We start from the raw sequence: 144,179 nt of genomic DNA, 5'->3' as shown, positions 1-144,179 counted from the left end.
TGTCAGCACAGAGCCCGACGCGGGGCTCGAACTCACAGACTGAGAGATCATGACCTGAGCCGAAGTCGGCCGCCTAACCGACTGAGCCACCCAGGCGCCCCAACTGACACAATTTTAGAATACTCCACTGATTAACAGAATATACATTCTTTTCGAAGAAACAGAGAACATTTACCAACATTTATCAAATTCTGAGCTATAAAAATGCTTAATACATTTAAAAAGATTCAATTTATACCAACTATATTTTTTGACTACAGTGGACTTAAATTCAAAATCTACAACAGAAAGATTCCAAAGATTTGAAAACTACATAACATACCCTTAAATAACCAGCACATTAAAGAAGAAATGTTTTAAAAATCAGAAAGTTTGTTAAAACAGTATTTTAAAAATAAAATCAGGGTATTTTGAAACTGTCTGCAAACACAATATGCTGATTTGTGGGCTGCAGCTAATGCCACACTTCGAGGGAAATTTATAGCACTGGATACCTATACTAGAAAAGAAGAAAGATCACCATGTATGACTGCAGATCCCACCTACAGAAAAATTTTAAAATGGAGCAGCCTGAACCCAAAGTAAGCAGAAGAAAATAAGTAATACAGATCAGAGTAGAAACCAATGAAATATAAAATGAGAAACCAAAAGAGAAAGTCAATGAAACCAAAAGCTGGCTATTCAAGAAAATCAATAAAATTGATAAACATCTAGCCAGGCTGATAAAGAAAAAAAAAAAGAGCAGACACAAATTATCAATATTGGGATTGAAATAAAGGACACCACAACAGATTTTACAGATATTAAAAAAGACAGGAAATATTATAAACAACATTATGCCGATACAGTTAACAACTTAGATGAAATGGACAAATTTCTTAAAAGGCACAAAAACTACCAAAGCTCACTTAGAAAGAAGTCATATTTATAGTTAAAAATCTGCCAGAGAAATACCATATGATTTAATTTACATGTGGAATCTAAAAAGCAAAACAAGTGAACAAAAAAATATTTCAAAAAGGAGAAATAGACCTCTACATACAACTGGTTGCCAGAGGGGAGGGGATGGTGGATGGGAAAATGAGCGAAGGGGAGAAGGAGATACAGGCTTCCAGTTCTGGAATGAATAAGTCAGGGGGATGAAAGGTACAGCATACGGAACAGAGTCCATGGTATTTTATTTTACTTTATTTTTATTTTTTTTACGGAGAGAGAGCATGGGAGTGAGGGGTAGAGGGAGAGAGAGAATCTCGAGCAGACTCCACACTCAATGCAGAGTCTGACCAGTGCAGAGTCTGACACAGGGCTCAATCCCATGACCCTGGGATCATGACTTGAGCCACAATCAAGAATCAGATGCTGAACTGACTGAGTGACCCAGGGGCCCCAAGTCAGTGGTATTTTAATGGTGTTGTATGGTGACAGATGGTAGCTAGACTTGTGGTGAGCACAGTATAACATATAGAGTGGTGAATCACTGTGTTCTATACCTCAAACTAATATAATATTGCGTGGCAACTATATGTCAATTAAAAAAAATTTTTTAAAGGGGAGCCTGGGTGGCTCAGTCGGTTGGGCGTCTGACTTCGGCTCAGGTCATGATCTCGCGGTCTGTGAGTTCGAGCCCTGCGTCGGGCTCTGTGCTGAGGGCTCAGAGCCTGGACCCTGCTTTGGATTCTGTGTCTCCCTCTCTCTGACCCCCCACCCCCCCCCCGTTCATGCTCTGTCTCTCCCTGTTAAAAATAAATAAACACTAAAAAAAATTTTTTTTAAATTTTTTTTAAATAAAGGAAAAGCCTAGAGAAAACTCTAGGCTTAAATGGCATCACTGATGATCAACCAATCATTTCAGGAAGAATTAATACCAATTTTACAAAACCCTTCGAGAAAATTATATAGGAAGAACTATTTCTTAAATCATTCTATAAAGCTAGGTTTATCATGGTACCAAAACTATACCAAGACATTAAAAGAAAAGAAAACTATATACCAATATCTCTCATGAACATATATGCAAAAAATAAAGTATTATGTATGAGGAGGTGGAATTTTATCCCAGAAATGCAATATTGATTTAACAATGGAAAATCAACCAGTGTAATTCAACACATTATCACACTATAAAAAAAAACACCCTGTGATTATCTCAATATATGCAGAAAAATCAAGTGACAAAATCTAACACCTATTCCTTTTTTTTTTTAAAGAAATTCTCAGTAGTCTAGGAAAAAAAGGAACTTCCCCAATGTGATAAACCATAATTAATAGTGGAAGAAAGAACTCACTATTTTTCTTTTTATTTAACACTTTTCTGGAGGTTCTAGTCAGTGCAGTAGAGAAAGAATAAATTGAAGTGATTCAAATTGGAAACGAAGATGTGAAACGTGCCTTTATTCATGGAAACATGATCATCTGTGTACATAGTGCTATAGATTATACAAAAAGCTACTGTAACTGGGATGCCTGGGTGGCTCAATCAGTTAAGCATCCAACTTAGGCTCAGGTCATGATCTCACTGATCCGGAGTTCGAGACCCACGAGATCCACGAGACCCATGAGACCCACGAGACCCACGAGACCCACGAGACCCACGAGACCCACAAGACCCACGAGACCAACAAAACCCACGAGATCCACGTCGGGCTCTGGGCTGACAGCTCAGAGCCTGGAGTCTGCTTCAGATTCTGTCTCCCTCTCTCTCTGCCCCTGCCCCACTCGCACTTTGTGTGTGTCTCTCTCTCAAAAGTAAATAAACACTAAAAAAAATAAATAACACCATTTATAAAGGCATCAAAACACTGAGGAATAAGTCTGACAAAAGAGTTCAAGACCTTCACCCTGAAAACCATAAAGATGGAAGAGCTACAGAACGGAAGGATACGCCTTGTCACGGGCGGGCGGTAAGCGCTGTTAAACAGTAATTCCCCCAAATGGATCTGTAGCGTCAATACAATCCCAGTCAAAATTCCAGCAGGCATATGTTTTTTTCCTTTTTTTTTTGAAATTGACAAGTTTATCCTAAAATTATAAGGAACTTCAAAGGCCTTAGAATAAACAAAACAATGTTGGTGTATGAATAGTGTTCACATTTGCTTTGTTTTTCCTATGCCCAAACCTGAAATAGCTCAACACGTGAACGGATAGGCAAATGATGGTTTCTCCATACAAGGGAATGCCACTCAGCAATAGAAAGGAATGTCCTGTGGGTACCTACCACAAAACGGTGGACCTCAAAGTCAAATGATGCTGGAAGAAGCCACATACGAAAGAAGAGCGAAAACTGTGGTGCCATGCCCATAAAACTCTAGAAAATGAAAAGGTTTTATCATGGCAGGAAATAGATCAGTGGTTGCCTGAGGATAGGAGAGGGGCATGAAGAAAAAGGGGGCCAGTGAGATCACAAGAAAACACATGGGAACTTTTGGGGGCCATGGACATGCTGTATTTTGATTGTGTTGATGGTTTCATGTTTATGTAGAAATGTCAAGCCACATCAAATTTTATGCTTTATTTTTTAAATACTTTTTTAAGTTTATTAATTTATTTTGTGTGAGAGACAGAGTTTGAGCGGAAGAGGGACAGAGAGACAGGGAGAGAGAGAATCCCAAGCAGGCTCCATGCTGACAGTCCAGACGCAGGGTTCAAGCTCACGAACCGTGAGATCATGACCTGAGCCAAAACCAAGAGTCAGTTGCTTAACCAGCTGAACTAACCAGGCGCCCCTTAAATTACAAACTTCAAATAAGTGGAATTTATTGTATGTAAATTATACTTCACTAAACATACATTTAAAAAAAAAAATACCACCGGCACTTCATGCCCACTAGTCCCTACGTTTCAAAAATTACCTCTTATCTCTTGGTGAGAATCATGTAAAGTGATGTTTTTGCCATGTTTATCCTAGTGCCTATTAATAAATGGGTGGTTAAATAAGGTCTGGCCCATATTCGCCTTGAAATATGCAGCTTTTTAAAAACATTGAGCTGGGTCTTCGGCAGCTGGAAGTTCATCTGCCAGGTGTGCTGTTAAGCGAGAAAACTAAGGTGCAGAGGCGTTGTGTGCAAACTAACCCCACTTTTGTAAAATAATGACCAAACCGATGTCGCGTCACTCTTGAGTGTGCATGTGTGCGTTTGTGGTATTGTTAGTATTGGTTTAAAGTCGGAGAGGGAAAGGAAGGAAGAGGAGAGGCAAGCAAAAATAAAGCCTACATTTTTGTAACGAAAAAAAATTTTTTTAATTTATTTTTTGAGACAGAGAGAGACAGAGCGCGAGTGGGGGAGGCGCAGAGAGAGAGCAAGACACAGAACTCAAAGCAGGCTCCAGGCTCCGAGCTGTCAGCACAGAATCCGATGCGGGGCTTGAACCCATAACCTGCGAGATCAAGACCTGAGCCGAAGCCAGACCCTTAACCGACTGAGCCACCCGGATGCCCCATAAAGTCTACAGTTTTTAAAAAGAGGCTCAGAGGCTCAACTTAGTTTGGAAACTAGTCCAAATAAATTTTGAAATTTGAAGTAATCAGGAAAATTTGCATGACAGTGCTTGGTGATATTAGGGAATTGCTAATGGGTTGTTTAGCTGCAAAACTGGTCTTGCGGATTTTTTTTTCAATGTTCCTCATAATTTAGAGACCTACTGAAATGCCTATTTCTGAAATGATGTAGTTCTAGAATATAATTCAAAGATTTGGAAAGGGTGGGGGCGGGTAGTAGAAAGGAAATCAGCTTGGGAACACATTGATAATATTGAAGTTGAGCGGTGTGGTTAGAGAGGTTCTCTAATATTATATTTGTTCGTTTTTTTCCACAACAAAGTGGTCAAAAACTGTGATTTCTGGTCTGACACGTGAGGAGATTGGAAGCTGCTACAGCTGTCCCACCGCAAGAAGAAAGCTGAACAAAATCTAGTGAGATCCATCGGACAGCTGAGGCCACAGGGCAGAGGGCTGTCCCTAACACCGCAGAGAAGACAGGTGGGACAGGTGGATACCGAGAACCCCAGCTTGCTGGAACAGTCACCCCAAAGCAACCCAGCCGCTGGAGCCAGTGCTGGGGTAAGAAAACCTACGTCGTAATGGCCAAATTACAGGCCATCGAGGCCCTGTGTGCACAGACTTCAAAGCTGAAAACCCCAAGGGGACCCGGTTGTAGGGGAGCCCCCACACTTGCAGGAATGTTACCTCTAGAAGCCCTGCCAGATCCCCAGGGTGTAGATCAGAGGAAAAAAACAAGCTTCAGGCAGGGGTAGGGGAAGAGCAATCATTTTGCAAAGGAAAATTCAGAGCATTCTATTCTCCTTCCAAAAGCCTGCCCTCAAGGAAAACCATTTAGCGGAGCCCAAAGACCTCGGGTTTTACCACAGCTTAACCTGCTTGGGGAAGGGAAACGGCCAACTCTGGGGGCTTGTACCTTTCCTGCCCCAGCTGAGGGGCACTTGCGAAGGTCACACCCTGGGAACACAGGTCCACTAAAGACAGAGACCCAAGCAGGGGACTCGGGACTTTCTCTCTGGAAACCTCACCACTGCATCTCCAGACTCCTCCTACCTGCAGGGGCTTCCAGAGGGAAGAATCACACGTCTAGACCCTCACTGAAGAAGAAAGCCCTGGGGAATCCCAAGGACGAGTGGGGACAAGGACGGACAATCCCAAAGACGAGTGGGGACAGACGGACACCCGCAGCAAAGGCCAGCTGTAAACACAGCCCAACAGCTGACAAGGTCAACTTGATCCTCACACTAGAGGCCACTTGCCTCGTCCCCCTTTTACCCAGGACAGCGTGTCTGCCTTTCCACAGAAAGGCTGCAAGCCGACTAAGCAAAGTATGCAAAAAGCAAAGCAAGCAAAAAGAAGTGCCCTCAAAACCGCACATGCGCAAAGAATCAGAGCCCCACGGGCCTTACCGGTTCTGCAGCTCCCACCCTGGTCCCGGCCAGCATGGTCCTTCTCAGCTTGGCCTTCTTCCAGTCCTGGTGCCAGCTCTCACTCAGCATCTCACGGTGCCTGGGCGGCTCAGTCGGTTAAGAGTTGGACTACGGCTCAGGTCATGATCTCACAGTTTGTGGGTTCAAGCGCAGCGTCGGGCTCTGTGCTAATGCCTCGGAGCCTGGAGCCTGCTTCGGATTCCGTGTCTCCCTCTCTCTGCCCCTCCCCTGCTCTCGCTCTGTTTCTCTCTCTCTCCCCAAAATCAATAAACATTTAAAAAATTAAAAAACAAAAACAACTTAGCATCTCATCTTTCCTCCCCTGCCCCGGTAGGTCAGGAAATCCAAACAGCACTGTGTCTCCAGAATGCCTTCCCCTAAACCTGACTGGACACGCCAGCCGCAAAGGCTTGGCTCACAGGGCTCCACCTTCGCGGGGGTACCCTCCTCGTCTACTTCAGCGGATCCAAACTGCCCTTGAAAATTCAGCTTTAGCCCAGACCTTCACATCCCTCCCTGCCTCCCCCATCATCATTCTACTCTCCGAGTGTGATTCCAAACGAGGACACCTCAGGGAGGGCATCCGGGCACCCCGTTGTGCCACACCCTCACCCCATGTGACCATGACCCTCACCCCATGTGAGCTTGGGCAAGCCACTGGTTTACCTGGAGTCCCACTGACTGGAAATGAAAGGAATCTCAGGATTTCTTACCATTACCTCAGGGTCTCGGAGCAAGACCTTCTTTGGACAACTGGAAGACCCTTGGGGCGCCTGGGTGGCTCAGCTGCGCATCTGACTTCAGCTCAGGTCATGATCCCATGGTTTGCGTGTTCGAGCCCACTTCCGATCCTCTACCCCCGCCCCTCCTCTCGCCGGCGTGCGCTCTCTCTCCCAAAAATAAATAAAACATTTTTTTTAAGTTAAAAAAAAAAAAAAAAAGAGGGGCGCCTGGGTGGCTCAGTGGGTTAAGCGTCTGACTTCGGCTCAGGTCATGATCTCGAGGTTCATGGGTTCGAGCCCCGCGTCGGGCTCTGTGCTGACAGCTCAGAGCCTGGAGCCTGTTTCAGATTCTGTGTCTCCTTCTGTCTCTGCCCCTCCCCCACTTGCACTGTCTCTCTCTGTCTCAAAAATAAATAAACATTAAAAAAAAAAAAGAAAGAACTCATAAACTCGTATCCAGATTTATTCTCATGGAGTATGGTCACTGACAAATCTTGGATCATCATTTCATTCCCCAAGCAGTTGTCTTTTCTCCCGACTGATTTTCAAGCCCTCTTCGGGCAAGGTCTCCGTGGTTGCTTTCTCCGTCGGTGCCGAGCCCTTTGTCCCGTGACGGGGACCTAACCAGCACAATATGAGCGCTTTCTGGAACCAGTCACGGCTTTGGTGGCTCACAGGTGAGATTTCTGCCGTCTGCGGCCAAGGGCGTATCACCCCTTCCCTGTCTGCGCAGCCGGGTTGGTCGCAGCATCTTACGGGTGGAAAGCTCTGCAGGCAAAATCCCTCTCTGCAATCCAGTGAACGTTTCGTTATTTCCTCCAGTGTTTTGTTTTGCTTTACGAGCAAAGCAACGCGAAGTGGCCTTTTAAATTTCTTAAAGCAAACTACGAAGGGAAAATGTTTTCTCGTAGGTCATCGTATCACTTTGTGCCTCAGCTGTCATGTTGTTTCAGGCATGTTGCTGCCACGGTGGTAGTGAGCATGGGGCAGATTCTGGGCGCATGAACGCAGCTGATTTCGGAGAAGCCCCAGGGTGCAACCAGTCAGAATTTCAAAAGGTACAGACATCCACGGGCACCTAATAGAATTCCCTGTACTTGAGGAAGGTCAGCGGGACATTTCCTATTAGTCTGTTACAAAGTTAGAAGACACGGCTGTGAATTTTCTTTTTAATCTTTGCCTTTATAACCCAAGGGTCGTTGGCCTTACCAGCCCAGGTCTCATTTCCAACCCCTCAGCTGGCTGGCATCGAGTGGCCCTTTAAGACAAACTTTAAAAAGGATGTGTTAGCTGTGGTGTGCGTCTATAACCAACTGCTACTCAGCAGTAACAAGGCAGGCGCTTTTGGCTCATGGCGCCGTATGGGTAAATCTCAAAAACACTGTGTTGCAGAAAAGAAGCGGCAGAAAATGATGCCGACGGTTCCGCTTAGGTGAGTTTTTCAACCTGGAAAAACCGATCTAGGGCAGTAAAATTCAGACCCGTGGTTAGTTCAGCGGCGATGCCTACCGACTGGAAAGAGCACGAGAGAACTTTCTGGAGTGATGGGTCGGGAATTCAGTATCTTGAGCCGGGTGGTGGTCACAGTGGGGTGTATACACATTTGAAATGTTAACCAGCCACTCCTTTAAAACGTAAGAATTTTTCTGTATGTAAACTATACCTTAATAAAGTCGTATTAGGCAAGAGTTGAGGCAAGACTCTGCCTCTAGGAAGGTGAAGCAGATGTACTGTGCTTAGTCCTCCCACTAAGGACAGCTAAATGCCCCGGATGCTACATGTATAAGGAAAGCAAATGTAAGGAAACCGTAAAACATGGGAAGAAGAGAGCAGACTGGCCAGGAGCCTTGGGACCCCTGAAAGAACACTGTGGGAAGTTCCCTGGGTCCCCTTTATGCCTCCTGCATCCCAGGCCTGGGGCTGGAGAAAATGGCCCCTTGTTTGTTGCAGGCAGGAATGGAAAGTGGAACAGTGTCTGGAAAACAGCTTGGTGGTTTCTTAAAAAAAAACAAACATTCAAGGGGCTCCTGGGTGGCTCAGTTGGATGAGCGTCCGGCTCTTGGCTTCAGCTCAGGTCATGATCTCTTGGTCATGGGATTGAGCCCCACATCGGGCTACATGCTGACAGTGTGGAGCCTGCTTGGGATTCTCTCTCTCTCTCTCTCTCTCTCTCTCTCTCTCTCTCCTTCTCTCTGCCTCAAAAACAAACAAATATTCAAATACTGCATGACCCAGATATGTGCCCCTGTGCATTAGTCTCAGAGAAATGATCATTCATACAAACACGTGTACACAAATGTTTATAGAAGCTCCATTTACAATAACCGAAGCGGGAAACCACCCAGGTGTTCTTTGGCGGGGGAATGGCTAAGTGCACTGGCCCGGGCCTAGGCCCACAGGTCCATGTGCCCCTGGACCAGCACTCAGCAGTAAGAAGAGACTATCGATGTAGGCAGGCAGCGACCTGGAATGATCTCCAGGGAATCAGGCTGAGGGGGGTGAAAAGCCAATCCTAAATGTTGACAACCTGTATGATTCCACGTATCTAACAGTCTCAAGACGACGCAGTTACAGAAATGGAGAAAAGCTCACTGGTTGCCGGGGGTTAGGAGGCTGTGGCTATAACAGGGCAACCGGCGGGGGTCCTTGCCGAGACGGACGCATTCTGTACCCTGCCGTACTACTGTCACCATCCTGGGTGTGACATCGGACCGTAGCTTTAAAAGATTCTACCACTGGGGAGACTGTGTAAAAAGATACTCAGTCTCTTTTCTGCCTTCTTTCTTACAACTGCATGTGAATCCTTAGTTATCTCAAAATAAAAATGCTAATTAAATTTATACATTGGTCAAGGCACAGCAAATGGTCACTTAGGAGTTGGGCATGTCGGGGCACCGGGGTGGCTCAGTCGGTTGAGTGTCCGACGTAGGCTCAGGTCATGATCTCATGGTTCGTGGGTTCGGGCCCCATGTCGGGCTCCGTGCTGATGGTGTGGAGCCTGCTTCGGATCCTCTGTCTCCCTCTCTCTCTCAAAAATAAACGAATATTAAAAAAAAAAAAAGATTTGTGCATATCACTGTATATCAACTTTACATTAAGAAAGGAATTAAGTAAAAGTGTCTCGACTACCCTCTGTTCTAGGGACAGCAGGACGGCCGCCATCCGTTCCAGTCTTCTCCGGAGGCCTGTGGAAGGGCTGGGGCTCTGCTTCTCCTGGTTGCCTGGCTCTAAAACTATGCAGCCGCTGAATTCGTGTCCTAACTCTGCCTCTCTCGTCTGCTTGTGGGCGGTTCCCTTCCCACACTGCATTGCTTAGCCGGGACCCCTTCCCTTGGCTTGCGTCTGACTCAGCTCTGCGTGCGACTGACTTGCAACCAATCACCTTAAAATTGGATATCGGGTTTCTCTGTCCTTAACGATCTCTCCGCCATGTCTGACCCTGTTGAACTTGCACTGGTGGCTTCTACTCGGGCTCCTGGGAGTCACCGAGGCAGCACTGGGAAGGCCTTGCACCCTTCCTTCTCCCCACTGGCTGAGGCCAGAATGGGGATGTGCGGGTGCTGAGGACCACCTTGATGTCCCCTTTCTAAAAATATTTTTCTGATGGTTATTTATTTTTGAGAAAGAGAGAGAGAGCACAAGTGAGGGAGGGGCAGAGAGAGAGGGAGACACAGAATCCAAAGCAGGCTCCAGGCTCTGAGCTGTCACCACAGAGCCCGACGCGGGGCTTGAACCCATGAACGGTGAGATCATGACCTGAGCTGAAGTTGGATGCTTAGCCGACAGAGCCACCCAGGCTCTTGATGTTCCCTTTCCAGAGCCTCAGGCCTCCCGCCGCCTGCGATAGGAGAAACCTGTGGCTCGCAAGGGTGTAGGTTATCTTTAAAAAAACACAGAATTCACTTTCTTCAAAACTGTGGGCTATGGTAGGTAGAATAATGGCCCCCCAAGATGGCCACGCCTCAGTCCCTGGAACCTGTGACCACGTTAGGTTACTTACGTGACCATGAGGATCTATGGTTGCAGGTGGAATTAAGGTTCCTAATCAGCTGACCTTGGGATGGAGAAATTTCCCTGAATTATACAGGAGGGTCCAATGTAATCAGGAGGGTCCTTACATGTGGAAGAGGGAGGCAGAAAAAGGTAGTAAAGGGGAGACGGGGTGATAAAGAAGCAGGACCAGGAGCGGACAAGGTTGCTGGCTTTGTAGATGGAGGAAGGAGCCCACACCAAGGAATGTGGACGCCTCTAGAAGCCAGAAAAGCAAAGGAACGGATTCTCCCCCAGGGCCTCCGGAAGGAACTTAGCCCTGGGGACCCCTGCCCGTTAGCCCAGTGAGACCCCGTCTAACATCGATCCTACAGAAGGCTAAGTTGAGGGGCGCCTGGGTGGCTCAGTCGGTTAAGCGGCCGACTTCGGCTCAGGTCATGATCTCACGGTCCGTGAGTTCGAGCCCCGCATCAGGCTCTGTGCTGACAGCTCAGAGCCTGGAGCCTGTTTCGGATTCTGTGTCTCCCTCTCTCTGACCCTCCCCCGTTCGTGCTCTGTCTCTCTCTGTTTCAAAAATAAACGTTAAAAAAAAATTAAAAAAAAAAAAAAAAAGAAGGCTAAGTTGAGCTGTGGTGCTGTGGTAGGGTCCCCTCCCTAAGGAAAGGAAAAAAAAAAAAAACCCTCGAGGCAACCAGGCTATAGGAGCACCTGACAACACCCCTCATGCCCTTGTAACAGGAGACCACTTGATCAGACTGCATGTTTGTGTGTTACCATAAATGGGAGGCAAAGAAATAGAAAATGTATTAAAAAACTACTCTACGTGGCGTGCGGGGCTCAGTTCTTCGGGTACGAACCCAACTGAGTGGTGCCGGCACGAATAAAGTTGCTTCCTGGAAAGAAAAGCCTCAGGGTCACGACTCTCCGTGTGGGAATCCTTCTACAGCCCTGCTTAGCCATGGAGGAAGAATCCACGTACGACTACCGGTTGTGTGAGGCGTGAACAGGCCACAGGGAAGAAGAAATGATGTTCAGGCTTTGCAGTGATTGGTTTACTTTCACACTCTTATCATAACTTTTAATGGTCATTCCTGGGCTCTCTCTGTGAAGCAGATCAAACTTGCCAGGGTTTTAATATCTTATTTTTTTAAGTTGATTTATTTATGTTGAGACAGAGAGAGAAAGAGAGAGACAGAGAGAGAGAGCGCAGAACCAGGGGAGGAGCAGAGAGAGAGAGAGAGGGAGAGAGAGAAGCCCAAGCAGGCTCGGTGATGTCAGCCCAGAGCCCCGTGTGAGGCTTGAACCCATGAACCACAAGATCATGACCTGAGCTGAAACCAGCAGTCACTCAACCAACTGAGCCACCGAGGTGCTCCTTAGCGGCTTATCTTTTTAAGGAGAGTTACTACAGTCCAGTGGAGTCAGTTTTACCCTGACCAGGCATTTATTTCTATTTGAAAGGAAAGACAATGGTGGGGGGGAGGGAAGGAGGGTAAGAAAACTTCTGAAACTTTATAGCTCATACGCTCATACATTTTGGCTGTATTGTGTTAAATGAAATATATGATTAAAATTACTCTCATTTCCCCCTTTTTTACTTTTTTAAATACGACCGCCAGAAAATTGAAAATTATAAATGTAACTCACGTGCAGGTTTGCATCGGACACCAGTGCTTTATAGAAATTTTTGCCACGTTGTTTTTGTCTGAAAAGATAGTCACAGCATGCAGCAAAACATACAGGATGATATATGACTTCTCTCGGCTTTTATGACACTTGAAGATTTTTCAGCTTCTTAAAATTTGTAATTTGCTGTGATATTTATCATTTTAAATAAACATTTACTTTCATACCTATTTGTGTGTTTAGGAGTCCACATTCTTCTTCTGGAAGAAATACCCCAGGGAGTACACATTCCCTGTCCCACCAAACCTGGATCTGCCCTGGAAGTCACGCACCTTTCTTTACAGAGGGCTTGGGGAACATTCGCTAGCCCAGGGGTCAGTTCCAGGAAGTTAAGAGACCATTCAGGGCATTGTTTCCAGTCTGTTGTCAGGAGGTTTAAAGTAGCCAGGTGGGTGGGACAGCTGAAAGAGGGACGGCAGGACTGGGGGTGGGGGTGGAGGCTGGGGCTGGGGGACTGGGGGGGGGTGAGGGTGGGGAGGGATAGAGTATGGGGGAAGGAGGGAGGATAGTGGGGGGATGGAGAGGGGAGGATAGAGACTGGGGGGGATGGGCTGGGAGCAGGATGGGGGAGGGGCGTGAGGGGGGTGGAGGAGGTGGGGTTTGAGAGGGCAGGAGGATGGAGGGCAGAGGCAGCCTGGGAAGAGGAGGGGGCTGGGAAGCTGAGTTCCTTAGGCAACCAGAGAGCACTGTGCCCTTCCTTCTGCAGGCCATCCCCGCAGTATAAAGTGCTTCCTTTTTATCAGCAGGGACTTCAAAACCAGGAAAGAACGGGTGAAGAAAATTCAGTTTGTGCAAATGAAGCGAGGACAGAGCACCTCTGGAAAGAAAGGAAAATGTTATTATAAAAGGGGCTGAGCAAATTTGTGGGCAGGAGTTGTAATGAGGGAAGTCAGACACAGCTCATTGGTGAATCTAAGTTTATTCCGCAGGACCCAACCGGAAATTTTCCAGTCGTTGGATTTAAGGACGATGCAGGAGCAGAATAAGAGGGCCAGGTGACAGCGAATCAGAGATTTCCTCAGACTTTAAGTTTGAACACCCTGCACTGGGGCTGTGCTTTGGCCCACGGAGGTACAGGAAGGGAGAAAGGAGCAAAAATAGACGTGAAAAGAGAGGTCAGGCGTTCCTGGCATATTAACGAACCCAGGGACGCGGTGTAGAGTATGATACAGCGAGTGTAGTGTGTGTTTACGGCACGGCGTATACAATGCGTATGTCATGCAGTATATGGCATGCATATTTAGTAAGTTTATGTCGCGCGTTGGGTGATATGTGTATATAATACTGTGTATACAATGTGTACCTAATGCATTGTGTAGTATGCGTTGTTAGTATGTGTATATACCACGGTGTGTAGTATTCCTTCCAAAGACTGAAGGAAAGGAAAGAGAAACGATGGACAACGTTTGGCAGGTAAATCATCTCTCCGGTTTGTGGGGAGAGGGCTCAGAGGGCTCTGATCACCTGCTTCGTGATACTTCTCAAACAAAACACCTTAGTCAGTGGCGCATCACCCATTACCCCAACCGCCATAATCATGCGTGACCCTGATAATGACCTCTCAGTCGCTGAACGTTACCTGGCTCCGAAAGTGGGCACGTTTTAAAAATTGTGAACAATGAGCCATAAACAGAAGCACAAAAGGGGTTGTCTGGCAAGTCTTGTATATGTGGGGCTTTATTGCCTTTGAAGTGAGGAGAGTGTGGTAAATGAATATTGGACCCGTTAGCTACCACTGGGGAGGTCATACGCTCCAAGCCGTGTATTAACTTGGGAGTATTTGCCCCACACAATTGGCGGTGACACACAGTGGTGGTAGGTGGTTACTGAGGCTGTGGTTACTGTTATTTATCCCGTATAATGAAAGGAAAATTCACTACGCAGAGTGGTTTTCACAGGGCATGTGAAGGAAGGTCACTCGACTTGAAGTGAGTAAGGAGACTGATAAGCGATATGCATTTCTTGGTTAGGTTGAATGGTAAGGACTTTATTTTTCCGTAAGTTATGTTTCTAAAGAAATTCTACATGGGGAATGTCCTTGGTTGTAGCCTATGCAAAATCTTCAATAAATAAATGGCGTGTTGGGTTTGGGTAAGCAGGCTGGGTGGGGGTAGGGGTATGTGGCAGAGAGAAGGGGACACCCTTGGGGATGTAAGCGGAACAGGGCTCCAGAAATCCTTCCACGGGGGGGGTCCCCCTGGCTTACTGCTTCCCCACGGATCTGCCCTCATTGATCCCATTCTCAACTATAGGTAGTCTCTTGAAACCCCTTAAGGCTTGTAATCATTTGAGTGTTCTGGTAAGTGTATTATTTTTAAAATGTATTTTATGTGTATGGGCACCTGTGCTGCTCAGTCGGTTGAGCGTCCGACTTCAGCTCAGGTCACGACCTCATGGCTCATGAGTTGGAGCCCCGCGTCGGGCTCTGCGCTGACAGCTCGGAGCCTGGAGCCCGCTTCGGATTCTGTGTCTCCCTCTCTCTCTGCCCCTCCCCTGCTCATGCTCTGTCTCTCTTTCTGTCAAAAATAAAGAAACATTTAAAAAAATGTTTAAATAAAATGTATTTTATGTGTAGAACATTTCACTTTTGATCATATTATTAATGACTTTATCCAAATTAATTTGAATAAAATTGAATGTTATTTATAGCATGTCTGGCTTCTTTCCATTTAGCAGGAGGTGCACACTCTTTCGTTTACTTTCAATTAATTTCATAAGAGAAAGCATGATTTGGAAAAGATAAATTTTAAAATTACATACAGCATCGTGTTTGGGTTGGGGACCAAAAACATACATTGAAACGTGGGCTGGTGGTTAAATATGTGTGATGGCCTCACTCCTTGGAGGTGAACCAGCTGTTCTGACCTTCCCGCTTAGACGTGGGGTGGGGGAATTGGGAGCCCCTTGCCCCCCCCCCCCATCTGCTGTGGTGGAATCTTTGGAATCTTGGCCACCCAGCCCTAGCCTCCAGCCCTGCCAAAAATCTTTATACCAGACTTTGTCAATCCTGCACTTCTCGGTGACTAAGAAGCCTGACATTCTGGCTGGAATGTGTGGGGCCATCCCGTGCATTACGGAATGTTTAAGAGTATCTCTGGTCTCCACACAAAAGATGCCAGTATCACTTCTCACACCTAGGTAGAAACAACCAGAACTGCCTCCAGGCATTGCCAACACTACTCTCCTTGGTTGAGGACCACTTTTTATGCCATCACCTCATATGCTCTCCAACTGTCCCCCAAATTACGACCCACCGACATCCCCGATGTGGGAGAGGAAAAAGTCATTTCCGGAAGTTACATAAGCACAAACATGCTAAAATTTTGTTTTAAAAATCATTTGTGTAAAAGTTTCCCCCCAAAGAATACGTGTTTTCCTTAACACCCACCTTTTGCAAAGCATCGATCTGGTCCACTTTTCTCTTTAGTCGGAGTTTTTCAAGATCTTTCCAGGATCCTGAATCAAACCAACAACTCCTGAGGCCATCGACAGCCTGTGAGAAGAGTGTCTCATTTTCTCTTTAATACTTCAAGTTTTCCTTCGTAAAATCATTCTTTGGTAAGAGGAGGGAAGGAGTTGAAGCTGCAGAGTTATTTTAACTCTAGTTTGTATTCACACTGACATTATAAGCATTTGATTTTGCAAAGTTTGGAGAGACTTTGCTCCACGAATTTCCACTGAGGGTGCAGAGCTATAAATCTCAGAGAAGGGTGCCATATATAGGAATTGCTCACACATACTTCATTTGTGCCCTGTGAGTAGCACCATGGATAGTGAGTAAAGGGCACGTGTCTAACGATGCGGTAAGCATTTTGAAACAGCTCTCAGAATGAATTTGTCACACACAGAGAGAACACTAGATGCATCATCCAACTAATAAGACCAAGAAAGAAATGTCATTTGCTTCAAAATAACCTACGAAGTCAGTCTGCCTTCCTTTATAAAATCACAAGCATTAAAATAAAAGCCTTTGCTAGCATTTTTCTGAAAACAAATTGGAAATTTTGGAAGTCAAAACAAAATCTTTTTGTTTTATCCAGTCATTTAAAAAGAAGAAAGCACACCTTATCATTAAATCGGTAGAATCAAGAAAGAACCAGTTCATAGAAACACTGTTAATGCAAGAACACCTCCAAGCTTGAGCTTTCCCCATAAACAAATCGTTCTGGAAATGTCTTCTTTTAATTGGTTGCTTCGCCGGGTCTTTTTTTTCTGACCTCGTGTTTTCCAAGGTTTAGGAGCTAGGTTTTGCCTTGGCCTATTTAGAACAAACTTTGCTGTCCAGTGAAAACTTAGCTTTGTTTCTTGTTGGTATCTGTCTGTCTATCCTTCCATCCACCCATCATCCACCTACCCATCTTATCCATCCATTCGTTGATCTTTCCAGTTTATTTATCAGAAATTAGTTGAGTGCCTTCGTGTGATTTCTCTATGCCGGGCACATCCTAGGTCTAGAGATTCAGGGATGAAACAGATCTAGACCTATGATCACAGACCTTACTCTGGCTTCTTAAGACTACCAGAGCTATGACTCCCCGAGAAGAATTAGATAAATACATCTAGTGAATGTGATATATGTAATTTAGAATCTCTTCTGATGTTGCATTTGGAAGGGGCTATCTATGCTTAACAATAATTAGAACCCCACCATTCTCTTGGCCTCAATTGACAGAATGGTAACAATAGGAAGTGATTTCTTCTAGGCTTAATTCCTAAACATCATTTGCTTCTGTGCCCACTGGCCAGGTTCTCTTGACCAATTGTGCATGGTTTAATAATCTGTCAATTCAGGGGCGCCTGAGTGGCTCAGTCAGTTAAGCGTCTGACTTCGGCTCAGGTCATGATCTCGGCAGTTCATGGGTTCCAACCCCGGGTCAGGTTCTGTGCTGACAGCTCAAAGCTCAGAACCTGGAGACTGCTTTGGATTCTGTCTCCCTCTCTGTCTACACCTCCCCCACCCACTCTCTCTCAAAAATAAATATAAAAAAAATTTTTTTAAAGAATCTGTCGTTTCAATATTGGAATGAACAATATCAATTCCATAACTTTCCTTGCCACTGAATTTCTCTGACATTCCAATGACTTACTCAGGGGTATCAAATTTGGCAAAGGGAAGAAAGTATTAGTATTTATTTACAAAATTCAATTTAAGCTTCCAGTCTAGAAGTAGCCCAAATCAAATAATGCAACCAATGAAAAGAAAACCTTTACTTTCAAAAAGTTAGTTCATCAGAGTTTAGTAAAACCTGAAAAACTAAGTCAATGTGAAGATAACTTATCCCATGCAATTTAGTAATTTAACTAGTTCCAAAAAAGCATTTTCTGGCTTTCTACCAATTAATATTCCCTTAATAGTCTGTGAAGTTGCCCAGTTGACCATGTCCTCACTAGCACTTGATATTATTAATTATTTTATTAATATTATAATTATTATTTTGTACCTTGGCCAATCAGACTGGAAAAGAAATACATGCTCATTAATATTTTATACAAATTTTTCTGATTGTAAGCGTACATTTTTTATTGGTTTATTATCCGTTTATATTTCTCTATCAACTGCCTGTTAGAATTCATTTCCTATTTTTATTTTAGGTTCTTTGGTTTTCCTTTCAACGTGGAGATTTTTTGTTGTTGTCATACATTTTTAATTCTAAAACTTCCCCCCACCTGTATTCCCATTCTTCCCTCTCTCCCCCCAGACTTCCTTTACACGTACCCACCGTGGGGATGACAGCCCCATCCTTCCAATTGCTTATTGAAAAGCATCCATTTTTCAGTCATCTGTAATATTCTTGGTAGCTTTTCTAAATTTGTCCTAACGAAAGCTTTTACTTATAAATAAAAAACACACACACTGCAAACCGTCCTTCACCCATTCAAGAGGATACTCCAGCCATCGTCCGTTCTCCGTCCTAGTCATCAGCTCTCTGGGCCATTCCAGAAATACACAGACACCAAACCCACTAGACTTTCTCTTATTAAGGAAACAAACAGGGGCGCCTGGGTGGCTCAGTCAGTTAAGCGGCCGACAGCTGCTCAGGTCATGATCTCATGGTTCCTGAGTTGGTTGGAGCCCTGCGTCTGGCTCTGTGCTGACAGCTCAGAGCTTAGAGCCTAGAGCCTGCTTCAGACTCTGTGTCCCCCTCTCTCTCTCTGCCTCTCCTCTGCTTGCACTCTGTCTCTCTCTCTTTCAAAACAAAATAAACATTAAACAAATTTTTAAAAAAGAAAACGAACAAAACAACAAGAACAGTAACAACAACAACAACAACAACCATGTTCTTTTCTAACATCATCTGATGAGTTCCTTGGGCTGTCAAGAACCTTGTTAGACTTCAGGATGCTAAGAACCCTGGAAGATAAAAAAATCAAGACACAGAGGATCTTGAAACTGATGCTACCAAAGACATTAAATCACAAGGAATTTGCCTGGGAGGTGGACCAAGTTTTTGTATTTTATAGTTTTAGCAATCGGAATTGTAAGTTGCCTTCACATAAAAAGATGTCACTAAAAAGGCATAGCTGTTTTTTTAATCTGGATCTGCCCTGAGACACCCAGGCTCCTCTCAGAGGCCCCCAGGAATCAAGGGGACAGGGAGTTGAATCTCGGCTGGTGGGAAACGTACCAGTGAACCCAGGTCGTGTTCTCAATAAACACCTCGGAGCATCCCTGCCTATCGATGTGTGATGAATTCCAAACGTAAAAAGTCAATCAAAGGAGATTCTAAAGGTCTAATGAGTTGTTAAGTTCTTGGTTAATCATCATTCACGTCATGGGATGTTTAGAGTTGCCTCAAAACAGATGGGCAGAACACAACTTCTGTCTTAAGACTCTTAGTTTTCTAAAGTGAGTTGAGTTTTCTGAACTCTTTGCTGATTGGCGTGAACCAGTAACCCTTTGCTGCATATAAATTTGGACTGAGAACTTTTTTGGCGCATTGACAGTAGTTAAAAAGGTACTCGACAGATGGCCCAATTGGTTCACGTTAGAAATAGATGGTGTTTGCAAAGGTTCTCACTGCGTGTCAGTGACTTACCAGTCTCAACTCCAGGAGGGTAGGAGGTGACTTCTAGGTGCTAAATCTGTTCTGCCTCCTCTGCAGGGCGCGTAGAATGAAGAAGGAGCTGCCACAATCAGCTTGTCCCACTTGCTGGGGCTTAGCACACGCCTGACACACAGTAGGTGCTGAATATGTGCTTAAACCTGGGCTTCTCCCCTGCTGGGGATTCAGTTTTGTTAAGGTGGGGAGTCTTAGTGTTATACTTAGGGGATACGTGACACTGCTCACAGGGGAAGTGAGATCAAGCCCACACATAGTCCTCAACTGCTCTTGCCTCCACATCCTTCCACTGCTGACCTGTTGCTGTCCACCAGGAAAATGCACTGCTCCTTGATTCCAGTTCCCTGAATGCATACTCTCTGGTGGCTTGGGTCATCCAGAAGCTCATTAAAGTCTTTGACCCATCAAATATTTCTTAAAACATTTTAAAATAATTAAAAAAATTAATGTTTATTTGTTTTTGACAGAGAGAGAGAGAGAGAGAGCACTAGCAGGGAAGAGGCAGAGAAAGAGGGAGACACAGAATCTGAAGCAGGCTCGAGGTTCCAAGCTGTCAGGACAGAGCCCAACACGGGGCTCAAACTCATGAACTGTGAGATCATGACCTCAGCCGAAGTCAGACGCTCAACCAACTGAGCCACCCAAGTGCCCTGGTGCACCGAATATTTCTTATAAGCAGGTTCCCCGCTTGTACTTCCCATCAGTTCAGTGTATTTCCTACTGTCAGGAAGTAAATGTGTGGCTTGGCCCCCTCCTTGACCTGAACGCTGAGGTTTGGGGAGCCGTGAGCTGGCATTTAACTGGTGTTGAATTCAGAAAATGCCTTCGGCTCCTGTCCATCAGTTCACCTTCTTGTAAATATTGCGCGCGCGCGCGCACACACACACACACACACACAACATGACTTAGCTAAGGGTCAGCCACAGAGAGGTCCCTGATAACATAAATGTACTAAAAACTGGTAGATTTAATGAGCTCCTGTTATTCGTCATTTGACATTTTAAGGTATAATAATGTTTTTTACAAATAGTTTCCCTTTTGTAGTTTTATTGTCTGTGTGTGCGTGTGTGTTTTACTGTTATTGGAGGTTTATTCTGGGGAAGTAAAAGCATGTCCTTGGTGCAAAATCTTGCACTGAAAGCCATTTTTCAAGTGAACGTGTCACTTCCTGAGCCAGTGTTTGATTACAGAAAATAAAATTGGCCCGCACAAGCCAGTTTAACTTCCTGCCATTGTTGTGTTGGCTCAAACGTTTTGTTTATCAAAATGCAACCTTGCCTGGTTCCAGCCGCAATGAATTCTCATGACAAAAAGAACTGCATACTGGGCTCTTGGCTGCACTGGTCCCATTTCTCATTTGTTGGTTAAAGCATCATAATTTAAGAATAATATTTTCAATTGGGAACATGAAACATGTTGCTTTCAAAATGGGATGTTAGAAGCCTATTGAGTGAAAAAATACCAGATAATGAAGACATTCGGAGCCCTCTAAAGTCACCGATGATGGAGACAAACATGTCTTTGTCTCTGAAGATTCCGACCTTGAACTTGACTGAGTGGAAGTCCCTTCTGGCACAGCCAACACACGGGAGGTCAGCAGCACCAGCTGACGTAGCAGGCATCGTGGAATTAGAAAGTTATTTCAGAGATGAACTTTAGATGGTGGCAAACAAATATGCTTAAATGTGGTTGTCTCCTGTTCAAGAAAACTAAACCATAAATTACTTGAAATCCAGATCTTGGCGGGGTATCTGAAAACAAACCTGCAAGATTTTCTTTGAAGGAAATCTAAGATCATTTTGCACCAGAAAGAGTTTGACTGGGAGCAATGAATGAAAAGTACAAGTACATGGAACTTAAAGTAAGAAGTTGCTTGGCTGTTCCATCAAGTGTGATGTCAGAAACCTCTTGAATGGTGACCCTCACGTACCCTAGGAAACTCAGTGAGGTCCTAGGCTATCAGTTTGATTGATTCTAGTTTGGAACCAGTGCAGGTAATCTTGCTGGAAAACATACCCTTTTCAAATGGATAAGATGGATGCATTTTATTCCCATCAAAGTCACCCTTTGCTCAAATCAAGGGTGAAAACACTGAGCTTAACTCAATTCTTCTCCTTCAGTGCACCGGGTCACATGATCTGTCTGTGTTCCCAACGCTTGTGATGACAATACGGATGAACACTAACCATGCCACAAAGCACCTAATGGTTGGATCTGGCACAGAAGGTTTCGACACTGTGTGGGCGTGGTTTCTTTTTAGCAATTGCTGGGTTGGCTTGGGAAAATGTGTACATTCGGGTGCACTGATGGGGCTAAGAGGATGACAGCTGATGAGGTAGTCTGGGATCCTGAAGCACCCCCTGGGATGAAGATGTCTGTGAAAGTAGTGTGTGAAGAAGAGATCCCAGGAAAACTGACCGAGGATGAGGAGGTGGGACCAGGAGGGAAACGAGGCCCTCCCACGGAGAGATTAGATGCCACCCGGGAGGAGTGAGAATAGGTGTTCACGAAAATGATGGAGGGTCAGGGGATGTGAGCATTGCTGGTGCATCTGCTATAGTCCACTGGACACTCTATCAAGCACATGACCCCTCAGACAACCTGTCCCTTCATTTCTAAGTGTTTATATCAGTCTCCTGTTGCCCAGCCAGCGCCTACACCCCCCTTTTCCTTACCGATGTTCAGCACAAGGTGTCCGACTGAAACACACACATTTCTAGACTCTTGCAGCTAGAAGTGGCTGATGTGATACTCCTTTGCTGCGTCCCCTTCCTTTCTTATTCCTGCCGGATGCCAAACTGCAGGGATCATCTTGTGACCAGAGATGGCAAGCATGATGATGAAGATTGCCATAAGTGCAGTGGAAATGTAGAAGATGGAAATATGGAATGGCCTGGGTCCCGGGGCACCTGCAGCAGCCCTAGGTGGCCACCTTCTAACTCCTTGTGTTGCAGCTGACATGTGTCTTAAGCTAAGTATTGCTAGTGAGAGTGTTATTTGCAGTTGAAACTGTTCCTAACGAGTGAAGCATTCAATGTAGGGGTGAAGATACACTGAATAACGTAGACGGTGGTTTATTGTTTATTTGTAGTCAAATTTTAATAAAATGCGCAGTGGCTTTGAATGTTTGTCCTGCTGCTCCACAGAAATAGCTGACTCAGGTGGAAGTGAGCAGTGGTCAGGGTGTCCAAGTCAAGGTCAAATCATTGTTTTTCTTTAAGGAGGAAAAACAATAGACATCACTTGGATAAGGGGAATGAATTCCTTGTTCATCCACACGATAAAGAGTGGTTCACAGATCTGGTTTATGTCAGCAGATGTTTAACATTTTTAATCAACAATTGCAAGGCAAAATGGAATATGTTCATTGCACATGACGAGATTGCAGAAATGAAGATAAGCTCAGGAATTGGATGAAGACAATTGATCATGAAGATGATTAATCATTGGGAACTGTTGGCTCATTTACATGTGAGGAGATTTATTGCATTTGCAGCAAAATAAAGGACATCATGAACCATCTTCCCTGCCTGAGAAAGGGCTGACCAGGGTGCATTCCCAAGTGTTCAGTTCCCAGAGTCTCCCACTGCATGATGGCAGGAGGTAGGATTGCCAGCCTTCCCCACCAAGCCCTGAGCTCCAGGAGCATAGGATGCATCTCTGTTCCTTGTTGCATCCCTTTCTTTCACCACGTGATGGACTTGCAAATATCACGGGTGAATACTCACAGGGAGGGCCAAAGACTCCTTCAGTCTGCCACCTGCACAAACAATGAGCCTCCCAATGGGATGTGTTCATCGAGATGCCCACCAGTGAGAGCCTGGGCACCATACCCGACAAGAGCCTGGATGGCTTTGGCAGGTTGGGAGCATCTCCCATCAGAACTATGCTCGCACTGGTGGTAGGGAAGTGATAAATATTGACACCATTGGTATTTATGCATTACGCTAACCTGGATTCTTGAAATACTGAGCTAACAAGGCCGAAGGAAAAAGGTACTGGATATAGAACCTGATATGCGGAGACAGCTTTTTGCAATTCAGTCCAGTTTTTGGAAATTGGCAGCCTCACTACACCAGCATTTCATCTGCTAAACAACAAAGCAGGAAGGAAATCTTTTGTTCCTTCATGGTATACTTAAACTATTATTTTTCACGTTAAAGCATACATAAACACTGAATCAGAATATAGAATTTACTTGTGATCAAATGGCAACAAGAAACTCCTGCAAGGGGGTGAGGGGGAAACAAGGGGAAAAGAAAAAAAATCAAAAGGAGTTTACATTTTTTCCATCTAATTATCCCTATGATAGAAAGAACAAACTGGCATCCCCAAGGGTGTATGGCTAAAGGCAAAGAGACCCTGCGGATAGAAGATTGTCCTGAAAGTCTAATAGTCCTGAGAAATTTGCACTTTCCATATATTAAGTTTCCTTTAGTCTATAAAAAACCCAGTCTATTAGCGCAAACCCTTTGAAGAATTTAGATAAAGGAGAATAAAAAAGAATTTAGATAAAGGAGTTAGATAAAGCCTTACTAAAATTTGCTATATAGCATTAAACGCTAGTACTGAGGAGTACCAATTAAATGTCCTGTTTATCCAAATCTCTTTAAGCAAATGAACGCCTAGAAGAATGGGCCCTTTGTCTCTTAGTCGTACACCGTAGCTGTCCTCAATTAGAATCGTGAACACTTGGTTGTCTCATGTGTGTATATCGTGTAGGCTGACAGTTCCTCACATAAGCTTTGCTCTTGTGTCTTTTTATTTACAAAGCAGAGTAACCCAGTGGAGAAAGAATACTCTTCAAAAGACAGCGCTGGGTAACTGGACATCTACGTTCAAAACAATAAACGCTGATAAAATACCCTCATACTCTATACAAAAATTACCTCCTTGTGAGTAGTTGCAAATGTAAAACCAGAAATTTAAAAACAGCTGGAAGGAAACACAGGACAGAGAACCTCTGAGACCTTGGCCACATTTTATGTCATCAGCTCATGTCATCACAAGAAGAAGGGTGAGTACAGGATGCTGAGGTATTTTGAGAGACCATATTCACATCGCTTTTGTTACAATATAGTGCTATAGTCATTCTATTAGTTATTTCTGCCTAATTTGTAAATGAAACTTCATCATAGGTATGTATGTATAGGAAAAAACACAGTATATGTAGGATTTGGTACTACCTGCTGTTTCAGGCCTCCACTGGGGGTCCTGGAACATATCCCCTGAGGATAAGAGGGGACTACTGTCTTAAGAAAATGGAGCAGCCAAGGCACAGACTGGGAAGACGTATTTGCAAAACACAAAACTGGTGAAGTACTTGTACCAGACTATATAAAGAACTCTCAAAACTCAGTATGAAGGAAGCAAACAACCGCATGCACAGAAGTTTTGAGCTGACACTCAGGCACGTAACCAAAGAAGATGGCTGGATAGAAAGCAAGAATTTGAAGACATGGCCAACATTGTCAGTCATTAAGAAAATGCCAGTTAAAGTTACAGGCCCCATGGCATACCTGCTAGAACAGCTTTTAAAAAAAGGACAAAATCAAATGTTGACCAGAATACGAGCAACTGGAACTCTCACACCGCTGAGGGGAATGCACGGTGATGTAGACACTTGGCAAAGCAGTTTGGTAGTTTTTCATTAAACGAAACACACACTTAATAGTAGACCCAGCAATCCCACTTCTGTGTATCTACCTAAAGGAAATTAAGTGCACAAAAGCCTGCATGCAAATGTTCACAGCAGGGGCTTTTGGGTGGCTCAGTCGGTTAAGTTTCTGACTCTTGATTTTGACTCAGATCCTCATCTCTGGATCATGGGATTGAGCCCTGTATCGGGCCTCTGCAGCTGGGCATGGAGCCTACTTAGGATTCTCTCACTCTGTCTCTCTCCTTCTTCCACTCTCCCCACTCCCTCTCTCTTTCTCTAAAAAAAATTTTTTTTAATGTTTATGGCAGCTTTATTCATTATCGCCCCAAAGTGGAAACAACTCAAATGTCCATCAGCTGGTAAGTGGACAAAGAAATTGTGGTCATCCACGTGACGGAATCCTGCTGGATGACCAGCAGGATCATGCCACTGGGCTGAGCAAGGACAAGGGTAACTCCCAGGAGCAAAATTCTAATTGAATAACATCAAACTCAACAGGTGATGTACTGTATGAGTCCGTTCAGAAGACATTATGGAAAAAGCAAAGCCTTAGGAGCAGAAATTAGATCAGTGGTTTCCAGAGAGAAGGGGACTGAGGTCATGACGGAAAGCCTCTATATCTTAAAACTATCACCAAGTAGTTTCATTACTATATAAATTTTCCACAATATATAGAACTATACACCCAGAAAAAGTGACTTTTCCTCAAAGTAAATTTTACCACACTAATTCTGTAGGATTAGAGAGGAATGAGACATGGTAACCACATGTGATGTGTGACCTGAATTGGATCCTGAAACAAAATATAAGTAAGTAAGTAAGTAAATGCACAACAGGGATGTATGGGTGACTCAGTCAGTTGAGCATCCATCTAACCCTTAGCATCTAACTCTAGATTTCCACTCAGGTCATGATGCCAGGGTGGTGGGATTAAGCCCTGCATCAGGCTCCCACTGAGCATAGAACCTGCTTAAGGTTCCCTCTTTCTCTCCCCCTGCCCCTCTCCCCCAACTCACACTCACTCTCTCTTTCTCCTAAATACATTCATACGTACGTACATACATACATACATAAATATTATAAATGTACAACAGAACAATATGAAGACATTATTGGAACGGTTGGGAAAAAATCCGTGAACTGCGTATTTGTTAATATTATTGTATAAGTGGTAGTTTTTTTGGACATGGCAAAGGTAGCATGATTGTGTATGATTGTGTAAGAGAATGTCCTCTCTTTGGAGATGCAGGCTGTGGTGTTTATGAGTGAGCAAAATATCATGACCTCTGCAAGTCACTTTCCAAAGTTTCAGATTGTTCAGAGGAAAGAAACTGGGGGTAAGGGTAGGGTGGTAAGAGAGAGAGAATGAACAAAATGTTCACAACTGGTGAATCTAAGTGAAATGGTTATTACATCATTCTATTTTTCTGTAGGTTTATTATTTTTCAAACGAAAAGTTGGCCAAAAAAAGTGTTAATCCATTTTTATCCAATAGTGACCCTTAAAGTTTATCTTAATAAAGTAATTGAAGCTGTACACAAAATTGTAAGGAAAATATAGTCCACACTCTAAAGTTCATAAAGCTAAAGCATTACAAAGTATGAAGACATCCTACACCACATGGCCCCCAACTCAGTGTGGCACTCAATACATTTTTATTTTTAAAAATGAGCATTTGCATCAAAGGATAATGGGTAAATCAATTACAGGATAATAACATAATGCAATATTATGCAAATATTAAATGTGTATTGCTAAATATTTAATGAAATGGAAAATGCTTATGCTATGTTAAATAAGAAATCAAGATATAAAACCTATATATATGAAGCTATTTTCTAAAACCATATTAAAAAAAAAAACTTGAAGAGAAAAACCTAGAAGGAAATAAACTAAAACATTAAAGGAGGTTGTCTTTGGTGATGGGATTTATTTTTGTTTATACTTTGTCCTATTTTCCAATTTTCTACACCAAGTATATTCCTTTTTTTTCCCTGCAACATCTGAAAATGTGTTTGAGTTTAGCAATGCAGTGCATTGAAGACGAAACAAAGTGTATCTAAGAGAATCTCTTAAAACAAGTATCTGTAGGTTATTTGTCAACAAGGATGAGACACTAGCAGCCCTGAACGGGTTAGTAAAGGCTTGACAGATTGATTGATTCACAGTCATTTACCTAATAATGGCAAAGCCTCTGGACTTAAAGTGAGTTGTTCTCTTCACTGAGAAATCATTTTCAAATATGCTTTAAAAACATGATAGTACTTTCTAACTGTGCATTAATAACTCTTACAATGTAAAAACAGAATGAAATAAAACCATACATCAAATAAAGTAGGAAAAATCTAGTTGTTTTGTCTTCCTGAGTTTTCATGTCTCCTCCCTTGACCCCCAGTCAGGTTCTGCTATAAACTGGGGTGTGGGGTATACAAGAAGAGCCCCTTTCCAACTTGCTTTTACTTCTAGATTGTTCTGTGCCAGTTGAGAGATGTCCAAATCGTGGGGAGAAGTTTCTTCTTGAAATCATATGGCTTGAGGGAGTGAGCATAAAACAGGAGAAAAACCGTGAAAAAATTTGGAAGGTGGAAAAATGTGTGAAAATACAGAGCTGTTTGTCAAAATCTTCCAGCCAGAGGCGGTCCTGGTGCCAGGATCCTGACTCCCCAGATCAAGTCTGGGTCATCGAGTGGAAGCCTGTGGGCCTTGGATTTCCAGGAAAAGGCCCATTTGTGCAATGGGGGTTACCACACCTCCTGGAGCAGAGGCTGGGCAGAAGGACCCGCATGGGGTAAGCAAGGCCAGTAAGATGCCGCTTCTGATTTCCTCCAGTTCTGAGGTCCCGGGGTGACTAAGTGGACGCCAAGAGCATCCATTTGGGGGAAATTGCTCTTTGGGAAAGTGTTGGTATGTTTGCTTTGCAGGGTTCCTCAGAATGAAGGATTTGATTCCTGGACTGGAGGAAGAGCCCTGCTAGAGCCCAGACTCGGCCCCAGAGTCAGGAAAGTCAAGTGCATCCTTCTGCATGTGGGAAAACATGGCAGAGAGCACCAGGGGTGTGTGTGGAAGGGCTGGCACTATTTAACAACTGATTGCCATTTCTTGCTAAAATCAGTGACGTGAATTCTTTTAGGTCTTGATATTGTTGAAGTGTCAGGTTGACTGGGTGTTAAGAGAAAAGGTTGGCAGTAGCCCAGCAAGAATCTTTCAAACAAACAAAAAAATTTCAATTTTCTTTTAAAATTCCAAAACCTCAATTTCTGAATAAAAATTTTCGCATAGACATTTTTGAATAAAATATATTTTTCTCTGGCTTTATTTCTAGGGACCAGCATGAAAGCCTGAGGGAAACTAAAAGGACTTGCCCTGCACCTTATTTTCATGTTAACTTTACCATGGAATGCTCATGCCATCAGTCATTTATAATATCCTGAAATGGACACTTTCGCCTAAATTACATAATAGTGTTGCATAAATACTCTCTTGCCTGTGAACTCAATTGAGTTAAGTATTAAGTATAAAGAGTTCTACAAAACCATGCAGTTAATAAATGATGTTACAGCTTAATGTTGGTGCTTAGGAACATTTGAGAGTTTTTATCTCCATATTTTAAATTCTTAATGATCCCTCCCCCTTCCTTATTAAAGCCTGTTGGAGAAATGAATCTTTTTGTCCTGGAAATCCTTAACATTTACCTCATTAGTTGGAAGGAAAGGGACCCCAGTGAATGCCACCTCTCTCTCTCTCTCTCTCTCTCTCTCTCTCTCTCCCTGGCTTCTATCTGACTGTCCAATTGAAGCAATTGGCATTAAATTTCAGTGTGAAAATTCAGTTGATATGATCGTGGTGTAAAGGTGAGACATTTACATGCCCTCCCCGCCCTCCCCTACTTAGCTTTTATGGTAGTGAGTGTACCCTGTGCGCACACACACACACACGCACACACACACACACACACACACACACACACAAACACACACACACACTCATGGTTGTGGGAAATCTCAGAACGTAAGAAAGTCTAAAGTCCTCAAGAGATCATTCTATGCAACTCCTTCATTCTACATGTCATAAAACTGAAGTCCAGAGAGGACCAGGAAAACACTCAAGTCACTAGTGGGTTCTAGGTAGCCCTGAGATCACTGCCCTGTCCTCTTGTCCTTCTGTCCCTCCATGTGTACAAGAAGTAGGAACTCGTGAGTTTGAGCATCAGCCTGTTGCTGGCCCACCATGTGAGCTTCAGAAGATAGATCACTTATCTTCTTCAAGCTTGTTTCCTTTCCCCAAAGCAGGGCTGGCATCCCCCGCCACCTTACCAGCCAGGAGATGAGAAGGGGCGATGTGTCTTCCAAGCTTCTTATGGTGCCTCATTGGAAGAAGATCCCAGGGAACATTAGAATCTTTCCCCAGCCCTCGTCTTTCAGGTCCCATCTCATTGAGGCTGCCCGGAGTGTGGACGCCAGGTAGTCAACACTGCCAGGGGCCCAGTGTGTCTTCCTCAGGCACATTTCCTGCCCCATGCTTGATTAAAAGGGACTTTGCATGCCACAAGTTTGGGTAACACTACACGTTGTGCAACTTTGGTTAATTCCTCAGTGCCTGAAATTATTGGACCCTGTCCACCACCATTGTGCTGATTGAGGACAGTCAGGACCATCCCAGGCATTGTTATAATAGGTAAAACCAAACCAAACCTCAAGGAAACAAAGCAAAAGCCACTTCTGTGGCTGAGATTCCCCAACGTGGCAACCTTAGGTCACCCCATTCTATGGTAAGTATGGCCAAGGGACTCCTGCCTCCTGTTTACACACTACCTCTGCTCCTGGCCCCCATGGGTGAGCTCTACCCTCCTTTCAGTAAACCTGCTAAAGTGGGGCACTATATCAGAGGGGGCTCCCAGTGTGATGTTGATCTCTCCCTTTCTGGGAGCCCGGGACTTCCTGACCTTGAAAATCTAACTCTGCCCCTATGAAGAAGAGCCTGAAATGTGCCTGGCATATGGAACATCCCCATTATGTGCTCTACCAACTGTGAGCTTCTCTCAAAGCCTCCCAGCCCTCCTAGGTAAAGGGTGTTTCCAAACAAAGTGATAGGCACAGTCCCTGCTCCCGATCCTACATTTGACCTTGACAGATGCATGTAAGTATTAAGATGATGGCTCCTATTTTATAAAATTCAATCAGGTCTTGAGTTCTATTTCACGCTTGCCAGATGTAACTGTTCTGCTCTCTTCCCTTCTCTTCCCGTTGCTTTGTGTCCTAGCACTTGAAGAAATCTTAGGTCACTAAAAGATGTTCTAAAGCCCAAATAAGTTCTTCAGAGCATGTCATGTGCAGATGCAGAGATGGAGCTGGACCCCAGTTCATGGAGAAGGAAGGACCACCCACCAAGTCTTGAGGTGTTTTGAGGCTGCTGGAGGACAATTGCTGTGCTGGTCGGGTCCCTAACCCGGGTTTTATGGAAGTGAGGACAACTGTCCCGTGAGCTGGGTGAAGGGCACTGGGTGGTTCAGCATCCAGAAATCATGACATTCAGCAGTCCTCTCTGCAAACCATCAATGCCCCGTAAAATGCTTCCCATTGTTTTTGGGGGAATGCAAGCACAGGCCCTTTTCAGAGCATTTTATCCTGGAGATGATTGAAGAATGACAGACATTATGAGATGATATTAGTTTTTATGAAAAGAAGAAAAATTACCTTTACTAGAAATTGTGATCCTGTTTGAAATGAAAAGAACATGACTTGCTTATTTCACTCAATAAAAAGAGTAGTCAAAACCATTTATTAACCAGATGGTGGCAGTGTTTTCATTAAGAAAAGATAAAGTAATATTATGCACTCTTCTGGTCCATTTTATCAAATGTTTAAGAGGATGGATTTTTAGGTCCTTCTCACTAAAATGCTTAAAATTCCAACTAAACAATGGGAAGCAGAGTTTTTGATGGTTCCTGAGAGTTTGGGATAGTTTCTACCACTAGGAAATTACATGAATTATATGAGCCAAAATTAAAATGTTTGACACCTTTTCTATTGCTAGTCCCTTTGTTAAGCTTTGTAGGAATGAACTAAAGTACTGATTGGCTGGGCTTATGGTTCCACTGACTGGCTTAACCAGTTGACTTTACTTGTATGGCTAAGATGCATTTTTGACAATTTAAATGCTCCTCTCTCTTGGGTTCTATCAAAGAGGAGAAGAGAGTTGTGTTCTGCTTTCTTCTCTAAAATTATCCAATGAATCCTTTACTCTTCCACTCCCTGCAGACAGCACTACTGAGTCATACGTCACAGACAAGCAGAGCACCCGAGTTTTATTTCTGTAACACAATCAGGTGACAAACAAGCCAGCATCCTTGCCAACATTTAAATTCCATTATGACAAAAAGGATTGCCAATCAGGTCTGGGAATAACGTTGTCCTCCTACTGAAAGGCACCAAAAATATCCACAGCTTTGACCTCTCCATCTGGGAATATGATGTTACTCCTTCTCCAAGGGACTGAATCCTCCCACCCGTATGTGCTGCCGGCACCATCTGCACTGTCTCCATCTGGGAATCAGATCCTAAACCCACACAGATGTACTCAAAGCCAGTGCCTATACTCAGCAGACTCCCTGACCCCTGGGCCCGGTAGGAAATACTGAGCACCACAGAGCAATTTGTCAGTCTGTTTTGTCCCTCCTAATCTAGGATCTGTGCTTTCTTACTCTCCCGGGGACCAGAATTGAATTATTTTGTGTTCGGAGTTGTCTTTCCAAGGGTATATTGTTCTAATTGGCGTTGCATTTAGGATGATATTTGCTAATTGGTATTGCAAAGCTCGCTTGCTCTCCCCTGCTGCCATGAGATGCAAAGACCTCCATATGGATGCAGGATCAGGGTCACCTGCCCAGGGTTGCACAGCAGATTACAGGAAGATGAACCTGGAAGCCTTGGATTTACAGTTTTCAGTCCGTAAAGAAGATTATTGTGAGTGAAATACACTTTGCTGATTTAAATCAGGAGTGCAAAGCCTCCTCCAAGAACAAGGATGACATGGCCAAGAGCAAATGGGCCTTGAACAGCTTCTTATCGGTGGTTACGCCAATCTTCACACTGTTCAATCTCACATAAGCTTGCAAAGATGACTAAGTAAGTCTAATGCTTATAACAAAAGCTCTCAAAAAGAATTTGTGGGAAGACCATCTGAGAACCTGAGAACCCCAGTATCTTGCAGGATTCAAAAAATGGTCATCAGAGAGAAAAAAGTTTCCAAATGCCCTTGAAAGTGACCTTGGCCAAAGATCCAAGATGCTCATGTCTTCATGGGTGCTGGTGCCTAGTGGACAGTTAGCATTTGACTTGGAAATGGTGGTAATCAAGCCTTAGCTTCCAACCATTGACTGAGAGGTCAGGAACCCATGAGGGGCAGAATGGCTGTTTTCAAATGCTCTAAGGGCCATCAGATCAAAGAAAGGAGTTGATTTCAGTAGGTGATTGATTCCAGCTCAGTGTAAGGAAGAGCCCTCTAATTATTTACACTGATTCCCAGAAATCACACTACTGAGAACGCTCTTACATGTGGCACTCAAACGACTCAGGGGTCCTGGATTCAACTCTGCTTACCTACTTACCAACTGAATGACCATTTGGGGGTTATTTAACTCCTCTGATCCTTCATTTTATCTGCTCAATCTACTTCTTACGGTTGTTATGCTCACCAAATACGAATGTGAGTGATGGGTCCCTTACAGGATCATCAGTGGTACTGCTTGAAGTGGTCACCTTTCTTTAAGACATAGAGCCAGCAGCTACCAAGTTTAAAGACGAGGCAATCCACAGGGTAATAAAAGTGTCACTTACTGAACACTTAGTACACCAGCACTGCACTGCTTGTTGGCATGACCTCAGATAATCCTCTCAAGAACCTTCAAAAGAAGGTTGTAATCCATATCTCATAGGTAAGGAAATTGGGGGTTAGACGTAGGATGTAAATTGCCCAAGTGAATAGCAGTGCTGCAATTTGAACCCAAGTCCAAGGGGCCTCTTAGCTCCCCTCCCACTCAGCTGTCCTCAGTCTCTCATCTGCCCCTTTGAGTCACGCAAGAGAGTTGATATACGGTGATTCTGACAGCATCACTTGCAATGCAGAATAGGAGGATGGTACAAAAGTGTTCACACCTCGCTACAAATCTCCTCCCACTGAAGTCAAATAATATCCAGGAGATTAGCGTCAGTTTCAAGGTTGTTTGCCTTTTGTTATTCCACAGAGCTGCCCTGCTCCTTTGTCCCACACAACCACCAAACCTCCAAGTGCATAAAACTGGAGAAGATCAAAGGGTTATCTGCACAAATCTGTTCTAAATGGCTGTAAAATTCTCCTTCAGTCTGAATTGTAAATTCTACAAACATAGCTGTGATCTCCCAAGTGTACCATGAATGTGTGAACAGCTGGGCAAAGGCAACATTGGTGTTAATTGACTCACCTCGGACATGTCCGTCTTAGCCCAGCCTAAATTGGGAGAATTTTCCTGTGATATTCATTTGGTTTGTTAATGAATGATTATAGTCAGTTCAAGAGTGAGCTAAAATCTACAATTAGCGTTGTGAAGAAAGGAGGGGAAATGTGCCGACACACACATGATAGACCAAATTTTGCATTCTGAGAATTCTGCTACCTGAGGGCGCACAATCAAGACCATATATTAATCAACCAACGTGTTGTCTGCCCCATAGGAAAGAATCTACATAGCCTTTTTTCCTTTTATTCCTCACCTTTTTATTTTTCAGTCTTTTCCTCCCTCTCTCCTTCCCTCCCTCCCTCCTCCTTTCTCTTCCTTCCTTCTCTCCTCTCCTTTCCTTCCTTCTTTCCTTCCTTCCCTCCTTCCCTTTTTCCTTCCTTCCTTCCTTCCTTCCTTCCTTCCTTCCCTCCTCTCTCTCTCTCTTCCTTTCTTTTCTTCTTTCTGTTATTTTTTAGTTTTACTAAATCATACATGTGTATAGATTAAAGAGTCAATAAATTGTGATACAAATTTCCTTATAAAAACAGTAATCCCCCCCCACACACATTTCACCATGAATTTCCCCTTTTCCAGAGGCAACCTCTTTTAACACCTTCATCTGATTATTTTGGTGTTCATCTCCATATATCCAAAAATAAAGCTTGTATTCTTCATTTCTCAGTTTTAGGCATTATACAGCTAAATCACATTTTTAGTGAGATCAGTCTTGGTTGTTTATGTATTGTGTCTTTGTAACACTGCTCATGGGTAAGTTATGCAGTAAGCTAAGGTTGCATTTATTTTCTTGCACAGTTTTTCTTTTCCCTTGAGTTCATATTTTCTCTCTCTAATTTGTCTAATTTTCTATGAACATCTCATTAATCCCACCCAGAAAGCATCATTAGTGGTGTAATCTCTCAGGACATCTAGACACATCGGGATTGTTATCAGTTGAAACTTCCTGATGAAGCCTCTCCCAGAGCCCTCTGACTTGCTTTAATCTGGAACAGCTGCTCTTAAGGCTTGGGCACATCTGTCCCCTGGATCTCTCTTCCCTGTCCCTCTCAGGACTCCCTCCCTTTACCTTTTGTCTCTATCACTGCTCTTTTGCCCTGTGCTCCACTTCCTTGATCCATCCTCTTTTCTAGTGTGAAGCACATCCTGCTTTAGCGTCCTGAGAAAGAACTTACAGGAAGCACATTTCTGAGACTGACTTCTCTCAAAATATCTGTATTTCACCCTCACATATTATTGACATATCAGTTAGGTATAGAATTCTCTGTAGGAAACCATTTTCTTTAGAATTATAAAAATTGCATTCCTTTGACTTTCAGCTATTTGGTAGTGGCATTGAGAAGTCTGAAGGCTTTCTGATTCTGGATCCTTTACATGGGACCTTTTTTTATTTCTCTCTTTCATTAGATTGTAGGATATTTTTTTGTCCTGAACGTTCTGAAATTTCATAATGTGTGCCTCGGTGAGGTCTAGTTACACCTATTATGTTGCATGTTTGCTGTAAGTTTTCAAACTAGGAACTTGTGTCCTTCAGTTATGGGAAATTTTCTGGAATTATTTCGTTGATCATTTCTTTCTCTTTGTTCTTCCTTTTGGGGACTGCCATTATGTAAATATTGAACCTACTGGAGTGGTCATCTAATTCTGCTCTCCTATGTTAAAGTTCCTCATCATTTGGTTCTGCTTTCTCAAATTCTTTCTTGACTTGTATTCAGAACTTTCCATTGACTTGTGATCTCTACTGCTATGGTTTTCATTCCTGGTAATTTGTTGTGCTGCTGTTGTGCCCTGAATGTTCCTTTCCATGACATTCTGCTCTTGGTTTATGGTTTCATTATAGTCTCTTGCAGTTTGGTTGTTATTTTGGCTTGCTTTGATTTTTGGTATTGTTTTCTCTTCCTGTAGAGTTCTACTTCCTCCAAGTTGTTCTTTCTTATTTGTAAGTGTTGGTATCTCCCATGCTCAAATTTTCCCTCAGATGTATCTTAGCCTTTGGTTGTCTGCTCCTACTAAGTAGAGGGCACTGCAGAGCTAACTGGAAGCTCTAATCACATAGGCAAAAGTTGTCTTCTGTGAGCTCCACCACTGGGTGAACTGGCCGCTTGGGTGGGAAATGTCCAATGCTAATATCTTTATGCCTTTCCTTCTGGATGGCCAAATAACCAAAGGAAGGATCTCCTAGTCTCCTGAGTGGAGGTGAGGCTCTTCCTTGTAGTTTCTGATGAGAACAGAGGGTTGAGCGAGGCTCTCAGCATCCAGGACGTCCACATGTACCTGACCGCTAAGCTCTCAGTAGGTACCCCTGTATTCAATGATGTTTGGTTTCTCCAATTCAGAGATCCTCTTTTTTATCCTTGTCAAAGAATAAATTTCTAGTCTTGGACCATGGAGGAGGCAGGTGAGAGGTGGTCACCTAAAATGGGAGAGGGGATCTTGATCTGGACGTCTTATAGCTTCTTGAAGAAATTTCTAAATACCCTCCTTATTTTAGTCACTTCACTTTAACTTACTTCCAGAGATATCCAGTGCCAGAAATTATTAGGCCTTTTGAGGATTATGTAGTGTAAGTCAACTGAATTCTAAAATTTTCCCACTGCCAGATTAAAATTAAGTTTTCTAAGGTCTGCTAGGTCATTTTTCCTTTTCTGTGTTCTTTCCAACTTTCCACATTTGGTTGCTATTGTTTCCTCTCTCATTCTCTTTAGCCTGTGGGTTTATGCCTATTTAAAAAATCCCTTTGTTGTGATTTCAGTGCAGTTGCTAGAAGATATAAATACAGTTACATGTGTTCCATCTTCCATGTTTAACTGGAAGGCCAACCAACATTTCTGTGGTAAAGATTTTAGAAGTCAATGTCATCAGGAATCACTTTCTGATGTCTACCTCAAATATCACATACTAATGTCTAACACATTTTCTCTTGTCCCGTTTTCCATGAAGATAAAAGACAGCTAATCAATGTCTTCCTCACTTACACTGTCAAGTACTCTATTAAGCCACTATCAAACATAATCTGTTCCTTTCAATTAAGAATCATCTTAATCTTGGGGGCACCTGGGTGGTTCAGTTGGTTAAGCATCTGATTCTTGATTTTGACTCAGGTCATGATCTCATGGTTCATGAGATCAAGATCATGAGAAAGAGCATCAGGCTGACAGTGCACAGAACCTGTTTGGGATTCTCTCTCTCTCTCACCCTCTCTCTTTACCTACCCCTCCCCAGCACTCTCTCTCACCCTCTAAATAAATAAATAAATAAATAAACATTAAAAAAGAATCAACTTAATTTTTAATTTGCACTTAAGTGCAGTTTATGATCCGTTGTGATGCTGTAGGTAGTTTTTGTTGTTCTTGTTGTTACCTATATTTATTTTAGCTAGTCATTTCTTGAAAATAAAGCAAGGTATAAGTGAGTAAATAATTTACTCATTTATTCAGCAAGTGGAGTGGTTATTATTTTCCAGTCACTGTGTTAATTTTGGGATTGCAACAGAAAATAAGAAAAAGATACCTTGTCCCCAGGGACTTCACATCCCACTGCATAAATTCTAGTGGTCATTTTCTAAACCAATCACTGAAATTTTACATCCTAGTGTTCTCCTGACTGGCTGTTTCTCAAATGTGTTTGTGATAACTTTGAATTCTCCTCTGAGGTTTTCTTCTTCAGTGTGACAATCCCAGTAACATCTCAAAAAATTCACACAAAAAAACCTAAATAATCATTTTGTATGACATTTTGCAGGGGAGATGGGATCAGATTTCAGTTCCCTTCAACTTACAGTGGGGACCTCTCTGGTCTTCTTGGCAAGTTAGTTATCTGTTACATGTAACATGGAAATGCCACCTCACAAATCATATTTTTTCCCCAGATCCTAATGGGGATGTAATGGAAAAATAACAGCTCTATTTCCTTCTATTCTTTTATGATATGTAACTTCAATTCTTTAACTTGAACATTTATATGTTAATATACTCAGATTTGCTTGCCATTACAATTATGCTAAAATATTTATGTATTTATAAGAACCATGTTTGGGACATGGTTATTATTAAGGACATAAAATAAAAATTGGGAATATAGTGTATGAAACAAATCAATTGCAACTGCTATATTTTTGTATCAGGCTGGAAAACTGGCATAAAACTTACACCTAGTAAGAAATAATAGAACCATATTGAAACTTAGACGTACACCTATGCAGGCTCTGTAGGTATATTTGGTTAAAAAATTACCTGAGCATTTCCTAGACACTCTCTGTACTCACTGTTGTACATGGCCAGGAATCCAAAAAAAAAGGTAATATTCTCTGAGGCAAGCAACACTGGATACTCCCTTTTCTTCCTGAAACACTCTGAGTTCTTCAGAGAAACAAAACCAATAGGATATATATTGATGTATATAAGAGGGGATTTATTATAGGAATTGGCTCATACAGTTATGGAGGCTAAAAAGTCCCACCATCTGCCGTCTGCAAGCTGGGGAACAAAGAAAGCCAGTAGTATGATTCAGTGTGAGTCAAAAGAGCTCCTGAGAACCAGGAGCTCTAATGTCTGAGGCCAGGAAATATGGACATCCTAGTTCAGGAACAGAGAATTCACCCCTGTATCACTTTCTTTTCTATTTAGGCCATCAACAGATTGGATGATGCCTGCTATATTGATGAAGGCAGGTTGTTTTACTCAGTCTACTGATTCAAATGCTAATTTCTTCCAGAAATACCCTAACAGACACACCCAGAAATAATGTTTTACCAGCTATCTGTGTATTCCTGAGCCAGTCAAGATAACATAAAATTAACAATCACACATCCTTTTTCCAGTGAAGGATAGACTGTCTGTGCCCAAGGAAGGGCTAAAACAGAAGGCAGATGGCCCTGGGGGAATTGTGGAGGTGACATTGTCATGTCGCATCACTCAGGTCACCTCTCCTATTCCAAAAAGCTGAGGGGAGGTGCTTATATATTAAAAATGACCAATCCTGATGACCAAGTTCAGTCTATGTGATATCAAAGCAACTGCTTGGCTCAATTTTTTTTTTTTCCTACTGATTTGTCCTGACATTTTCATGTTTGGTAGACCCTATGGAAGACTCAGAGAAACACAGTCTTAGAATGAAAGACCAATCAACAGTCCACCTTCTAGCACACTCCCAGGGGATTGTCTTCTCTAAATGGCTCCCTTTTAAGAATGACCTTCCACACCATTGTTTCATGGTTTTCACTCATAAATGAGGTTCATGTGTACATGTATGTGGCCATACGTGAGGCTCAACATAATATCACGGGCCATGGTTTCATACAAAGGGGTTTTAGCTCTTGGTCACAGTTAATTGATCCAGGGGAGGGCACCACCTCTCACTGAAGGGCTGAAACTGTTAGATGAGCTCAAGGTAGCCCCACATCCAACTCTGTGAGGGAAGTATATCCACAGAGTGAGGGAAGATTGAAACCAACATAGAGAATGAGGAGGGCTGCCCAGAGAGCCTAGCTGAGGCTCTGGCCACGTTCCTTACTCAATATCTTTGTGACACACCCCTTTATTCCTGTAGCTCATTTGGGTCAGGTGCTGGCTCAGAAAGGCCTCGTAACCAATACTCCCACCACACCCCCGCAAGTGCCATTTGGTTTTCTTCAGAAGCAGGTGTTCCTCATTTCCTGTGGTTCTTCCTGCCTCCGGCACATGAAGCCAAAAATCTCGAGACACCCGTGTGCCTTTTCCATTGGTGTTGCTCCTTCCTCGAGCTCACTTAAAGCAGTGTTTCAAATTAAAGTGAAAAACGAGAGAAGAAAAGGAAATGAGAGTTTGCTGGGATCAAAGTGGCTTTGAAATGCACGGAGCACGTCTCTCTGAGCAAGTAACGATGAGGAAATCCAACTGCCATGAGGGGTCACTCCACCATCAGAGGGGAAACTTCTTCCTCTGCTTGCAAGAAAATTTCTTTTTGAAGTATGGAGCCAATTGAGGGTGATTTGTCAAATTTCTTTCTTCACTGGTTTACTTGCTCACTTGGCTACTGCAATATTTCAATAAGACTCCTACTTAATGGCAGCTGCTTGGAGACAGGGAATGCCTCTTCTCCTCCTTCTCCTCCTCCCCTCCTTCTTCTTTAACTCCTAGAAGTAGAAGAGGTACACAGCAGACCCTTGTACACTAACGGATGATCAAGTATCTTCCTTCACCAAGGGTCTGATTGCCATGCAATAAGCCAAATGTTTTTCCTGATGCCCTGTAATATGAAAAATTTCTCATATGATTGTGTCTATGTCCCAAGGAACCAGAATTATTAGGTTTCAGTGTTTCGTATTAGTGGTTTCTCCTGCATCAAATCCCAAAACCAATTATATTACAACCGAAAACACACACACACACACACACACACACACACCTAACACACAGCTCAGAGGGCTGTGCCTGCAGTTTCACAAAGGTTAGAATTTTGGATTTTAGATTCACAAAGAAATGCTGTAAGTGTCAACAGGAGTGGGGTTAATAACAGTGAAATATATGCTTAGTTTTCTTTGTGTAAATATTTTCTCAAACTTGAGTGCCATCCTAAAATTAAATGTGGAAAATGAAACTTATGCACATAACTTAAGCAAAGAAAATTTAGCTGAAAGTAAATAGACATCCCACACAACCACGCTACCATAAGAATTCAAAACCCTTATGATTTCTTACAATATGTCGTCTAAATCTTATAATTACTTTTCTTCTTTTCAGAAACTAAATACTTTACTATGGAGGAGAGGAAGGGGGAACAAAATGAACTTTTTAAACCCATTTTTCTTAATTTTTGGTATATTTTGGGCCATCTATATATTTTGTGCCTTATTTCATCAGGCAGGAAGATTTTCTTTTATTTCATTAAGCCAAATTGTATTTTGGAGACTCAAAAGCTTTTAGCAATATTTTTCAGCATAGTAAACATAGGCAGATGAAGGGGTTTCCTAACAGTGAATAATTTTCCAAGCTATACCTTTAAATATAAATATAAATATAAATATAAATATAAATACATATATATTAGGCTATTACAAGGTTGCATTAATCAGCAGGACCATGGCAAACGAAATCTTATGATTTTTAGACCTAGAAGTAGTTCCAAGTAATATACACCCCTTTGACGTGCCAAGTCCTAATGTGGAACCCTGAATTTCCTTTTGGGCTGTGCAGCAGTGGAGGCCTATTGGAAGCAGAGAGAGGGGAAAAGATAGCAAGGGAGGGTGGTTGCAAGGCAGTTAGCATTGTGGCCATACAACAGACCCGCGTGACTCTAATATGTTAGTGCAATATTTATAGAGTGACTGAGCCAGTTGGCTTGAATGACATAAGACACAATGCGAGTGTAAAAAATCATATCTCTTTTCATATTTTATCCTGACCTTTGTGTGTGATGCTTGAGGTGTGATATGCAGAGCACATCTCTCCAACATGAGCAGACAGGCAAGGTCATGGACCCTGGTGTCAGGACACTAAATTGTGGTATATCACAGGAAGATGGACAGTTAGATTCCCCAAAAGAGAAAGCTAACTTGATTTTGATGATGACAATGACAACAGTGATGACGTTGATGGCGGTGGTGGTGACAAGCTGAGTATTATGCTGGAAGTCATAGTGGCATTTGCTGAAGACTTTTTGAACATCAGGCCTAGTACTGGACTTTTATAGGTATCACCTCAATTAATCTTTATAAAACCCTATAAAATAGTTACTGTTATCAAGGATGTTTTTCAGACTAGGGAACTAAATCCTAGGGAAAGAAACAACATGGCAGGCTGCCAGCTAGTCAATGGCAAGCTGGGATTGCCAACTGCGGTCTATGATGCAGAGCCCATGACCCTGGCCGAGACTGGATGGAATCCAGTACATTCCAATCCCACATGATTGTGCTCATTGATTTGAGGCCAGGAGCCCAGGGAGAGCCGCCTGCCCACGCTCGATTTGCGATGACATAGCTGTGTCTGTTCCATAACTGATGTATAGCACACTTCAACTGTCATCTTGCAAATGTCTGTCCCTCCTTCCAGATACCAAGTACTGCTCCTGAAATGGTCACATTCAAGACATTAAAAATTAAATAATGATTTAACCTTCAAAAGTTCTTCTAATATATTGGATGTACCTTTAAAATTAATTAGTTTTAGAAGTTATTAATGAAAGTATAACATCAACTGGATTACTGACCTATCACAAAGTCCTGATGTGAATTGGAAACGTTCAGGATACTTGGCCAACACGTTCCATGTGCTTAGTGGTAAGTTCGTGTTTACTCCTCCAAAAATCTAACACACTAATATCCTCTGTAAATCAGGAAACAGACAGTGCTTATCATGAGAGCCCCCAGAGTTAGACTACTCAAAAATTATAGATTGACAATTAGCTATTTGTCCCTGGCTTACTCCTTCCTATGGGTCTCAATGTCATCAACTGCAAAATGGAAATTGCAGTATCCTTTCCACTGTGTCAATTCAGATACTGATGTGAACTCTCCAAAAAAGAAAAAGAAAAAGAAAAAAAAGCCTTATCCATAAAGAAGTCATTGGGTTTTATGGTTCTATTCACAAAATAAAACCAAAGAAATTTTAAAATCTCTTTCTCCTCTTCCTGTTGCTCTGTTATATCACCCTTTTTCATGCTCATTGGCCAGTTTATAACAGAAGATGCCACTGTGTTTATTATTCCCCACCACTCCCAATTTACACACAGCAAACAGTTAGTGCACATTTGAGATGGAGGGTAATCCAGAGCTTTCTCATACCCACTCTGGCCCTGGGAGTATTAGCTTTCACTCCGAAGCTGAGGAAAGGAAGTCTCCCACTTAAGAAGGGGATGATTTTATATTAATGTTGCTTGTGAAAGCTTTATGTAATACTTCTAGTGAAACAACACCCTGAGGCAGGTTCCTTGGGCAAATGACATGCTATGACCAAGTTATTAAAGAACATCAAAGTTATTTAGTAGAAACCAAGACCTTGGAGGAAGGGCTGACATCTGACTTCAGCAGAAATGAAGAACAATGATGCTCCTGCTCAGGCGCCCAAGCCACAGAGGTGCTCACAGTGGGATAGAAGCTCTTGTTGGTGAGCTGCAGAACATTCAGCTCAGTGCTGTTTAAGTAAAGGGAGATTTTACTGGTTTGAGGGAACCAATAAGGGAAGGGCTGGGGTGGATATGTCATCAGGCATGAGAGACTCCAGGGTCCCAGCCCTTGCCTTCAGAGCCTGGTCTCTCGCCATGTCCCAGTAACAACTCAGCACCATGTAAAGTCTTCTGTCATCATGGAAAGATGGCTGCCAGAAGCACCAGTCCTCTTAGCTCCAAGGCCATGGAAGAAAGAGAATTTTCCCTCCAGACATGTTCCACAAAGTTCTGGGCTTCGTGTGCTGATTCCTATAACCATTCCTGTGGAGGGGAACTAAGTGACCTGACTGGTCACCTCTGGAACTGGAGCCTAGCCCCACTGGGACCACAGTGAGGTCCCAAGAGATTGGGATTCCCCAAAGTACAGTCTTCCATTACTGTTACCAGAAGAAAGGGCAATGGATACTCAGTGGTAACAAACAGCCAACGTTCACTACACATACCTGGAGAAAGAATAAGGACCTTGTGACCATGTCACTTCATGCCACCCCCTTGATTTCTGGAAATGAAGTCCAAATACTGCACTTTGTGGTTAAAACTCAGGCACCTTCCTGTCCTTAGGGAAGAGCCCATCTTATCAGCTCTGTCCTATCCATATTCCTAGTGTCCTCAAATATCGTCTCTTGAAAGCTGAAGGAAACTGCCAGTAAAAAGAACTTAAAAAAAATTTTTTTTAGCTGTGAAGAGTATGTTTCCTCCACAGGATAGCATTTATATTATCATGACCCTGGTCTGAAGAGTTTGGATGGGAATTTGCATTAAGCCAGGGCCTGGAGCTACACTGAGTATTCGACCTGAACATGGTGGTCAAGTAGGCTTCCAGAAGTGACCCTTCTGAGAACAAAGAAAAAGCCTATACCACAGATTTGTTCCAACTTTTGAGTTCTGAGAAACAAAATTCTAGTTCTTTTCCTGCTTCCAGTAATCAGTGGTCCATTGCACTTTGCTACCCAATCAAGAAAATGTGGCAGGGAGAATGCCTGGCATTTGTGTCTGGTTTTGAAAACTTCCTTTTAGTAGATGAGTGGCTAAAATTGAGGCCTCACTGCTTCAATCTTAGACAAATGGTAACCCAAAGTCTGGGTTAGGTCTCTAAAATGAGGGCAGTGCTAAGAAAAAAAGAAAATAGAGCCAAGACACTCAGAGCTAGAAAGCATACAATCTAAACCATGTCACAGATGGGGAAACTGAGCATGAGTAGTGCAATTGCCTGGTCAAGGATCTGCAGCTAATTTGAGGAATCAACAAGATGAAGAAGGCAATCCGTGGCCTATCTGGGAAGGCACTGGGAGCACTCATATGTAGAAAGCACTCAGTCAGTGGAAACAGGGCTTGGAGTCAGGCACAACTGGCTTAAGTCTTGGCTCCTCTATGTTCTAGCTGGTGACCTTGGGGAATGTAATTAATCGATCTATGCCTCATTGAGATAATACTACCGATGTCATTGTTTTGCTGTGAGGATTAGGAGATAAGCTATGCTAAATGCTTAACAGAATATTTGCCATCATTAGCACTCAAAATGTGTGAGTATTCTGTGATTTTATTTTTTAAAAAGGAAAAAGAGAAAGAGAGAAGGAATAAATATCCAGAAGCAGTCATTTTTGGAGATCAAGTAAATAGGGGAATTTTCTTCACATTCTTAGAGAGTAAGAAGAACAAAAGATAAAAAGTGGAGGAAGATAGCAAAATGAGATTAAAACAGACCTGGTAGGCCTAAATAAAAACTAAAGAGAAAAACACTAGTATTGCAGAAATTAAAAATGTTTTAGAAGCTGCGATGATCAGAATCAGTCCTGTAGAAACCAACTTAACATTCACGACAGGAATGCAAAGTCACAGATAGCATCAAGGCAAAAGACAAAGCAACAAGAGAATGACAGAGAAAATGATTGCCCTGGACCCAACATAGGAGCCTCCCAGGTTCTGGGCTGCATGCATCAGAGCCACTTGGGAAGCCTCAGCTAGAGATGCTGCCCTCACCCAGAGCAGAGGAGCCGGATTAGGGACTGTAGCAACATTGGCAGCTCACCAGCCAACATGTACACTTGCTCCCAGGCCCAACTTCAGTCACTGCTCCCAAAACCACCGGGTCTGCATCTGCACGCAACCCCACAGGACCAGAGGCTCTGTGCCTCCCACCACTTCTAGGCTCAGGTGAAGCCTCACATGATGGAACAAAGCATACAGTTTCCCTGGCAACTGCCTGGGGTCCTGGGGCCGCACAAACCAGGAGTATGGAGGCATGAGTGCCCTACTGGGCAAAATTAAATGGAAAGCAACAAGCAGACAAATTTGGTCAAAGTCTTGGTAGACAAAAGATTTGCACCTCCACCTCCTCTCCGATGACCTGTTCCGAGACCCGGTGGCTCATGTCACCACAGATACCAGCTGTGTTTTCTGATGACTACATGGCCAGCTCATAGTGCACAAACTTGCATTTGCTTTTCCTCCTTCTTTGCCTCACTTCCAGTTTGCTTTCGTCCTTGCTGTCCTGGGATTGCTCTCCAAACAAGGGGTCGCCCTGAAGTTTTGCCCATATTCTATGTCCTGGGGAATTCAGGCTAAGACAGTGATTGAAATGTGCTTGGGATTGGAGACAAGGTAGATATTGGGTTCTACAAGCCAGAGAATAAGCCAGTAGAATTAAACATTATAAAAATGTAATCAGAGAGAGAGAGAGAGAGAGGACTTTCAAAGGAGCACCACAATCCAGAAAATTAATAGGGTAATAGATTAATATATCTCAGTATTTATCCTGGTAACACTTCTGAACTTTGAAGAGACTAAAAGAATCTTACCAATATTCAGTAAGACGAAACAGATAACTTATCAGCAAAAAAAACTAAAGACTGACTAGGACTTACCAACAACATAGGATTCGAGGAGAAAATGGAACAATAAATTTTCTGCAAAATCTTGACAGAAAAAAAAATGCTAACTTCAAAACGATATACCCAACAAACTGTTATTTACACAAGAAGTCAGCAGAAGGACATTCTCAATATGCAAAGAGGATTGAAATACCTTTATGAAAATACACTTGAGGATATAATCTAACTCAGCAAGAAACGAGGTCCTGTATCAAAGATTTAAATAACCCTTAAAACCTTTTATTATCTTGGAATGGGAACATTTTCTTTCCTGTGACCCAGTGGCCAAAAACTATGAAGGAGAAAAATGAAAGATATCTGCAAGCTAAAAAGAGAGAAAACAAAAATGTAATTACGAAATATGACAAAAATGCTTAATATCCTATTACATAAGGAAGTTTTAACACCAGGAAGAAGCAAAATCCAACTGAAAATGGGCCAAGTACATGAAAAGGCAATTCATAAAAGAATCCCAAAGGCATGTGCCTCTGTTTAGTGTAGAGACAGACAGACAGACAGACAGAAGGATACATAAACGTATCCTCACCAGTAATGGAAACTGAAAAGTGTAAGTCTAATTAATGTAACATTGCTCTTTGCCTGCCTTATTGGCAAAATTGAAGAATGACAATGTCCAGTGTTCCTACAAAGATATAAGTGTGCTGAAGGGCAATTTATCAATACATGTGGAAATTTCAAATGTTTATATCTCTTGACCAGCTTTCCTGATTCTAGCAATTTATCATTCTGAAGCAATTGGCCAAATGTATACAAGTATATAGTGTAGCATTTTTCCCCATTAGCACAATATTGAATGATCTAAATGTCCTTTAATAGGAGATGAGGTGGTTTAGCTAATTGTGATATATGCACACAATTGAATACTATAGAGACATTAAACATAATGGTATATTTTATCATTCACAGACATGGAAAGCTCTCCATGCACACTACGGAATTGGAAAAACAGATTTCGGAATGGGAATTGTGTGATCACATTTATAGAAAAATGTGTGTGTGTGTGTGTGTGTGTGCACGCGCTGTGTGGGTGTGTTCCCATCCACATCACAGAGGCATCTGAATATGTTGAGTGGTTACCTATGGTGGTGAGATTAGGATTATAGTTTTAGCTTCTTTGTCCTTTTTTCTAAATTCTCTAAATGTCTGATTTTTTAAATTTATAGTAAGATAAATTAAAATGTCTTTACTTAAAAGAAACATTTTTAAAAGCTTATGCCAACAGATTTTCACTTTTAACTAATAATGCAGAATTCCTATGAGGTTTTTCTTGATGCTTTCCACCTTGACTGCATCAGTGTTGTAGAAAGGAATAGACCGCCCAAATGAGAACAAGCAGCCTATGCCTTCAGAGCTTGTTATATAGCAAGGGAGTCAGCCACCATCATTTGCATTTGGCAGAGACTCAGGGGGAGGCCCAGGAGCAGGGAAGCTTTAGAGTGGGGACAGGGAAGGCTTAGCAGTGCCCTAATTGGAAGCTGTTGGCCTGGGGTGACTGGAAGTGGACTAAAAGTGGGGCATCCTATGTGATTGGTTTGGGAGCGTATTTGGCTTTCTCTGTTGGCTTTGATTTGGAAGTGTGGAGAAAATTTTTAAAAACTGGAGGTTGTTGACCAAGTCCTGATTATTCTGGGCCAGCTGCTGTAGAGATTGGCTTCCTGGGCTGGTTGCTTCAAAGTTTGCATTGTCATACATGGTCTGGCCATTGTTGTCTACATAGTCAGTTGTCTGCCTAATCGACTGAGACACCCAGGTGCCCCTTGGCCACACCATTTCTGAAGTACATAGAAAACTTTCCTTGGACTCAGTCATACCAGCATCTATATTAGCTTTGCAATATATTTGGATAATATCCAATCTACATTTCCATCATCAAAAAACAATAGTTGCTTTCAATTCCTTACCAACTTCATTTGTAAGGTGCGTTATACACCCAATTTTCTATGCAGTGTTGAACTAGGGTGTTCATCCTGCTGCAGATGGCTGCCATATATGGACCATTCACAAGACTGAGTAATGTTTTAGGTGTATAACATGCATTATTTCACTTATCTTTTACTACAACTCTATTGTGATGTCACTACAGGTTCCATTTTACAGATGAGGAAGCTGAGGTTTGAAGTCCAGGATCCTGTTCACAGTCACAGAGATTATTAAGTGCAATGCTGTTTGAGCTCACATATGCCTAAATCCAAAGTTTGTGCTTATAAATCTCAAGCAGCATCAGACCCCTTGGAACTGACTTGGCCACACACTTGTGGGTTACCAAAGCCCAGAGGAGCATGGAGAGAGGACACAATGCACCAATTCTGAGCTGCAGCCCTTGTTTATTAAAGGCTATATAAAAAACAACCCATAATTCTTTTATGTACCTGGAGTGTTTTCATCATGGAGGTAGTAAGCAGGATTCCAGCTAAAGTCATCCTTTGGCAGTGACTATAATTCAGTTTGATAATTACTATCCTGTTTGCCCAAGGATGTGAGAAGTCCCATCACAAACAGAAGGACAAGAGTTACAAACCTCCTGTAAGCTCTCTCTTCTCCAGTAAAACTTATAACATTTCTATTGTAGTGGATGGAAATACCCTGTCTCTCAGTCATTTATAGAAAGGTTACTTTATATTGTTATGTCCGTGTTTACCAAGTACACAGGCAGCTCTTTTGTAATTTCAGAAGTTTCTACTTGAACTGGATCCAGCCATTTTCTAATTGCTTCTTGGTTCTCTCCCGTGGGAACACATTTCCCCAGGGGAAACATATCTTAGAAATTTCAGATATATCTTCATTTTCATTCACTGGGTCCTTTTTTCTTTGTTATTAACTTACTCTCCTCAGTGCCCTTCCTGTACTCCAGCTGTAGCCAGTTTTTCTTAACCAGTCTGTGCCATTCAAAAATGCCTGAAATCTCCTAAGACATTACGTCTTTCTTCAGTCTAATGGTCAGATGCGGAGGTAGGCAAGTATTCCATCTTTGGAGGAAGGCCATGTAGGTTTGCAACTTGGCTCTACTCCCACAAGTTGTGTGACCTTGGGCAAGTTACTTAGCCTTGCTGCACTTAATGCCTTATCTGTATAGTGGGGTTAATAAAAGCACCTACATTAGAGGTATTTTGCTGTATTTTTGAGATTTTTATGGAAATTGAATGGGTTCATACATACAAACTCTTCAGCCAATGTTTGGCATGCAGAAAGACTCCAATAATGTAACTCTTGCTATGTGTTTAAGACTTAAATGAGTCTAAGTCTTTGCTCCAAGGTCATTCCAGAGGACACAGGAGTGTAGGTCAGCTACATGAAGGGAGAAGAAGCTTGGCTAAAGTGCATAAACTTGTGGATAAAGCACCTCACAGACTCTTTCTTCCAGACATCACCTACATACAGTCAGTCACATTTAATATGACTCCTATTCCTTCTTAGGGCTCGAGGTCTAGAGACAGGTGGTTATTTCCCATAGCCAGAGTAGTCACCCATAACTTGTGTGGTGGACATACTCTAGAGTGGTCGCATGATCCCCACCTCATGGTGTTCACACTTTTGTGTAAACCCATCCCCATGAATGTAGACAAGACCTGTGGCTTACTTTTATCCAGTAGAATACAGCAAAGGTGACAGGATGTCAATTTCTTGATGCTGTTACATAAAATTGCAATGTGAATTTTCTGGAAGATTCACCCCCTGTCTGGCTTTGATGAAACTGGAAGCCATGGTGGGGAGCCTACATGGCAAAGAATTGATGGCAATTTCTAAGAACTGAGGGTGGTCTTTCTCCAACAGCCAGCAAGAGTCTGAGGTACTCAGGCCTTTAGCCAAAAAGAAGTGAATTCTGCCAACCATTATAGAAGCATAGAAGTGAACCTTGAGACTTGACCATAACTCTGGGTGGCACTTGGATTGCAGTCTTGTAAGGCCCTGAATAGGGGATCCAGTTAAGGTGTATCTGCACTCCTGACCCCCCTCAGAACATAACAGATGTGTGTTGTGTTCAGTAACTAGGTTTCTGGTAATTTGTTATGTAGCAATAGAAAACTAACACACTTTATTAGTCAGTGTTCTCCAGGGAAACATAACCTAGTAGGGTGCATACAGAGAATGAAAGAGAGAGAGGGACAGAGACAGAGACAGAGAATGATTATAAGAGATTATTATAAGCAACTGGTTCATTCAATTATGAAGACTGAAAAGTCTGGACTCAGGAGAGGCAATGGTAAAGTCCCAGACTGAGTCTAAATGTCTGAGAAGCAGGAGAGCCCATGGTATAAGTTCTAGTCTCATCTGAGTCTGAGAGCAGAAGACTTGACGTCCCAGCTCAAAGACAGTGAGGCAAAGAGAGAGAACTGTTTCTTACTCAGTTTTATAATCTTTCAGGGTTTCAACGGTGTAGATGAAACCCACCTACCGTGGGGAGGGCAATCTGTTTTACTTAGTCTGGGGATTCAAATGCTAATCTCATCCAGAAACAAGCTCACAGACACTCCCAGAAATAAAGTATAGCCAAGTTAAGAGGCACCCCATAGCCCAGTCAAGTTGACACATAAAATAATAATGACATATACCTTCTCTGATTTCTTTTTTCTTTTTATTCCATTCTTTGCCTGACATTATACTCTGGGCAATGCAAACCTGCCATAATTACCAGATATTTGACCTTGATCCTCCATGAAAAAGAAAACTGGATTAGTCTAAGCTTCAGTTTTCTTGTCTATATATGGGAATAACGACATCCCAGTGTCTTCCCACAGGGCCATGGAGAGTGCAAATGGGACAGTATGTGGAAAGCACTTGGCACAAAGCCCCAAACCTGGTGAGTGGGAGTTTGTTTATTACTGTGGAGGAATCTGTTTGTAACCACACATTGAGTCCAACTTAGTAAAGATGTCTTTAGGTTTGATTCTTTGCAAGTTTACTTCAGCTAGAGCTTTAACAGTTGATAGGCAGAGGTCAGCCAGGAAGGTGTCAGCCAAAAGGCCCACACTCAGTTTCAACACCACACCATGGAAAGTGGAGCTCAGGAACAGAAGGCCCAGCAGCAGGACAATGCCTGCAGGACCTGGTGTGGGTCTTTGTTATCCCATGGAGAGGCGTCTTGCACCTGTGTGGCTGGATCCACCACAGTTTGTGCTCCAGGAGAGAGATCCTGCCAGCTGTCTCACTTTTTGTAGGGCAAGCAGGAGAATGGATTTGTTATCCAGGGAGAAACAGACTGAACCAGAGTGTCAGCTGTTCAGGAAAGCTTCAGACCCCAGATGGGGAGAGTTGAAAGTGTGCACAGCACTCATGAAAAGGAGGAGACACAGACCACACAGTTAAGCCCAGGCAGCTCAGAGTTGCTGCCAGGCCACCCAGAAGACAATCTTTCCTTCACAGAGAGGAAGTAAGGTGAGAATTTTCCATTGACAGTGAAACCCACCTCTACTCTTAACATGTGAGTCCACATGAATATTAGCAGAGAGAAATGAGTCCAGAGGGAAGGAACAGAGAGGAGCCACCTGGATGTTTCTTTTTTGCCTGTTATTGTCTGACAGGCCCAAGAGAGTTGAGAACATAGAGTGTAGAAATGTGATTTTGAGGGATGCCTGGATGGCTTAGATGGTTAAGCATCCAACTCTTGATTTTGGCTAAGATCATGATCTCATGATTGGTGAGATCGAGTCCCGAGTCAGGCTCTGCACTGACAGTGCAGAGCTTGCTTGGGCTTCGCTCTTTCCCTCTCTCTCTGCCCTCCTGAGCTCATGCACTCTCTCTGTCTCTCTCCCTCTATGTCTCTCTCCCTCTCTCTCAAAATAAATAAATAAACATGAAAAAATGTGACGTTGAGTCAAATTGCTGTGTTCTGGGTCTTACTCTATGTGAGAACTGAAATCCAATTGTTTTTGTATTTCCGTTCCCTAAAATATTGCTCCTTCCTGGGAATGCTCAAAAGTGAATGAGGCTAAGTGTTTGGAGTGGAAATTTTGTAGCAGGCATCATTGTTTGGTTTTTAATGTTTCTGCATTAGAAATAAATTGCCAGGAGAAAGGGAATGAGATGAGCATCTTAAAATTCATGTGTGTGAGTTGCAATCTTAATTCTTGTATTTCTTTGCATGGGTTTTCTACCCACAGATTCACATACTCATGCATCCTTCTTCCAAAATTCGGGATGCTTCTATGGAAGTCTCAATAAACGTTTTTAAGAACAAGATGATCCTCATCCTTGCATAAAAGAGAATCCAGTGGAGTTTCACCTTCAAGATAAGTTTTAGTTGCTGGATGAGAATCTGATCTCTCATCCAGATTCTTTCAGTACCTTGGAGAGTGACAGCTCTCCCTTCCCAGGGTCCTTACCCAACCACAGGCTCCAACTGACAGCGTAATTATTTCCCAGGGTGGAATTGTGAAAGAGGCAGGGAAAGAAGGGAATCCTAGTTCCTAAATGTCAATCACAGAAAGAATTGCGGCTGCTAGTATGGAGACCTACTAGGTATTCATTTGTTTCTGACTCTTACAAATTAATGAAGGCTAAAAGATATATTTGATAATGTCATTTCTCTGCTCAAAACTCTTGAGGGGCTTCCCATGTCATTCAGAGGAAAAGCAAAAGTTCTGACAAGACCCTGCATAAATCCCCTACTTGTCTGGTTCCATCCTTTTTACCCTCACCCTGATCACTCCACTGTAGAAATCTTGGAATTCTTACTAATCATTCTCAGCAACTTCTCTGACAGCAGTATCTGAAATTACATCCACATTCCTACCCCTCCACACTCCTTCTCCCTGTAGTTTCTCCTTATCATTTATCATCATCTAACGTCTATAATCTTGTTTTTTTCCCAACTCCCCTCTAGCCCCAATGAAATATCAATAAGAGCAGGAGTTTGGTCTGTTTTCTTAATGATTTCATTCCCGTTGCCTAGAATACCCTCTCTGGATATACTAGGTGCTCAAAAAATATTTGTCAAGTGAACGAAGCGGCAAATTAATGAACAAACGAACAATCCCACAAGGTCAGTCATACTGAGCCTATTTCATAGCTGATGAGACTTGGGCTCAGGAAGATTCTAGACGCTTGAGCAAGGTCATGAAACTGAGCAAAGAGTGGCACTGAGATCCAAGCAAGTCCATGTGGCCCAGGGGTCTGTGGCCTCCTGCTTGCCCAGTCCTGCATGGTTCCTTTCCTTCTCTTTTAGAAAAATCTCTCCAGATACGACATGAAACTTAACAGGTTGAGGTATGGCTGACCAAAATTAACTCCTCACATTATTCCTCCCTTGGGATATTTGCATTCTGAGGGCTTCCAAAGCCTTGCCTAAGGCAGCTGGCTCTAAAGGTGAAATTCAGTCCTCCTCCAACAATCCCCTCCCCCACCAGGACCTGGGAAAGGGCAAAGGGTCATTAGCATCTGGTAATCAGCTCCTCACCACCTCCCATCACCCCGGGCCTTTCTCCATGCTGCAGCCTTGAGAGCAAGTGGGCTCAGGGCTCTGCAGAAACTGACACCAGTTACTGAATACAGTCCACTGGCCACTTGGCTCGTACACTGGCTTCGGGTTCACTTTCCCAAAGTTTTACATGGTTAGCCTTTGGTCACCTCTCTAATGACACTATCTAAATACGACTTGGAGGTATTTTTCATCTTAAACACTCTATTCCTAACATCTTAGCAAAAGGTACACTTTCTTCTCAGAAGGTAAATTTCCCTGCTGCCAGCTTTTCCTCTGCTATAGTTTTTAGAGTGCAAATACTTTTTCATAGGCCTTTTTCCCCCTGAGGTTACAATGATATTTTAGATCCAGAAGTGGGAAAAGAATTTTTCCAATTATGTTTTTAGTGTTTTATTACTCCAACCAATCCATATAAATGCAAATAGGAAATAAGGAAGGTTCCTTGCAACAACAACGTCTTCCCTACATAAGATCCCCAATCGACACCACGCTTGCCATGAACATATTAGTGCAGGAACTATTTTTCAACTTTGAAGCAGTAAATAACACCTATTGAGTTAGTTAATTAGCCCCCCTGCCAATCATGCTAGGCAGATTTAAAAAAAAAAAATACTAGTTTCTTTGACAATCTGCTGTCAGATTTTCCAGTTTATGGGAAGTACTCTGCATCTCACCCATTAGGCCTTATGGTGCCGCAGTGCTTGTGAGCAGACAGGACATTACTAATAGATAAATTCTTCTGCTGCATTCCAGATGCCCTGAAAGTTGGGTCATGGAGGGCAGGGAGGGCTGAGCTGTTACTAGCCAGCTGGTTAGATTTCTAAAGCTGTCCCCATAGGAACAAAGGCCAGGACCACAGGGGTAGGAAGCAAAAGGATATGAGGGTCCCTAGTCCATTTTAAAGTGCATGACGACTTTTTCACCTCATCTGTGTCTACACACATAGAGTGAAGTGGAAAACATAATGATTTTCTTGGTCAGAATGCCCTTAGTGTACTGCAGAATCGAATAGGCATGTACACGTTTATTAAAGTTGGGCCTCTGAAGAAATAACACGCCAACCAATGTTACATTATCCTTTTAAAACGAGTAATGTCGGGAGTTACAGTGGAAGGAGGGTCCAGGTCTTTCCTGGAAAGGAAAGGAGTGGGGTGTTAATCGGCACAATTTGGAGGAGGACCTCCTCCCCCCACACACCACAGGGCAACTAGCAGTTCCTGTATTGTCATTATTGTTACTGGCACTATTTCTGTGTTTTAAGATAAAAGGAAACGACAAACTTCCAAGACAAAACAACAATCCACGTCCAAGTATATTTGATGGAAAGAACAGCAAGGGTTACACCCAGAGGGCACAGCTGATGTTTATTTCTGGTATCAGTGAATTGATGGAAGAAAACACAGTGGTAGCATGAATCTCAACTTTGGGTGATCTCACAAGACTCTCTGAGAAACTGAAATCACACATCCCAGAAGAATTGGTTCTTCTGAGTCATTTCAGAAAGCCGTATTTAAAAGAAAAAAAAATCAGTATTATGATATACAGTATTACAGGCAGGAAAAAAATCATACCATTGTCATTACAGTAAAACTGCTCGTACTTTCTGGCCAATTTAAGATCAAAGCAAATGTGCCCATCCTTAGTCAGGGAAGTTGCTAACTGATCACATAAATAGTTTATTCTCTTGCTGTGGAAGTTTGGGGCAGGTTTACCTGTTTTTCAAACTCAATTTACTCTGTACCAGCTCAGAGAAAAATGATATTTAAGAATTGAGAGCACACCAACACTTAATGATAAAGATATAACTGACTTTTAGCACATCAGTCACACTCTACAAAGTTTGAGATTAATTCCCAGAGTCCTTTGCACACTTATTCATGATTTTGCTCTTCGAAAGGAAGTTTTTTTCATCCCTGTTCCAACTCCATTGCGAAAGGACCTTTTCCTTTTCATGAATGTCTTCTCCAAAATTGGCTTTAGAAAATCTAGTCCCTCGCTCCTGTCCATCCTGGTTGGGCAGCTGTTCAGCAGGATGAGAAAGTAATCAGATTTTCCAGGCACCTGGCAATTCAGATGGGGGAGGAGGGAGAGAACACAGCTTTAGGGTTAAAAGTTTATTTCAATAGTAAGAATTTTCAAAACGTGAAGGCAGTAAATCCAATGACTCCAACATTTCTGAGGGACATTTTGCCAGAACACAATAGACAATTTATCTAGATACAACATATTATTCAGAGCGCTTGTCTAATTTTTATACCCTTATGTAATTGCTGTTACCCAGTCCTTGCGTCATACACCATATGTAGTTATCTGGTTGCTATTACTTTATAAAGAATCTTTCACTTGGCACTAATGAGTCCTGGGAAGTTTTTTAAATTCACTAAGAAAAACGACACATGATAACCAAACTTCAGGGCTCAGTGGGAAACACTTCCTTTCTGAGCTTTGTCCTGGGCCATTTGCCAAGATTCTCCATCAGGATATCTTGCTACTTGAACAATGGGATCTTCATCTTTTGACTTTGGCTCAGCTCCTCATCAGTGGCTCAAAGACCTGGATAGTGTAGGGGGCACTTCGTCTCAAAAGAAATATACATGTGGAATCTTAGAGCTCACATTGGCCATTGAGAATCTGCAGTTCAACCTCACACTTTCTAGATGAAGAAACCAAGTAAAGAGCAAAGGGCACGTCCCAAGAAACAGGGCTGGGCAGTTCCAGGAAGTGGGCCTGACCCATGGATCGAGTAAGAATTTTCAACACTTGTCAATCACAAAAGAGGGATTTCAGAGGACGTACAATGTTGATGAGGCACCACTGCAAATCCCATCAATAAATGGAGCAAAGATTCATCCGTGATCTTCTTTGTGGTAAATGTTTTATGTGCTTCATTTCATTTTATCCCCTCAGAAAGCTCTGTGTGAAGTAGGTATTATTATTGCTAAGTTTTATATGAGGAGATTAAATGCCTCGTAGGTGAAGCAGGGATTTGAGTGGAAGCATCTGACTCCAAGTCCATGTTTCTCAACCACATGAGAACAATAAGAGGAAAAGGGGCTGGGCCGCCTGGGTGGCTCAGTCAGTTGAGCATCTGACTCTTGATATTGACTCAGGTCATGATCTCATGGTTCGTGGGATCAAGCCTTACATCAGGCTGTGTCCTAGCACATAGCCTGCTTGGGATTCTCTTTCTCTCCCTCTCTCTCTGTCCTTCCCCTGCTTGCTCTCTCTCTCTCTCTCTCTCTGCCCCTCTCCCAATTGTGCTCTTTCTCTCTCTCTCTCTCTGTAAAAATAAACATTTTTTTAAAAGAGGAAAGAGTGGCTGAATGGTCTTATTATAAAGAAAGAAACATACTACAAAGTGAAAATTACACATTATCCTTTCCTGGTGCAGTAAACCAAGTGTGGTTTCAGGTAACTTTAGAAGCTGAAATGGGGACAGAGTGGGGGAAAAGAATGCTCTCTGGGATCTTCATCTATGACTTGGTGGTTTACTGAAAGTTCCAGCAGTCTGCTCCCAGGCAAACCATTCCCATTGGCTTCTGAAAAAAAGATTTTTTTTTTTTCTTTTTTGGACCCAGGGATAGTCTGACAGGGTTTCAGAAATATTGGTCATGAGAAAACCAATCAAAAACTCTTATTTGAAAGCTCACTATGTGTTTTCCCCTGTGTTAATGGAAGAAATCTAAGCACAATATAATGTCATCTATTTTAAATCCCCAGCAAGGAGGGGTCTATGAATCATTTCAGAAAAGGAAGCATTCCAGTTCTTCACAGAAATATTCATGATGCCACCTTTATATTGAAAAAGAAATGCATCAGTTCTGGTTATGGGATCCTGAAAACATCCCTTAAAAAGATACCGATATACTTTGCTGATCATTGAAGGGAGTCCTTGCCAGAGCTGACTTATTAACAGAATAATATGGTATACTTGCTTAGTTGATGGACTCTATGAAGTTCACAACAAATATTACAAAAGCCTATATATTATTTCTCTGCATGATTACTCACTTTAAACAGTCAAATTGGTACCATTGCTACACGATGGAGTTATAATGAGAACGGAATTGTCACATGCAAAAACAGAAATATGGAAAATACTGAAAGAAGAAACATTTCATTTACGGACAAGCAGATTTGTAAGTACGTTAGAAGAAAGTACATTCTTAATTAAAAAAAAAAAAGCCACACACAAATGCCTCTTGTTCAACAGAAATGTCATGAACAAACCTTGGGGAAAAGAATAAAAAGTAATTAGGAAGACACTTGAGAAAATATACCAATTTATGGGTTGTGACTCATCAACCTGATCAATATGGTTGGTGTCTTATAGAATCAATGACTCAATTAGTGTTGAATGCTCATAGGACTAAATCAGGAAAAAAGAATCTGGTTTAAGTAAACAAGAAATAGAAAAATGACAGATGCAAAGATTAGTGAGAAGACCAATAATATAAACAGCTAGAGCATTATGTTTGGACATTTATCTATTATTTAGGATTCATGTAGCATCTCATTATCCTAAAAATAGTTTCATGAATTACATTGATTCAGTAATTACAGTATGCCAGGTTAAGTTTCAATGAACACAAAACGTATTAAGCAACAAAATAATGTTTGAAATTTTAAACAATGTATTGACATTAAAACAACCGAAATATCATGTCGAAATACTGTTCAAAATGCCAAAGAAAGATGTTCATTTTCTCAAGGTTTTGAACAGTTCAATGATTAAAGTTGGAAGCTCAGTCAATATTCTTGAATAAATGTATGAATTAATATATCATATGATATTTCATTGATTTCTGATGTATTATCTATGCTCTATATCTGAAAAAGTTACCATTTTTATAAAATTAGTAAATTCACTATTTAAAACAAATGACCCATTGTATTTGTAATGCAGTTTCAATGGTTAAATGTTCACTTTGACCATCGGTGAACACATGTGGAATAAATAAATTGTTGTGGGCAAAACTATGTACATTTTAAATTGAAATGAATGCTTTTCTATGCAGGAGCCCAAACAAATTTGAATAAGTCCAGCATTATTTATTGTCACATAAATGCTTCTTTTTACTAATTTCGTGACTCTACTTGTATTTTTTTCATTGAAAACTCTACTAATGAGAAATTACTTTTCTGTCTCATATTCCTTAAGATTATTTTCGAATTTAAACACTTAATAAGCCACCTAGTCAAGCATCAAAATAGAGGCAAACTCTTACCTTAGAAGGTGGAACGGGATAAGACCAGAACACATGCATTGTAGAAATCAACAGAAGTAGAATAAGACTGAATTTTAATGAGCTGTAGGATAAGAGGAAACAAACCTTAAGATTAGTTTCATTTAGGCAAGTACAAATGTAAAAAAGCATATACAAATTCAACATTTTTCTTTGTGGAAAAAAGCAGTCTTTTACCTAATCATTTTGGGTTTTCGGAAATCTCTGCAGATCGGTGGTTTTATTGCCAAATTCCTCACACTTACTGTCAGATCTTCCTTGGGTGACCCTTTTATACTAGAAAAGTTCAGGAGTAAAAATGTCATCACGTCCCATCATATGTGACTAACTGGTTCTTTTTTTGTTCTTGTTAAGTCAGAAAAGGACAATAACGCACAGGCATTGTCACGGAGCTACCAACGATTGACTTCATTTAAAGTTTGCCATTAAAAATGTCCTTCAAAAGCATTGTCTTCTGAACTGCGTCATTGTGACACTGACGGCTAGAGGTCTCAGAAGAAACCAAAGTTTGTTTAACTTAAAGTTCAACACTTCAGAAGGATGGCGTTATTTCTTTGAATGTCCCAGGCATCTTGTTTCAGAGAGCACCTACCCTCACAAAGCACACAGATTATTTATTTTTTCCACAATGGATTTCCTTCCTTTGGGACTTCTGAGGTGAAAGCAGGGAAACAAGTATCACCTCCTTTTGCCACTAGTCACTCAAATAAAGGAAGGACCTTGTATCTACCCCCTTTCTATGCACATACCCAGAGCTCCAGGCATTGAGCTCTGGAAGAGCTGCCTGCCATGGCCTCCTTCTTCTCTCCAGGGCTTAGAATTTCTCCAAGAAGCCTTTGCTATCCCTGCATACCAATGGGCATCCACATTAATAAATTGATTCGGGAGTGCTAAGTGTGAACAGATGTTGCTGAGGCTTACAATGGAGAAGGACATCAAGGGAGGTGCTCTGTTTGGATAACTAGTGTTTCTGAGATGAAGCCAACATTTTTTTAATACAAAGCAACCGAGGGAAATCCTTGCTTCCTCAAGATCAGCACCTTTTGGAGGACAAAGCCGCCCTGTGTCTGGGACATTTGTTACCTATTTGTCAGTGCTACATCCCCTTCTTTAGGGAACTGCCAACCAGTATGATTCTCATGTATTGTCGATCATACAGTCGCCTTTTGCCTACCACAAGGAAAAGCAGGTGACCCAGATCCTCAAGAGCACAAAGATCACAGGGATTAGTGCCAAGTTTGGAGGGGCATATGATCCAACATATTTATCATAGTCTTTTTGGGGATATCATATGGAGGTTAGGAGCTAAAGAGCTTTAAGAACACCAAAAACTAAACACACACATTTCCTTTCGGTATCTCTTTAAACCCAGCTAAAATAAACACATAAGAACAAAAGGAATGGGAGAGAAGATGATGGCAGTGGTGTTTTGCTGAGTGATGAGCAATTGACTAAGACTGAGAAAAGTTCTTATGAAAATAGTTGAGTAACAGACCCTCCAAAGACTCAAGTATTCATGGAGCCAGTTGTTTGGATGTGGTGAAGGCAGCACGAAAACAAAAAGGATCGGCTTGAAGTTTAAGAATCAGTTCAATCTCACATCTCTCCACTTCCCATGTCCAGACAACTTCTGCTCCAGCAGAGGAATATAGGTCTGTTCTAAGGAAATGGTAAAGCAGAGTGCCTCCTGAATGAGGGAATCAGGGGTAGTGGTGTTAGGGGGTACTCTTCTGAAAACAGAGGTTGAACAGGTGTTACGGTCAGGGTCTCTTCTTGGCACAACTCCTGCACATGGTTAGATGTGTCTTTACTCTCAAGACAAGTGAATAGAATGTGGAATCTGCCCAGCTCAAGATGAAAAACCTAGAGGTACAGACATCAGCATTCCTTCCTAAAAGCAGTCCAGCCCAGTGAAATTCACTAACGTCTAAGGCTGACAGTACCCAAAAACACACACAAAACATTTATGGATGTTTTAACCCCTCAATCTTAATACAAACAGACAACTCAGAGATGAAACTAAAATGAGTACAGGACACTTATAAAGGCAGAACAAAGAAAATGGGAGAGAAGTCTGTAGCAACAGTGTTTTACCTTGAAAGATAGAAACCAACAAACAGGAAGTAAAAGTAACTTGAAGGAAACAGAGAGAAAACAAGAGAAGAAAACTTAAAAACAAATAAATGAATAAAACTAATATTATCCCAAAGAGAAGAGAAGATATTGTATCTATAAAATAAAAACATAATGCTATATAAAGCAAATCATTTGCAGGACAAAAAGGAGCTCATGAAAATTAAAACTATTAAAAAAAATTCAGTAGAAGGATTGAAAGATAGGGTTGCATAAATCTCCAAGACCTCACAGAAAAAAAAAAAACCAAGGAAAAAAATTAAGATAATTAAGGAAGAGTGCCCACCCAGCAGTTCTAACATATAAATAATAGAAATTCTAGGGGCGCCTGGGTGGCTCAGTCGGCTAAGCGGCCGACTTCGGCTCAGGTCATGATCTCACGGTCCGTGGGTTCGAGCCCCGCATCGGGCTCTGTGCTGAAAGCTCAGAGCCTGGAACCTGTTTCAGATCCTGTGTCTCTCTCTCTCTGACCCTCCCCCATTCATGCTCTGTCTCTCTCTGTCTCAAAAATAAATAAATGTTAAAAAAATTTATAAATAATAGAAATTCTAGAAAAGAAAACAGGGAAAAAATGAGAGGAGAGGGAATCATCAATAAAGAAATTCAAGAACATTTCCCCTAACAAAAGATATTGACTTTCAGGATGGAAGGACTCATCAAGTGTTTGGCACTATGGATAAATTCGAACCATACCAAGATACATCATCATAAAATTTCAACAATTTGCATCCTATAAGCTTTCAAATTACCTACAAAGATTCAGATGCTGGAAGTACTTTGGAAATCTCAAAAATAACACTGAGACCTAGGAAGAGAATAGAGCAATGCCTTCAAAATTCTGGAGAAAAATGATAGCCAATCTAGAATTAATTCCCGACAAAACTATCCCTTCAGTGAAAGACTATAACAATCATTTTCAAGATCTCCAAATTACACTTCCTTCATTCCCTTTGTCAGGAAGCACTGCAGGATATCTCCACCAAAAAATAAGCATATGCACCTATAAAGAAGAAAATGTGAGCGACACATGTAACAGGAGATCAATACAGGAGACAAAGGAAGAAAATTCCCAGGATGATGGTAAGAACAGATCCCCAGTGAGACCTGCACACCAGGCTTGAAGGGCACAAAGTCCATATTGGTGTGTGCTAGAAGATTCTGGGAGATATTTCTTAAGATGAAAGCTGAAGAATATCTGTATGTCTTGAGAGAAGAACTATGCAACAGAGGAATTTGGGGTTGACTTAGTGACAAATCTGAAGAAAAGTAAAGAAAAAGGAAAATAAATCGAAAGTACAGAAAAAGATATTCGTTCCAATGAAAACAAAGATATGTAGGAAACAAAAGTAGTCACAGTTAACTACTTGACTCAATGGAAAGTATCACTTGCATAGTCACAAAAATGTAATTATTGAATAATGGTCTAACCAAGGGGTAGTTTACCTAAATTGGGAGCTAGGTGTTAGAAATGATATATTTCTGTCGTGTGGTGAATTGCCTAACTTGTATAGAGAGAATTCAAGCTATAATGCTCAAAAATAAAAAATCAAAATCAGTCATATTATTGAGAGATAAATAGAAAGACAATCAGACATCATTTGAAAGCGATGACTCAGACAGGCAATGGAATAAGAGGTACAAAATGCTGTTTTCACAGAATTTCACCTTATAACTATTCCATCCTTGGGGCTCCTGAGTCGCTCAGTTGGTTGAGCACCTGACTTTGGCTCAGGTCACGATCTCATGGTTTGTGAGTTCAAGTCCCACATCGGGCTCTCTGCTGTTAGCACAGAGACTGCTTCTCTCTCTCTCTCTCTCTCTCTCTCTCTCTCTCTCTCCCTCTCTCTCTCTTTCTCTCTCTCTCTATCTCTCTGTCTCTCAAAAATAAATAAACATTAAGAAAAAGAACTATTTTATCCTTGAAATTGTGTGCATGTGATAAAACTGTGATAAAAGTAAAACTTTTAAAAATGGTATCACCATGTACTAGATATACATGGATGTAACAGAGAACACCTTTACTATTATGTATAGAAAATGTGCCTGATAAGGAGGCCCAGAAGTCAGAGAAGATGAAGGGTGGGGGGCGGTTAGGAGAGAGGGAGAGAGACAGACAGACAGACAGAGGTAGAGGTAGAGAGAGAGAAAGAGAGACAAAGACAGAGACCTGATGGTATTGTTAACCTTCTGGATCCATGCTTGAAATTAATTTCTCTCCTCTGATACCCCATTTACATAAGCCAAAAACCCCTTTTTACACATACTAGTCATTTAACAAGAAAGTTTAACTACCATACCCTGTATTTATTTACTGAGTGCTTACTATGCACGACCTCTTTCTATGGGTCAGTTCAGTAAGTCTGTATCCAGATTCTAAGAAGGCACTATTATGTTCCTCCCTCAGCTGAAGAGACCGACTGTCATGGAGGTTAAACAACCTGCCCAATATCACACTGCTTGTGAAGGTCAGAACCAGGTTTTGATCCCAGTTCTGTGTGACTTCAGAGACCACACTTCAAGTAGTGCACTATAGTCCACACTCAAAGACCTAGAATGTTGTTCATCTACTCAGCTCTGGAGGAAACAGCACTTATGACATTCAAGCCTCCTCTCCCTGACCAACACACATGTGCGTGTGTGCATGTGCGTGCATGCGTGCACGCACATGCACACACACACACACACACACACTTGAAATTTAATCCCCTGGGTCTTTGAAGCAAGATGTTAATGTGAATCTCTTGGTAACATTTCCCCATGCCATCACTTGACAATTCTTAGATGCCATCATTCCCAGCCCCAACCCCAGCTCATGACCTTGTCCTTCCTCTGGACATGACAACGAATTAGCTGGTGGTCTCTTACTCCCCTACTTTTCCAGGGTGGAGTGGCCCTCTGTAATTTTAAGGTTCATATTCCTCTTTGTATCCTCAGATATCCTGCAAGACACTGTCTGAGATGCATTTTGCACTCACCTCGAGGGCATCATTTGGATACTTAACCATATGCTGCCTTAAATGGCTTTACAACGTTTCTCCTCTTTTCCAGTGAGTGTTTGCTTTGTCTCCTTGGAACTTCTTGGGAGCTTCACTTTTCCAAATATATTGCTACGTTTATTGACAGTGCCTTTTTTGTTTGTTGAAATAAATCCATATCATTTGGAAACATTTCCGTGTAGGAGATCCAGAGATGTTGTCAGATCTGAAAACCCTGGAGGTCTAATTGTCAGAATAGATGCCCAAGAGAGTTTGATGTCAACATGCTTTCCAGAAGTTCTTCTTGATAACTCAGGCCTGTCCCAACTTCTCTGGATCTTCCAGGTGGAAGCATTTAGATCAGATGCTCTTGGTTAGACATCCATGAAATCCCAAGGAGATCCACAGGTGGGCTTCAGAGCCCTTGGATCCTCTAAAGTTGAATGTTGATAATTGTGCTTCTTTGTAGATGGACATTTATCCGAGAAGAGGAAGCAGAAATTTACATCACATTCTCAGATTTCCTGAGATCCATAACCTATCTCCCTCCCCTACAGATAGGAATTACTGACTTAGACATAAATCTATAACAGGCCCAAATTATCTCACCACAGACAAAATCAAACAGATGGTGGTTCTTCTTTCCGTTGCCATCTGCCCTCATGGCACTCATTTACTCATCTGTTTGGAAAGCCGGACTAGTAAAGTGTACTAAGACTTAATAGCGAATGAGGCTGATAGGATTTTCCTGGTACAGGCTTGATATGGCAGGTGAGATCCTTGTTCAGACATACTTACTCCCTCCTTTCTCTTCTCTTCATGGACAGAGTGTACTTCCCTATTCCTTGACTTTGTAACTGGCTATGAAACTTGTTTTGGCAGATGGATCTTAGAAGACATATTGCCACAGAAGCGTGAAAAGCTGTTGTGTGGCTGGCCTTGTCTTCCTGCACTTCTGTCATTGCCCTGAGAGCGTGTTGGCCTGTGATTCTGAGAGCAAGGTGAGAGACTCGTGTCGCAGAGCTGCCTGGACACACCTAGCCTCTGTCCTCTGGCCAGTAGTCAACTGCAGACACATGAGAAGGCCTAGCTAAGGTCAATAGAGGTGTCCATCACAGTGAGGTTTGATTAGCCACCCTAGCCTGTAGAAGTGTGAGCAATATTAAATATTTATTTATTTATTTATTTAATATGAAATTTATTGTCAAATTGGTTTCCATACAACACCCAGTGCTCATCCCAACAGGTGCCCTCCTCAATGCCCATCACCAACTTTCCCCTCCCTCTCACCCCCCATCAACCCTCAGTTTATTCTCAGTTTTTAAGAGTCTCTTATGGTTTGGCTTCCTCCCTCTCTAACTTTTTGTTCCCCTTCCCCTCCCCCATGGTCTTCTGTTAAGTTTCTCAGGATCCACATACGAGTGAAAACATATGGTTTTAAATCAGTGCATTTTGGGGTATTTTGTTATACAGCAAACCAGTGCATTAGTTGTTCAGTAAACATTCACTAAACCGAATAAATCACAAAAAGCATTGAATGCTGTGTGAAGGAACCCAGATTCCGGCTTAAATCTAGCCTTGTAATTGCTGCTGACATTTTGACCTTCCCTCCCCAACTTGAAAGATCCTCTGACAATACTGCCTGGAACCATGATTGGGAGCAGGGAAGTCTCCTCCCATACTGGCAACTGACCAAAGAGCAGTCACCTCTCATACGTGGTAATCAAAATTATAGACTTGTAAGACTGTAAAATCAATTGTTCAACCCCTGTGTATATCCACAGGAAAAACTTCTGCCTTCAGAAGTAACTTCCACTGCGTGAATCAATTTCACCAAACAATGTTTAGCTTAAGAGGTGTTCAGTCTTCCACTTGTTCACTGGATACCTATTTTTTGGTCATCTGCTCTGTTCTGGGCCCAGGGGACACAAGAGTGAACAAGACAACTCCATCTCTTGTCTTCACTGAGCTCTTGGCTAACGTTCTGTTAGCGAGATTTATATTTGCATTTTGAGCCTTTTTTTTGTTTATTTATTTATTTTGGGTGTGAGAGAGAAAGAGTGTGTGTGCACATGTGCATGAGCTGAGGAGGGGAAGAGAGAGTGGGAGAGAAAATCCCAAGCAGGCTCCATTCTGTCAGCATGGAAGCTGACTTGAACTCGAACTCATGAACCATGAGATCATGACCTGAGCCGAAATCGAGTGGGATGCTTAACCAACTGAGCCACTCAGGCGCCTCCGTTTTGAGCTTATTAAACACAGGCCCCAGGCAGCAGGTGGGTAGACCCTGTGAGAGGGCAGTGCTGGGGCTCAGGTCGTATAAAACTGGCCCTGACTTTTAAGGCAGAGCCAAAGCTCCACCATCTCACCTTCCTTTCCAAACTATAGACCAAGGCCCGACTTTCTATGAACCAAAGCAGAGCCTTTTGCTGCTTATTTAGAGTCTAGGATCAAAATGCATGAGTCCATAGCATTATCACCAAATGAAATCCATCCTAATCTATAAATGTCTAGTACCCAGGGCTTTTCTTTCAACCAGGTTTTGATTGTCTGGAGGAGATACAATGCCAAGCACTGGGTAGCTGAATATAGGTGATAGCTTCTGGGCACATAATGGAAGGAAAAGAGAACTAGGGCCCAGAGCTCTACTCAGCACTGGTTCATGAGGGTTTTGCCTGGGGCTGGACCATCTCTTGGTGACAGGGCCTGTAGTGTGACAATACTTATGGTGCAGTTAGAACACGCAAAGACCCATTGTCAACACCTAAAGGATGAGTTGACGCTCGACTCAGCCTTGGAATTTAATGGGCTTCTCGTTGAAAGTTTACCTCTTATTTGTCACAAGGTAACTGTCTTAGGGACACCCACGCCCTTTTCATAAATGTCCTCATGACATCAGCATGAAAGCCAGAGGGAGAAAGAACAAGCTCTTTTTGACTTTTGCTTTTCCTTGGTCACCCCTCGAGTTGGGTAACACTCTCTGAATCATGCTTCAGAAGTTCAAGTACATCAAGTCAGACAGCTCTTGGACTGAAAAGATCAAAGAAGGCCTCTTCTTTTATAATTTCCAGAGCTTCCTGTTACAATACTCGAAAACTTCCCACAAACACCAACTTTGCTGCTACTGGGTTTAGCTCCTTGCTAAGCCCAGGATGTGGAACTGTGTTCAAATGACGTGAAGGAGACGAGTCACAAGTTGGAAAAGGTTATCAGCTCAGTGTAATTTAGGGTTTGGGTGCCTTTAAAGAAATTCTACAATTGATTCCATGTTCACACATTATGACATGCATTAACTCCCGCATTTTTTGGCATATATGGAAAAATCAATTTAATTTTACTGCTTCCTAATTCATATAACTATTATATCCTCTGAAAGTATAATTAAAATGCAGAATGTGGCTGAGTGTATTTTCTGGTTTTATATTAGAATAAGAGAAATAAAGGCTTGTGCAGGGCTTAGGTTAATTTATTGAAATAAATCCTTGCTCCAATTCATGGCTGCTCCTAAAATGCTTTTGTTACAGTTTTCATGTAGGTACTCAGAATGGGCCCAGGGCTTAAGATCAATGTTCTATGGAAATGAGAGGCAAAGAAAATCCAGAAGGCGATGGTGGAATATAAGCAGTGCAAGAAACTCTCCTTGTTTGTTTAGAGACTTGCTTCACAGCATTGGCACGACTGACATTTGGGGCTGACGATCTTGGTGGTTGGAAGCTGTCTTGTGCATTGCAGGATGTTAAGCAGCATCTGTGGCCTCTACTCAGTAGATATCAGTGGCACCAACACCCTACCTGTGACCACCGAAAATGTCTCTAGACACTACCAAAAATCCCTGGGAGAGGGGAACTAAATCACCCCCAGTCGAGAACCACTGTTAAGAGATAAATAAGCTCGGGGCGCCTGGATGGCGCAGTCGGTTGAGCGTCCGACTTCAGCCAGGTCACGATCTCGCTGTCCGTGAGTTCGAGCCCCGCGTCAGGCTCTGGGCTGATGGCTCAGAGCCTGGAGCCTGTTTCCGATTCTGTGTCTCCCTCTCTCTCTGCCCCTCCCCCGTTCATGCTCTGTCTCTCTCTGTCCAAAAAATAAATAAAAAACGTTGAAAGAGATAAATAAGCTCTATGTGCTTTCTTTCTCCTGCTGGAGGCAGGCATTTGGGGCAGCTATACATTTTACGAGAACGGTATCATCGTTAATTGGCAGCATATTTTTCTTTCTTGGTGATGCGTGAAATAGTGGTGCATCTTCTAATTGACAGGGTCTCAGATTCAATGAGATACAGTTATTTTAAGAAAACCTCAAAAACAGCATTTGAGATAAATAACATGTTTTACATGTTGATTTAAATAATTAGTAATAAAATACGCTACGAGTATTTTTCACTGACATATGTTCTTCGCCACAAACTTCTGCACATGGCTCTAGTTTTCTTACCTTTTGATTGTATTTTAATGAAACTCTGAAGTTTGTAAGAAGGCAGATGTTATGTTAGACATAGTCTCATCATATCATGAGTGGCATTTTGTTTAATAAACCCATTAATCATTGATGTGCTATCTACAGCATACTACTTGGGTACCCAATAGAGAGTGGCTGGAAATGGCCTAAGGAATGACAGAGAGAAGGGAAAATCCTGTTACAAAGCACCCTGCTCTGCCAGGGACTGGGCAGCTTTCTGAAACCATTCTAGGGAACGTTCTCTGCAGCAGGTCAACATTTCGTTTATGGATTTCATTTAAGAATCAGTAGGGTGCACTATATGCCAGGGGCCATGTGAGGTTCTGGGGTGCAGTGATAAGAAAACACCACAAAGGAGTCAATGAAGAGAGAAATGGGAACTCCAAGGTCAGGATGGGGGTGGAAAAAGCATCTAAAAGAACCCAGCCTTGACTGTGAGGAAGGGACAGAGCAGCATGTGCTCCGGCCAGGACAGGGAAGGAGCCACAGTCACCTGAGGACCTACTGGTGGCTCAGTCTGGCTGCTGCAGAGACCCATTTCGGAATGTAGAGCAGAGTCTCCGTTGTGTAGGGCATGCATGCCCTGGACCTGATCCCAAGCCCTTACAGATGCCATCAAAGACCTTTAAGCAGGAGTGATGGCCCACTCAGATCTGTGTTTTAGAAGAATGGTCTGGCTGCCAGAAGCAGGCAGAAATGGAGGGTCAGTGACTGGAGCAGAGAGGCTCCTCCATGGGCTGTGGTTAGGGTCCAGAAGAGAAGACTGGCCTATGAACCCAGGGGGTGGTGACCAAGGTAGAGACATTTTGGAAACAGAAATTAACTGGCCCAGTTCCTAGACGGATGAGTGGGGTGGTGAGATATCAGGAGTGATCTTTTCAGCAGCTCCTCCAGAATGCCACTCCCCACAAGCCCAGCCACTGCCTCCCACCTTCCCCCTACCCCCTACCCAGAGAGCCTTCAACTGCATGAGGCTTCCAGTCTGTCATCTCCCTCTCAGGTCCTCTGTTCCATCAGCCAGCTCAGAGCCCACAATCCATCTTCAAATGTATGCCCCTGAAAGTGCTTCTCCCTCCCTCTAACAAACATGACTGGAAAAACTCCAACCATGAACAAACCCAAGTGAGACCATCTGTGAGCCCCACTCACGTTATGACCACAGGAAAACCCCACAATAATGTGTCCTGGTGTCATGCAAAAAGTCATGACCACAAATCCCCTGGGACTGCAATTTTGCCCGATGAGCACAAAGTACCTGGTAAGTAGACCCATCCTCTCAGTGTATAAAAGGGGGGGTGGTTTGTACCCTCTCCTCTAACCCTCCTATGGCCCCATTATGCTCCCTCCCTCAACCCTCATATGCAAACCTGAGCTCATGAGTTTGCCTCTTATGTTATCAAGAAAGCTGAAGCAGTGAGTCAGAAGCTGTTTTATCTTGTCACCATGGAACCCACCAACCCACTCATGACGGTTGCCATATACAGTCCCTGCCTGCTTGCTATGGGTGAAAGTCCCTGCTCCCATCAGGGGCCAAGCCCCCCAGTTCCTCGAGGACTTTGTGGCTACAGTTATCTCCATTCTCCCTGTGTTCTCTCTCTGTGTCTCTCTGTCTCTGTCTCTCATAGATTACTACCCTCAGCTTACAAACACATTGTCATAGTTTATATCAGAAAAAAAAAATCTGGATATTCTTTAAAAATATCCCACAAAATAAGTCCCTCAACCTATTCCAGGCTGGCCCCTCCACCATGGGTTTTTCTGTTAAGGTCACCAAAGATCTTTTCAAGCATGTGGTCGCTGCTCTGTTCCCACGTCACCTGATCTCTCACCAGCCTGGACACACATTACCAACCTCTTTCCTTTTTGAAACACTTTTTCCTCTCACCTTCCACGACACCACATTCTCCTGGTTTTCCCCTCCCTCGCTGACTATTCCTTTCCTACCTCTTTATGGCTCTTCCTCCTCTTATCAAACTTTGTGGGGTTTTTTTGTTTTTTTTTTTTTAACGTTTATTTATTTTTGAGACAGAGAGAGACAGAGCATGAAGGGGGGAGGGGCAGAGAGAGGGAGACACAGAAACGGAAACAGGCTCCAGGCTCCGAGCCATCAGCCCAGAGCCCGACGTGGGGCATGAACCCACAGACCGCAAGATCGTGACCCGACTGAAGTCGGACACCCAACTGACTGAGCCACCCAGGCGCCCCTCAAACTTTGAATGTGGCAGGTGACCAGGCACCATCCTGGACCCCATTCTCATGTCTCTGCACAACCTCCTTCACAACCTTGTAGAGTCCTGAGGTTTACCCCGCCCCCCCTTTTGTGTTCTCGTACACTCCCTAGGGTGCTGTATGCACATAGCCGACATGCCTGAAAGCCTGCAAAGAGCTCTTGCCTGGCACCACTGCCATTATTTACTTTCTGAAGTCTTTGACACACAATAGCCAGAGTGATCTGTAACAATCTCTAAAAATGTAGATTGTACGCTGTCATTGCCATGTCTTCCATTGCACTGAGAATGAAGTCCAAGCTGTTGTCCCTAGCCTAAAAGCCCTACTCAGAAGGTGCTGGCCTCCTGTGGGGGCTGGAGATGAAGAAGTGCGTACTTCTGGTTGTCCCAGTTACTCACAAGTGCTATTTGCACTTGGTGCTCAAAACCCAGATGCAGTCCCACACAGTGAAGAGCTGACTTGGCCAAAATGCCAACCATGTCTTGCCGAGAGAAACAAGGCACACGATTGGGACTCGGCCCACAGTTCTATGCCTGTGATGTGATCCCCTGAGTCTGCCTGCTTGGCTCTACCCGCCTTAGACTTGGTCTAAATGTCCCTTCTGCAGCGAGGGCTTCCCTGAGCCCCCACGAAACCACAAGGGAACCTTCCATCACATCACTATCCGATGCCTTCGTTTCTTTTGTTTGTTTGGGTGCCCTGCCCCAATCCCGCCAGGAGCAGGGAGGTAACTCTCTTGTTCCCTGTGTCATCAGCCACACAAAGAACAGTAAGGACTCAATAATTATTTGTTGAATCAATGAACAAATGACTGAACGAAGAAATAAAGAAAATGGGCAAACTCAACCGCAAAAGGACTACGGCAAAGTCTTGTTTTGTAAGGAGAAGAAACCGTTCAGTGTTATTCTGGAAAAAGGATGTGTTTATTCAAAAAATACTTTACGAGCTCCTCTCTGGGACACGTTCTGTTCTCATCAATCACAAGGTGGCCTGTGTGGGAAACATAAACTATGAGTGGGTCAGGGGTTACTTTCTCCCTGCTTTTCCTGCCTCGTGTACCGCCAGTCACCCTTCCCCACACTTTCCCAGCCTCGAGGGTGGGGGAGGGGCCAGCAGGTGCAGGATCGATGGCCAAACAGTAGTAAAAGCTTGGGTGATGCGCCAACATGTGACAGACCCAGTCTCCCGCCGTTTCCTGCAAAGGGAGGATGCTGAGAGCTGCACCAAGGGCGCCAAGAGTGCCTGCATTCCCGTCCTTGGGAACGAGCAATGGGCATTCGAGGCTCTTGACAGGGGGGCCTAGGGTATCCATGAGGATGGTCCTGGGATGGACCAGACATCACAGTGCAGGGTGTCATGGCCAAGTGGGGCTGGGAGAGGATGATTGATTAAGTGTAGCAGTGGGTGTGATGAAAAGGAAGACAGCATGATAGGGAAAAGCACAAGTGAGGAGGAGACAGAAGGAGGCAGAGGACCAAGGACAGGTGAAAGGGCAGAGGAGGAAACCGAACCCACCTTGTCGGCTGGCTGTGGCAACCCTGGAGAATCCAAGTGGAGAGGAAAGTCTGGAAGCTGAGAAGGGGGTAGTAGACAGCCATCTCTTCTGTCTGACTCTGTCTCTGTCCCACCCCTGCCCAGAGGAGGCTAGCCCAAAGTGGTCTCGGGGAAAGAGAACGTGTCACAGGCATTGCGTTAAGCATTCACCTGCACTGCCTCATTTTACCCTCAGTGCCATCCTCATTAACAGATGTGGCCCGAGAGATACCATCTGGGCTCTGGCATGGACATCTTGGGTCCCTCTCCTGATGCTCCAGCCAGGAGCCTCTTTCTCCCTTGTTCCCTCCTTCACCGGGCAGAGACCATTTCCCAGACCATCTCTCTGAGTATCACTAAGAGGAAGGCAGACATGAGGAAAAAGAGACCGGGGCAGGGGCTCACCACCCGCCCCCCACCATAGAACTTTGCCTGGACTCCCCAGTTTGAAGGCTGAAAGGGGAAAAAAATCCCCAGGCCCTCCGGGCTCTGAGGGCAGAACATGCCAGATTTGTCAAATAAAGGCTCTATCCTGTAGGCAACACACCAGGACCCGGTCATTCCCATAAATCCCATCTCTCGGACGATCCCGGTGAATATGTTCTTGCTCTTAACCTTTGTCTGCATCTTTCCCCCCGACAAGGTTCAGACCCCTCATCCACAGATTCTACCATCTGGTTTTTATGGGAGTCGTAGTTATTTTCCAACTATGTACCCATTTAAACTTTATAGCCTTTTATTAGGGTTGTATTCACGGGCAAATAAATACAAGACACTTGGAAGTTTATCTACTGGAAGCTTCCACCTTGGCCTACGAAATGATGCTGATCTCCCAGCTAAACTGATTTCATATCGTTATCTCCAAAAGCAGGAGCCTTCTCCACTTTAGATGTCTAAACAGGGCAAAGATAGATTTCTGGCTAACCCAAACGCTTGTTGTTTTGTGGATTTTTTTTTTTAACCATTAAAAAAAAGTATTTTATTTAGAATTCTGAAGCTATCAGTGAATATTAGGTGTGCTTAAATTCTCTGCAAAAGGGAACATACCCTGGTTGTAACTACGGAATCCACATGACATGTAGTTTGGGTTTGGGGTTTGCCTCTTAAGGCTCATTATTTACCTACATTTGCCTGTGAACGTTTCAAACGCATCCAACTGATATTCCAGCCGTACAATCAGTGACAGATAATGACAATTCTCTCCCGAACTAATGGAACGTTCCGAGTTTCCTGAAAGCATCTGCCCATTCCTCCGTATCTTGTCAGGGGTTTCGTTGAGAAACTACAGGTCAGATGCTGGCCAGAGGGAAAAATTAAATACCCGAGAAGCATGGATGTGTGGGAGGAAGGAAGCGAGAAGCAGGAGGGTCAGGCAAGGAGCTACTGCATCAGAAAATCTGATCGAGCGGGACGGCCAGGCTAGAGCACTCCTCTGTCCCCGGGAGCACAGGAGAGGCGCCTCGGCTACGTGGGCACCAGCGGAAAGTTTGCACGGCTAGGACGGGGCACTGGGCACTGTTCGTCTTTATTCCCCGCCTCACTCCTTCCTTCTGCTGGCTGAGGATCTGTCACTGTGATCCGCACGTTCTACATGGAACCTCCCTTCCCTGAGAGAAGGTGGGAAGGTCAGTGATGGATGGCTGTCACCTGCTTTCTTCTTTATGTCACGAGGAGAGCAGGACGATGCCTGTCGCGATTGCCCGTGGAGCCCCGGGGGGAAAGGCACTAACAATACCCTGCGTTCAGTCTTGTGTTTGGGCTCACTTGTCCAAAAGTCCCGTGAAGCATTTCACCCTTAGAGCAACTTTGTAGATACAGGAGTGCTTATTTTTATGTTACAGATGGGGCAGCCGAGGCACAGAGCGGTGAGTGAGTGAGAACCACTGTGTCCTATTTTCCGTATCTGGTAGTTTCTGTGTCTTCGGGATCCATACCAGGATTCGGGGGTGGTGGTGGGGTGGGGTGTTTGTCTGGAAATGTGTTAAACTTGCCCTTTAAGCATAACTCAGCTGCTCCATAAGGACCTTCTATTTAAAGGTCGGCTGGGAGCGTTGGGGGAAGGACTCCATCGCTGGGATTCTCTTGCTGCCTCCTGCCCTGTTCCAGAGGCATCTGGCTAGAGTGGCAGCTGGCAGGGAAGGGACCCCTGCTTATGGGCCGGTCCCTCCCGGAGTGGAGGCGGCCTGTGGACATCTGAGACCAGTCCTCTCTCCCCAGCCTGGCCCGAGCTCTCCAACCACCCTGGCTTGCTCACCCCACAGCCTCGCCATGGGGCCACGATAGGACAACAGCTACCTCCAGACCCTCCTCTGGAGCCGCGGGATCCTTCTGGATCCCTCCCTCTCCATTCCATGTCTGAGGGAGACTTGGAGGAATTATCTCCAGCTCTCTTTCTGGTTAGAAAACACAGCGGCACTTTCTGTGATCTGTGGCCACCCACCACGAAGTCCTACCAGGGACTAAGCCGACAGACCAGACCCTCTGCTTTTTTTTCTGTTCTATTTCCCTGAGCCCTCGCACCTGCCCCGTCTACACCCAGTTTCCACAGTGGACAGAGGGAGGGGAGGGCAGGGAGGGCGCTGACGTCTTACTCTTGCCTCCTTTCTTTCCTGGAGGAACAGCAAAGGTTTTCTTTTACCTGCACCTTCTGAATGGCAAGGAGCTCCCTGGATGAGACCATGTTGCTTCCCAAACTGGCAGGCATGCTCCCCTCTCCCAGCGGAAGGGTGCAAAGGAAGCCTGATTGATAGGCTGTGCAGGTTACGGTTCTTTTCCCCCTTAGTTCACATCCTCAAAATAAATGCCAGTGGAACTAGGTTAGAAAGGCCGGGGGATGCCTCCTAACTGGGGACCTGACAGCACTTCCCGTGCATGGGAAGAATGAGTGAGCACAGCAAAGGGCCCCGAATTGGGGTCGCGATGCCCGCGTTCTTTAACACGCCTGCTTCCGCGGCTGGCGCATGTCTTTTAGGTGCAAAGAACATATGAGGAAGGGGTAAGGCTCTTTGCTGCTGGTGATGATACATTCCGGAACTTCATCTTGATCAAGCTGGCCTCAACGATTGGAAGATTAGAAGAAAGCTCCTGACGGTCACAGAGGCTTTGGTTGGGAGTCACCGGCCGTGGCCGTGAGCGTCTTCGGGCAGCCACACCACACGTCCACAGCGCTGGCCGAGCTTTCTGGATTTCCCCGAGGGACTCGGAGCCAACTCATGGCAGAGCCACCTCTGGGCCAACACTGGCCCTTAAATAACGTGGGTAAGAACAGAGCCTGCTCTGTCTCCTGGACCTGCTCCCCAGGCCTCTGCTGGACTCTGCTGCCTGCCTGTTCCTGGGGCCACAGCCCCCCCAGCTCGCTGGGGCCCCATTCCTGTTCCTGCCGGAGGCCCCGTTCCTGCTGGAGGCCCCTGCCCTTCTTCAAGGGGGCATTGGGCTCTCCCGGCCTACCTCACGGTTCCACTCACTCAAGAAATTGGGCACACAATCAGTCGTGGGGGATTTTGCCAACGAGAAAGGCAAGATTCAAGCCCAGAGGATCCCACTGGCCTTCGGAACAGCCCATCCTCCTGTGGAGGGTCCGCACTCTGGCCTTAGCCCCGGCCACTGGCCCTGCGCCCCACCTCCCAGGACTTCCCTTAGGTTTTAGGGAGTTTCTCTGGCTTCTCGGCTCTGCTTATCCTTCCTGACTGTTGTCCTACCCAGCAAATTCATCTGCCCTAAAATCCTTTTAGTATTTGCCTATTTCATCTTCCTTTAAGTACAGGATACTTAACTAGGATACTGAGCACCTGAGGTGGCGAGGCCAGCCTGAGGCACTCCCGGAGCCCGGACCCTGCTGTGCTGTGCTCCCTGGGCCCCGACCCTGCTGTGCTGTGCTCCCCAGCCCTGGGCCCTGCCTCCACTGGGCAGTGGGAGCTGGGAGGACCTTCCAGTAGCCGACTCCAGCCCCAGATTTGAACGGCGAACATCATCTGGTTTTGAAAGCTTTACGAGGACGTACGAGTTCTACTTCTTTTGGAATTATTTTACTTATTCTCGGTGTAAGCCTGTTAGAGCCTTGCCTGATGCAGCCTAGAGCATCCACGCGTCTCCAGGGCAGATCGTTTCCTTGACATTCCTATACGAGGCTCGGGAGGAGGGCAGGGGCTTACAGGCAGCAAACGGGACATTCGTGCGATGTTTTGAACGGGACACACGAGGCCCAGGCTGCACACGAGGCCAACCTGTCCTTGGCAGCAGCTGCAGGAGCGGGGGGAGGGGGGTGGGGAGGGGGGCTGTCTCTCTCTGCCAACAGGGATCGCCATTCATAAGCTGCTCCCAGAGATTCTAGAGGGAGCCGCGGCTTGAGAAAGATGTCAGCATTCCGAAAAAGACACCTGTCAAAGATGAAGACTCATTTCGCTCTGGAATAAAGAGTTCCTCCGGATTCTCCACTGAGCGTGTGATAAGCACATAATGTCTCCTTGCAGCCGCGAGAATGAATTCCCCATAATACTCTGAAGAAGACAAGTTGCAAGAACACAAAGAACATATTCCCCCCTCTTCCAGCTCGAATGGCAAAGACCGCCCTTCTTGGAATACCTACTGTGTGTCAGGTCTGTGCCAGGCAGGAAGCAGGAAGCAGGAAGCAGGAAGCAGGAAGCAGGAAGCAAGCATGGCTGGTACCAGGACCCAGTGTGACGGGCATGTCACCATGCCATAGAGGGGCCCCTGAGGTCCTGTACCTTGCGGTTCTGTGGTTGTCAGACACAGATGGGGGGCCCAGGTTAATTCAGAGCCAGAGGAAGGTGCACGAAATTTCTCTGGGAATTCAGAGTTGGGGGCAGGGAGCCATTGCACCAGAACCATCCGGAAAGAGAGCCGGGCCCTTCCCCAGAGGTGAAACAGAGTGCTGCTACCACCGGAAGCCCAGGAATGTCTGGCCCCCGAGGGCATGGAGACAGACTCAAGGAGAGCAAGTTCCCGCCTGGTCAGCAGCAGTGGGGCGTAGGGCCATGACAATAGACTCTGGAGCCAGACAGCCTGGATGGATCCCAGTCCTCCTACATCCTAGTGTTATGACCTTAGACAAGTGGCTTAACCTCCCTGTGCCTCAGTTTCCTCACCGGTAAAATGGAGCCAATAATAAATCCCGGTACCTGCCTCATAGACGTGGGGCGAGACGTGTTCGTGTGAGAAGAGGGTCAGAATGGGGCCTGGTTGCTCCATGGGGTTTGCTGTCGTTCCCACTATCTTGCCCACGACCCAGGACCCGCTACGTAGTTGCAGAGCCCAGAGCGAAATGAAAATACGGGGCTCCTTGTTCAAAACGTAATAGGACGGGACGCCCGGGTGGCTCGGTGGGTTAAGCGTTTGACTTTTGACTTGGGCTCAGGTTTGATCCCAGGGTGGTGGAATCGAGCCTGAACTCGGGCTCTGTGCCGAACATGGAGATTGCTTGAGCTGCCCTCTCTCGCTCTCTCTCCCTCTGCCCATTCGAGCTATCTCTCTAAAAAAAAAAGAGAAAAGAAAGAAAAGTGATAGAAGTGTCTAGACAACAACAGCAGAGCAGTGCACCGAGCGAGGACCCTCCGGAGCGGGGGACCCCGTGGGACTGCAGAGATGCACACGAGTGGGGCCGTCCCGCCTGGATCGCACAGCTGGCCACGCTGGAATTCCAACGGCAGACCGTCCCCCCCCCACGTCGCCTCTCTGTAAGGTTTACCTTCTCGTCCTAACCCACGGCGTCTGCAAAATAGCTGGGTTCTCTTGGGAGCTCAGGAATTAGCAGACGTCAGGGAGGCTGACAACATCTTCCCACGCTCTGGAAGGAGGTGAGCAACACAGAACAGACAACGGTGAGGGCCCAGTAGCCGAAATCGGCCACCTCGAAATCTCCCAGGCCTGCGGCTCCGGGGAGAACAAAACCGTTGCGGCCGGAGTCGGACATCAGGCGATGGAAAGAATGCCCGGTGCAAAGAAGAGAGGCCACAAGGAGCTCAGCCCCGTGCCATCTCAGGGTGGCATGCTTTATTAAGAAGCGGCTGCCAAGGACACTGTAAACGTCAGGGGGGACCCGGGGGTTGCTGCCTCTCCTCCTCGGCAAAAGATCCCTCCGAGAGAGAGCAGCGGGCCCGTGTGACGAGCCTTGTCTGGGTCTGAGCCCCCGGCCCAATTCCACGCGTGTGCAGACGCTAGTTCGGGGACTAGACACTGAGGAGAGACGGTGCTTCCCACCTCAGCCCCCTTTGGGCCAAATGTGAGACGGTCCTGCTTGGCGGGCGTCTTCCTCCTGCCCCTGGGGGGCCTGGCCACGTTTGCCCACGCTAGTGATTTGGGACGACGTGCGGAAGGCAGGGGAGAACCGGCACGTGTCTTCCCGTCTCCCACAGCCCTGAATTCACCATTTTTCAAGGAAGAAAAACCGAAGCGACCCCTTTCTGAAGTCCTGGTCCTCATGGCCTGAGCTCCCTGCTGACCACAGCCCCCCGACTCTTTTCCCTGTCGTCTTCCCTGATCCCCGCCTAACTTCTTGATGCTTCTCTTTCTTTCAGTTGCCAACAAGGAGTCAGTTCTCTGCTCAGCAGCTCTCCTGCCCCAGTTTGCTGATTCTACACCCCAACGCCTCCAAAGAGCTTTAAGTGGCCAGCACCCCAGGAGCAGAGGGCCAAGTGCCAGGAGCTGACACACTCCAGTCACTAACCGGGACCTGCTCCCGCACACGGGGGCAGGCCTGGCTGTCTTGTGCCCAGGTGGGCAGCCCTGAGACGTCACTTAAGAGGGTCAGCCTGAAGCAGGGCCATATGATGCCTTTCTCGGGCCAGAGGCACTTTTGCCGTCATAGATCCCTTCCTCCAAAAAGAAATACAATAATTCCTTTTAAAGAAATACTAGAGGTTATATTTTATGACTGCACTTGTATATAGGCGAATATAATCCAGACTGGCTTACGTCCTCCTGATTTTTTTTTTAATTTTTTTAATATTTATTTATTTTTGAGAGAGAAAGAGAGAGAGAGCATGAGCAGGGCAGGAATGGAGAGAGGGGGAGACACAGAATCCGAAGCAGGCTCCAGGATCCGAGCTGTCAGCACAGAGCCCGAAACGGGGCTCGAACTCACGAACCGCGAGATTGTGACCCAAGCCGAAGTCAGACACTTAACCAACTGAGCCACCCAGGCGCCCCACATCCTCCTGATTTTAAAAGAAATTAAAACATTTTCGTGGCGCTGAACCACTGGTGGGCCCCAGCCACTGCCTTTGCTGGGCCTCTTGGATAACCTGCTTGGTTGTGGATCCATGGGAGGTTGGCCAGCTCTCCCCACTTGCTGGCCCTTCCTCCTTGCCCTAGTGCTGCTTCCCACAGCCAGCGGGGCTCTTGGGAGCTGTCCTAGCCCGTGCTCACTGCCACTGCCGAGATGCCCCATTCGTATGTTCCACGTTGCTTATCCATACATGCACCTGTCTTCCCAACAGTCTAAGACCAACAGCCACTGCTCATCCAACAGCATGTGTCCCAATATCTAGCCCTGTTGGACCAGTAATAAAGGATACATAACAAACACTGAGTGCTTGTTGATTTCATCCATTCATTCATCCCCAAATACTCCTTGGTGATAAATTGAAGTCTGCAGGCATGTTTTTAACCCAAAAACTATTACCTGGAAAAAAACAACAACTAACTAAACCTTAATTCCAAGTTTAAAAGGATAAGAAAAACTATCCCCTTGCATTTCCTTGCTGTTCTCCACCATTTAGCCTTGGATGGTGATTTTCAAAGAGAGGAAAGAGTCATTCTGAACCAGGGCTGTGAATTCAATAGGGGATCACACCAAGCACGACTATTAGGGTAAAAAATGAAGCATAGCTGGGAAGCCACAGGAACGATTTTCTAGAGTTTCAAATAACGTGGCTCCGAACGACAGATCAAACAATTGTTTGAGCAATCACAGAAGCCCTGGAAAACATGAGTAGACTCAGAAAGTGACGATTTGGGGGAGGGACGGCACGCGCTTGAACGCATCCATTTAGGGTGACACTGAAAATCTCACTCTCATCCTATTGTAATCACGCCTGATTACATCTCCGAAACATGGCATGTGTTGATGATCTGATATTTCTTTGAAAATGTGACGTACTTTTCAGAGTTAACTCAATCAACAGAATTGCAGTTTATTCAAACACAACAGTAATCACCCATAAAGACCTGAGACCTCTCGGACTTATTTCTGTAGTCAAGTGGAAATTGGATCACGCGCATGCACACACACACACGTGCACACACTTCAGTATCACAAGCGTCAATTCCACAAGTGGAAATTTTTCAGCTGATACGGTACACAGGCCATTTTTGACGCCATGTTTCAGAGATGTAATCAGGCGTGATTACAATAGGATGAGAGTGAGATTTTTAGTGTCGCCCTAAACAGATGCGTTCAAGAGCGTGCCGTCCCTCCCCCAAATTGTCACTTTTTGTGTCTACTCGTGTTTTCCAGACTAAGTCTTTGTTCCAACTGGGCAGGTGATCACAACTATGAATTTCTACTCTTTCCTCCATTGTAGCTATTTGACATTATAAGTCTTATTTCCACATTGGAGTGCTAATGTGTGATTTCATATAACTGCTGTATTGTTTTTTTCTTCTCGTAACACTCCTCTGCTCACAGGACCCCATTTTCCAAGGATCTTCCTGAGGGTTGGGCCCTGAATTATGGCCAACCTGGCAGTCCTTCCCACCACTGGCTCCCCTCCTCCAGGAAGGCTGGCCACCTGTGGATACCTTGGTTCCTGCACCAACTCCCTTTCCCCAAAACAACAGCAACTTGAAACAGGAAGCGGCTTCAACAGAAAGATGAAAAGCACCTCTCGTACATCTTACTCGGCCCTCTCCTGGCGAGGCGGATTCTCCTGCGGCCCTCTCGTCCGACACAGGTGAACACTGAGAAAATAGTGAGGGTGGCTGTCTTCTCGGGGGGACCCTGTGCCTGATAAGGACACCAGCCGCCTGTTGCCTCTGTGAGCCTCCTCTGCTCTACCCAGAGGACACGCGAGCGTGGGCGCATTCTGTTGTTCGCTCGGTGGGACAGCGTCTCTCACGCCTGGATCCTGGTTTGTGCATTCGTTTCTTTCCTTTTCCTGAGGAATGTTCTGCACCACCAACCAGCGCTTTTTGGTGTTTGTGTTGTGCTGCAGAGTTGGAAAGAGGTGGGACAGGCCCAAGGAGCAGTTGTGGGGAGGTGTGTAAGGGGAGGGATGCTGGGGGCCTGGAGCAGGTGAGGCAAGCAATAGAAGGAGGGAGGCGTTGGAGAAATGTCCCCATGCACTGTACGTCACTACTCACGGGAGTGAAAACTACCAGCAAAGAATCTGGGTGAGTTTGAAATGACTTTCTGGTGGCCGAGCTGATGCTTGATCCTCCGAAATCAGGCTCTGAGGGTTACAGCTTCAACACTGAACCATTTCAACGCTCAGACGTCTTTGCCTCCTTGGGTACTAACCCCATGCCCTGCTGAACCCAGATTCTGTGGAATCTCTGCACCTGTCTTGGCCTCATTGTCTTTGTCGACACCGCCACCCTTCCCGTGTCCATCATCTTCCATCTGGACAAGGAGAAGGGACTTCTTTTTTTTTATTAAAAAAATTTTTTTTTACTGTTTATTTATTTTTGACAGAGAGAGAAAGAGAGAGAGAGAGAGAGAGAGAGCATGAGCGGGGAGGGGCAGGGAGAGAGAGGGAGACACAGAATCCAAAGCAGGTTCCAGGCCCTGAGCTGTCAGCACAGAGCCTGACCCGGGGCTCGAACTCACAAAACGTGAGATCATGACCTGAGCCCAAGTCCGACACTTAACCGACTGAGCCACCCAGGCTCCCCAGGGAGAGTGGCCTTCTAACTGTTGTGTGGCTCTTCGACTCTGCCTTCCTTGATGTACCTGCTCCAGACCTGCCAAGGTCACCTTCCAAAATCACTGGTGTGAGCCGCTCATTTCCATGTTCTATTTATTTATTTATTTATTTATTTTTTAATTAAAAAAAAATTTTTTTTTAACATGTATTTATTTTTGAGACAGAGAGAGGCAGAGCATGAATGGGGGAAGGTCAGAGAGAGAGGGAGACACAGAATCGGAAGCAGGCTCCAGGCTCTGAGCCATCAGCACAGAGACCGACGCGGGGCTTGAACTCACAGACCGTGAGATGGTGACCTGAGCCGAAGTCGGCCACTTAACCGACTGAGCCACCCAGGCGCCCCACATTTCCATGTTTTAAGACTGTTGGCTCCTCGTTGCCTAGCGGTCATGTGAACACTCCTCCCCATGGCCAATGAATTCCTTCACCCTGGGCTTGCCAGGCTTTCCAGCCTCATCCTTGTGGCCCCCCTGCACACCCTCATCCCCTTCCAGCCACCCCTTTCTCCAGGTGTCTTGATGCCATGATTTCCAGTCCCGAGAGAGGAGCAAGCTGTCCCTAACTGGAAATTGTAGCCTTGTCGTTGTTTCCAAGACTCCATGTTGTCTAAATTTCCCTCTCTTTCTCTGTCACCTCTGCTGGCTCCACATTCCTGCATATCCTCAAGATGGGAGTGTTTCTCTGGCTGGGATCCGGTCTTTCTTTATTCCATCTGTACCTCCTCCCTAGGGGACCATGTGCATTCCCATAGCTGGACCTGGGACCCACATACTGATGGTCTCAAAAGTGCCTCGAAAGCCCAAGCTCCCTTCTGAGTTACAGGCTCATATTTCAAACTATCTACTTGGCATGTTTACAAGAATATCTCTGGGACATCTTAATTTAATGTGTTCAGAACTGAACTTTGGCTTTCTTCCCACTTTGTCGTCTCTCTCTCTCTCTCTCTCATTATAAATAAACCACCTAGTTGTTCATGCCTAAAATCTGAAAGTTATTTTCTTCTCCCCAACTCAATTCGTTTATAAGTTTTGGTCATTCAACTCTTAAGAGGGCTGCTGGCAGCCCTGGTCCAAGCCCCACCGCTACTCAGCTGGATCCTTGTAACATCCTCGGACCTGGAGTGTCTGTAGTGTTCAGTATGATCCTATCTCTGCCTCTGTCTGTTTCTCAAAAGCCCTTGCTCCTTTCCACTTCTGAGCTTTTACACATGCCATTCTCTCGGCCAGAAACACTTTTGCCTCCCTCTCCATGGGTCTGGTTTTTCCCATCCTTTAGGAAAGCATAAATACTATTTCTTTGAAAATGTCTTCTCTGAATTCCCCATCTAAAGTGCTTCCAGCCCCCTTTTGATTCCTACTTGATCCCACAACCACTGCTAATTTTGTTCATTGACAGGAGTTTCATCTGAACACCCCCACATAATTCACAAGACCATGATGGCATGAATTAATGTTTCCTTATATGCCCAGGTGTCCCCAGAACCAATCAAAATAGCACTCAACAAACATTGTTAGACAAATACATTTGGATACCATTCACATTTACAAAATGATGTGTGTATTCATCAGCTTAGGCAAGGCTGCAGTAACAAATAGACCCAAATATGTACTTTGAATTAAATACAATAGACCTTGATCATACAATCATCCATAGGGTGCTCCTGGTCAGTAGGTGGCTCTCCTCCACCTGGTGACGAAGGGACCAAATGTCCTTCTGTCCCAGGACTCCAAAATCATCTAGGGCCTTGTCATTGTATTCTGCTGGCAGAAGAGGACAAAGGCCCCAGGATAATTCATAAGTTCACTGCCCATCAAAAGGCCCAGAACACTTTGCCTTGAGAGACAATGTCTGTGCTCTAAGAAACCATGGCCAATGTTTGGTATGCTTCAGAACCATCCAGAAGGGCTTGGGGACATGCTTCTCTAAAGTTGGCCTTTTGACTGTTGTCATGAAATTCCTCTCTCTGATTGTCCTTTAAAAACAAAACAAAATAAAACAAAACAAAACAAAAACTGTGGTTGAAATGCTTCATGAGTAGCATTAATTTTAAAGTTCTTCTTTGCTCCTAGATACTTAAGTTCTTGCTATCTATTGCTTCCCCTTATTTTTATACTCGTATAACCATTCCCAGTTGGAATTTTAAATATAGGTAATTGAAACTGCATCTTGTAGCTGGGAAGTGAGTGGAAGGCTATCCATCTGTTGGCAAAGAAGGTAGGTACTATTTACCTGTCCATTGAATGTGCCTCTTATAATTTGGGTTGCAGATGGCACCATTTGTTTCCAAAGTCCACTTATCTATAGTTGAGCAAGAGGGTAATAGCCTTCCTGGGCTGGATTCAATCCACTCCACACTCTGCCCAACCACCATCCTCTCTGTCCCGTCTGCGAGAAAGGTGGAGAGACAGCTGGGATTCCAGGCCAGCCCAGCCAGAACAGCCCCATGTTCCTCCCACAAAGAGGATGTGTCCTGCTCCTGACAAAACCCACAAGTCCAGGGAGGAAACAGGCTGAGGGAGAACCCTGAACTTGGTGAGCTTGAAGACATTTCTGTTGCCAGGGAAACCGCTCCCTTTGTGTCCTGGGATCAGCAAAGACATATTCTATAAAAATCCTTCTCAATGATATTCTCATCTCGCTGATGTGCAGCATATTGAGAAAACCCTGACATTTGATAAAACTTGGACGGCAATCCACTAAATCTGATTAACCCTTTTTAGCATGAACTGTCACTTCCTGACACCCACAGCAATGCTAAAAGCTTTAAGCATGAGGACGACTCATTTCAAGAGATAATACAACAACATCTTGGTTATAGGCCTGTCCCTTGCACTTTCCCACTTGTATTGGGTTGGGGGGTGGGCGTGGCGGGAATAGGGTTTACACCATCTGGTGTATTCTTAGTAAACCAGAAAGAACTCTATGAGACAAGACAGCTGGTTAGTAGTCACGCCAAAGAAAGATTTGGGGTGGGGGGCGGCGGGAATTAAACTCCATCGATTCATTTAGCTGAGTCATCTGTGAATGATGGTTAAATATGGAAGGATCATTAAGAAGAGAATTTCTTCATTGAAATTTGTATGATAGTCGATTCATTCTTAACTGCAACATGGTTAAGAAGTTGGGATCATTATTTCAGCTAAATCCAGAATCACAATTGCCATTTTATCAGCCTCCTGTTCCACACACTCAATTCAAAAGTATGTAATAAAAAACTCTATTAGTATGTACATAAATTTTCAGCGGTTATTTTCCCCCAAATTGCTAACTACCAATGCCTCTACCCAATTTAGAGACGTTATCCCAGAAAATTAACCTGTTCACAACTACTTCAATGCCAGAATTAGAATAATGGCTATTTGTGCTGGTCTTAAGCCCTAAGAAGAGAGGCTTCTAACTCGTGGAGGGCAGAATAAAAAGAGCCAAAGAAGGATGGAGAAAAATCAGCAGCAGGATGATCAAGGCAGGTCCACTTATGTGCCAGGGGATCTCTGAAAGGAAGGGAGGAGTAACACCAGACAAGGCTTCTCTCCTAGGGGCTTAATAACATATGGTAAGAAATTTGGGAGCCACTTAAGTGAGTATTTCAGTGTTCTGAGAGCAAGAAAATATGTATCTATAAAGCCACACTATATGCCAAATACTATACCTGGTGCTGGGACTCAAAGAAGTCTGCGTCCTGGTTTCTGTCCTCAAAAGATTGATAATATAGCTGGAGAGAGGCACACACTAAGAATAAGGGTGGTTCAAACTGCGTACAAACCCCGGCAAAATGGCATAGGATTGGGGAAGTCATGATGTCACTGCTCCCACCCCTTGTACCCCCGCAGGCATCACTAATCGATCACAGTACTCTTTTTGTCTGAACTGAGATGTAGCCTCGGAATTGTTCCCAGCATGGACCTCCAGGAAACCACTGATCAGTTACAGTTGCTACGTACAAGGACACCCATTTGCTGTCCCTGGTGCAGGCGGTCTATGCTTGGGAGGAGAAAGAGATGCCTCCACGGGTTCATATCTGCTGATATTCCAGAGGCCAGTCTGCCCACCTTTCCAGAGATGCACCAGAAGTGACAGAGAATGGTTAAGGTCCTTAGGAGCAAATTGCTTGAGTAAGGAAAAGTTACCATGACCCCTGTGGACAAGCTCCGATTCTGCAGTAAGCTGGGGAGGTCCAAGCTGTGGTTCCCTCTTGATGAGAGATGAAGCCACCTGTTCTAAGCCATTTAATAGGGGGTAGGGTGAGGGGGTCTTACCTGAGTCCCCATAAACAATTCCAAAGATGGGCAGAGTGCAGTCTTGCCTGGAAGGGGCATTTTCATTGCCATGTCAAGCATCCCAGTCCTCCTGCTTGGCTGAGATAAAGCATGTTCCTTGGGACAGAAATAAAACCTGCAAGGGAAGGCTGAGATGGGGGTGCTCCACCTGGAAAAACAGATAACACAGCAGGAGTAAGTTACTCATATGTTGCAGAGACCAGAAGCCAAGAATTGCCATAGTGAAAAGGTATTAAGTCCTTGAGATAGATGGATGGCTATCTTCAGAGCAGAGATTTGAAGAGAGGCAAAAATTCATTCATGCATGTATTTAACAAATATCTTCCGTGTGTCTGTCACAGACAGACCACAGTAGCAAGCCACATTGACCTGGCTTCACTCGTGGGGTCTACGGTGCACTCGAGAGAGAGACAGCATTCTTCTCCCACCCCCACCAGTGGTGGCATAGTCCTGGGTAATATCTTCATCTATTACTGTGCTAGTTCCTCATTTCTGCTGTAACAAATCACCATGACAGTAGTGGCTTCAAAGAATTCAAATTTATTGTCTTAAAGTTCTGGAGGCCAGATATCCAAAATGAGACTTACTGGGCTAAGATTACGATGTCAGCAGGACGAGAAAGAACTTGCCATTTGCCACGGTTTGGACGGACCTTGACAGCATGATGCTAAGTGAAATAAGTCAAAAACAAATACTGCATGACATCACTTCTACGTGGGGTCTAAAAAAGCCAAACTCATCAAGGCAGAGAGTAGAATAGTACCAAGGGGTGGGGGGTGGGGCGGGGGGTGTGATGTTGTTTAAAGGTACAGATTTGCAGCTAGTAGATAAATAAGTCCTGGGAAGCAAGTGCACAACATAGTGATTATATCAGCAATACTGTATTATACACTTGAAAGTTCCTAAGAGATTAGTCTTCATTGTTCTCACCACAAAAAAGAAATGATATTTCTGTGAGGTGATGCTGCTGGATGCTAACGTTACAGTAGAAATCATGTTACCGTAAATAAATGTACCAGATCGATGCGTTGCACACCTTACACTTACACAATGCTATATGCCAATTATATCACAATAAAGAAACAAACACATAAATGATAAATTAAGACGCATTTAATTTTTTTTTTCAAAAAAGGGCCGCGATCCTTCTGGAAGCTTCTGGAGAGGATCTAGTCCCTCACCTTTCACAGCTTCCAGAAGAGCCTGAATTCCTCGGTTCCTGGCCTTTTCTTCCATCTGTAAGCCTCATCACTCCAACTATTGTTTCTGTTGTCACATCTCCTTTTCCTGGTTCTGACCCTCCTGTCCCTCCTTTACAAGGACCCTTGGGATTACACTGGGCCCACCCAGATAGTCCAAGATAATCTTCCCATCTCAAGATACCTAGCTTAATTACATCTGCAGAGTCCCTTTTGCCATCCAAGGTGATATCCCTGATCGCAGAGATTAGGATGTGCTTATCCTCGGGTGGCCATTATTCAGTCTACAATAATTATGACCTGTTTTTCTTTTGAATTGCTTTCACTCCTTCCCTCCCCTCCAACATTCCAGCATCAAGAAGGACTTTCTCTATGAACTCCCTTTCCCCAGAGCAGCCACAAGATGATGATCTCGAACGCTACTGTGTTCAGTTGCAAGGGCCAGGCTCTTGGGAGAGAAAAGCTGATTTGAATTCTAAAATCCTCCATTTGGAAAATCAAAAGCTGAAGCCTGAAAGATGAGGGCATAGAGTTAATCCATATATAATAGATTAGAAAAAGAACTCACTTGTTTGTCTGAAAGGGGAGAAAGCTTTGCCCAGCTGGTCACAGGAGAGACACCAGAGGCTACTGATGTGAATTTGGGGACCGTGGGTCCCTGCCATGTCTGCAGCCCTGACTCACTGCTGAGATGGAAACTCCAGTGGAAGGGCGGGTGGCATGACCTTTGGGTCTCCAGAGTGCTGTGGAGCTGCCCTCAGGTTCCCCCAGGCCTCAGGGGGAGGACTCTCCCAGCTCTCCTGTCCTCTCAGGCTCTACAGATCTGCGCACCCCACAGCGGGGCAGGAAGGCACCTGAGACATTTTTGTTTCCCTCCAGATAGGAGCAGAAGGCCTTGAAAAGGAAAGGATGGGCCCCAAGTTTAGGGACAAGAGGAGTGTGAGCCTTCAGGAGCAGCCATCGATGCACAAAGACGGGACCAGAGCAAGGTCGAAGGCGGCCTAGGTCCCGGGTGCCACCCACCCTTGGTTCCAGGTGACACAGGGGTTCCTCCATCCTGATGGCATGTGGGCTGCAAGCCGAGAGTGGGACATGGAGAAGACAGGAGAGACCCCGAGTTGCTCAAGCATAAGCCAAGCAAGAGGCAACCAGATTACCTCTACTGGGACTAAGAGGAAATAGGACAGGTGGTTTCGGTTATAGACAACACCTAAATCACAAACGATAAAACCAGCATCCTTGCAAATGGTGCTGAGTGTTCAGGGGAGATCCCAGGCTACACGGGTCCACAGAGGGTCTCCCATGGGGAGTGACATGGAGCGGACACCTGCAGTTTTCTGTGTAATTTTGTAATCACCAGCTCTTTGGTCCCTGTAATACCTTCTGATGGTGTCCACTGAGTGTCGTGTCTATCCTCGGGGGAGGGCAAGAGCCACGACCACTAACATCTCTGGAGAGTTTGCTGTGGGACAGTCGCTGGGCTGAGCACTCTGCATGCATCATCGAGGACACACCTCCTCAGTCCTATGGGCTGGGGTCCTTCACTGTGTCTTTCTACAGGTGAGGAAGCTGAGGCTCAAGGTCTCCCAGTGAGGATCTCTTGACCTGGCCAGAGTTTGTGTGTGGGTCATTATCAAAACAGATCTGTCTTCACACAGCTCTGAAGAGAGAAGCTGGCCAAGACCACACTGGGGAGCCCAGAGGGAGGGGGATGGACCCAGAGTTGGGGCTTCAAGCCTTAATTTCCCTTGGTCCTGGTGATGCAGAGCCCCAACTGGATCTCAACAATTTGCCACCTGCTCCTTGTTTCTGACATCACCACACCAGCCATGGGGCAAGGGCATGGGTCTTAAAGTTTCCAACAACATTCCACATCATCCTCAGGGCAGTCTTTCTTTAAGATTTGGTAGAAAACAGTTAAGTACTTAATTACAAAGTAATTTCACTGTCTTCTTAGGAATCATATCAAGCATGCAGAAAGTTTGAGCAAAATCAATTAATGGAAAAGCTGAAATGTCCAAATAAATGCCCACCATCTAAATAAACAATCGCCAGTGGGTACCTGTCCAGATAGGGGTTATTGTTGTTGAACCATCAAAAAAGTATGCTTCCTGATGCTTTATTATTAAATAGTTCCACTTGTATCTCTTGAAAATATAAACACTGAAAATATGAATGTCCATCACAGCTGAGAGTATGACGGATAATTTCCTAATCTTGTCCAATGTCCAGTTCATATTCTTATTTAATCCATGGTCCCCAAATGCCTTTTATAGCTGGTCTGTTTTTCTAACCTGATCCCATCAAGTTTCATGTACTACATGTAATTGTTACGTCTCTAAAAGTCTGCCCCTTATTTTTAATGATGTTGCCTCTTTGAAAAGACAAGCCCAATTGTCTTGAAGAATGTCTCATGTTCTACATTTGTTTGATTGTTTTCTTGAAGCGTGGCTTAATTTGTTCCTTATCCATGGATTACCAAGCTTTCACAATTCATATTTTTAAAAATGTGCGTATTTTAAAATTTTACACAATTTATATAGGATTGCAATAAGAAGGATAAGATTTTACATGGAGCTATATAATTGCGCTAAGTGCGTTACCTGCATCGTCTTAAGGAATCCTCACCTCAACTTACAACAAAGACATCATATTGCAAATGAGGACACTGGCTTTCGAAGTGCTTCGTCATTTTCTCAGAGCTGCAGATAGGTGTTTGCACCCGGATTTTAACTCCTTCTGTCTCCAAAGCCCAAGCAAGCCCTAAACCTGACACCAGCACCCCTTGCCAGAACACAGGCTCTTTGAGGATGGGGTCAGGTTTTAAGCTCTCTGGACTCCTAGCACATGGCATGAGACTTCTGCCTCAGGGTCGACTCAGAAGCACGCACACTGAGTGAGGATGGCCCTTTTCTACAGCTTCTAAGAAGGACTGGCCCATAGGAAACATATTTGTTGAATGAATGAATGACTGAATGAATGAGCATCTTTTCATTAACACAGCCTTTGAGATTCCTTAAAACACTAGATTCGAGACCAGTTTTAATACCTGGTCGGTCCAGGTTGTCCTTCAAGAGGACTTGTCGAGCCACGAATGGCAGCACGGAGTTTGCTATAATCTCGTAAGCCTTTCGCAAACATCGTAAGATTTTCAAACAACGTATCACAAAGGAGGGAGTAGCTTTGATGCTTAAAACCTGTCACAGATTCCCATTTACTAAAACGTTTTCTCTAAAGTAAGACTTTCCTTCCACTGTCCCTTACAATCTCGGCACCTTAGAAGCTGACTTGGAAGAAAGAGGGAGAGTCAATCCTTTATGCGGCTGGAGCATTTGTAAAAAAGGGTTGATGAGAAAAAAAAAAAAACTCTCATAACTCTCAGGAGGACAGAGGTAGACGGCACCCACACCGCAATCATGAACTTCTGCCTTCCTGATCGGACGCCGGAAAGCGGGTGCTTTGGAATTCAGCAGGGTGGACGCTCTAAGCTCACTGTGACTTAAAGCAATGACCACACGGCTCAGAATTAGAGATGTATAGAGGCAACAGTGTGCATTTTCAGGACATATTAAAATATTTCCTGTGCTGATTTCCTCCTGAGGATACCAGAAAGGAAAGAAATACAAAAATGCTCTCAAGCTTCCTTGATCACTAGTTCTCCACCGGGATTCTGGGAGGAAAAAAGTTTATGTGTGATTTATCGTTGTTTCCCAGCAAAGACACAAGTTTTCTGCCCGGCACAGGTATTCAGGGGTTTGATAAAGCCATGTTGAATAAGTGAAGGTTCTCGGGAGAAACTGAGATGTAAAAGAACGATTTAGCAAGGACTCAAATAGACCACTCGATTTCATCCACCCTGTTTGATTTTTCAGAGGAGAAATCTAGATCCATGCTCTTTTTTGTTTGTTTTTTTATCCTGATAGGCAATCCCTCCATGAGTAACTAAGCAAGCCCTGTTAACATTCAGATAATCATTTCGAACTGTGAAACTTATTTAAAAAGGCTCTAGTGTCTGGGCTTCTCTCTTAGACATTCTGATTCAGCAGATCTGGGATTTTGCTCAGAAATCTCCACTTTTAAATACCTTTTGGGATGATTATGAGCAGGCTTGTTTTGGAAACCACAGATTTATAATTATTCAAAGCCGGCAGCAAGGGCAGCATACTCTGAAGGAGGATTAATTCATTGCAAGATAAAAGTTAGATCATCTCAGATGGGAGCCAAGCAGTTAAAGCATCTTGGTCCTGGCTGTACATTCAAGTCACTTGGGAGAGTTTATTAAAAACATGATGCTTTGCTTTCTTTCCAGACCACTTAAGTTGGAATCCCAGTGGTGGAGTGTCGGCACTGTTACTTTTGTAGAGCTTCCCCAGAAGATTCTAGAGCAGCCAAGGTTGAGGATGATGGAGTGAAATAAAACCCTGTTCAAATTTCATGTCAGTTTGTCCCACTTGCCTGTCAGTTACCTTAATAATGGTATATCCTTTACCAAGTACACGGTCATAGTCTGAATTAGGTAGGGCTGATCTTACCGGCGCCATTTTGCAGATAACGGGAGTGGCGCTCAGAAAAGTAGTGCACAAGTCAGTCCTGTTGCCAGTTACGGGGCTAGCCTGCAGGCTTACAGCCTCCAGTGTGGGGGTCTTGCCGTGGCATCACATGGTCTGCACATTTTTCAAAAGTTTACTGCTGAATTTGATCTCCCTCAAGTTAGAGGTGATTTGATTGTTGTCTTTTAAAGACCCACAGGAGTCTGTAAGCTTGACTTTGAGTGGCAGTAGATGTCCGGGGCAGGGGTGAGGGTCAACATAAGCACATACTCTCACAGAGGACAGACAGCCAAGGATGGGCCGAACTTCTGTGCTGCTCAAAATTTACATCTTATTAAAATATGATTAAAAAAAGAAAGAAAAAAATCTTCAAAGACAAGCAGTTAAGTGAATCAAAAGTTTGCAACGAAAAGACTAAATGACTCAGGGAAAGAGAGAACGAAAACAAGATAATATATATATTTAGGATCAGGCTTTCTAATTTACTGCAATCTGTAGTACTCTGAATCTGACTACATTGGGTATAATTATTTCTGTCTAAATAATTTTGCAGACTTGCAGCATAATAACTCAGGATCACAAATAAGAATCAACTCTGCTGTGCTCACAACACAGCAATAATTATGTTCTTGAGTTGGTACAGCTTCTTACAGCTTGGTGCAAAGTAATTATATTTTTTCTTGGTGCAAAGCGTATTAACCTATGGAAATTACAAACCATGAAGTGTAAGAAAGGTCTGTGTTTCTAATGGGAAAATACCAAATTTGGCCTACTAAAAATTCCACTCTAAGTGAATTAGCTGGTGCCATGAGGCCTCCCAGAAGGAAACTGCCGGTCAGTTCATCAGCTTCCCTTGTGGCTGGAGAGCACTTTTGTTGGGTGAAATATGAACACAGCTGCTTCCTTGCCCAACAAAGATAGGAAGGTGCATTTGATCGTGGAAATAGCACCAAGTACTCGAGATCTATCCAGGTTGATGCCATGGTTCGCTCATTCATTCACATGGCTGCATAGTCTACTCTACGAATACAGAATAATTTATCAATCAGTGGCTGCCTCTGGGGAGTGGTGGCCACTGGTGTGGATTGAGTGCCACCTGCTTGAAGGGGAACACCCGGCGGGTTTCTACTGTATCTGTGATGCTTTCCTCCTTAACCTGGAGGGTGATCATATAATATTTGTTGTATTATTCTGCATATGTTTGTTCACCTGAAATAATTTACAATTTCCATGATGGTTAATTTAATGTGTCGGTTTGGCTGGGCTAAGGGATGCCCAGCTCGCTGGTAAAACAGTTTACTGGTGTTTGTACAAGAGGTTAGCATTTGAATTGGCTAACTGAGTACAGCAGATGGCTCCCCCCCACCCCCACCCCATGAGGGTGGACACCAACTTATCTGTTGAGGACCCAAATAGAACAAAAAGGTAGAGGAAGGGTGAGTGTGCTGCTCTCTGCCTGAGATGAGACATCCACCTTCTCCTGTCCGCGATGGTTCTGGCTCTCAGGTTTTCAGGCTGAGACTGAGACTGAGACCAGCAGCCTCCTGATTCTCGGGTCCCCAGACTTAGGTGGAATCCCACTGCCAGCCTTCCTGGGTTTCCAGTTTGCAGAGGGCAGATGGTGGGACTTAGCCTCCATAACCATGTGAGGGAATTTCTATAATGCACCTCTTCATATATGTATGTATTAAGTGTGTGTGTGTGTGTGTGTGTAGGATATATATATATATATATATATAATCTCCTATTGGTTCTGTTTCTCTGAAGAACCCTAATACTATTTCTTTTTTATTATTATTTCTTAATTTTTAACATTTATTTATCATTGAGAGACAGAGAGAGACAGAGCATGAGCATGGGAGGGGCAGAGAGAGAGGGAGTCCCAGAATCTGAAGCAGGCTCCAGGCTCTGAGCTGTCAGCACAGAGCCTGATGCAGGGCTCGAACCCACAAACCGTGAGATCATGACCTGAGCCGAAGTCAGATGCTCAACTGCCTGAGCCACCCGGGTGCCCCAGGAACTAAAGGATATTTTTAAAACAACACAGGACACCAAAAAACAACTATAAATCAGAATTAGGAAAACTCAGAATGAGGTAACTGAACTCAAAAATAATTAGAAATCAGAATTTTAAAATATTGTTGGAAAGGAGGATTAAACCAGAAGTGAGAAATGTATAAACCGGTATAAGTAATGTCTTAATAAAAATAGTAGGTGTAAATAAAGAAGATAGGAAAAAAATGTAAGATTCAAGAGAGTATGACAAGTATTGAAAATAGGCAAAGAAGATCCAACATGCAGCTCATAGCAGTAGCTGAAGGAAAATACTAAGTGAAGAATGAAGAATAAATAATACCAACTCTAAGGTAAGGAAACATTCTTGAAATAAAGAAAAATACAGGAAACTCTACATTGAAAGCGGATAATATGAAAACAGAACAACCAATAAGATACGTTATAGTAAAATTACTAGATTTATTAAAAGAAAAAGTAAGGAAAAAATCCTTTGGCAAAAAGAAAATGTGATTCATAAGGAAGATAAAATTGTATTATTATCAGAGGATTTTTCCAGCACTATTTTTATGCCAACAAGTGAGGTAACATATTTAAGATATTTAAGGAAACAACGTGAACCAGGATTTTATATCCAGCAAAGTTGATCTTCAAGTATCAAGAGCACAGACAAATGCTTATCAAGATGAAAGAACTCAGGGAAGAGTGTTCACACGAGATCTTCCTAAGGAATCTGGTGGAGAACAAGCTTCAGACAATCAAAATGATCAGAGAATCATGAGCATGAAGCCTGGCAGTGAGCATCAAAACACATAGTTATTTGTAGAGCTAAGAGGAAATACGAGCTAACAGGGAAACACGCAATTGATACACGACCTGAAAATATAGCCAGAGTACAAGCATAATGAAATAACTAAAACGTTTGCAATAATCATAGCCACCGGTGGCAGCATGTTAGAATTACCCTCAAGAGATGCTGGTGTGTATAAGTGAGCTGAACAAATCAGTAATCATGGAGTATTCGATTTCTATCATCCACCGTGTCCTTCCCAACCAAGATTTTTAGTGTAAAACAAAAGAGATTTGGATGTAATATAGTTGAGGTCAAGGTAAAATTCCTCAGCCTTGAATATAATTTGGAAATACCAGTATGAAGTCACATGTCGTGGCACCTTTATTTTCAGAAAGAAATACGTGTATCTCCTAACTCTGTCCGCTGTGACATCCAGTAGCAATGATCATTCCAAGCACACAGACCGTGGCCTTGAAATTTTTCTTAGTGAAAGAGACCACAGCTTAGAGAAATGATCGGTTTCAGGTCTGGAACAGAAGATGTACAAGACGGATCTGGGGCATGTTGTAAAACCAGATAGCGAGCTCCTATGACCTGATCAGATATGGGACAATTAGAGTGAGTTTCCATAAGAATAAGAATTCCAGTGGACTGAACTCTGACAGACATGTTTAAATTCAGGAACCAAGGACAGGAACAAATTCATTATCTTGGAAGCTGGAGGAAATAGATAAAAGAATTGAGCATTTCCTCCCCTTTTGCTATAAGAATTATGCGCTGCATGACCAAATAGCAGGTAAAAGAAGCATTTTGTTATAAAATTATTCCAGAGAATGCGTGAAAATGAGAAGGTAGAGTCAGGACAACCTCCCCTGAATTAATAGATCAATGCATTGAGAATCATGGCTACTGACATCTGAAAAGGACACAAACCGGACCCTCTGTTCCTCCTGATGAAAGAATACAACCTGCGGTCTCGTGAAAGGGGTCCAACTTTATTCTGAATGAACCTTGGGATCCAGATGCCAAATTCCAGGGAATACAGAGACCCGGGATGTCGAGGCACCCAGCAAAGCCCAATCTATGGGAAAATATAGGGCAAATGACCACACACGTTATAAGGAAAAGAAAAGGATGCAGATCATACAAAACTTTTAAAATCTATGTTGTGTCAAACTATGGGCAAGATTAAACTATAATGTCTAAACAACACCTGGATGGCAAAAACACAGAGACATCCAAGGACGTGGCTGCCCTACAAGTAAGACGGTAGTAACTTTGGCAGTGAATTAGGGTCTATGATCGGAATGCGGCACACAGAGGCATTTCTAAGGTGGCCGGCCAAGTTTTATTTCCTGACTGAGGCAATGGCTGCAAGCTTATTTGCATTAAAAGAATTCACTTAGCTATTCAATCAATCAATAAATGGTAAGAAGAAAGAAAGAATACGGGGTTTGTGATGAAAACCCTCAGGATCAAAATCACACCTCCCGCCCTGGTTAGCTATTTCGCTTGGGTAAGTCACTTAGCTTTGCTGAGATTTAGTTTTTCTCATCATCAAAGTGGGGTTGAACTTGCAGGGTAGCAGTAAAAAAAAAAAAATGCTCCTACCTCCATATTTTTGTCAAGATAGAATAAAATATGATAACATAAGTAAATTTCACTGAGCCTCGCTGACTAGCACTGAATAAGATCTTGGGAAATGATCTCGGAATATGAATATGGATCCTAAACATCTAGAGGCAGCTTTGCTTTGGAAATAGGTCTGGATTTGCCAGTCATTCCCTTAGGGAGGTGGCGGGGTGGGGAAAGGGGGGGCGGAAATCACTTGTAAAATGCAAAAAATAATACCTGCATCCGGGTGATTGTGACAGCTGAGAGGGCGAATGGGGGTGGACACCTGAACTGTCACATGCTCCACAGAAAGCCGCGGCCCAATGTGTGTCCCAATGGCCACTCAGTCTATGCAACATTTTTAAATTCATGTTTTTGTTTAACCCAACAGGAAGCCTTATTGAGTGATTGCTATGATTCAGGTGGCAATGCTAGGGCATTTTCATGGATTATAGCATAAGCAACCACACCATCATCCCCACCTGTCGGCACCGAGAGGTTCAGTCACAAGCTCCAGATGAGAAGAAGGTAGAAGCAGGAATTCGCACCCAGGTTGGCTGGTCACAGGACTCAGCTACTCCAAGGCCTCACTGAGGGGGCGTGGGTGAAAAAGAAAAGCGTCAAAATCCTCATCCCGCTGGCCCAACCCCTCCCTGAAGCCACCCCTGCCCCCAGCTCTGAGCACACCTCTCTCAAGAAGACCTTGCTCCGGGAACCCCCAGCCACAGCTGGACCCCTCGACCCCGCAGCTCCCTGCCATCCTACCAGGGGATCGCGTTGGAACCATGGCCTTTTCTCGACTCTCCGGGGCCTCTGCTCTCATTTGTCTCAGTGTCTGGCTCCCCGGTGGCAGGGTCACTGTGCCCTCTTTTTGTTTGTCCGTTCGTTTGTTTTAAGTTTATTTTTTTATTTTGAGAGAGAGAGCTAGAGAGCTTGAACAGGGGAGAAGCAGAGAGAGAGAGAGGGAGACAGAATCTCAAGTAGGCTCCACACTGCCAGCGCAGAGCCCGAAGCGGGGCTCAAACCCGTGAGATCATGACCTGAGCTGAAATCAAGACGTGGACGCTTAACCTACTGAGCCACCCAGGCACCTCTGTCATCTCCTCTGATGGCGCCTTCTTCTCTGACGGTCTGCCAGGCTGCTGCCATGTAAGCACAGATGGACCCTACACGTCATTGTTATTGGGGAAGTGTCACTCATATCTACCATTTCCCTTTAAAAGTGGGAGGAAATAGCCCAGAGGACAAAGGTTTATATTCGGGGGTTAAAAAACCAAGGTTGAAATCCTGTCTCCATCCAACACTAACTAGGGTGGCCTTGGACATTCTCCCTAGCCTCTCCGTGTGCCTCAATTCCCTCGCTGTCAAAAAGGGAATAATATGGACTACTTAAGGAGCATTTGGGAGGATGAAAATAAGGTGTTGAACACATCAGCAGGTTCACAATAAGTGGTCAATAATAAAAGGCAACTATTATCATTATTATTTTGCTATTGCAACAAGGCAGACGTATGACCTTCCCTGCCTTTCAAACACCCCTCGAAAGGGGTGCAAAGAAAGGTGTGTTGCTTAGCACATGAGTCTCATATTTTATGTTCAAAATTCATACAATTAAAAAAAATCGTCTTTATCCTGACTTTATTGGAAATGTTCCTCGTGTTTTCCCCACTAGCTGGATACTAGCTTTTAGTCTTACATTGTAGAAAGACTTCTATCTTTTCCTAAGTTCATTAAGGTGTTTTGATATTGTCAAGATTTAACGCTAAGTTTCTAATGAAGTTCATCTGATCATTCTCCTTTGATTCATTAATATCTTGGACTATATGAACCGATTTCCCAATGTCAAATCATCCAGGCATCCCTGGGGGGAAATCATTTGATAAGAGTAGATTTTGGTTTTTGTAATATGTTGTTGCAACCTGTTGCCAATATTTTATTTTTAATTTGCCGCATCGGTATTCATACCCGAGATTGCCTCAAGTCTATTGTTATGCTTGTATTTGTCGAGTTCTATTTTCTATGTTATTCTGGTTTCAATAAAATAATGCAGATTAGGTGTACTTTGAAGTTTTGACAGAATTTGTCTCTGAAACTTATTTGACAATTCTGTTTCTCTTATGGCAATCTATCTACTTTGATGTTCTGTGTCTCTGTATCTGTTTCTTATTGCTGCTATAACAAATTATCACAAATGTAGCACCTTAAAACAATATCCATTTACAATCTCCCAGTTCTGTAGGCCAAAATTCCACGCAGGCTGGACCCGGTCTTCTGCTAGGTCTGCACAAAGCTGAAACCAAGGTGACCACCGGCCCGGAAGCTGGAAGCTATGGGGAAGAATCTGCTTCCAAGAATATTCAGGTTGTCAGAAGAATTCAGCCCTTTGTGGTTGTAGGCTCGCCGGCCACATTTCCTTACCAGCTGTCAGTGGAGGTCCACTCTCTTTCTGGAGGCCACCTGCATTTCTTGTCCTGTGGTCCCTCTATGTCCAATCCAGCAACAGTGCATGGGGTCCTTCTCACACTTCAAGTTTTTCTGACTTTGTCTTCTACCACCAGCCGGAGAAAGTTTTCTGTTTTTTTTTTTTTTTTTTTTATTTATTTATTTTGCAAGAGAGATAGAGCACTCGAGCATGAGCTGGGGAGAGGCAGAGAGAGAGAGAGAGAGAGAGGTAGAGAGAGAATCCTAGGCAGGTTCCATGCTGTCAGCACAGAACCCCACACAGGGCTCAATCCCATGAACCATGTGATCATGACATGACCCGAAATTAAGAGTCAGATGCTTAACCGACTGAGCCACCCAGGTGCCCCACTGAGGGACAATTTTAGATATTTTACCACAGTCTTCTAGGGATTAATTATTAAATTTTGGTAATTAATGTTTTCCAATAAGCCATTCATTCCACCCAGGTATTAGTGCATAGTGGTAATGAAGTATTTTCTTACCATAACAATTATTTTAATTATATTTATTCACCCTAATTTTTCAATCTCTTGTCTGATTTTTTTATATTTATGCTTCTGTCCTTTTCTCTTAATTACATTACCTACAGTTTATCTCCCCTACTGCAAAGAACCATCTCTCGAAGTAATTTATTACTCTGATTGCTTTTCTGTTTCTAATGCATTAATTTCTACATTTACCTTTACTGCATTCTAATTTCCTTTTGTCTTGCTGTTTTTACACTTCACTATTTAAATAATAATTATTTTCAGCCTTTCTTGTTTATGGCACACGTATTTAGAGTTATAAATTTGTTCATCCTGCAGCTACTTGTAAGTTTTGGTATATCGTTCTTTACCTAGCGTAATTTCCCAGGTCTTTTTGGTTTAATCTTCCCTTCAACTTGTGTTTAAGAGAGAGTTTTGAACTATCCAGGTGATAACTGTTTCTTTGTTAATGCTTAGTTTTATTTCATTTCCATCAGGGTATGCATTCTGTATCATTTCCACTTGTTTGGAAGTTTAGTTAGTTATGTTGCTGGTTAATTCTTTTAGGAGTCATCTCAACATATCTAAACCTTCACTTGAAGCATCTTTTGAGAAATGAAGAGTCCATATGCATTTATACCTCTAAGTATCTGTCTTTAGATTGTTCTACGTTTCAAGATTTGCAATATTTCCTCTGTTCTGTAAACATAATTATCACATTGACATGAACTCAATGCTCACCACCAAACCTTCACCACAATTTTCAAATCTTGCTGGATTTTGTTATCGTGCCACATTTTACATTTTTAAATTTTTAAAAATGTTTATTTTTGAGAGAAAGAGAGAGAGTGGGGGAGGGACAGAGAGAGGTGGGGACAGAGGATCTGAAGCGGGCTCTGCCCTGGTGGCAGTGAGCCCGATGTGGGGCTTAAACCCACGAACCACCAGATCATGACCTGAGTCAAAGTCGGACACGCAAATGACTGAGCCACCCCGGAGCCCCTGTTACCGTGTCATGTTTTAAAGAAAGGCTCCAATATTCCCTTCGTTCTTGTTGTGAACTTGATTGTCATTCCCTTTTGTGTGATACCCATACAATTGACTCTTTATCATTAAGTTTCTGGCCCTGCCTCTCAAGTTTTCATTCCACACCAGCTCTTCTTATCACTCTTTCCAGGCTTGTTGTAGGAATGCGATCCTCACGGGGAGGTTTTCTTCTGTTATATCTTTGGATATATTTTCAGTTCCATTTTATTTTTTCTCTTCTCCAAGGACACCCCTTCGGCAGTGTTCAACTTCCACTTGTGACATTTTCTCTGCGACTCTTTAAACTCTGTTCTTTTCTGTTTTATTTCTTCAAGCTTCTCCTTCAAGCCAATCTCAATCACCTCTCTACTCATTCTAATTTGGCATTGATTTCTGTAATTACTTGGTTTTTCCTCTCTGTTTCTTTCCTAAGTTCTTCTGTTCTCTTATCATCTGCTTTTTGTATGAGTTTTTATAGCTCATTTGGGTATACTTGTTTCAGAGTGACATAATGTCTTTTATTTGTTTGCCATCACAGGGAAGAGCTGGTCCACAAATATCTATCATCCCGTGGCATGATTCTTCTTCAATTTATATTTGGGTTTTCTTTAATTTTTAAATTTTTAAACTTTTAAATTTTATTTTGTTTTTTCAGTTGTGTATTTTGGACCTACACTTGGCTTGGTATGCTCTTTGTGTCATTTTATTTTGCACTTTCACTTCTGAGATCCATGTATGTTCCTTTTGGTTGCTACTCATCTTTAAATGAGTCCTTTTATAGCCAGCCACTTGCTCAAATACAGCATGGAGGGTGGGCCAGGAGAGAGCTGGGACAGGAACTGAAGAACACTGTGCTATCCACTAGGCAATGTACCCTCAAGACACATGCCTTGGGCAAGCAGGAACTTGTGTTTGAGAGAACTTTGCGAGTATACAGCATGTCCTTATGGTGGTGACTTAATGGTTATGTCTTTTCTGCTGACTGAAATCAACAGCTGCAGAGCTGATCACGACCGTCTTTCTTAATACCTTACACCTAACACTCAATCTTCTTGCAGAGAGGCTGTGTCTGCATGAGTCCTGCTTCAACACTGCCTCCACTGGAAAGCTACAATGTCACAACATGCTCAGGGATGCTCCACCAGAACCCATGATTCCATGGTTTGGCCACATGGTCCTGCAGAACCCAGTTTACTGTGTAACATCTGCAGAGTCTGTGCTCTTTCTTGGCACACAGACTGCATTCTCCTGCTGCTCAACTAGCAAGCACATGGGTGTGTGTCCTCCATAAGCAATGTTTGCATCCTGGCAAAAAGAAAGCACTATCACTGGAAATCCACTCATTTTACAATGAACCAGGGCAACATTTCCAAAAACATTGCTTTGAAGCCCAGAATTAACAGGTGAGGCTCTAAGTACTGAAACACAAAACGTCATCTGGACGTTTGCCGATGTTTGTCATTGACGATAAATTAGGTAGGAGTATTAGCACTTTATGTTCTTTCTGAGTTCCCACTTCTATTATTTTCTGTGAGCCAAGGAAATTGGGCCATACTATCTAATAAAAACTCTGCCGTCTGTGTGTCTTCCCATGCAGTTACATTGAAACAAGAGAGACCTGATAAGACAACTCAGCTGTGATGACAATATGTCTGATTTCAACTCTCCCAATGTTAATTGGGGAACTTCCCTGACACATAGCATAATGAAGGTGGAAGTGATGGATGCAGTAAATGATTACATGTCAGAGGCATTATCAGGAATGCGTAATGTCTAGATCTATTTCCAACTAATGACCAAGATGGTCTTAGGAAATTAGCGAGAGCTAGACACTGGGTCAGGCTACTGCAGTGATGAAATTGATGTAGTGTGGAAATAAAAAAAAAAAAACACATCTATCGGCAAAAATTAAAAAGTGTGACTCCAGTAGACAGGAAGGATGCTGGCGGAACGCATACAAGTCAGAAGAGTTCAGATCCTGTGAGCCACTTTCATCGACAGAAATAGAACAAACAGAGAAGAAATGGCTTCTCAGAGAGGCTGTGATTTATTTACCGAAAGAGCAATACAAACACAGTCATATGAAATCAAGGGCTCATTACAGAGAGGATTTTGCAAAAATCAAACAAATACGGATCAACGTTAAGAAATGGTTGTCTTCAGTCTGCGGTGGAACTGGGCTTCAATTCTGGAATTTGATTGAGGTAGATTGGAGTATTGACCCCACTCTTCCACTCTGTTATGAGCTTATATACATCACAGCCAGAGCCATTTCAGCCATATTCTGGCTGTTGGAAGAATATCTTACCTTGTCCGTTACTTTGGCCTTGGCCATGTGTCTGGGATTCATGGAGCCAATGGAATGTTGGTTGGTATGACAGGGCAGAAGCCACAACTGTGCCACACAGTTGGCCGTGGTCCATGGTTTCCTGACATTTGCCGTGAGAAGTCACGCCCCAGGTAGCTGCTGGTTGGAAGAGAGACCTGCAGAAGTGACCCACAGCCTGGAGCCACAGCCAGTCAACCCGTCGGTGACTGAGCTGTGCAGCCATGTGTATCTTTATCCCACTGCTTATTTCAAAGGTTGGTTTTTAAAGGAAACTAAATAAAACTCAAATCTGTGTCACCTCATCTAGTGTGGTTTGCCTTTTCCAATGGCTTTGCAGTTTGTAAAAATCCAACATCCCAATTTTATGAAAAATGTTAGAACTTTTAATGAGTTATATCCGTATTCACGTCACTTTTCTTAAATTGTGGCAAAATATGCATCACACAAAATTTACCATTTTAATCGTTTTTAAGTGTGCAGTTCAGTGGCATGGAGCATAGTCACATTGTTGTGCATTCACCACCGACCGTCTCCAGACCTCTTTTCATTTGGCCAAACAGAAACCCTATATCCATGAAACAACAACTCCACGTTTTCCCCTCCCCCAGCTCCTGACGACCACCATTCTGCTTGCTGTCTCTATGAATCCGACTGGTACAAATACCCCCTAGAAGTAGAATCCTGCGGTATTTGTTTTTAATGACTGGTTTGTTTCCCAGTCATTATGTTTCCCGTAATGTCCCCAAGGTTCATCCATGTTGCAGCAGGTGTCAGAACCTCCCTCCTTTTCAAGGCTGAATGAGATTCCAGTGTGTGGCGCCATTTTGTTTATCCCTTCATCTGCAGATCGACATTTGGGTTGCTTCTGCCTTTGGCCATTGTGAATAATGCTTCTGTGAACATGGCTGTACAAATATGTCTTCAAGACCCTACTTTTTATTTATTTACTCTTAATGCCTTCAGGTATGTACCAAGAAGTGAAATTGTGGGATCGTATGCTAATTCCACTTGAATACGTCGAATTATTTCCATATTTCATATTTTTTCCATATTTCAAAAACTTTTACCCTATTTCAAAAACTTTTAAAACAATTGACTTTTGGAGGCGGAAATACCCAGTAGGAACACGGGCCAGCTTCCACATAGTTTCAATGAGGAAACTCAGTCTTCAGAGGGTACTTGCGCAAGTTCACCCAACAAGGATCCGTATTCCAGGTAGGTGGCTTTGTTAATTCCAGTTTTTATAGCAATTTGAAGCGTTCAGCTCAACAGATGCTCCTCTGATTCCCCCAAAGGGAACTGCCTGCCTCAGTGCTGTGGCCCCGCGGTACCCTGTGTGCTGTTCTCTCTTTGTTTCGATGTCTGTCTCTCCTGACTGTAAGCCCTTGGGAACTGGCAGTGATTTGCATAATTCCTAAGTGCTTACTTGATACTCTCTGGAGACTCATGCACCATGTCACCAGAATGCCTCTCCCTGCTCCCCAGCCCTCAGTCCACCAGTATTTGGACCCTGACACAGGCTGAAACAATGCTCCCCATAGCCTCCCATGAGCCCAACTTCCTGACCTCCCCCACCCCCAAAACACAGGACAGGGCTGACCCCTTCTTCCTCGGAAGTCTCCCTGCATAGACTCTCGTCCTCTGTCTCTGTCCTGTTTCTCCGGTCAGCGTTCTCCTTTCTGGGAGGCCTTCCGAACTCTGTGTCATTCTCCATCAACTTTGCTTGCTAGTCACTGAGAGTCACATGCCCACCCCCTAGTTTCAACGGTGACCTCTGTCCCTTCCTCTGGCATCCACATGTCCTGTCCCTGATGTGTCTTCTGAGCTCAAGGACCACTTTTCTGGTGGCCTAACACAGGCTCCCACAGGGAGAGCCTTCTGTCCTACTCCTCCCCTCATCCTAAGCTACTAATTTTGGTAATGGCCTTGCCTCATCAAACCACCTGCCTCTGTAATATCTGCTGGCACACTGGAGGTGTCCCCCAGTGGCTCTCGAGGCTGCCCACTCCTTCCCCCCGAGACTGCCCTGCATGTGCTCCCTCATTTGCTGTCTGTCTTCCTGTCTCTGACTTGTCCTGCACACGGCTCCTGGGTGAAACTCGGGAACAGCGTGTGGATTATGCCGAACCCCTGCTTTGATGGTGTTTGAGCCTTTGGCACAGGCCAACACCAGAGTAAGGCCCCTTTACCCTCCTTTCATGGTCAGCCCTCTGCCAGGTGCTAGAAGGAATGTGAAGGAGTCCTCCTGTCAGCCCTCACTTAGAATGCCATCGAGGGGCGAGCACACAGACCCCGAAATCCGTCTCCTGTCTTAAAAACGTGTTCATATTTTCTGGTCTACAAAAGAGAGATCTCGGGGTGCCTGGGTGGCTCAGACTGTTGACCATCCGATTTTTCACTTAGGTCGTGATCTCGTGGTTCATGAGTTCGAGCCCCCTATTGGGCTCTGTGCTGTCAGCACAGAGCCCGCTTCAGATCCTCTGTCTCCCTCTTTCTCTGCCCCTCCCCTGCTCATGCTTTCTCTCAAAAATAAGATAAACATTAAAAAGAGAGAGAGAGAGAGAGAGATCTCAGAACGCCTTCCACCTCTGCTCAGACTCCTGCCTTCATTTCTTCACCTGCAGAGTCCTGTGGAGAACATCTCCCACGTCCCCCTGACAAGCTGCTTCCGTCCTGCTTTGGGCACCAAGCTTCATCCCAGGAGTGATGAGACGGCAACCCCACCCCCGCCCCCGAGTCCCCCTTTTCATTGCTGCAGATGCTTCGCTTACAGACCCCGGCCAGGTCAGGGTTCCTCGTGGTGGGTGCCTGTCCCCTTGACCGCTGCACCGGCTGCCAAAAGCCTTTCGGCGGCTGCTCTGCCCCGTGGGGTACCACGGCAGGGTCATATGACGAGCCGCACGGATGAGCAAAGAGACAGATGGTCTCCTCTCTGGAAACTTTGCATCAGGGCTCAGCAAGCGTGAAGAGGTGAAATCTGGGCTCGGCCGCGTCTACTCTGCACTCCGGACCAGCTGCCCGCGGTCCTCCCAGCAGAAGCCCGCAGGAGACGCCTGGAAAGTTCGTTAAAGCCACTTGACCGTGCAGTGTGCACAGGGAAACTGAGCCACTTGCTGAACCTCCGGCGGCCCACAGATGCTGCGGGTCTGCGAGGCTAACAAGCCTCTCCGAGCAGACAAGATTAATTTTCGAGAGGAAAAGCCCACTGGGGAAAGGAGGACGTATTCCAGAGACGGCGGCTCTCCGCAGAGCTGATCGGTTACAGGACACCCATCTTGGTAAGTGCGGAGACCATCCCAGGGTCCCAAATCTGGACCCCCAGGCCCAGAGCCACAGCAGAACGGAGTTAAACCCCAACAGCTGGGACTCGGCTGGCTAAGAGGGGAACCTCATCCAGCCATGGCCCCGTTGTCCTTCCAGAATAAACTCAGCCCCAGCCACTTACTTCCCGGCACCATGAGAAAAACAATTAAACCCCTCTATTCTGCTCCAAAGAGCAGGAGAGGGTGTATGTCTTTCACACGCCCAGAAGGACCGGGTCAGCGTGGAGAGCCGGACTAATGTCCCGAGTCTCTGAAGTGCGCTCTCAGCACAGCAGTGACGGTGCATACAGAATCAGCTGTTTCGATTCTACAGAGGAGACACCGACAGGCTGTTCCTTGTGGCAGGCTCCTGCGGCAGGAAATGAGCCCAGGGGACACAACCGGGGACAAGAGCCCAGAAAGTATCCGTCCATTACAAGAAGCAGATGCTACTCACTCACGGAGGAGCCCGACGGAGCTTTGCCACGGCCATGGGTGCAAGTGCGGGCGAGGCCCAGACAGGGATCGATGGAAACAGGCCGGCAGGCCAAGCCAGGGAGAGCGAGCCACCCAAAGGACAAAGGTGGGGACTGCAGAGCTGCCCGCGGGGGCAAAAGTAATCAAGATGATGCCGGGGAAGGAGACTGAGCCTCAGAACCGGGGTGTAACGTGCAAGGACCAGAGAAGGACTGAGACAAAGGAAGGAACCGTCGTGTCCTGAGGGACCGAAGACCCTAGATGGTCATTCGCTACAAGACTAAGACCAAACAAATAGGGACGCTTGTCCCTGGGATCCTAAAAGGGGTGGCCCAGGCCCAGGACCTTTAGGGCAGTGAAAGCAGCCCGTGTGATACTGTAACGGTGGGTGCACGACATATGCGTTTGTCAAAACCCACAGAATGCAGAGCACACGGCCAGACCCGAATGTAAACTACGGACCTCGGTTGCCAACAATGGGCCGGTATTGGTTCATCAGCTGTAACAAAATGGTGCACGGTGGCAATAAGAGGGGCGACAGCCATGTGAGGACGACATGTGGGAACTTCCGCTCCTTTCTGCTCAAATTTTCTGTAAACCTAAAACTGCTCCAAGGAATAAGGTCTATCAGTTTAAAAACTAAATTAAATGGGCAGCCTTAATGGAATGAAAGGGATCCAGCTGACCCCCAGCACCCAGCTGTTAAATATGACGAGGTGGTGTGGACATAGAAGCTACGTCCTTACCCAGTGGCCCCTGAGTCATCCCATGGTCCCAAGGGAAACCTTATTCCCCGCCACCTTATTAGGAAATCTGCCCCATCTTTGAAGACATGTACCTAATTTGGCCTCCTCCTTTGCAGATTCTGGAACACTTGCATCAAGATGTAGCATTTGTATTTCCCTGCTTGATGAAGGACTCGGTTCACCCAATGTTCATCTTGCTGTGGGACAGCCAACACACAAACACGGTGAGTTTCACAAAACAGTGGCATTTTTGTTTTTTTCACCTGCTGGAAGGAGACAGAACTCTTCCCCGAAAGCACACGAAATGCCTCCCAAGTACCTTGTTAAAACTGGACCTTATTGTGGAACTTTTCATTTGAAATCATAAATAAGACTAAATAGAAATTTAGGGGCGCCTGGGTGGCTCGGTGGGTTAAGCGTCCGACTCCTGGTTTCAGCTCAGGTCACGATCTCGTGGTTCACGGATTCGAGCCTCACATCAGGCTCTGTGATGACAGAGCCTGCTTGGGATTCTCTCTCTCCCTCTCTCTCTCTCTGCACCTCTCCTGCTCATGCACTCTCTCTCTCTCTCTCTCTCTCTGTCTCAAAAAATAAAAACGTTTTTTAAAAGTCTTAAAAAATAGAAATTAAGCAAAATGCTGGAACTTTCATAATGTCAGTTCTGCAGTCAGCTCAGAAATGCACACAGAGACAGAGATGACCTGGCAGGATCCTAATTTGCTGCAAACAACTGGAGGTAAACGAAAAGCCTGTCTCCCATCACTGACAACTTCTTTTCAGTGACCGCAGTTTCATTTTTGGTAAGCCATGAGTGCAGTTAACCTTGTGGGTTTGGTTTTGTGATTTGTGCCTCTGAGCTTAGATTGCCGTGCAGCTTTCCTTTGTCCTTCACACTGGATCCACTGGGGGTCATGGTACCTACGAGGCACCTCTGTGGCAGAGGGAACACGATTGGAATTTGACAGTAAGATCCCCCGCTTCCCTCAAAGCCCTGGTGAGGAGACGAAGCTCTTCAGCGATGTGCTAAAACTGCCCCCGGAGCTGCTCGGGACCCCACCAGGGACCCTACCGGGCAGCCTGTTGAAACAATCCCACCCGGCTGGGAAGTGTGAACCCAGGAGCTCCTGGGCAAAGGCTCTTTCACGGAAGGAACCAAACTACAGCGTCAGCATCAGTGCTGACTTGCCCGCCACCAACAGAGGACGCCAGCGGTCACACTCTGTCCTCGGCCTCGCCTCCCCCCGGTTGCTCATCAGCTGGCCGAGCTGGTGCTCAAGTTTGAGGGGTGTGACAACAGCTTTGACCTCGTAGCACCGGATAAGCACAAAAGCAGTCAGACCCGAAGCGAAGGCTGAGACATGGAGTGGGGACTATGTGGTTATGATGGGAATAATCGTAGAGATGATTCTGAAAGGGAAAAATGCCGAGAACAGGGTGTGTTTGTAGACGCACATCCTCACATGTAGACACGGCCTCTCGTGTGGCCGGACACGGCTGTGCGACCCCGGCAACAGCCGTAAGAATGGGCATCTGCGTATGTGAGTTGGCATCTGTTGATTCTTGGGGACGGCAAGAGTTTTCATTCAAATATGTGACAACCACAAGAACCTCCTGAGAGGCCTTTTAGGAGAAGAGGGCACTGGAATTTGGAACAGGACAGTGAAGCCAAGTGGAATGCATAGAAACAGAATCTGTGCCTTGCAGACTTGCTAAGGGGACAGCAGGAATCTGCTGCTCAGAGCTGCCCCCTGATGGCGTGGGGTGGGGTGGGCACAGGGACCGAGCCCTCTGTGAAAGAGGGCAGAGGGGACAGAAGACCCTGGAGGCCAGAGTCTAGCTTTCCAGGTAATAATGTCAGAAAGATGGTGTGTATTTGGATAAAGATAAGAACCAAAACCAAAACCAAAACAAAAACAAAAACATGTCTTCTAGAATGCCTAGCAAAAGAAAAGAGCAAGAAAGTATACACATCCCATCACAACAGTAGAGCACGAGGCCCCAAAACATTACAGTGAACAAAGGAAGGTAACATGCTAAGTTTCATTTATTTAACAAATAGTCACTAGTCCTTACAAAGTACTTAGCAAGTGCCAGACCCTGAAGTCCTAAGGGTGTTCCTGCCATCCCTGTAAGACAGGAACGGTGATTATCATTGCACTTTACAAATTGGGAAACAGAGGCACAAAGGGATTCCGGAAAGCTTTCAAACCGGGCGGCCCGGTGAGTGTGTGAGCTGGGATTCCAGCCTGCATCCTGCCCGGCCCTGCATCTACACGCTCAGGCATCACACGGTGAATTCTGTGCAATTCTGTACTTTTATTATTTCGTCTTTGCTATTGTAAAAATAGTTATGCAGTGTGGTAGGCGGAAGGGTGGCCGCCACCAATGTGTCCACGTCCTAATGTCTGAAACCTGTGTGTTGGGTTCCACAACAAGGGGAATAAAGGCCGCCGACGGAATTAAGGCCGAGAATCAGCTGACCTGAAAACGGGGAAATTAGCTCGGATGATTCAGAGCGCCTGATGTGATCACCAGGGTCCTTCAACGCGGAAGGGGAGGCTGCATCGGCACAACCTTCACTCCTCCTCCTGGGACTCTCCTTCGCTGCCCCCCCAACTACCACACTCCACACTTCAGACAGCAGATCGGGGGTTCTCCCCTCACCAAGCAACTCTCCGTGACACCAGCTGGGTGACCTACAATTCAATTCGATTCTGATGTTAGCGGGAATTAGCTCAGACCCCACGGGGGGAGGGCTGAGTCCCACAAGACGTCCCCAGCCAAGACCCCAGGCGTAGGTAGTAGGTCCTCAAGTTCCCCTCACCCTCTGGCAGACGTGGCTACAAGTCAAAAGTTCCCAAGACCCTCCCTCAAGTTCAATTAATTTGCTACATTGGCTCGCAGAGCTCAAGAGAACAGTGCACTTGCTACTTGCCTGTTTATTCGAAAAAGGAAATGACTTTGGAACAGCCAGATGAAGACATGCAGAGAGTGAGGGGTTGCAGGGGGGCCAGAATCGGAAGGTGGGTTTATGGGGTCTGCCTGCCTCCCACGCAGGGTTTGCAGGTAGAGAGAAGGAAGAAGGTGGGAAGGTCGACAACCCTCCCAGGGGCTCTGACTCTTCAAGGCAGTTAGTGTGTATGGCTCATGCCCAGCATCCCTGTAGGTGGACCCCTGGACCGTGGCTCCGGCTTCTCAAGGACCCTCTCTCAGCTGGTGTCTTCTCTGCCACCTGCCTCTTCCACAGGCCCTCAAGCTCGCAGCGTGTTGTCCTTCCTCCAAATCAACCTTCGATCTACACCTCCTGGCTCAGCAGAAGTCGCTACATCGCGTCCAATGGCAGGCAGCCGTGCAATGGGGACGCTGGGGTTCCAGGCTCGTGACCCTAATCAGCGTGCACACACCTTCCTGGGCCTCAGCTGTTCTTCCAGGTCAAGGACGCGTTTGTGCAGCCAGCTGAGGCGCACGAAGCCCAAGGCCTGCGTCTTTCCAGAAAGCTTTGCCTCAGCTGTTGTAGTGACTCATGATGATGAAATAGTTTTCTGTTCTAATGAAGTTACAGCCGTGATCAAACTGCTAGAGCGAGAGAGTTTGAAACTGTATTATTTTGCACCCCCCCCCTCCATTTTTTGTCCAGTGGAATTTTGAAAACAGTGAAATCGTAAGGGTAAAATGAAAACCCGGGATCTAAAACCAGAGCTAGAATTCCCCCCAGAGGCTCCTTCTTTGTGAATGTCGAACTGTTCTAGAGAATTACTTGTCTGAAACTAGTGGGGGAGAAGCACCTGCAGAGGAGAAAGAGCGGCCATTGTGGAGGGAAATCATCTCCCTCCTCTGTTTTCATAGGCACCAGCCTTACGGGATAATGGGGAAGAAGAGGCACAGTTCCGTATCGACAGGACAGTGGAGAGAGAAACAGGAGGAGAAGGGGGGGAAGTAGGATACATCGTCACCGCCCGTGCGGCGCTCATGACATGTCCAGGAAGACGCTGCGTGGATGCTAGGGAAGCGAATGCCACCTCCAGCGCCCCGTCTGATCTGAGAGAGCATGGCCTTGAATTTAAAGGACCATCGACACAACTCATTTCAACAGGCATTAATTGTGAGCCTACTGTGTGCCAGCACACAGATGCGGAGACGTCTCCACCCTCAAGGAGCTCGCTCCTTAATGGAGACAGAAACTAAATTGTGTACAGACAGGAGCAGAACATCAGGAAGCCTGTCACGGCCATTTCTTATATTAAGAGGTCAAACGGGAAAACCATATGGTCTATGGAGATCTATAGGGATGCCAAGAAGACATTTACTAAAATTGCACATCTGCTTCTGATAAAAATTCTAAGTAACTGGAGAGTAGAAATAAATTTTCTAAAATTAAGAGTATCTATTAGAAACATCTAGCAGGCATCATACTAATGATATATCATTAGACATTCCCATTGAAGTCAGAGAGGTAGATTGCTATAATGGCCACACATTCGTCCCACCCGTATGTATACACTCCTTTGTAGTGTCGCTTTGCCTCTAGTCCCACAGGTGGTGGAGTCTCTGTCCCCTGCCCCCCCCCCATATGCGCTGGCCTGTGACATGTTTTGACAGTGGAACTTGCTGGAAGTGACATGATGAGAGTCGGAGCCTAGGACCCTGAAGACCTTGCAGTTATGGGTCATGCCTCCTGGGGGCGCTGCTCTGAGAACACCATGGGAAGAAACCCAGTCTCGCCTACAGGAGGTGGTGAGGCCACAAGGACAGAGCTGAGCTGTGTCCACCAATGGCTGGCACAACCATTCAGCATGTGAGTGGGCCACCTTAGGCCACTCTGTCTTGGCAGAGCTGCGAATGACCACAGCCACATAAAGGATACTGGGTGAGACTAGCAAGGGGCTGTCCAGCTAAGCCAGCCCAACCTGCTGGCCCACAACATAGTGAACAAATAAAACAGGGGCTGTTCTAAGCCACTAGGTTTGGGGATAATTTGTTCTATGTTTTAGTTTGCTAGGGTTGCCATAACAAAGTATCCCTACCTTGACTTAGACATAAACAGGAATGTACTGGAGACCAGAAGTCTGAAGGCAGAGCATCAGTAGGGTTGATTCCTTCTGAGAACTGGGAGGGAAGGATCTAGTCCAGGCTCTCTCCTTGCCTTGTAGACGGCCATCTTCGTGTTCACACTGCATTCTCCCTGTATGTCTGTGCCTAGGTTTCCCCTTTTTCTAAGGACATCAATTATGTTGGATTAATGTCCACCCTAATGACCTCATTTCAATTTGCTGACCTCTGTAAAGACGCTATCTCCAAATAAGGTCACATCCTGAGTGAATGGAGTTAGGACATCAACAAATGAATTTGGGGGGCACACCATTCAACCTATAACATTACACAATAAATGACTTATACGATGGGGAACAATTTTTTTTTTCATTTCTCATTTTTATTTGACAGAAAAAGTTGCTCTTGCTGTAGAAATTAAAAAAAAAAAAAAACAAAATGTCTAAGAAACGGGAAGAGGGGCACCTGGGTGGCTCAGTAGGTTAAGCGTCCCACTTCGGATCAGGTCATGATCTCATGGTTTGTGAGTTCGAGTCCTGAGTCGGGTTCTGTGCTGACAGCTCAGAGCCTGGAGCCTGCTTCAGATTTTGTGTCTCCCTCTCTCTCTCTGCTGCTTCCCTGCTCATGCTCTCTCTCTCCCTCTCTCTCTCTCTCTGTCAAAAATAAACAAACATAAAAAAAATTAAAAGTTTATGTTCTGGGTCGCCTGGTGGTGCAGTGGGTTAAGCGTCTGACTCCAGGTTACGAATCTCACGTTCCTTGAGTTGGAGCCTCGCCTCGGGATTCTCCTTCTGCTCCTCTCTGCCCCTTCCCCTCTTGTGTTCACTCACTCTCTCTCAAAATAAACTTTTAAAAAAGTTGATGTTCTATAAAACATTTCCGACAATTCACAGGTAAAAGGTGCCATAAAAATAGTTTAAAAAGAAGCAACAAACTTGGAAAAAATTGCAACATCGTTGGCAAGCAATGGAAGGCCGTGAGAAACACTGCCCGAAGGTTTGCAAAGTACGGAGAGAAAGCTGTTGGAAGTATTGAAACTGAGGACATCTAGGCACCAAGGAGGTGGGGTGCCGGCTCCACATGGACGCTGAGGGGACCAGGGAGGAAGACAGAGTGGGGCAGGCGGAAACCTGCCCCATTTGCCTGCTGTCCAGCCACACGGGGCGGGGGAGGGAGGGCGGAGAGGGAGGGAGCGTCCTTTCCTTGTGCATTTAGTTCACAAGGACCTGGCTTAGCAGCTAACGCCATGCGATCAATGGTCTGTGAGATTACCGTCTTCCCCTCCCCGGAGAAGACTGGGTAATGAGCAGAAAGATGTACTATGCTTTCACTTCTCAAACCCTTTAGTCTCAGAAGCTCTTTACATTCTTTTTTTTTTTATAATTTTTTAATGTTTATTTTGAGGGAGAGACAGAACGCAAGCAGAAGAGGGACAGAGAGAGAGGGAGACACAGAATCGGAAGCAGGCTCCAGGCTCCGAGCTGTCAGCACAGAGCCTGACGCGGGGCTCGAACCCACGAACCGAGAGATCATGACCTGAGCTGAAGTCAGATGCCTAACCGACTGAGCCACCCGGGTGCCCCAAAGCTCTTTACATTCTAAAACACTACTGAGGACCTCAAATTGCCCCCAAACAGCTTTTGTTTTTATGGGTTCTATCTCTCCGCCTTTACCGTATTAGAAATTAAAGCTGGAACGCTTCTAAATGGTTATCAATACATTTTAAAAGAATAAGAAAGCCGCTATGTGTTAACATAAACAAATGATAAAAATTAGGTATAGTTTTCAACAGAAAAAGGTAATGAGGAGAGTACCATTTCTGGGTATCTGTCTGCTGTCTGATTTCCCAGAAGACAGCTGGGTTGTCATATTCACTTCTACATGAAGGATGTTGTCGTATGTTGCTTTTGGTTGAAGTGTCCAAAGAAAATCAGACCCACCAAGACGTGTATTGGAGAAGAGACCAATATTTAATAGGATTTTCACATAATTATACATATTCTTACAGACTGTACCAAGACTCAAAAAGTTACAGGTTCTTAGAGTTAGTTGCAGTGTAGAAACAGACACCCCACCAATGACCATTTTCTACTCCACTAAATTAAATACGTTGGTCCATTTTGTACGTTCCCCGGATTTTTTCATCCACACGTGACTTTGTGTCACCATGCTTTGGTCATTTGGAAAAATGTTGGTTCACTGAGTTACGCAGATCTTCCAAATGCTGAAACGTTTCATTAGACAATATCAAAAAATTACATTTGTTAAAATCACCACCAATCTCATCGGTGAGGCCCCTTCAGTCCTGGGAAGCTGTCAAGCTCGTTGGTGGCTGATATAAGCGTTCCAAAATTCCAATTTTCACTTGAAAGCTTGAATTGTATCACTGGCCAAAAAAAAAAAAAAAAAACAAAAACAAAAAAACTGTCAGTTGCTTTCTTTGAAATGACAGGCTCGCTTTGTTCATTTCTGGGAAAATGTCTAGCAAATACCCCGTCTGAATAGCCACGGTGTTGTCTGTCAGGCAGCCTTTGAAGTCAAAATGGTTTTCCCAGGAAGAAGCAGCTCGTTTGGCTCAAAACAGAACCTGTCGCACACGCGCTGTTCCGCGAGACGAGGCGGGTACCGGGAAGGCCGTGGAGGAGCTCGTTCACGTTCCCCAGAATACGAAAGAGACCCCAGAATAAGAAAGAGACGTGCGTAGGGTCGGGGTGTAACCAAATCGGTAGTTTTGGCGGTTTCCTCAAGGGCATCCCTAGTGAACCTGCTCCGTGAGGGCGGCTGGCGGGCCCTGCTTTCGTTCCTGCCACGGCTCGAGCTGCTTCCCCGCCACGTTCGTGGTCGTCGTGCAATGCCAACACAGTGAGAGAGAGAGAGAGGTGGAATCTTAGCACAATTCTGAAAAAGCGTCTTGACCTCAGGGAGTCTTGAAGATCTTCTGTGAGAGTCCCCGTAAGGGGCACCGTCCTCTGCCTCTCCAGGGTTTGCTCTTCTCAGGTTTGTTCAGAGACGGATGGTCAGGAATGTCAACTTCAACATCTCTGCAGCAGTGAAACATGGGGATCATCTGAACGTCGCCAAGGAGGACACCGTGGGAATGTTGGCGCATCCGTGAAATGAAACCGGTCTGATGTCAGGGGAATCAGACAAGAGACGGATTCGCACCCCGGAGGTTTGCTGGGAAGTGCGTTCAAGAGCACCATCTGTAAGAGCGCGGAGGAAGCGGGAGCGAGTAGATGCTGCTGCAAAAGAGGCTTCGGCTCATCACGCCTTTCAGAGACACCCGAGGGCCAGGACACCAGGTGTTTACACTGTCTCGTCGCATCCGTCTCGGGAGAGGGTGGGACCGGGACGGCGCAGTCCTGCACACCAAGGACCGGGGCCGGCTCGGGCTCCACTGTGCTGTGAGCAGACGGCTCTCCGGGCAGCTGGGGGAATGAGCGCCCTGTTCCTGAAGGAGGCTCTGAGCAGTGCAGTATGGCATCCACTGCCCACGATCACAAGAGGGGAGGCTATCCCCTAACTTTTCTGATGTGAAAAGTTGGTGTTGATGGAAGTCAACATTTCTAGTCTACGTCCATTTCTTGTGCTAAAAATAAAAGGAGAATGTATACAGAAAACCCTGAAAACTGTTTCCAGTAATTCTCTCTGGTGGCACCATTTAAGGGGAATTTCTTCTTTAGAAACTTCTGCATCTTTCTAAATGTTTGAATGACATGTACTACTTTTATAACCACACGCACACGCACACAAACACACATGCACACACACACCTGAACGCGCACACGCACGCACACGCACACAGAAAACCTAATGAGGGAAGTGCTCTATCAACCCCAGCATCTGGAACACAGATGAAGCCCTGCACAGAGTGGCCCAGCCCGTCCTTCACACACAAGAAAACCTCACCCAGGGAGGCTGAGGGACTCGTCCACGTCCCGCAGAAGGACTGGCTCCAGAACCCTGTCTTCCCGATTCCCTCTTCCCCAAAGCGACGGAAACCAAGAGCTGACGCTTGCCCCGGAGAGAGACCAGGAACCAGAAGAGGTGCCCTGTGGAGGATCCGCGGGGTCAGAGTGACGGAGAGGCGCACAGGGCCTTCCAAGCAGGGTGCAGGAGCCGGAGCAGAGGCCCAAAGGCAGTGAAGCAGAGAGAAGGTCCAGGGAAGGAGCAGCGGCTTCACTGAGCAGTACAGATGAGAAAGGAGCAGGCAGTGAGGCTGGCCTGGTGGCCTGGGCAAAGCCGCGCAGCCCCGAGGACTCGTCCCCCAGCGAGCGGGACAGGCAGCTCGGCAAGGGGGCCGTCAGGTGCTTCCGTGAGCAATCCCATCATCCTAGGGTGGAAGCTGAGCTCCCAGAAAATTAATCTGGCCGCTCAGTTACCCAAGGAGACGTAAGAGAAACAGAGATACCAGTGCAGGAAATAGGGGGAAAAAATTAGTGAATGGATTTCAAAAAAAATAATAGAATCCTTAGAAATGAAATGTTGAGTGACACGGATGTGCCCCACACTGTCGGGGACCCTCCCTTCTGGGTCCTGTCATCGCTGTGGAACCAAGGCCCTCCTTCAGTATTTATTTATTTAACTCATTCGCTCCACTCATAGTTAGCGAGGATTTACTATGTAGCAGGCAGGGGTTTGGTTGTGTACAACATCTGACTAAGGTTCACATTTTAAGCGTGTCTACACCGCCCACAGAGGCACTCTGAGCAAATTCAGGCAGCATTTAAGGACACTGAAAAGCGCTGTCATGAACTTTGAAAGCATCTGGAATTGTATTATTTAATCCCGGGGACGCAAACAAGTCATTGCAAAGTTATTTCGCCAAGGGATTCACGCCAGGAAATTTAGGACCTAAATCTTATGATTCAGTGATGGGGGTGACAGGGCTGTGGGAAGGCCACGGACTTGGGTGACGTACCTGGCGTGGTTCAGCGTCGAGGCCGGCCAGGGGGGCACCCGGGGAGGCAAGACAAGCCAGGGGTCCCTAGCGCGGGGCACGGTGCTGGGGGAGGAGCAGTGCCAACCTGCTCCAAGGAGGAGACACGGGCAGAGCCCCAGGCAGCCTTCTCCTGGTGGTGCCGACCACAGCCCTTCGCCCATGGGTGCTTCTTACCTCTGTCTGGAGAGCCCATTCAGGTCCACCCCTGGGCTGGGCCAGGCACCAGGGACTAAAAGAGAACAGTCTCCATTCTCAAGGAGCTCAGACCAATAGATCTGAGCCCACGTCAGGAGCGGACAGGTGTGTGATGGGGGCTGAGACAGAGAAAGACAATGGTGGCAATGGTGGATGTCGAGAGACTCTTTGGTGCTCCAGCAGAGTCCTTGACCGGTGAGGGTAATGTCAAGTGAAGGGAGGTGTTGCAGTGAAGTTTTCTGAAATATGAGATGATTTTATCTCTTCTCGAGCATGAAATTGTTTTAACACCACTCCTTGAGAACGTGTGATCTTGCATTTAGATAGCCCCTCTGCCTCCCTTTCTGCAGTAAACAATGCATCCTGAATCCCAGGGCTGGCCGAATGAGTTTTCCTAAAACACCGTTTTCATCACGTCGCCCCCTGATCAAAATCCTGCAGTGACTCTGCATTTAAAAATTTTCAAAAATCGATGGAACAGAGAGACATTCTCAACACAATGTGGGGGAGTCCCGCTTTCAAAGGAGCTCCCCTAAGACAGAATTGCAGAGACTGACTCCATTAGAACCAGGAGGTGGCCCTGGGAGAGCTGGGCAAGGACCTCTTCGAGCTGGGGAGAGCCAGGACTGCCTCCAGGATTGGCTGGGGTCTAGAGTAAGGCAGCCCCTGAATCTAGAGGGTTGTTGAGAGAGAGAGAGAGAGATTCATTGAAGGGGGACCTTGCCAAATGGGGACTCGGATAGGCAGAGAGGGGGAGGAAGAGTCTGTCACTGTGGAGATGGTAATTGGAGAAGAGTCTCCCATCAGAGGGGAGTTACAGCTTCTGCCCGCAGCTCCTGAGAGCCAGGGGAGGGCTGGTGGGTTAGAGTCACATGGTGTCATGAGGGCCTTGCCTTTCATTAAAGGGGGGCTTTCTTGGGTGACAATGGCATGCTGAGCAAGGAAATCAGCTTTCCCAGCGATCGCAAACACCTGGTTCTTCTGCATTCCTTGCCCCACCCCAAGTGTCTTCCTGGAGGCAGCGGTAAAGTACCATCGCATACTGGTCCCTATGCTGGGGTCACAGTGGGGACCAATACAGCCAGCCCTTGTCTTCAAGAGTTATACAGTCTACTCTAGAGTGAGGCTCGGCAAACAAGAACACCTTCCACCATTGTAAATTTTATTGGCACGTGGCCTCCTTTATGTATGTGTGGTCTGTGGCTGCTTTAGGCTGCAGTTGGCAGAGTTGAGTAGTTGCAACAGAGACCGTATGGCCCACAGAGCCTGAAGTATTTACGTTTAGGAGAAGTTTGCTGATCCAGCCCCTGTATAAGCAAATGGTCTGTTACAATACAGCACACAGGTACCATAGCACCTCTCGGGGATTCCGTACATGTCAAAGGAGGTAATTCACATTGAGTGCTTAGCAAAATTCTTGTCATGGAGTAAGTGTCTGATAAACCACAGCTCTTGATGAGGAGGAGGAGGGATGGAGGAGGAGGAGGGGGAGGAGGAGGAGGAGGAGGAGGAGAAAGCAGATGTCCAGAATGCTAAAGGAGTACCAAAATAGCAGCTATAGGGGACATCAAGGAAGGTTTCCTGGAAGAAATTATGTCTAAGATGTTATCTGACAAATAAGCTGGTATTTCCAGGCGCATTGCACTTCCTGGGCAGTGGAAAAGCATGGAACACGTGAAACAAGTTCAGCAGGGCTGGAGTGGTGGACAGGAGAGATGATGCTGGAAGGACCCATCAGAGCTGGGACACCCAAGGCTCATGTGGGGTTCATCCTGAGTCCCATGGGAATTCAGTAAGGGTTTCCTGGAGGGAGTGACATATGAGGTTTGTGTTTTAGACATAATTGTTCTGACTGCAACGTAAAGAACGCATTAAAAGGATGAGTGTGGAGAACAGGAGACAGGGCAGCAGGCCGTTAGGGTGTTCACAGGGGAGATGTGGGCGTCCAAACAAGGCCTATGGCTGCAGGGATGCAGCGCTGAAGGGTGTGGGGTCCAGAAGAGCTTGGATGAAATGGATATGGGTGGGGGCACCTGGGTGGCTCCGTTGGTTGAACATCCAACTTTCGATCTTGGCTCAGGTCTTGATCTCATGGTTCGTGGGTTCGAGCTCCACAATGAGCTCTGCTCTGTGCTGATGGTGTGGAGTCTGCTTGGGAATCTGTCTCTCCTTTTTTCTGCCTCTCCCCTGCTCTCTCTCTCTCTCTCTGTCTCTCAAAATAAATAAATAACAACAAAAAAGAAATTGATATAGGTGTATAGGAGAGGGAGAAGTCATGCAGAAGCCCCCATGTCCTGGCTGGGCACCTAGGTGGTGATGTGCCACTCAGGGAGCCAGGGGATGGGAGGGCATTTTGGTGGACAAGGCACAAGGCAGGCAAGGACAGGTAGAGCCATTGGGGAGCGCCATCTTGGCTGGTAGGGAACAGAAGACACACCCATCAGGGTAAGAGAGGGGATGATGGCAAAAGTGCTAGTGATCAAAATGCGGGCAGGATTCTTTAAAATACACGTATATTTAAGAAGGGGCATCTGGGTGGCTTAGTCGGTTGAGCATCTGACTCTTTGTTTTGGCTCAGGTCATGATCTCATGGTTTGTGAGTTCGAGCCCTGCATCAGTCTCCAGGCTGACTGCACGGAGGCTGCTTGGGATTCTCTCTCTCTCTCCCTCTCTCTCTGCCTCCTCCCATGCTCATGCTCTCTCTCTGTCTCAAAAAAAAAAAAAAAAAAACCACAAACATAGATTTAAGGGGCAAGAACTGGTGGTAAAGTTGCCAGACAACGGGCATGGGGAGGCCAACAGGTAAAAAGGAGCATCAGTTACCTGAGTCAGAGAGAATAGCTGTGTGGAACGGGGTGCGAAGTCAATGCCTTGCCCAAAGGGAGAGGACTGGACAGAAAACACCCAGCCTCAACCTCCCCAAACCCGACAGCCTCCAAAAGAAGCAGAGGGTGAGGAAGCCAGCTGGCACAGTCCAAGCGGGCCCACCTCCCGGGCACAGAGCGAGCGGAGGAGGGTGGGGAGTCAGAGCAAGAAAAGCCAGCACCAACACGTGACGCGTAAGGTCTTACAGGGTAGGCATGCGGAGCTGTCCCGGGGTGGCTGAATGTGTGCCTCCGGAGCTCAAGAGAAGGTTTGAGCTAAAGACACGGAGTGAGAGGAGCCATGAGTCTAGACCTGGGACAGGAGGAGGAAGACCCCACCAAGGTCCTCAAGATGAGCTCTCAGGGAGGTGGGGAGAGAATCAGGAGACCAAGGGAAGAGGATGCTCCTCGCAGGGGAAGTACTGTGAAGAATGGTGGTAAGAGGCCCCATGGGTGGCTCTGTCGGTTGAGTGCCCGACTTCGGCTCAGGTCACAATCTCACGGCTCGTGGGTTCCAGCCCCGCGTCGGGCTCTGTGCTGACAGCTCAGAGCCTGGAGCCTGCTTCGGATTCTGGGTCTCCCTGTCTCTCTGCCCCCTTCCTGCTCGCTCCCTGTCTCTCTCTCTCTCTCAAATATAAATAAATGTTAAAAAAAAAAATAGAATGGTGGTAAGAGGCGAAGCCAGCAGACCCTAGCTGCAGCCCCCCACGAGAGCAGAAGCAGCGTCGCTGGGGACCTTAGCCCTGGGAATTTTCCTGGCTGGGGTGGGAAAAATTCACCTGTCCTCAGTGGTAGTGGGAGGTGAGGAAGAACAGATGTCAGGGTGGTTTGGCCGTGAAGGGGGGGGACATGGTACAACACAATGACAGTGGGAGGGTCTCTCTGGACGCCAGAGCCTGAGGCTCCAGCGGTCAGTGTGGAGTCAGGAATAAGGCTCCTGAATTCACTGGAGAGCTGAGTGGAGCCAAGACGCCCTAACAGACCCCCATTCCCCCAGCCCGGTGAACTCTGTGGGTTTGGGTCTGGACAAAGCCCTGGAACCTTACATTAAGGACATTTGAACATTTCCTTTTCTGTCTAGTTCCTTTTTTCCATGCTGAGGGGAGTTGGGGTAAAAGGGGTTCCCCACACGGGCCACAGAGGAAGTAGGAGAGAAGTTGGATGCGGTGCACACAGCCTTGTGGAAAATGGAAGGACACGGATGACGGAACACACAAGATTTTCCAGGCCATGTTGAAAGCAAGGTGACTCATACATAATATGACCTTGAGAAGAGTCCTTGGCCCCTCCAGGTCTTGCCCTGACCTCATCCACTGTCTGAAGATCACTGTATCCCTCCATAATAATGTCATGGTGACAAGTGGGGTGGTGGTCGTCAAATGCCAAGAAGGGTCTGGTTCACGGTAGGTGCACAACACATTTTAATTGCTTCTCCCAACTCCTGCATGTTTCTGGGAATGTTTATCTTGCCTCTTCCATCAACAAAGAAGACTGAAAACCTGTAAGTTCAAAGGGAGTAAGCCGAGTATCACGGTAGGGGGGTAGAGGACAGAGGTAGAGAATAGTTCACCCTTCTAACACAACAGCACACCCAAGTGTCTCTTCTGGAAGGATGTTCTAATCTGCAGTCGTCCTGATGGTGAAAATATTTAATGATGTAGAACGACAAAAAAGAGTGCCTTATCTGATAGTATTTCAGCCGGCATTTAAAATAAAAACAGAATAAACCTTTTTTGTCAGGTTCTTCAGTCCTTATTTAATGTTGGTTTTAATTAGTTCGAGCTCTAGCCACCTAAATTTTCAGAGGGAAAAGTTAAACCATGGCTGCTTAAAAACAAAAAACGTTTAGCTACTAGCAAACTATTGAAGAGGGCAGGAAGAGGGCATCCTTTTTTTTTTTTTTTTGGCATCTCTTAACTATTCTTGTTCAACAGGAATTATTTTATTGTCAACAGATTTGTTACAAATTTATGAACCATTTTAACCTCTTTCTGTTGCACAGGGGACATTTTCTCGTGAAAGAAGTTAAAGACATTGCTCAAAGCACACTCTCTCCTGGCAGGTCCCCTCCCCCCCACCCCCCACCCCCAGGGCTCCCGGAAGGATGACGCAGACCTCGCAAGAGCCACCACTCACTTCTGTAGATGGGAGTGTAATATTTAGGGTGTTTAGAAGTCAGCTTCATAATACAATAAATAGAATGAAGCACCATGAGATTAGTCATGCCTATTGACCCATGAAAGTGACAGAAATGATGTGACCACATTAAAACAAACAAACAAAAGGAAAGTAAATAAAGTTCCCTTTATGGAAACATTTTCTTAAACACTTTACATTCTATCGTTGGTCAAAACATCCCCAAATTATTATAGGTTAATCTACTTTTCTTAACCACAATCTACCTCTGACATTCAGTAGAGGGCATAGCTACAAGCATCATAAACTACTAGAAGAAGAAAAACGTGTCCAACAAGCTGATTGCATTGTCCTCTTTGGACAGTAATCTCTGTCAGAGAGCTCTAAAATAGAAGAGAATTGTATACCCCACTGTGGCTTTCTTCCACAATAAAGTAAATCGAAACACTTCCTTTCACGTATAAATGTCATCATCCCTTGTATGAGCATTGAGTTTGGGAGTCAGAATACGATCATTTAGGGGCGCCTGGGTGGCTCAGTCGGTTAAGCATCTGACCTTGATTTTGGCTCAGGTCATGATCTCATGGTTCGTGGGATTGAGCCCTGCATCAGGCTCTGTTCTGACAGTGTGGAGCCTGCTTGGGATTCTCTCTCTCCCTTTCTCTCTGCCCTTCCCCTACTCATACTCTCTCTCTCTCCAAAAAAAAAAAAAAAAAAAAAAAAAAGAAAGAAATAAACTAAAAAAGATTTTTTTAAAGAGAACATGATCACTTAGCCAAAGAGTTGCCCTCTTTCTTCTGCAGGATGAAAGCTCCCAAGTCAAGTTCTCAAGCAATAATTAGATACTTTTCGTGTACAGCGCCCCTAATTATGCCTTTCAGTCCCTGACAGAGTTGACCCACTGAGCATTCAAGGGGTCAACAGGATGGCAGCAGCCTTTCAACGTGTTGGCCCCGGGGACCCTTTTGCGAATTAAAGCAACCTCAATAGGAAATTCCGAATTCCAAAAAAAATCCTTGAAAATGAGTCGCGTCAAGAGGAAAAGTTACAACCTACGCCGTTGCTAATAAAATTAAAATAGAATAATGTAAAAAGAATTGTCCTCGTATAACATCTTAGAAAAGGGTAAAGATTCTTTCTTAGAAAACGTCTCGCATGTACCATATGGTATCTTGCATATAACATATGGGACAGCGGCACCAGTAGGTAAGCATTAGGTAAATAGTTGCAAGCTGAATGCGCTGAGGATTGTAAGTCTCCTGGGTTCACCAGACCTCCACGGGCAGCAGCAATCTACCCGGACTGCCACCTGCAGGGACCAGGTAATTTGAACAAGGCAGTGGATGTCTTCTTAACCTCCAGCTGTCACACTGGATTGAGAATAATGAAGCTTGACAAGACTGGAGTTGGAAAAGGGTTCGTCGCCATGGATCTGGTACAAGGGCTGCATTTCAACACAAAAGGTAACAGAGTACTTTGACGGAAAAAGTAGCTCATCTCTGTGTTCTTCATAAGACACACTTCACAGAGAAACTGGGTACCCAACTGCCACTGGAGCTATTGGCTTTGGAAATACATAATTCAATAAACATTACTGATGTATGCATTAGAATAATATATCGTTCGAAAGACGTTTGCTACTCTGTGCCGAGCGTGGTGCTAGCTCCCGGGAATGTAGCGACACCTGGCCGCCCTCAGGGAGGGGGACCCACATAGTGATCGGGCCACGTAGGGTCCGAGAGGTGACCTGAGAAAGCTGTCTCTTGTGCTGCCGCAGGGCCAGGAAAAGCTTTGTAGAGGAGACTATGTATGCTTCTGTTTCTGGAAAAATTGAGAGTATGGCAGATAGAGTGGGGAAGAGAAATATTTGAGGCAAGAGGGACAGGGTGGTTTTATATATATGGAATATATATATATGTATATGGAATATATATATATGGAATATATATATGGAATATATATGGAATATATATATATATGGAATATATATATGGAATATATATATATATATGGAATATATATATGGAATATGTATATATGGAATATGTATATGGAATATATATATGGAATATGTATATATGGAATATATATATGGAATATGTATATATGGAATATATATATGGAATATATATAGAATATATATATGGAATATATAATTTTATACACATGGATGTATATCTAAATATAGAAAATAATATATAAACATATAAAACTTTATACTCACTAGATAATATATATCATTTCAGTATATCCAACGGGCCATGTTCATTTTTCAAAAATGAAAAATATTCTAAAAAGTAAGGAATGCTAAGGTCACCTTCTCAGAACACAGTGTAATAAAATTACAAAGGTATAATAAAAAAAACATCAACCTTTTGGAAGCAATACCTACCAGTCCTCTAGTTAACACTTGAGACAATAGGAAATCAGATATAATCAGAATTGCAGTTGTAGGATGTTTATGTAATAATGACAGTGAGAACTCTAAAAGTAAAATCCTTAGTCATGTGCTCCTGGGCTTATTATTCCTAAGTCAAAAAACTTTAAATACGCTTATCATTCAACTGAAGAACTGAAAGAGAAAAAAAAAAAACTGAGGAAAACTGTAATGAAATTGATCAAGAAGCAAATAGCACAACCGGAAGATATAAAAAAGATGTTGATGGGTCCAAGCAATGTTTCTATAAAAAAACAGTCAAACAGACAAGCCTCTGAAAAATCTAATCAGGGAAAATGATGAACCACAGAAGCACATCATTACAAATGAGAGAGGGATACACACACAACTATAATAACTTTAAAGGTATAGTATAAGCAAATCTAAGATACTTTAAATTTTTAACATTTTTTTAATGTTTATTTTCAAGATAGAGACAGGGACAGAGACAGAGCATGAGCTGGGGACGGGCCAAGAGAGAGGGAGACACAGAATCTGAAGCAGGCTCCAGGCTCTGAGCTGTCAATACAGAGCCCAACATGGAGCTCAAACCCATGAACCTCAAGACCATGACCTGAGCCAAAGTTGGATGCTTAACTTACTGAGCCACCCAGGTGCCCCAAGACATTTTAAAATGTAAATTAAATGGTTGATGGTTGATTAGGAAAACCTGAGGAAACCAAAATCACTTTTAAAAGAAGCTGAAAATAAATAAGCCAAAAATAATTTTTAAAATGATGGAGGAACTATCAAAAAGTCAAAAACCGAAATAAGGAGAAATAAATCTAAAATCTATTAAGGGTCTACTTCAAAAATTTAAAAAAAAACAACAACAAAGCAACAAAGCCTCTTGTGTAACAAATGGATTTGTGGGTGACTTCTATGAAATTCCCAAGAAATAGATAATTTCTGTGTGCCTTTAACCATCCAGAGCGTTGGAAAGTGTTCCAGTTTAATTTTCCAGCATAACAGTCACACTGGTCATCCTTTACTGATTAATAAATTAGCCCAAGACCAAGGAGCTTTAAACAACAAACACTTCTTACCTCACACTTCCTGCAAGTCAGGAATTCAAAAGCACCTTAGGTGGGTCCCATTCTGCCTCACGGTCCCTCCTGAGGCTGCGTCCCATACACTGGCTGGGGTTCTAGTCATTGAAAGGCTTTGGCGCTTGGATTCTCCATTTCCAAGAAGGTTTTCACTTTTCTGGCTCTTCCCTGGTGGCCTCAGCACCTCACCACGTAGGGCTCTCTGTAGGGCTTCTTGAATGTGTTCATGACAGGGCTGATGACTTCTTCTAGAATAAGCGATCTGAGAGAGAAAAGGAGGAAGTTACAGTGATTTTTATGATACAGGCTCAGAAGTCACACACTGCCATTTCTACCTTACTCTGTTCCACAAACAGGACTCACTATGTCCGGCCCCCATTCGAAGGGAGGGGAATTAAGTTTTACGTCTTGAAGGAAGGTGTATCAAAGGATTTGTGGACATACTTTAAAACCCATATAGTCTGTCTTCCAGCCATAAATTATCTACATTTCTCCCACATGCAAAATACACTCACCCCTTCCCTAAACTCCTCCTTCCCTAAAGCATTAGCTCTAAATCCGAGTCAAGTTCAGATCCAATAAGGCTCCTCCCATGCGGTTCCTTAAGATAGCTCCTCAAGGCCACTTTCTGTTCTTGGAGACTTGTGAACTTGGAAACCTGTAGAGAGAAGAGCTATCTGGCCCTCACACAGCCAACATATAGCAGTGGAATGGACATCGTGGAACGGGGACATGGAATTCGCAGAGGAGTCACCCTATCAATTCTGAAATCCAGCCAGGAAAATGCCATGAGTTTGTTAAAATAAGGACTCAGTCCTTCTACTGTCTGGGCTCTTGGCTCTGCTTTGGGAGTCATCCTTTTTTTTTCTTCTATAAAAGGCAACCCTGTTAGCAGTCACAAAGTTTTCTCAGCTTGCTTCCTGCCAGGAGAACTTTGGGGGTCCCCTTGCCTCTCTCCATTTTGTATCGTCTCTATCTCTTCCAGTCAGAGTTAATATGATTCTTGCCAATGTATCTTCTTTTTTTTTTTTTTTAAGTTTGCAGTTCTCCTACAAATTTGTTGGAGATTTATTCCGTTAGACAAAAGCTTCAGTTGTAAATATCTTTGAGATAAATCCTGCTCTCCCTTGAGCTTCTGCTAAGGGAAAACTCCCTTAAGATTCTTGGGAGCCCTATTAATTGACTACATAACTCTCAGAGGCACATTATGTTTTTCTGAGGTCTAACCAAGGGTGTTAAGTAATACCCTTGTCTTCATATTTAGACTGTGCTTTCCGATGAGTGTTCTGAATTTGATCTTTACTTGGAAACCATTTCTTAATTCCATCATTATTTGCCGTCTGGAGAGCCTGAGAAGTTTTGAAAACATGAAATCCTGGGGCGCCTGGGTGGCGCAGTCGGTTAAGCGTCCGACTTCAGCCAGGTCACGATCTCGCGGTCCGTGAGTTCGAGCCCCGCGTCAGGCTCTGGGCTGATGGCTCGGAGCCTGGAGCCTGTTTCCGATTCTGTGTCTCCCTCTCTCTCTCTGCCCCTCCCCCATTCATGCTCTGTCTCTCTCTGTCCCAAAAATAAACAAACAAACAAACAAACAAACAAACAAAAAACGTTGAAAACATGAAATCCTAGTTCCTTTTATGTTTAATGATCTTTTCTTTAGGTTATCTCCCCTCTCTTGCATTTTAGTATAAATAGCAGTAAGAAGCCAGACTGCCTTTTTATCACCTTGCCTGGAAACGTCCTTAGCTACATCATCCAGTTCAGTATTCCACTTTCAACATTACCCCATATAGTGGCAAGGTTACTATACGACTATCTATATTGTATACGTAGTTATAAAATTTTCTACCCCTCTGGAGCAATGATCTCCTTTCCTCCAGTGTTCATAGGATTTTCCTCACTTTCTGTGAAGCACTTACCCATCAAAGACGACCATGCTTCCACAAGCAGTCTCTGGAAGGCTTCTCAAGCCCTCACGAACTCTCCTTTGTCTTTTCCGCTTCTGCCCACTGTCTGTTCCAAAGCCACTCTGACCTTTTAAGCGTTTTTTATGACAGAGCTCTACCCTTGGTACCAAATTTTGTACCAACCACGGTTCAGTCAGAGAAACAGACCGCTAGGGCACGTATCCAACAATTGACCCTACTGATTGTGAAAACTGGCTCAGCGGTCTCTAGAAGACTACCGTTTTCATGTCTGGTGGTGGAGACCAAATCCACCATGTGGGAAGCTGGGGGGAGCAAATGGATGTAAAGTGGAGGGCCGCAAAGGTAAGGTTGAGTCCACGAGCACGAGAGGGCTCAAATTCATGAAGACACACGAGAACCCTGTCAGCCCCACTGCCTCATCTCTTCCTTCCGGGGAAGCTGGGACCCTGCGGCATCACAAGACTAGTCAATCACACATCTGGCCCTGGAGTCACAGGAGCTAAGGGAGGATTCAGGGGAGGGTAGAGGAGAGCCAGCCCCAGCTGCCGTCCCATGCCAACGAGGGGAGTCAGCAGAGAAGTGGCAATGTGTGTGAGCCACATGAATACCTGCCTGACCTGCTTCGTTTCTGCTTTCCAACTCTTATACAAAAACATCTCGTGGCTTACCTTAGCTCAAAGCACACAAGGAAAAGACTTTTGGAAAACCTAGTTCAGCCTCATCAAACAGATACAATATAAAGAAGTCGCGGAAAGTCCTAACACCAACAAAAGGTGGAAACCAACAGGTCACGGTTCACCAAAACAAAACCGTAAGCGAATCTCACGTATAAAGATGAAATAAAAAATTCTGACTACAATAGTACATGGAATCTGCACGTGTATTAAATGAATATTAATATTCCTCCGCGACCGAGGAAGGTGCTTGCAGGAACGAAATGATGATTCAATGTTAGAAAATTAATGAACATCTTTTCTCCCCCAACAAATTGACTCCATGATCTCAAAATTGATTTTGAAAAATAAATGAGTGAAAATACATTTAGCAGGCTAAGCTAGTCATAAGAGCCAAGAAAAGAGGTTAAGAGGAGAGTAGCAGGAGGGATCTGCGCTGTGAAATTTCTAAAAAGACAGATTTTTTTTCCTTCAAACGTTCAGCAGCCATCAGGCATGCCTTGGGCAATACTGAAACTGCGCTATAACCATTATTCTGGAATCAATGTGGAGAGAGTAACGTTATGTTTGATGCCTTCCAGAACCCAAGGAAGAGTCTTTGAAGCCATCAAGCTCTGGTGTTAGTGAGCAAGGCTGCCCATCGTGTTTGATTCCATCACTGTCTCCCATGAATAATGGTGCTCCCTACGGACCTAGCTGAGTCACCTCTAGCCCCTCCCCTGCCCTCCCCCTCTCCCCCTTCCCCTCTCCTCTCCTTCCTTTCCCTCTGCCTCCCCCTTCCCCCTTCCCTCCCCTCTCCTTCCCCCTCCCCTTCCCTTCATCCTTCCCCCTGCGAGGCCCCCTTCCTCTCCCCCTTCCCCTCACCCCTTCCCTTCCCCCTCCCCCTAGGCTCTATCTTCCTTCCCTCTGCCCTTCCCTCTCCCCTCCTCTCCCTCTCCCCTCTCCCCTCCCCCTTCTCCGTCTCTCTCCCTGTGTCCATCTCCAGCATTACCACCACCCTTTACCAGAGCCTTGCTCTCCAGAGGTTCCCTCCACAGCCTCATGCAACCAGCCCCACATACTTCTACAAAGGAGTGGCATGGGATATGTGCCCTTTCATCTATATTCTTCTTTTTTAATATTTTTTTTAATGTTTATTTAGTTTTGAGACAGGAGAGACGGAGCATGAGCAGGGGAGGGGCAGAGAGGAGAGGAGATACAGAATCTGAAGCAGGCTCCAGGCTCTGAGCTGTCAGCACAGAGCCTGATGCGGGGCTCGAACTCACAAGCTGTGAGATCATGACCTGGGCTGAAGTCGGACGCTCAACCGACTGAGCCATCCAGGCACCCCTATATTCTTCTTTTTTAGAATTTAATTCTTGGTTTCTTTTACAATGAATGACTTATTGTATTGAAACGAGCTAGGGACATATATGGAGCCATGTCACTGAGCATGAGGGAGGTCCTCATAATGCTTCATTTCCCAGACTTCTTGTGACCAGACTTGCTGTGATTCATCCAGACTTGCTTTACATGTGGATTTCCAGGAACACATCTGCAGGCAGAAGTTGCTTCTCTTTAAAACCAGTTGACCTGTCTTGATGAGCACTGAGGGATGTGAGAGTTGTTGAGTCACTTTATTGTATACCTAAAACTAATATAACACCGTATGTTAATTATGCTTGAATTAAAAAGGGGGGGGGAAGCAGTGGTTCAGTAAGTACTCACTATCCTCAAATGAAACTCTGTGCTTTGATTCGCTCCTGTGCTTGGGTGTGTTGGGGCGGGAGAGGCCTGGGAAGGAGCATCACCCCGCGTCCAGTGGTGCCACGGACCAGGGAATGGAGTCCCTGTAGCAAGGCATGCCCTGGGTCATTTGTTTGTGGGGACTGAGGAGGAGAGTTCTGGGTCCAAGTTGGAGTGATTCCCAGAACAGAGAAGAGAGCAGGAAGTTCTTCCCACGGCCTTCCGTGTAGCCTCTGACTCAGGCCTGTATTTCTACTCTGCTCATCATTTCTATCTCCACAGAAGGATTCCTCCTCTCCAACATCTTCCACTTTGAAGGACACTATTCGAACCATTCAGCCATTCGCCCGTTCATCCAACATTTTGACCAAGAATCCATTATGGGCAGAGAGCCAGGTCCTGGGGGGCTATAAAGACAGACCAGCCCCTGGCCCACTCTGATGGGTAGACACTGCCCCTGGAGGCTAAAGTTGGCAACTTTGTGCCCTCTGTTCTCTAATAAAAGACTGATACACACTCTGGAGCAACCCAGCGATTAGGTCTATTCATACCAGCTGAGGACACAGCTTCCAAACTTCCTAAGAGCGCTGCTTTCCTGTTGGGCAGACGGTGCACTTAATGACCAGGCAAGTCTCGGGGGCTATGAGGGAAGGCGCCAGGTTTAAGACTGAAGACGACGGGATGCCACGACACCCTTCTGCCGCTTGTGTGGCTCAGCTGGTGCATCGGTGGCAGCATATCCAGGCTACGGGGTGAGTTCTTTCTCTGTGCTGAGCCCATCTGGGGGTGGCTTTCCCTGAAGGATTCTAAACCACCCCTGAGGAGCAACGTAACTCGGGGACCAGGCCTCTTAAATGCCTGCTGTATGACCAGAGTGAGATAGACCTGTCCAGGGCCCCGCAGAAGACCTTCAAAGGGGAAGAAGGAGTCCGTGCACACAAGATCAAACAAGCTGAGATGAATGGACCCTGGCCGACATTGACCAGGATGGCTGTCATCAGGACAGTCAGGGACGCCCTGCACCCGGGGCTCCACCCAGCCTGCTCTGGGTATCCAGCTATCCTCTGCTCAAACCTTGAAGCAAGACCCCCTCCAGCAAGAAGGTTCCAGGGTGGACAGAGAAAGACCCAGAGCTGGACCTTAACTCGGTTTGTCAGATGAAAAAGCTCTAGACCATGATGTCCACAGTGTTTCCCTGGATGTGTGGGGTTGACCATGAGTTTGTGCCAGACCCAAAACAGAGGAGCAGACTCTCTTTCCAGTGTACATCCCTTGCTTGGTTAAGACTCACATAAAATGTCACAGCAGGGCAGGGCTCAATACAGATTTTAGGTTCTTGAATTCATTACTGAGGAGCTTAACAGTTTGTTATAAGAAGTTCAGCAAGTTAGGCCTGCTGGATGTTTCCAAAGTCGATATGCTCAGGAGAGAGCTATATATTAAAGATTATCCATTTTAGAAGGGTTTTTTTGTTTGTTCGTTTTTGTTTTTATTGCTCTTGACTCAGGATTCTGCTGACTTCTTTTTTATTCTAGAAACTTGGTGCAGTGGCTTAACTCATTCAGCAATTACCAGCTGTGTGCTTTCTGTATAAAGAGCTAGGAATGAGGAGCTAAGGGGAGCCCAAGAAAGCTAAAAGTGATTGGAAGCCGAGCCAGAGGAACTTCAAGCGGGCTTGAAACAAGAGTGGAGAAGGAACGAGCCATCGTCCAGGGGCAGGTTGGACCGGGGGTCAGGCTCCGTTTGTGTTGTGGTTGGAGGTGATGGGTGTGTGGAGTAACAGACGCAGGATAGAAAGGCATGCCGGGTAAGGTTGGGACCCCACGAGCGAGGCGTGGAGTAGGGCGATGTCGACATGCAGAAGAGGGAGGGACACGGATGAGCTCCAAGCCTTGAGCTGGGACTCCCATCTTCCGCCCAGAACACAGCAGCCGTGACTGTCAGGGCCCCGCTGCTCCCCGTGTGCGGGTTTGTCACGTTGCGTGACGCCTTGCTGGTTTCAGCAGGCTGGTTCGCTCGGTCCTTTTGCGAAAACGGATAGGCCTCGCTGCTGGCTGGTCCAGGTCACAGGAGGAGCAGTTCCAAAAGTCTGTGCTTCAGGTCGCCAACTGGCGTGCTGTCCTGTGCCTGTGTCCTGCCCTGTGCCGTCGCTGGTCGCACCTGCCCCCGACCGGGCGTGGCTGCCCTTGGTCCCCTATACTCTTCCCTCCCCTGTGACTGCCCTCTACATTCACCCTCTAATTCATCGGACCCACGGCCTCTGTTTTAGTCCAAATTCCCCCCAAAAGCAGGGCCTGAGACACCGAGTTTATTCGGGGCCGTGGTGGGTGCACACACAGGAGACAGAGCCAGCCCTCACCGGCCCAGCCTCGGGAGCGAGCACGTGTAAGCCGGTCAGATCAAACCCACCGCTGTCACACGCTGAGAGCAGGCTGTGTGTTGCCTACACTTCGAGCTGCTGCTCATGAAAGGTCTGTCTGTGTGACTCTGGGAGTAAAGGCCGGGCCTTGCGGGGAGAGGGCGGGGAGGCCGAAATCCCCACTGGGTCCCAGTTGGGTTGAGAACATCTGTATCACCTCCTGGAAACACCCCGGATGGGGGTGCAGGGTGAGGGTGGCTAGAGCGGAGGGTCCCACTTGAAGCCAGTTAGATCGGGATCGGAGCGCCGGGTCCACACCGAGCTTCCCCTCCCCTCAAGAGGAGATAACCTTGTCTAACAGTGTAGAGAAATAACGTAGAGAATAGCGTCTAGGGCGCTGAGAAACATAAAGCGGGAGCTCAACCAATGGCCTTTCTATGTTAACAGCTATTTGCCCACAGCGATTTCTAAAGCATCCTGCCCACGAGTGCACAAAGGTACACACGCGCACATTCACACGGGCTCTCGAATGCCCAAGGTCACGGTGCACGAGCGGCTGCAGTGTTTCCCAAGAGCTAAGCAGGGAGTGCCAGGGATCCACTGGGTCTTCAGCTGCTGCTCAAAGCATCTGTCCTCTCCTCTGTCCGTGCTGGGCGCAGTGGATGGCAGCACAGAGGAAGTAGAGCGGAGATGGCTGAACATTCCGGAAATATTCTGCTTACTCTGTGCAGGCAGCACGAGAGCCCCCACCAGCCACACCCTGGGGTGGAGGTGTCCTAATTCTTGCCGGGGCAGGGGTCGCTCTGGGGTTCAGAAACATGAACTCGTGCCAAATTTCTTGCCTTGTTTTGATGCGTCGGGGGGAATGCGTGTGCCCTGAGCAAAACGTTACCCAGCATGGTGGCCTGTGAATGGGAACGGTGGCCACATCCCGGTGAAAAATATGACTCGGTGAGGGTTAGGAAAGCCCCCGGCGGTTTCCCTCTATCCCATTGGTGTGTAAAAACAATGAGGCAGCGCTGGAGTTACCGAGATAATATGGGAAATTCATCGATAAGAGACTCAGTGCTTTCAAGACGAGGGGGGTTGGACTGCACCAGTCCCCAGAGACACCTTTGTCTACCGGCCTGGGTCAAGCACGGGGAGGCGGTGGCCCTGGAAGAGGCTTGTCCCTTCTCAGAGAACAAAAGACCTGCAGCCAACCCCCCAACATCCTGCAGAGACAGGTGCGTCCCTTGCACCCAAGCATCTTCCTTGAGAAAGGACACCCGCCCACACACGACTGCGTGGTGACTAGTCACTTTCAGTTATGCTGCCCAGTCACTTAATGCTCTTTGTCAGGCAGAAATAAGAGCAGTGGAGGCAAGGCAGTTCTAAGAGGAAAATTGTTTCTTTAGTGCAACTGTGACCCTGAAGAACAAGCAGCCGTTCCCAGGGAAGACACATAATGATGGGTCAGCAGGTGCTGTGGGAATCTCGGCAGTACTAGGCGTCGCCCATTAGGATGCTGCCCTCCCATCAGCCTCCCGTCAGAGCCCATCTGCAGGGGAAGCTGTCATCTGGTTTAGGGATGCTCCTCCCCTGACAAAGACAAGTGAGGCGTGAGGACACAGTGCTACACCAAGTCATGGTCCTGAATAGTCTGACTTAGGAATTCGATCCAGCTTTGAGTCCCAGATTTTCCCCACTGAGCTCTAGGATCTTGGCAAACAACCTTCTCAGACACAGCTGCCTCCGCTGAAGAGCGGGGTTCGTTGTAACACCTACTCCCTGGTGTTGATCTCCAAAGGGAGATAATCACTATGACAGCTGCCATCCATTGTGCCCAGCGTGGACGGAGCTACTCCGTGCATGTGATGTCACTTCCACAAGAAGGAAGGAAGGAATGAAGGAAGGAAGGGAGGGAGGGAGGGAGGAAGGGAGATGAGAGCAGAAGAATGAAACAAGCTCGTTCTTTGGGAAGAACAGCAAAATTGACAAGCCTTTAGCTAAAATGGACCAATAAGGAAAGGGAGAAGGCTCAAAACACTGAAGTCAGGAAGGAAAGAGAGGACATTACTAACCTTACCTACTATGCTACAAACACTCAGCTCAAAGAATAAGCAAAAGTCTTATTTTATGGAGCCTCTGGTCCAGAGGCAGGTCCAGGCACAGGGAGGAGGATGGCCGCTCGGTAATGCCATCAGGGACCCGGCTTCTCTCTGCTTCTCCACTCTGTGTTCACCGCGTATTTCTGTGCCCTCTGCCTTCCCAGCATGCAGTTGGATTCCACTCCCCCACCTCCCCGCCACTTGCTTTGGCTGAGGACACGTCAGCAGAACAGCACGAGTCGCTCCTGGGAGGGGGCATTAGGAGCCAGGGCATGGTCTCCTCATCACGTTCTTTTCTTCTGCTGTGTCACAGTCGTGGCAGCTGGTGTGGAAACAGAGCCTCTGTCCTCCTGGACACAACTGGGATGCGCGGGTCCCCCTTCTGCTCTGGGTGGGTCACGCAGCAGGAGTGACCATCGCACGTGCGTGGTGTTAAGCTACTCAGGCTGCCAGGGTGACTGGTACACATGACTCATGTCATCTCACTGCCGGCATCGTGCTCAGGTTGGCTCTCGGTTCTCACGATCACGAGAGCCATGCGGTGGGGTCACGCAGAGTCTTAATGGGAACAAAAACCTTCTTTCTCACGTCTACCCCAAGCACAAAGAATAAATCTCTCTCCTCGTCTGGGTCAATGTAGTGACCATTACACGTCGTGTCCACCTGTGGACCAATGAACGTTGCCGGGGGAGCCCGTGCCGATCAGTTGGGACAGTCACCTTCTGGGGCATCAACCCCAGGCTGCTTCTGCTGCAGCCACATGCACTCAGCCTCTTCAGGTCTCAGTTCTGCCTCCATAAAATGGAAGGGACACATGTTACTCCTTTTTTTAATTAGAAAAACTGTTTTTTAATGTTTATTTATTTTTGAGAGAGAGAGAGAGAGAGAGAGAGAGAGAGAGAGAATGAGCGGGGGAGGGATAGAGAGAGAGAGAGGGAGACACAGAATCCAAAGCAGGCTCCAGGCTCTGAGCTGTCAGCCCAGAGCCCGACATGGGGCTCGAACTCACAGACTGCGAGATCATGACCTGAGCCAAAGTCAGACGCTTAACCGACTGAGCCACCCAGGTGTCCGGACATGTTCCTCCCTTTATCTGATACAAGCGACGTTTGAAGGTCTGATGAGATGGTAAATATGAAAGTATCCTGCAAAGCAAAAAGGCTGACGATAAAAATAAATGACTATTATTATTATATTTTATATATGATAATAATTCACCGACACTATCATTTTCTTGGCCCACTACCAAGCGTCACCAAGAAGCCGTGATTAAAGTTTGGTTCAGATTTTCCTACTTTTCTTTTCCCCAGTCTCCGGATGGTGTTTCCCTTCCCACCAAAGAAATCTACGGGCAGAGGAGCAAGGCTTGGGGCGGGGCGGGCGGGGCGGGGGGCATTAGCCTCGTCGGGGAGGCACGTCTGGGCACGCCATGGACACCCACCGGGACTTGCTGGCCTTCTCGTGCTCTCTCTGGCCGCTCCTTCCCCGCGTCTGTGAAACTGACGGCAGCCTCCCCAGCGTGGGCAAACTAAGCAGAGCTGCAGCCATCACTCGGGCACCGCGGGCCTCTTCTCCCCTCCTGTTCTGTCCTTCCTCTCCTCCCCGGCCCCCTCTCTCTTCTCAGATTCCCACCAGTGTCCCTCTGAGCGCTGGGCTGTGAGAACAGGAACCGCTGTCTCACTTGGAAGCCCCGTGCACGCGCGCTCCTGCACCCAAGCCGCTCCTTGAAGCCCTCCTTCCACCCCTGCGCCTTCCTTAACCCGAACCTGGACTCACACCGACTCCCCTGCAACCTTCTCGAAGGGAAATCACTTGCCCGTACCTCGGGGCACGCGCTGGCAGTGGACGGGCACCGGACCTCTGGGCTCCTCGTTGCCACTTCCGGATCATTCCTCCCACATCATCCTTCCGGAGCTCCCCCTAGCAGGCTCCATGGCCAGCGGCCCTTGGCTTTTCGTCATCTGCCAACACCCTGAACTCCTCCAGCCGCCAGCAGCTCGGGCCACCGGTGTGCGGGGAGTCTCTCACCTCCGCAAAGCCTGGCCAGACTCTCAGGGGCTGCGGAAGGCCCGTTCCTCCCTCCGCTCGCTCCCGGTTCGTGATGGTGTCTCGCACCCCACCGCCAAGTGCAGGGGCACTCGCAGCCCGCCTTGCTGCCTTGTCACGGCCTCTGGCCCTAGCTGTGACCTCAGCGCTGCTGAGCAGCTGACAGGACCCACCTGCTTGCTGCGTGGCGCCTGGCTTTTATGCCCCAGGGGCTCCTCCGGAGCTGCTCAGGCTTTCTCCAAGTCTGGAGGTACAGGGCAGCAGATCCCCCCGGGGTAACTGTAAACCAAAGGGAACAGGACTCTAAATGCCCCCCACAGACTCCCTGCCAGGTCGGGTGTTCCTAGAACTGACCGCCAAAGGCGACTGTTCCCTGCTGGTCTTACACAGGGCAGAACAAGGGCAAGGAGGGGTCCCCCGATTCGGTGAACTTCTACTGGTGACCCAAGCCGGCGCATATGGATGGAATCTCCCTGCGTCCAGTCTGTTCCCTACCCCTGGGGAAGGAGCAGATGGATTTTTGAGAATAAGGGACACGGGGAAAAGGCACACAATGGAAACGGGTAGGTGGCCCCTTGTCATCTCTAGCAGGAGCTTGGGGATTTGCAGAAGGTCCCCTGTCCCGAGTAGAGGGGAGGGATGCCCAGGGGGACGAGGGCCGCGTCTGGCAGGAGGGGGCCTTGGGGCAGGTGGGAAAAGCAGGATGCCGAGGGCCTTCCGCAGAGACACCACCCCTTCTCCGCCTCCATATGTCCCATAATCACGTGGCAGGAACCGCAGTGGGGAGCGCACAGCCCTTCCACGTTCCCCTGCCCCCGACTGCGAAAGCGCTCCGATTGCCAGGCTGCCTCTGCGGGCTTCGGGGGGGCCCACAGGACCCTTCGCACAAAGCGCTGAGACCCAGAGGGAGCAGGAGACTTCCAGAGCGAGCACGATGCCAAGCAGATACGCACGGAGAAGCAAATGGAACAGCAAGGTGTGGGCTTTCCCTGAGGGTTGTGGCGGGACCTGGAAATAGGGAGAGAGTGTTAGGGCACAGCTGCTGTTGGGCTGAGGACAGAGACTGACAGGGCCGGGGACAGGGTATTCTCAGACTGTGTTGTAGGACTTTCCAAAAACGTACCCGGTGCTCCTCTTCTCCCCTTCAATTTAGTGGGTTTCTGCAAGACCGTTGGTTTCAATTACGGTTTTCTATCCAAATCTCGTTTCTTGGAGTCCACTCTTTCGGAAGACCGGCTCGCCTTTCGGCAAAGGGAAGTGGTGCCCGGCCTTGGGGAAGACCCACACCTACAGGCCACAGTCTTCTCTGTTTCAACGTGGTTGTCCACGAGAGGTGACGCGAGATGACTACCCACGTTATTAGTGGGATAATAACTCTGAGTAGCCAATGTGCACACAGTTTGGTAAGGCACTGTAGCGGCAACAGGCATCTTCGGGAAGCGTAGCTCTGGCTGCTGATACCACGGTCGTTTAAGCGCAGCCCCGAGGGCGCTCTTCTCACACCTGTGTGGTGCAAAATACAGCGGCCCAATAAAGCGGCAGACGTGCGGCCGATTTTGGGGACTGAGTTCTGCGTGACACAGTTTGGGGAGGTCTGGAGCCTTAAGAGAAATAGAAGACATGCCTGCTGAACTGTTCCTTTCTAATCCAAAGTGAGTGTTTTTAACTGTCACCCGTTAGAAAGCCAGCTGGGTGACGTGGGTAAATCGCAGGACCCTTCTGTGCCCCAGACCAGCGCCTTGCACCTGCCAGGCTCGCATTCAGTGGCCTGACAAGTGAAAGATCTCGCAAGCGAGACTTCGAGTCACATGAGTTCTATGTATGGGTCTTTACTGAGACAAGAATGCTAGAACTCGTTTTCTGTTCTTCCCAAACCTGAGCCCGTTCCAGTGTGGGGCCCACAGTTCCTTCTCTTCTGACAGCAGTACTCAGCAGGAGGAGGACCGGGAGCATCTTAGAGATGGTCCTCCCAAGCACCGCGGGGTGGAAGGTTCCAGGCTGCCTTGCAGACGAGGCGGGCTCTCTGCTGGCCCATCCCGAACCCCGAGCTGCTGGCAGCTGGCCGGGGATGACTCCCGGATCACGGACCGTCCTCCGTCCTTCCGGGAGAGCCGTCTCTTATCCCCGCACGGAGGGCAGAACCGCCCCTGCCTCCGCTCTCGAAGTTTTTCCCCAGCGTTTCTCCCCTGGGGCGGCGTTATCCAAGGGACGGTCCAAGAAAGGAAAGCTGCAGCCACCGGCCTCTTTTGCGCACTCAGCCTCCAGGCTGCCAACTGAGCCTCCTCTGGAGGCAGGCGACAGCCTCTTCACTCCAAGACTGAAAGAATATGGTCTTCCTTTGTCCCGGAGAACATTCATTCCCCTAAAGTTTCTGAAAAGCCGAGGGATGATTCCGATGTTGCTTTTGCATTGTAATTGCTTCACCTTCCAAAGTTTACTTTTCATGTGAAAAAGCCTTCGCGAGGCAGTGAGAGCCCATGGATGCTGTCTGTGATCCCTGCGGAGCAACCCAAAATATATAGGAGCGTAAAAATAGCCCTGCCTTGGGCAGGTAGCTCCTTATTCAGTATTAAGCGCCCTCCTCTCCAACGCAAGTGTTCATAATGCTAAATTAACTGTTCACAAGTATTTTTAAATAGGATAATGTATGCCAATTCAGAAATATTCCCTTCCAAGATGGATTATTTTTACCTCCCGAATTGCTGCACTTTTGCATCAGCAGCTGATTGTTAGGGCGCTACAATCCAGCATCTTTCAGAGCGGCTTCTGGATTCCTGGCCGTTTCCTCGGGTGGTTTCCATAGCCGCTTCGGCACAGCTGGGTGCCATGTGCCATAGATATGACCCGTCAGGATTTGCGTAGGAGGAAGGATGCCACCGGCACCGGCCGACGCAAGCATCGTCTCTCAAGGTCAGGGCAGCATGGGAGAAAGCCCCACGGTCCTGCCTGATCTGGCCCCATGGGGTTGGAGGGACTCAGGCTGCTCGTTGGCCCCTCCTGGGGGCACCTCTCTCTCTCCGCTCACCCCCAGTGAGACCATCACAGACTCTGATGGTGGCACAGACCCAAGGCCCACTGCCACACTGAAGCGTGGTCATCCGATTCATCGAATGGAATACATTTTAGGAGACCCTGCCGCCACACCCTCCCTCTCCCTTCAGTCCTTCACAGGGACGATGCCCCCACTCGCCCCTCAGCCAGGGGAAAATGGGTCAGGTCTCTACAGCCATGGCTCCCCAGCCCCTTCTCCGGCACGGGTGCCTGCCTTAGGACTAAACTGTTCAGGAAGGAAGGGAAGGGGAGAGAAGAGAAAGACGAATGGAGCTTTATCTTTTCTGCAGTGACATTTATGCTTCCATAAATTTATCCTAAGAAGGAATCAGCGAGGGGCGCCTGGGTGGCTCCGTCGGTTAAATGTCCGACCTCAGTTCAGGTCATGATCTCAGGGTTTGTGGGTTCGAGCCCCTCGTCGGGCTCTGTGCTGACAGCTCAGAGCCTGGAGCCCGCTTTCGGATTCTGTGTCTCCCTCTCTCTCCGCCCCCCCCCCCCCACACACTCTGTCTCTCTCTCAAAACATAAATAAGCATTAAACAAAAATAAAATTAAAACCAGAAGGAATCAGTGCCACCCACGTGGTCTGTGATGAGGAACACGTCTACCGGGTAAGATACTGGTGATGGGGGAAGGGTGCCCAGAGGCAAGATGGTCCTAAAGCTGCTACTTTAGGCTGCTGACTACACCTGAAGGCCAATCAAAGCCAAGGAGGGAAAGCTATGGCGTCTCCCAAAGACCCTGTCCTGTAAGTGCAGGTGAGGGTTGTGAGGACACCCCAGATGAGGGGATGTCGAACACGCAGCACCTTTATGGGCCGGTCCCCCGGGGATACGAGACCCACGCTCCCTGGAGCGCTTATCGTCCCTGATATGCCCAGGCCGTCACAGCCCAGGATGGGCTCTGCGGACAAGTCCCCTCAAACACACCGCGGCCTTGGCTGACACCATCTACACTGGCTTTCATCAGCCCCGCTCCCACGCCCCGTCATACTCCCGCCCGGTCCCCCATTCTTCACCACCGTCCCCGGGCTCCATTCACAGAGTACGACATGGAGGCTGGGTGGGTCCCCCGGCTCTCGACACTGGCCGGGGTGCACGGATGAAGCCCAGTGTGTTCACGTGGCCTGGAAGCACTGGCCATCACCATCCTGATGTCGCCCAGCTCCCCGGCCTCCCTCCTTGCTCCTCCATGCTGGCCCCAGCCTGCTGGTCTTCTGGAAGTTCCTTCCGAGTACAGGGTCTCCCCTCTCAAGACTGGAAGGCTGCACATGCTGTTTCTTCTACTGGAACACTCTGCCTTCACAGAACCCTCCTGGGCTGCTCAATTCCACTCATTCCACCGCACCCCCCCCCCCCCAAGTCTGCTCTGCGGTGCCTGGTGCTCACCCGTCACCTTTGAAGCCTACTTTGCCACTGGCTCGTCCATTCCCTCAGCCGACTCGGGGATGATCCCGGAGGACAGGACTGGGTCTGTCAAAGCACCCGGTCCGTAGCTGTAGACACCCTCCGAACGTTTTATAAGAGGGCACCCCCAGGTAAGAGAAGGGATAAAGAGCACGTGAAGCCCAGCACTGCCCGATACGGGAAATAAACACCAGCAGCAACAGGTGGATAGTTGGCAAGAGGTGACCAAAACGACAGGAAACCAGGGAGGTGCGGAAGTGCTGCCCCGATGCAGGACGGGGGAGTGGGACCCCTTCCCCAGGGCAGGGGGGGCACCGTGATTGCTGGAGGACTCGGGGACATACTGCAGGGAGGCAGACGTGGCCAAGGCAGTGAAGACAAGGGCAGAGGAAGTGGTGAAGCTGTGGGAAGCCGTTCCCAGAACCGGCCACCTCCAGAGCCGATCCGTCCAGGGTCCGGCAGAACTGGCAGCCGGGAGCTCAGGAGGGGCCGAGACTCAGGGGGAACCAAGGTGTGTGACTGGACGGGCACTGTCGCCTGACCTTCCCACACCAGCTGAGCAGAGGCGACCAGCTTTGTTCAGAGTTTCAATGGAGAACCTTGGCCACGAAAAGTAGCCTCCTACAAATGGAACAGCCCCGGAGAATGAAAGACGGCCAAGGTGGGGGTCTGAGAGGGGAGACAGACACAGAGACAGAGACTTAGAAGGAGAGAGGGTGCCTAGCCAGCCCCAGTGCCAGACCCGTGAAGGCAGCCATTCAGACATTCCAGCCCCAGGAGACAAAGGACAATACGAGTAGTTTGTATTATTATCATTTGACCGATGAAGAGACTGGTTTTTTAATGTTTATTTATTTTGAAAGAGAAAGAGAGAGCATGAGCGGGGCGGGGCAGAAAGAGAGAGAGAGAGGGAAGGAGACAGAATCCCAAGCAGGCTCCACGCTGTCAGAGCAGAGCCCGATGTGGGGCTCGATCTCACAAACTGTGAGATCATGACCTGAGCTGAAATTGAGAGCTGGACACTTAACCGACTCAGCCACCCAGGCGCCCCTGATGAACAGTCAACTGGAGAGGCCAAGAGGAATGTCTGGGGTCTCTAGACTCCGGGCATCTATCCAGGTGTCTCTACTCTAAAGTCACCTCGGTCAAAATATCACTTTTCTAGAGAAAGTTTGCTGTGCCCACTGCTTCTCTTTTGCGAGAATAGTTTTGTTTTGAATATCTCATTATAATCTTGTATCACGGTTCTTCACAGAAACTGAACCAACAGGAGATAGGTATGCACGGAGATTGAGAGATTTATTTAAAGGAAGGGATGCATGTGATTCTGGGGGGCTGGCAAGTCCAAAATTCGTAGCACAGGCTGGAAACGCAGGCAAGGTTCCCATACTCTGGTCTTGAGGCTGAATTTCTTCTCCAGGAAACCACAATTCTTGCTTTTAAGGACTTCAACTGACTGGACAAGGCCCACTCACGTGATTCAGGGTGATTTTCTTTAAGTCAACTGACTGTTGGGTGTTAACCACGCCCACCAAATATCTTTAAAGCAATAGCTAGATTAGTGTTTGATTAACTGGATGCTACGGCTTGGCCAGGTTGACACCAGATGAATGATCACAAGTCTTTGCTTGGGGTGGAACTAACCCCATGGTATCAGCAGAAAGAGCTTTGTACACGACACCCCACGCAGTCCCTGCTCCCGTCACACCTGCACAGCTGCCTTTAGGCCGTCACAGGACCCGGATGGAGTAGCGACTTCTTTGTGTTGGAGGGAGACAAACGAGGAACCCCAGTTTGGGTTTAGTTGGGGGCAAAGGGCTACCGGTTCTCAGGTTCCCTGGTAGGTTTTTCTGAGGCATCACCCACCGAACAGCAGATGTTTAACAAATTCAGAAAAGGCAGATTGGAAAAAAAAAAAAAACCTTTTAATAAAGATTTGAGGAAAAGACATATTAAACTGGGTAGTCAAAAATAAAATAAAGTTAAATAGGGTTAACTAAAGCTGGATTTGCAATAGACTGGAAAGCACTTTGGAAGGCAGAAGAATAAAATCAAAGTGTAGCTGAATGTGTGGGAGCTAAATTTGGCTTTGAGCTTCCTGGCACCCAAAGCAAAAATAGAACAGAAGATCCTCACCATTCCTGTTTTAGAGCACGCATTCTCCACGAGGCAATATCACCCTTTAGGGGGTGAACATCGGTGGTGAGGGGACAAAAAAAAAATCTTACTTTGTTCACGTAAAAAGCATAGATATAAACAGCATACATGAATACATACACAGCATATCTGTACTGTTAAAATTTCTTGATGGGGAAATCATTAACATTTCTTGATGGGGGAACCTAAAAAGCTTCCTTGGAAGGCAATGAGGAAAGAAAGGTTCAGGAACGTTTTTTTCTGAGAAAAGAAAATATATCATTGCATCTGTATGGGCAAGCTGTCCCCCCAGACCTCACTCCAGAGGAGCCTCTCGAGATGAGACTTGATAACACAAACGTCAGTTCCTCAGCTGTGGTTCTGCAGTCCAGCCCTTGACTTACGTGACGAAGACATTTTGTGCTACGTGTTTTCTAGCTCTGGACACCAGTGTGGGATTCACAGCAGTTGGGGGCATCCGTCAGGGGAAGGGGGCTTCCCCTGAAGTGTGGAGTCTGGGAATTATCTGGGAAGACTTTCTGGAGGAGGCTGTGCAGGGCGAGAACTAGCAACCAGATGTCATTCTAGAAGAAGAATATTTTTTGTGGGGCCGGGAACTATTTTTACAATTTTGGGCAACAGCTTATGCATCGTGAAATGCGGGCTGTTCGACAATTCCCCGCCTCGCGGGGGCTGGCCTCTCCTGTGCTCTCCTGTCCCAGGCTGGTATGCCAATACCCTTATTTTAGGACCTTGGATGACATGTGGTTTCCAATATACACAACGGAGGATGAATATTTATCTCAGTTCAAGAGCAGGAATTCACAAAGACAAAAAATTCTATGTTCACATGTGTCTAACATTTCCTGGGGGTGGACTGAATACTTGAAACAAGGACAAATAAACTGGGGGGCAGTGATCAAGTGAGAGTGACGGGTCCACTGAGGCTCTAGGGTTCTGCAGCAGATGTCTCTGAGGTCTGGTTCATGGAGCAGAGAGGCACGTCCTTGTGATTTAAACAGGGACATGTCTGGAAGGAACACAGGCAAATGTGCTTTACGTGGAAAAGAGGACCCCAGTGCCTTCTTTGTTTCTTACCTCCCAAGATCCAGACAGAGCTCTGCAGACTGATGTTGAATGACACATCCCACTAAACAAAACCCTCTCTCAAGTTGGCAGCTGAAAGTCTACAAGGGGCAGAAATGATGTGCGGCCAGAGAGCCTGGTTGGGCTGAGGGGAGAAAGTGTCAGCAGGTGCCAGGCTCTGCTCTGCTCTGTCCCTAAGGTTGTGCAGGCACAAGGGACACAGGTGCTGTCTACCTGGGCCCCAAACTGAAGACAGCTCAACAGTGGTCATTAAGGAAGATGAGCACATATATCAATGTGGCTCACAAAGCTCTTTAAGAA

General features: G+C 45.6%; 1 protein-coding gene across 1 annotated transcript; it reads right to left on the bottom strand.

Moving 5' to 3' along the window:
* Positions 1–54,855: 54,855 nt before the first annotated feature.
* On the bottom strand, positions 54,856–127,293 carry NPS (neuropeptide S). The gene is made up of 3 exons (XM_049646030.1): positions 127,277–127,293; positions 58,209–58,290; positions 54,856–55,041 (listed from the first exon to the last, which is right to left on the bottom strand). The coding sequence occupies exons 1-3, from the start codon at positions 127,291–127,293 to the stop codon at positions 54,856–54,858; spliced, it is 285 nt and encodes a 94-aa protein (XP_049501987.1).
* Between the last annotated feature and the right edge of the window lie 16,886 nt (positions 127,294–144,179).

The sequence above is a fragment of the Panthera uncia genome, chromosome D2, assembly GCF_023721935.1.
Source record: "Panthera uncia isolate 11264 chromosome D2, Puncia_PCG_1.0, whole genome shotgun sequence".
Classification (NCBI taxonomy): Eukaryota; Metazoa; Chordata; class Mammalia; order Carnivora; family Felidae; genus Panthera; species Panthera uncia.
This window is presented reverse-complemented; position numbering and strand designations above follow the sequence as displayed.

Coding starts and splice junctions, on each gene's coding strand:
- NPS (XM_049646030.1), bottom strand. Junction 55,042..58,208: donor ATCCCGTTCCACCTTCTAAG/GTAAGAGTTTGC, acceptor CTGAATTGCCAG/GTGCCTGGAAAATCTGATTA.